The sequence below is a fragment of the Lycium barbarum genome, chromosome 11, assembly GCF_019175385.1.
Source record: "Lycium barbarum isolate Lr01 chromosome 11, ASM1917538v2, whole genome shotgun sequence".
NCBI lineage: Eukaryota > Viridiplantae > Streptophyta > Magnoliopsida > Solanales > Solanaceae > Lycium > Lycium barbarum.
In genome coordinates, this window is record NC_083347.1 from 22,775,969 (window position 1) to 22,919,417 (window position 143,449).

General features: G+C 37.0%; 11 protein-coding genes and 3 long non-coding RNA genes across 18 annotated transcripts in view; 7 read left to right on the forward strand and 7 right to left on the reverse strand.

Annotated features, from left to right (window-relative positions):
- Positions 1–990, forward strand: part of LOC132616762 (endoglucanase 11) — a 3,883-nt gene extending 2,893 nt beyond the window's left edge. Inside the window, exon 5 of the mRNA XM_060331410.1 lies at positions 172–990. Within this exon, the coding sequence (XP_060187393.1) occupies positions 172–813 (642 nt within the window). The 3' untranslated portion in view covers positions 814–990. The remainder of the gene's footprint in view (positions 1–171) is intronic.
- A 2,962-nt stretch (positions 991–3,952) lies between these two features.
- Positions 3,953–8,465, reverse strand: LOC132616763 (uncharacterized). Of its 2 annotated transcripts, XR_009573394.1 has the most exons (3): positions 7,946–8,463; positions 4,671–5,427; positions 3,953–4,561 (listed from the first exon to the last, which is right to left on the reverse strand). It is a non-coding gene; the product is annotated as an uncharacterized LOC132616763 (long non-coding RNA). The 2 variants fall into 2 exon arrangements; XR_009573393.1 differs by having other exon boundaries at positions 4,671–8,465.
- Positions 8,466–11,828: 3,363 nt separating this feature from the next.
- Positions 11,829–12,285, forward strand: LOC132618094 (uncharacterized). The gene is made up of 3 exons (XR_009573955.1): positions 11,829–11,923; positions 12,005–12,076; positions 12,174–12,285. It is a non-coding gene; the product is annotated as an uncharacterized LOC132618094 (long non-coding RNA).
- Positions 12,286–12,779: 494 nt separating this feature from the next.
- Positions 12,780–15,635, forward strand: LOC132619562 (uncharacterized). The gene is made up of 7 exons (XM_060334424.1): positions 12,780–12,897; positions 12,994–13,643; positions 13,733–13,880; positions 14,328–14,336; positions 14,608–14,870; positions 14,959–15,189; positions 15,281–15,635. Exons 2-7 carry the CDS (start codon positions 13,015–13,017, stop codon positions 15,504–15,506), a joined length of 1,506 nt encoding a protein of 501 aa, XP_060190407.1. The 5' UTR covers positions 12,780–12,897; positions 12,994–13,014; the 3' UTR covers positions 15,507–15,635.
- A 675-nt stretch (positions 15,636–16,310) lies between these two features.
- Positions 16,311–17,191, reverse strand: LOC132619563 (uncharacterized). Its single transcript, XM_060334425.1, has 2 exons — positions 16,853–17,191; positions 16,311–16,559 (listed from the first exon to the last, which is right to left on the reverse strand). The coding sequence occupies exons 1-2, from the start codon at positions 17,189–17,191 to the stop codon at positions 16,311–16,313; spliced, it is 588 nt and encodes a 195-aa protein (XP_060190408.1).
- A 13,654-nt stretch (positions 17,192–30,845) lies between these two features.
- Positions 30,846–32,106, reverse strand: LOC132616915 (uncharacterized). The gene is made up of 2 exons (XR_009573478.1): positions 31,850–32,106; positions 30,846–31,762 (listed from the first exon to the last, which is right to left on the reverse strand). It is a non-coding gene; the product is annotated as an uncharacterized LOC132616915 (long non-coding RNA).
- LOC132616914 (protein NRT1/ PTR FAMILY 6.4-like) lies at positions 31,019–34,295 on the forward strand. The gene is made up of 5 exons (XM_060331678.1): positions 31,019–31,186; positions 31,280–31,400; positions 31,486–31,703; positions 32,106–32,647; positions 33,232–34,295. Exons 1-5 carry the CDS (start codon positions 31,184–31,186, stop codon positions 34,121–34,123), a joined length of 1,776 nt encoding a protein of 591 aa, XP_060187661.1. The 5' UTR covers positions 31,019–31,183; the 3' UTR covers positions 34,124–34,295.
- A 12,133-nt stretch (positions 34,296–46,428) lies between these two features.
- Positions 46,429–54,798, forward strand: LOC132617254 (pyrophosphate--fructose 6-phosphate 1-phosphotransferase subunit beta-like). The gene is made up of 16 exons (XM_060332221.1): positions 46,429–46,783; positions 48,856–49,017; positions 49,151–49,272; positions 49,670–49,723; positions 49,875–49,981; positions 50,069–50,174; positions 50,522–50,585; positions 50,736–50,824; positions 51,815–51,946; positions 52,043–52,213; positions 52,328–52,443; positions 52,573–52,684; positions 52,812–52,896; positions 53,691–53,735; positions 53,856–53,924; positions 54,399–54,798. Exons 1-16 carry the CDS (start codon positions 46,615–46,617, stop codon positions 54,473–54,475), a joined length of 1,680 nt encoding a protein of 559 aa, XP_060188204.1. The 5' UTR covers positions 46,429–46,614; the 3' UTR covers positions 54,476–54,798.
- A 10,071-nt stretch (positions 54,799–64,869) lies between these two features.
- LOC132617103 (glycine-rich RNA-binding protein 4, mitochondrial) lies at positions 64,870–67,283 on the forward strand. Its single transcript, XM_060331999.1, has 4 exons — positions 64,870–65,105; positions 65,219–65,287; positions 66,713–66,819; positions 66,900–67,283. The coding sequence occupies exons 1-4, from the start codon at positions 64,988–64,990 to the stop codon at positions 66,996–66,998; spliced, it is 393 nt and encodes a 130-aa protein (XP_060187982.1). The 5' UTR covers positions 64,870–64,987; the 3' UTR covers positions 66,999–67,283.
- A 3,829-nt stretch (positions 67,284–71,112) lies between these two features.
- On the forward strand, positions 71,113–77,474 carry LOC132620395 (plant UBX domain-containing protein 4-like). The gene is made up of 4 exons (XM_060335055.1): positions 71,113–71,614; positions 73,077–73,353; positions 76,706–76,801; positions 76,908–77,474. Exons 1-4 carry the CDS (start codon positions 71,181–71,183, stop codon positions 77,286–77,288), a joined length of 1,188 nt encoding a protein of 395 aa, XP_060191038.1. The 5' UTR covers positions 71,113–71,180; the 3' UTR covers positions 77,289–77,474.
- A 3,480-nt stretch (positions 77,475–80,954) lies between these two features.
- LOC132618232 (peroxidase 3-like) lies at positions 80,955–83,310 on the reverse strand. Of its 2 annotated transcripts, none has more exons than XM_060333294.1 (4): positions 82,290–83,310; positions 82,009–82,206; positions 81,638–81,800; positions 80,955–81,523 (listed from the first exon to the last, which is right to left on the reverse strand). In XM_060333294.1, exons 1-4 carry the CDS (start codon positions 82,503–82,505, stop codon positions 81,105–81,107), a joined length of 996 nt encoding a protein of 331 aa, XP_060189277.1. In that variant the 5' UTR covers positions 82,506–83,310; the 3' UTR covers positions 80,955–81,104. The 2 variants fall into 2 exon arrangements, with proteins under 2 accessions (XP_060189277.1, XP_060189278.1); XM_060333295.1 differs by having other exon boundaries at positions 81,638–81,796; positions 82,005–82,206.
- A 4,257-nt stretch (positions 83,311–87,567) lies between these two features.
- Positions 87,568–88,967, reverse strand: LOC132618367 (peroxidase 3-like). Of its 2 annotated transcripts, none has more exons than XM_060333426.1 (4): positions 88,752–88,967; positions 88,471–88,668; positions 88,101–88,263; positions 87,568–87,986 (listed from the first exon to the last, which is right to left on the reverse strand). In XM_060333426.1, exons 1-4 carry the CDS (start codon positions 88,965–88,967, stop codon positions 87,568–87,570), a joined length of 996 nt encoding a protein of 331 aa, XP_060189409.1. The 2 variants fall into 2 exon arrangements, with proteins under 2 accessions (XP_060189409.1, XP_060189410.1); XM_060333427.1 differs by having other exon boundaries at positions 88,101–88,259; positions 88,467–88,668.
- Positions 88,968–91,719: 2,752 nt separating this feature from the next.
- LOC132618350 (peroxidase 3-like) lies at positions 91,720–93,116 on the reverse strand. 2 transcript variants are annotated; one of them, XM_060333413.1, is made up of 4 exons: positions 92,901–93,116; positions 92,620–92,817; positions 92,249–92,411; positions 91,720–92,138 (listed from the first exon to the last, which is right to left on the reverse strand). In XM_060333413.1, the coding sequence occupies exons 1-4, from the start codon at positions 93,114–93,116 to the stop codon at positions 91,720–91,722; spliced, it is 996 nt and encodes a 331-aa protein (XP_060189396.1). The 2 variants fall into 2 exon arrangements, with proteins under 2 accessions (XP_060189396.1, XP_060189397.1); XM_060333414.1 differs by having other exon boundaries at positions 92,249–92,407; positions 92,616–92,817.
- Positions 93,117–106,125: 13,009 nt separating this feature from the next.
- On the reverse strand, positions 106,126–111,435 carry LOC132617721 (chromatin remodeling protein EBS-like). The gene is made up of 5 exons (XM_060332796.1): positions 111,100–111,435; positions 109,948–110,290; positions 109,774–109,842; positions 108,942–109,077; positions 106,126–106,438 (listed from the first exon to the last, which is right to left on the reverse strand). The coding sequence occupies exons 1-5, from the start codon at positions 111,170–111,172 to the stop codon at positions 106,412–106,414; spliced, it is 648 nt and encodes a 215-aa protein (XP_060188779.1). The 5' UTR covers positions 111,173–111,435; the 3' UTR covers positions 106,126–106,411.
- Positions 111,436–143,449: the final 32,014 nt, after the last annotated feature.

Genomic DNA, 143,449 nt, shown 5'->3' on the forward strand with positions numbered 1-143,449 from the left:
GTAGCAGCACATGACCCATACCCAAGAGAAAACAAAATGAGAAAAAGATGTAACAATCTAATTTTACTTTATAATAATGTGATTTTCCCTTTTCCGTCGGTTGAAAGATTAGTGAATTCCAACTTATTTGGAATTGAGACGTAATTTTTCATTTGAACTTTGTCAATGCAGCTACTGCAAGAGGAAAAGCACAAGAAACACAGCCACATACTTGAACAGTATCGATCAAAAGCTGAACACTACATATGTTCATGTCTCAACAAAAACAACGGTAGCACCAACGTCGAACGTACCCCAGCCGGCTTATTATATGTCCGGCAATGGAACAACATGCAGTACGTATCGACGGCGGCTTTCTTACTCACAGTTTACTCAGATTTCCTTCAAAAATCCAACCAAAAAATAACCTGCCATGGAGGAATAGTTGATCATGAAGACCTCTTCAATTTTGCCAAATCCCAAGTGGACTACATTTTGGGCTCAAATCCAAGAAACATGAGTTATCTTGCGGGGTTTGGCCCAAATTACCCAAAAAGAGTACACCATAGAGGGGCCTCCATTGTGTCCTATAGAGAAAACAAGGGCTTTATTGGATGTACCCAAGGGTATGATTATTGGTACAGCAAAAATGGGCCAAACCCAAATGTTCTAATTGGGGCAATTGTTGGTGGGCCTGATAAACAAGATGATTTTGATGATGATAGAGCAAATTATGTGCAAACAGAGGCGTGTACATATAATACAGCACCTCTTGTTGGAATTTTTGCAAAGTTGAATTTCTTGAATAATCCACCATTAATTGCATCTTTCTAAAAACAAGTATTACACCCAATGTTATATTCATAGAATATGTTTACTATAATCTTTTTTGTATTTCTCTTTTTTGGGTTTTTCTTATGGTGGCTAAATTTGGCACAGCCCCGTGACACCTTGTGTACCCCAATTGTGTATATTTAATAATGCAAGTAATCAACTTATGTATTAAATCTATCCATTTTCGTTGTGTTGTCTATTTCAATATTTTTATTAAAGGGATTATGACATTATGTTATGTCTTGTATGGGATTTATTATTGAGGTAAGCGATGGACTCTTTTGTTAGGCAACAGAAGAAGGGACCTAACTCCTAAGCTGAATTATAGTTCAGATAATTCTTGCTCATATTTGTAAAATTATGTTTACACGAATTCAGTTTTATTCAATGACGAGTAAAATACATTTACATGGCGACACGTTCTGCCTGAGTTATTGTAGGAAAATAGTACAATATTGATACTGAAACAAAATGAAAAACAATTAAAAACAATAAAAAGTTTATCAAATTACTATGTCGTAGCAACTCACTGTTTCGAAAGCGACTTCACCCTAATTAGAATTTGCACAAAACAATTACCCAGATAATATCATTTCATTAAATTCAGAAGCTTGTCTAATTCCGCTTCCCCAAAATGAGTCGAAATTTGTAAAAAGTTTCCGTATGCACGTATGGGGTTTGTATGCCAATATAAATAGATACATATTGTGCCAATATTGTGTCGGCAACAATTTAATTCATATCCACAATGGCTGTATAATTTGATCACTTCCCTTTGAATTCCCTTCATTTTTCTAATTTTCTATATAGATCGCTTTCTGTTTAAGATCCTTATTCCCCTTATTTGCTCATTTGGTAAGATTATAAGCATTGATTTTTTTTTTTTTGATAGTTTTAACGAATAGTGAGATTTCATGTCAATGAGAAAATATATAACTTTTGAGATCTAAATTGCATGTCCAAATAAAATTTTAACTTTAAATCAATGATCTCAAAACATGATTTAGAATAATGACTAGCTTTTGTTAAGTATTTTATTTTTTGTAGGGTCAGCAGACTATAAAAACTTAAAAGTGAACTTGAATCTTGTTTCAAGTGTTAAGAATTAAACGAGCGATGCAATGTAACCTATTAGGATGCACCAACACAAGAACAATAATGCAAGAAAGCAATAAATGTAATGAACACAAGATTTGCGTGGAAACCCAAGACGGGAAAAACCACGGGGCGCGAAGCACAAAGAAATCAACTATAAGGTGAGGAGTACAAAACAATCTCAACAGGGTGTTGAAGCACAACGAGATCATAGGAAACGAAATATTACAATCTCTCAATGAAAACTCTCTCTAACCTAAGTGTGGAATATAGTCATGTGTGTAGTCTTGATAGTCTTGATAGTTGTTCTCTTTTTCTTGATGTTCTTGCCAAAAATCTCTTTTAAATAGGAGTTGAAGACGTTCAAAATCCCAGTTGGAATTGGCAAGCCAGTCGAATCCCAGTTTGAATGGGACAATTATCGAATCTCAGTTGGAATGGGACAATTTCGATAAACCCTTTTGGGACATATTCTAACAATCTCCACCTTGGATCAAAATACATCAACATCAACACTCGTCACCCCATAAAGCCCCGAAGAGCAATTTAAGCATGAATAACACCAACTAAGTCTAAGCAATGCTTAAACTTAGTAATAGCAAGCGGCTTAGTTAACATATCTGCGGGATTCTCTGACGTGTGAATTTTCTTTACCACAATCTCCCCTTCAGCAATAGTATCTCTGATAAAGTGGTATTTAATGCTAATATGCTTGGTCTTTGAGCGATGAGAATCGGCCTTGGTAAGATGAATAGCACTCTGGCTATCAGAAAATACAACGGTAGTACCCTGTTGAACACCAAGATCAATAAGAAGACCTCGCAACCATGTAGCTTCTTTAACACCTTCAGTTGTAGCGATATACTCAGCTTCGGTAGTTGAAAGGGCTGCAATAGACTGTCATTGTGCTTTCCAAGAGATAGTACCAGGGCACAGCGAAAAAATGTAACCAGAAATAGACCTCCTACGATCGAGATCACCACCATAATCAGAATCAACGAACCCAACAGCATCATAAGACTATGACTTGGCTTTATCAAATACCAAACCAATATCAACGGACCCTTTCACATAATGAAGAATCCACTTCACGACATTCCAATGATCCTTTCCAGGATTATGCATGTATCGACTCACCGTGCTTACCGTAAAAGCTAAATCAGGTCTAGTGCAAACCATAGCATACATGAGGCTACCAACAACACTAGCATACGGGATAGTAGACATCATCTCAGTGTCCTCCTTGAACTTAGGACAAGAGTCAGCAGACAGTTTGACATGAGCAGCAAACGGAGTAAAAACAGGTTTACAATCAAACATATTGAACCTATCGAGGACTTTCTCAAAATACTTCCTCTGAGACAGGTAAAACTTATTGATACGCTCAAATTACACCTAAATTATGGCGTAAGGCGGTCGGTGTCAAATATAGTAACCCAACTAGGTTGGGATCGAATCCCACAGGGAATAAGGTGTGAAATAAGTACTAATTATATATGTTACTAATCTCTAAAAACTTTAGTCCTATTCCGAGTAGTGTAGAAAAAGGGTTTTGGTTTTATATTCGCTATTTTGAAGTATTTGGAAATTGTTTGGATTAAAAGAACCAAAGTTGTATCCCCGCTGTGATTAGATGTTATGCTATGGGTTTCAATATGATATATTTCTAATGGGTGGTGGTTTTGTATGCACTTAATCTCTAATGCACTTCCTAATATTTTTTAATAGTTAGAAAGTATTTCTTTTTATGATTTTCCCAAATATAGAAAAGTTGCAAGTACAACCGATTAAATATGCCAAGTAGAACTCATCTTATCCCTAAGTGAGTTCATTAAACGAGGGTTAGCACCCCGAGTCCTTGTTATATTATTTCAACTCAAACCCTAGTTCATCTTTCCAAATAAAACTAGGGTTTGTGGATAAGTAAGTGTTTGCAACCATCAACTAACAATGAATATGAGAAATAATAAAACACATCACAACCCATTATATATATATATATATATATATGTAATGTTAGACACCCATTACATAACACGCATCATTTGGGTCCACAACTTTAATTAAAGAAACTACTCACACATGTAGGTCACAAAAGTAGTAAGCAATAATGGAGACATAAAGCTTACAAATTTTAATAAAGATGGTGAGAAAGGAATGTTTTTGTCTTCACTAAGCTCCAAAAGTGGTGTATTCAATGCTCATCCACCAATGAAAAAAGTGTTAAATGTTGGAGAGAAATCTGATGTGTACAAAAACCTAAAATATTCTTTAAATAGACTCCAAAAAACGCACATCAGCAATTGGCAAAACTGCCTCTGGTGGCAGAATCGACGGACCGTCGATCCTTCGTCTTTTAGTTCTTCAGTTTGATGGTCCAGTCGACGGTGTCGTCGATCAGTTCGATGCTCCGTCGATTCTTTCGTCTTTCTCTCTTCTAGTGGACAAGTCTGTTTTACGAGACAAATGACGAAACGTCGATCCAGTCGACGCTCCGTCGATCGCTCCGTCCTTTGTCCTCTTCAACTTAGGCTATCACTGGAAAATTTAACTTATCGACGCCCCAAAGGATGGATCGACGGACCTTCGAATCTTCATTCGTGGGCAATTTTTTTTCTTTTTTCTTTGTTTTTGCTTTTGGGTCATCGCCTTCCTAAAACACAACAAAAACACATTAAAATGAACCAGACTTACTTGAGAACACCCAAAATTCATAGTAAAAAGGCGTCAAATGTGCCACAAATCCGCAACACATCACTTACCAGCTTTTCGATCCCTGTGAATCTCCATACCTAGAATCTTCTTAGCTACACCAAGGTCCTTCATCTCAAACTTAGAATTAAGTTGAGATTTTAACTTATTGATCAAAGACTTGTCTTTAGAGGCAATCAACATATAACAACAAGTAAACGAAGGAACCACCAGAAAACTGTCGAAAATACATACAATTATCATACTTACTACGTGTGTAGTCTTGCCCAGTCATTAAGGAATCAAACCTTTTGCACCACTGTCTTGGAGCTTGTTTAAGGCCATAAAGAGATCTTTTCAACTGACAAACAAATTGCTCCTTGCCAGGAACAACAAAACCTTCGGGTTGCTTCATATAAATTTCTTCTTCTAACTCTCATGAAGAAACGCAGTTTTAACACCAAGTTGCTCCAACTCCAAGTCAAAAAGAGCAACAATAACAAGTAACACTCTAATGGAGGTATGGCGAACAACATGAGAGAAAACTTCATTAAAGTCAATACCTTTCCTTTTGGTGGCAACCACCAACCACTAAGCGAGCTTTCCATCTTGCTTCTTCAACCCCGGGAATACCATCTTTTAGTTTGTAGATCCATATTTGCAGTCAATGCACCACGGTCTTTGGGCAGCTCACATAACTCCTATGTATTATTTTTGTGCAAACTTTCCATCTTTTCTTGCATAGCCACTAACCAATTTGAAGAATTAGGACAAGAATTGCCTCAGAGTAAGTAGAAGGGTCAACTCCTTCGGGAATTTCTTGTACAGCTGCAAGAGCATAAGCAATAAGCCCATCATCATCAGTGTCAACATATCGAGCGGGCTTCTTTATAAATCATCTTGGTCTATCATGAGCAATAACATGATCATCCTCCACCCGTGGCTCGACGGGGCATGTGGTACTAGTGTTATACCCATTTTAACCGGGTCAAAGCGGAGTACAATATATTGGTGATTCCTAATTATTTAACTTAAAGAGTCGCCACCTAATTACTTTTGCGATGAATTAGGGCACCTATTTTAACCAAATAAATGCTTAAAATTAACTCCGATTAATGGTCTACTTAACTTATTTGATTCTAAGTAAGGGTTCTAATTATCCTAAAGGAAAGGTGTTAAGCATCCTTTAAGGTCCGTTAAATACGATTAACCGGCCAAACTTAGGTGAATTGAAATCAAAATAAATATTTGTCTTAAGATATCAAGTAGACGAGTAATTAATTAAGAAAACATTTTTAAGCCCAAAATGAATTAAGAAAGATGCGACTTATAATTAATAAAATGGTTTTCCTATTCAAGAAAGTAAGATTAGCCATCTTAAACTCAAAAGACTTTTTTTTTTCGAAAATAAAAAAAACAAAGACTTAAAATGGTCGTTTCCTTTTGTCAACTTGTAAAGAAAATTAGGTAACTGTTTTAAAAGTCTTTAACTTGTTTTAAAAACAAATAGGCAGCAAGAAAGTATTTAAAAAGGGTTTGCCAACTGAACCAACATTCAGAGCTTTTAACTTTGGCCGGAGACTAAATTCCCCTTTGCTTTCACGTGAAAGAGATAAATCAAATTCCATTTAGATTGCTCCTAAATCTAATTAGACTCATTTGGAATTGTAAAATGATTCATAAAAATATATACCAATTACCCCCCTCTAGCGTAGGATTTCTAAGGCCAATAATCTTAAAATTAGACACACAATCACAAATACGAAAGCAAAACAATTAATTAATCATAGGATAATCTAAAATGCAACAGTATGCTCTTTCTTCTATTCAGAGGGCAAGAAGTGAGCGAAGAAGCGGATGCGGGTTCTATATTTCCCCTTGCTTCACTTCTCTTTTTGTTCGGATGCATTGGGAGGGAACGAGAGAGGTGACTAAAAAGGAGACGCTGATTCCATGTCTAATGGCAGCAAGAGACTATGCAACGGTGAGAGTCTTTTATGAAGACTCCATTTTGCTCCGGAGAATTGTACATGTAAAAGAAGAGAAAATAACGATTAGCAGGACAACCTCATAAGGGAATTTAAGTAAAGCATGAGAAAGTTGGTCAACAATGTCCAACTGGCTTTACTAAGATATATAAAAGGGGAAAGAACCAGAAAGGATTAGTCCTTCACTGTTTTAAAACCAGCCGTCAGGATATTCATTTTTAACATAATGAGGACCGAAACAACACTATGATACGGCATAACAGAACACAATATATGTAACAACTAACAAGTAAACATAACAAGTGACAAAGATATGTCCTTAGATCCAGGATATTGCATCATCAGCAAAAGATCACCCCCTACTGGGTGAAACAAGAGGACAATCACTAACAAGAGACCATCACAACCCACTTTTTTCTGTTAAAGTAAAATAAAAATGCAATTTTATTACTATAACACCTAGAAGATGCTTCAAAACACTCAAAGCCAAACATGAGGCAAATTTTGCATTCGATGTTCCGAACCACAGCGAACCGTTTAAAAATACAACAAACCAAGTGTTTTCATTCATCATCCAGTAAATAAAGCTTTGCACACAAAAGTCGAGAGAAGATCTACAACAGATTAGAAGAGAAACAGATTGTATCTATTTCCTATAGCAATGCTATTTTCATATTAACCAAGAAAGGCTTACTAATACATGGTTTCTAAACATTTAACAAGGAAAGCTCAATTATACATATCCAAATAGTGTACCATATTTAATGTAGTAAAGGAAAAAAAAGAAACCAAGGGAAAGATTTAGGCTTTTAATAGACCGGCTTCCCATTTTCTTGTCTAACTCTTGCATTAAATGATTGTACTGTAACTTAATAACAAAAAGAAACATCCTATAGCGTCCAACCTAGAATAATGAAAGTATATCAATACATTAAAAGGAATACATGATGTTAGAGCCTCAACATTATGGGGAACAGAAGACCATACGTTCATTCCATTAACGACACTTAATTATATTGACTAACACTCATTCATATATCAACTTCAGGTGAAAGCATGCTCTTTGAGAGTTTTAATGCTTATAAAAACAAATGAGTCCTAGGAACATAATTTTTACTTGGGCAGCAGCTAATGAATATTCTTAATAAAGCAGCAAACACAAAATGACGATTCATAGCAAAACATAGAATAACGACCCATACTCATAGCACCAAAGATTTAAAACAAACATGTTGGATATCTCTTTTCATGGATAAAAATAAACCAAGCTGAAAGAAACTAACAATATTTCACAATATACGCAGAGTCATAAATGTGTTGAAAACTACAAAAAAAAAAAGAAAGGACAGTTTGCCGACCTTTTGCGGTGCAGTGAACGGGGCTTTGGATCTCTGACTCACCCTCGAAAATGAACGATGCTCAGATCTGAGACAACAAAGGAATGAATACTAAGTGCCTTGAAAAAAAAATGATGAGAAGATAATCTTTTTTCCAGAGAGAAGTGGCGGCCAGAACCTCCTCCCAAACAGATGATAATGAGATGTATTTATAGGTGATGGAGAGCTAGGTTAGGGTTTCGGACTTCAAATTTTATGGCTCCAAAACGAAAATCAAAGAGTCCTTTGAAATCAAATCCAATCTCTGAAAGTTGATTTTCTCTCAGAAATTTGAAAAGTATTTTGGTCTTTTGTGTTCATGACAGAGGGGCTCCTGTTTAAAGCAAGAAAATAGAGGAACAAATCTGTGTCTATAGAAAAGAGAAGCTAGAACTTTATCAAAAAAGGAATTACGTGAACTTTGAGAAATGACTTATTTATACCTTCGTTATACTATTAGGCTAATTATGTCCTTACTGTTATACTATTCGGCCAATTATGCTCTTACCGTTATACTATGGACCAAATTTATCCTTAATCTAAACGGTTTGCCACGTGTCTTAATCCTAGACGTTTTTCCCATCTTCACCCGGCAATAATTTTCAACCCGACCCGTTCTCTTAAGAATTGATCATACTCAGTCCCTCCATCATCTCTAACTTTTACATTTTTACGACCTCCATATTGAGAGATTTCAGCTTCCATGAACGAGGCTTCCCACACTTCTTCTGCCATTTCTCTTCAAAGCCTTTATACTTGTCCAGCTCACTATCATTACTATTAGCAACATATATAAGTCATACCCAAGTGCGTTATCCCCAGGATTTAGAAGATGCCCAGATGTGTTCGTACATTGAAAATTATATCATTCTTCCCAAAATCAGATATACGAGCTATTTGGGCATCTGTCAAAGCATACTTAGATCCACCAATATTGACCTGAGAAAAAACAGCCTCAATATCTAGAACTATATATTCCACAAGCTGCCTACTAGAAAATAGAGACTTAAAAGACGACCTCCAATACTGTTTCGCGTTCAGAAAACAGTTCCTGAGAGTAAATGGGTCAACCAAAGCAATGTTGTTACTCACTTTGGTGCAGATCACTAAAAAATTATGTGGGGTGGGGTGGGGTTGTGTTGATGGGCAAAACGTCTAGTATTAGGACACGTGGCAGACCAATTAGATTAGGGATAAATTTGGACCATAGTATAACGGTAAGGACATAATTGACCCAATAGTATAACGAAGGGTATAAATAAATCATTTCTCAAAGTTCAGAGGTAGTTTTGGCCCTTTTCCGAAAAAGGAAAATAGAAGAAAGAGAAGGAGGGGATGTGGTCGTTTGGCTGAGAACATAGGTTTTAAGTTGTAAAATTTACTTGGCATAGGTTCCATTATTACCTATTTATGGAACATAACTAAACTTTTCAATAATTATATTTAGTAGCTAAAATATATCATATTTACTTCACATAGCTACCATGTTTTTACCACTCATCTTATAACTTCCCACTTCCCTAAATTTAAGCAAAAAAAAAAACGTGTCTCTCTCCTACCTCCTAAATACACGCCATTATTCACCATATCCATTACTTTCCTCCAATTTCAAATCAGTTTTTCAATTATTCAACTTCCTTTTTTATCTCTAATTAATTATTCATTGATTTCTCTCACGTTTCAAATCTAATTCCCAAAATAAAGTAAGATTCTATACAGATTTTTATTTTTTATCGTGTATTTAACCTATATTTTGGGTGTTTTTTTTTTTTCGTTTGAATCAGGAATGCAAGTCTAAGTAATTAACTATTAGTGTTTGTTCTTGGTTGTTTTTTCTTAGATTCAATTGGAATGACTAAGAAAGCTGCTACTCCGATGAGAAATACAGGTATAGAACCCGAATGTGCGATTCCTAATTTTTCTTTGGGAATTTCTCAACATGAAACTGCCATTGCAGGCTCTTATGCTGAGAATCGTTCAAAAAGAATTAACGATCCTAGGCGTTCTAAGGAATATGTTGATTCGAAGAGTAAACAACAAGAAAAATTGAAAAATGTTTCTCAAATGGAGAAACAAAAGAAGAGAAAGGCTGGTGACAATGTTGTTAATGTTAGGGGCAAAAAAATTGCTAAAGCCAAACGTAATGTGGATGAGGATGATGATGAAGAGGTATGTTTTTGTTGTATTTTCAGTATATTTAGTTCTTTTTTTTTTTAGTTCAGTTATTACAGATCTGTGAATTAACCAGATCTATATTATATGTGCATTTTAAGTATATTTCTGTGTTTTTTTTACACATGTTTCTTCAGTTATTTTGTGTGTATTTTTCTTCACCATAACTGTGATTTTTAAGATTTTTTAAGTACATTCAGTTATTTTTGTGTATATTTTGTTGACAGTTATTACAGTGATTTTTAAGATTTTTAAGTACATTCAGTTATTATTTTGTTGACAGTTATTTTGTGTATATTTTTAAGTACATTCAGTCGATATATGTCAATCATACGTGTTTTTTGGCATTTTGTTTCAGGTATCTAAATTTTTGATTACCAAGCACCCTGCTGTGGCACCATCTATGTGTAGATACACGAATGTTAATGTAATGCAAGATATTAGAGGCAAAATAACAGATCCACAGATGGATATGTTTAGGAATTCTTGTTTTGGTAAATATCTTAGAATGCAGCAATTGGATGTACAAGCACAGATTTTTCGGTGCTTTATGGTCAAAGAACTTAGGGGCAGTACATATAGGTGCTTTACATTTGAAATAAATGGTAAAGTTCTGCGTTTTGGCCTTAGAGAATTTGCACTGATCACTGGGCTAGATTGTGTATCTGATGAAAATGATTTTGTTTATGATAACTCAAAACCGAATAGGCTCATGGTTGAGTATTTTGGTAGAAATCAGGAGAACCAATTGCCAGTTAAAAGACACGAGCTTATTGAGTGTTTCAACAAGACTGTCTGGGATGATAAAGGGGATGACGCAGTCAAGATGGCAATATTGTATTTCATAAATACGTGGGTACATTGTGGTGAGCCGAACTCAACAAACATACCAAGGATCCATTTTGATGTTGTAGAGGACGGGAGATATAATGAGTATCCTTGGGGTAAAGATTCGTTTAGAGAGTTGGTTGTAAGCATCGGACAGAAATATGCTGGTTTTAAGAAATATTATAGGATTCATGGTTTGCCGCTTGCTATGCAAGTATGGTTGTATGAATGTTGCTCAAAAGTCCCGTCCACCATTGCAGTTAAGACGGGAAATTTAATTCCTAGAATTTTGAACTGGCGGACTACGGAAGGAAAATCAGAATTCAAGAGATTGATGGATGGCATGTTCAGAGACGATAAAAATCCGGTAAAACAGTCTTTTAACAGTTTTGTGTCTTTTACCATTTAACTGTTTTAATATGTTTGTTTTACATGCTATATTTTGATTATATTTTGTCTATATTTATGAAATAAGTCATTTGTGATCAATATATTTTGACTATATTTTCCTCATATTTTTAGTATGTTACCAATGTAGATATATACGGTAATATAGTTTCTATATTTTGTTGTTCATAGTCCTGTAGATTTGAGGAAGTTGTGCCAACACCCCATGAGTTGGAAACTCTTAAATTGCCTCCTGTTGCACATGATATACCAGACATCAAACATGGAGTTGATGGTGTACATGGTACTGATTTGGTAGACGATGATTACGATGATTTTAGTACCACACCACCGCATCTGTCCAGTGGCAAACAGCAACAAAGGAGTGCCAATTCTGATTCCCCGCGAGGCAAGAAACGGACGCAGTTTCCAGTTTCTGTTCCTCCTTCCAGGAAACAACCATCACGGAAGGAATCTGGGATAAAAGGGACAAGGAAACTAGATGCACCTACAGCACCCCGAACAGATGAGTTTAAACTGATAAGGGAAGAGATTCGGATTTTCAAGAAAGAAGTAGGCGTTTTGTTTACTTCATATTGCTTGTGTCAAGTAATTAACAATTCTAATTCTATTTTTTATCTTTCAAAACTGTAGGTGTTTGACTACATGGATAACAACTTCAAAAAGTTGTTAGATGCAATAAAGGGCAATCAAACACCAGATAAGGTAAAAATCAACACTAAAAATGAAAATTATTTACTTTTTAAGTTATTTTGATATATTTATTGGAAGACTTTATATTTTCTTTTGGAAAATTTTAAAGGTCGGCGACACAATGTTAAAAGCTGACTTACATAGTGATGGTGGGATTTCTCAAGGCAATCAAAGTGGCGGTGCAGTAAAGCTTTCAACCAAAGAGAATCAAGGTGGTGGTGCCACTTCCGCGCACAGGATTCATCCAGTGATACTCATTTTTTCTTTCACTTTTCTATATTTGCAGTATATTATTCAAAGTGAAAATATTGGATTTTTAGCTGTGTTTTTGTATTACCTATAGTGTATTTACATATATAGTTTTCACATGGTGATTTGTTAGTAGTGTTCTTTTTGATGTATCTATTTGTGCTATTTTTGTTATGATTGTGTTTATATATACTAGCAGTGCTATATTTGTTTTGGATTGATATTTTAATATTAGTTTTTCATATATGTTGTGGCTGTATTTTAATTGTATTTTGATTATTATGTTCAATGTTACTTATTCTGATTTCTGTTTACTATATTTCAGACATATTTACCATATATTTTCTCTATATTTAACTGAAACTTTTAACTTTTAAAGCACTATTATATATGTGTATATGTGTATCTGTTTTGCTGATGCCTTTAAATTCATTTGAACCATGTTTTTATTGTTTTATGTTGAGGGAGTTGGGTTGCCAATTAATGATCCGGTTTCTGTTGTTGATGTGGATAAAGAAACCGGAGTTAAAAGTGATGCACAAACAGATGGAGTGCCCATAACACCAATCCATTTAAATTTTGATGTAAGTACTGAAATGTGGCTTTTAAGTACTGAAATGTCATTTTGATAAGCAATAATTGACAAACACCAGTCGTTTTTTTCTTGTTTTTTATTTCAGGAATCTCAGCAAATCGGCGATATGGAGAATGCTAATGCTGAATTTACCGCATCAGAGGAAATGGTAGCGGACTTGCTAATCAACTGCCCTTTAGCATGTGTTATTCCTCTCGGTCCTCCTCCAGTACCACGCGATGATCAAACCGATTTGTCAAGTTTAAGGACTCCTCAGAATGTGGACAATAACCCGGTAACCATCTCTCAGTGGATGATTCCTGATTCTCAGATACCAATCCAACTTGGAGTACAACCAACAACCGGACAAAGTTCAACTAATGAAACTGAACAGCAAGTTGGAGTACAACCGATAGTTGGCCACAGTTCAAGCGATGAAACTGGACAACAAGTTCCCGTACAACCAAATGCGGGCCAAAGCTCAAGTGGTGAGACTGCACAGTTTTCAAACTCTGAAAAACAGATCATTGTGCATCCAGGTGCTGCCCGAGAAAGGAAACCAAGCAAATATAACCTGTCCCCTTATTATCCCAATTTCAGCTCAGCGGGTTCTTCTGCCAAAAATATCGGTCCTTGCATTTATCAGAAAAAACACCCATTTGTTGACCACCCTATAAATGCCCCGTTAGATATTTCGTTTCTTCAAGAATATCAAAAGTGGCTTGAGAAGGATCTGTTGAAATCGCATGACAAAAGGTATTTATTGTCACAACTTGTTTTTTTAGTTTTCCAGAATTCAATTATCAATAAACTTAACGTATGTTCTTTCCATTGTTGATATACAGGAAGCCAAATGAAAATCATTACAGAAAGAACAAGGATGGACTCGATCCTGTGGATGCCGAACTTCGGTTGCATTTAGGCGTTACAGCCGTAGCCGACAAAAACTGGTTCTACTTGTTATCTATGGATGGGCAACTTTGGACTGATGAGGTTTTGATATCTTTCTGCTTGTTATCTAATTTTTTTATGTTTTATAATAGAATTACAATGTGATGTATCTAGAGTATATTTTTTACTATATTTGACACATATAATAAAAAATATATTTCAGGCATATTTACCATATATTTTCTCTATATTTAACTGAATCTTTTAACTTTTAAAGCAGTACTATATATGTGTATATGTGTATCTGTTTTGCTGATGCCTTTAAATTCATTTGAACCATGTTTTTATTGTTTTAGGTTGAGGGAGTTGGGTTGCCAATTAATGATCCGGTTTCTGTTGTTGAAAATATATTTCAGGCATATTTACCATATATTTTCTCTATATTTAACTGAAACTTTTAACTTTTAAAGCAGTACTATATATGTGTATATGTGTATCTGTTTTGCTGATGCCTTTAAATTCATTTGAACCATGTTTTTATTGTTTTAGGTTGATGGAGTAGGTTTAGGTACTTATTGTCACAACTTGTATTTTTAGAATATTGTCATCATTATACTTGCACTATATTTAATATACAGACATTAATTTACTAGTTGAGCACAATACTGTCTAGGTATACAGAATTGTATTTTTACTATGTTTAAGAGTATATTTCACTATATTTACTATATATACAGCAATATTTTTTTTGAACGTAGTGTTGATTATAGTCACTGAATTGATGTTTTTACAGCATATTGATGTTATTTTCTACTACCTACGCAAGAAGGGGAAGTATCACAATAACATCAACTATAGATTCACCACTGCCAGCTGTATTTTTCACACTTTAGTTGCTGAAATTTACAAATCTTGGGAAAACCCTGATTCATCCACATGTGTCGCCAGTAAGGAAGATGAACTGTGTGAGTACATTAACGGGCACAGGCTGTTGGCTAATGTACCATGGTATACTGTTGACAACGTACTAATTCCTGTCAACATAAAAGAGGAAAATCACTGGATTTTGGTTGTGATATCATTCACTGACAGGTCTGCTCTCATCCAATGAAAAGATCATTCATTTTTCTACAAATTTTATATGTTTGTTTTTTTTCTTATATTTTCTTTTTACAAACAGGTCCATCTACGTATACAACTCATACCGAGCTGCAGGGCATGATGCTGTCGTTAGAGTCGGAGTGAAAATGTTGGCTACTCTAGTGACACATAGTCTACAAATGACTGATTTCTATGAGAAGAAGGCGGATATAGATTTTGTCACACATCCTTCTTACAGAAATAGAGAACAGACCGACAACTTTGACATTGTGAATGTAGACAATCTCCCGCAACAAGCTCCCTCTAGCATGTAAGAATCTATTCCAATAAAAAACACAATAAAATACATCTTTTTTTTCGTGGGTTTTGATAAGTAAATTTTTTGATCATTTTTGTTCCAGGGATTGTGGTGTGTATGTGGCAGCCTTCGCTGAATACTTGAGCTCAAGTGCAGTCATCCCAACCGAATTCGATGCAAAGTTACTCCGTATGAGATACGGTGCCCTTTTATGCGACTATGCATGGGATAAGTCAAACAACAATGCATCAAGTGATAACGAGCAGCCTCCAAGACCAATTAGACCGGCAGTTGATTACGATGCAGTTGATAAAGAGGATCTTGATTAGGCCACCAATTCATTTGTGTTTTTGATTTTCATGTTGAACAATAGCATAGTTGGTTGCGACTTTTGTTGCTGTTTTTTCATTTTGGATATATTGTTTCATGTGTAGTAATCTTTTTTAGGATGATTAATATTGAACACCACCTTATGGTTTTTATATTGTTGTTTCTTTCAAGTATGTTATTTTTTCAATGCATAAATTCCATTTTTCATTATCTGTGAAATGTATTCATTTAACAAAGTAGTATATATAACCATTTAAATACAGTCGATATATACAGAAAATATAACTCAGATATATTCCATAAGTCCATTTTTAAAATTACAGTTTGTTACAAAATTTAAAATTTCATCTAAATACACTTCAAATATATGTAAAATATATATCAAATATAGTTAACAGTAAACCAGAATAAGTATTATCTACCAGATCAGACAAAATGCAACTAAAATATAGCCAAAATATATACGAAATACAACTATTAAATCATAAATCCAAAACAAAAGGTCAAATCAGTTAACATAGAGTAGACTTTCCAAATACCATTTAACCACCAATATAGCATTACATTGAAAAACATCGGATGTTCAACCATGTGAAATACAATCATACTAGAATAATATGAATTCAAGATGAATTCATTTTTTATTTTTAACTGAAATTTAAAGTAGAATTGTCTTAACAAATAAAATCAAAATGGACTTATTTATTCTTCTTATTGAGCGGTGGATTATCACACGAACGCCTATTATGACCAAGACGTCCACATTTACCGCAGGAATTTCTGCGTCCACATTTAGGAACATTTCACTCGGTCTCATCGGGAAGAGGATCAACTGGCACATCATATGTGTTCACAACTATTTCCAGCTTGAATAAATCCGAACAATATACATCAACAGTCAAATTTTTATTCTTCAATACTGCCCATGCATGAGAACACGGTATCTCGTCCAGTTGGAACATCCTGCAGCTGCAAGTTTTCTTCTTCAAATCTATTATGAAACTCCTCGGTCCATCATTCACTGTGTAAACATATTCAGTTGACGCTTCAACCTGAGAACCATTTAACAAATAAACAAGCATTACCTGAGCAGTTTTACCATATTGGGAATATATATAAATATACATTACATATAGTAAAAATATAGATTAAATTTTTGTGTTGCAAACAAAGATACCCTCATTCGTATTGATTTGTACTCGTTGATCGACAACATCTCTTGATACCGCCTCATCAGTGTTGTGAATGTGTAGGTACCATTTTTTCTATTTGTCCAATTCCATCTACCAAACATCTTCCTCACTTCTTCAAGGAAATCAAAAATATGTAACTCTCTTGCAGCAACCAGTTTTCCATTAATACATTCGGCTATATTCGAAGTCATTGTCCATCCTCTATTAACAGGTGAATAAAGCCTAGACCATTTATCTCTTCCAGCATCTTCTAGGTATCGTTTTACCCGAATATCAACATTCCCAATCTTCTCCATCAATTTATCGAACTCATCCTGGCTGTATGCTTTCGCTTGTGAATAAAATATAGGACTCAACACCTCACTGTTTGTTGTGTATTGCTTTGTCACATTTTTCCACAAATGCCATATACAAGCCAAATGAGGAACAGTAGGATACACCTTAGAAACTGTGTGTATTATGCTTTCATGTCTGTCGGACACGACACACATATTTTGCCTAACACCATAAGCTTGCTTGAACAGTTCAAAGAACCACGTCCACGACTTATTATTCTCAGAATCTATCACACCATACGCTAGTGGTAGGATATTACCTACAAAAATCAGTATATATTTATAATATATTCAACACATATTTCAACTGAATTTGATCTCACACTGTATTTTTAGCACCATCATTTATAAAACAATAATATATATATTTACAATATATTTACCTCATATTTACAGTGTATTTCAACATATAATATTCACAAATTTACACCAGCAATACATCCAGAGTTTGTTTTTAGCAGCTTTATTTGCAAATCAATAAGCATAATGTTGTATTTATAAAAAAACATTCATAGAATAGAATTACACATACCTGCTCCATCCAAAGTACTTGCCGACACAAATGTACCATTATACGTTGATTTAAGATGTGCACCATCCACTACAACTATTGGTCTACAACACTCGAATCTCTTTATGAATGCTTTGAGTGCTACAAACAAATACATAAACTCATTTTCTGGTGATTTATGCATTTTAACGAGCGATCCAGGATACGTTTTATCAAGTATGTATATATATGCCGGCAACTTCTTGTATGAATGAGCTGGATCACCTTTGAAATCTTTTATAGCCTTCTCTCTAGCTCTCCATGCCATCATATAAGAAACATCTATGCCGAATTCATTCTTAACATCATCTATTATATCCCCAGGTGTGACCTTCCTTTTATGGTTAGTTATTTTCGCCTTCACAACCGCTTCTCCAATAAACCAACTTGTTGCCTGCCTTTGTGAATACACCTTGTCCTTCAACGGACATGTATGTTCGTCATCGAAAGCTCTAACCCTGAACATTTCAGAATCCCCAATTCTCGACGCTCTGAATTTCCATTTACATTCCGGCGACCAACATGCCAGAGTGTAGCTACATAATACAATGCAAATAGTACATATTGAATCAATTAAATACAGTATAAATATACAAAAAATATATCAGAATATATTGCATCAAACATTTTTAAAATTAACAGTGTGCTAAATAAGTTAACAAATCATCTCAATACAGTACAAATATAACAAAAATACATCTGCACTTTCTGTTACCAGAATGCATTTAGAAAATCATACCTTATAGCATTCGATCTCTCTGTTTTGAAATTGAATCTTTCAAGAATTGCGTATTTCGTCATCACAATTTTCAAAGTTTCCTTATCCTGGTAAATTTAATCGACAAAAACTCCTTTCGCTTCCGGTTTCGAAATTACCAAATTGTTATCATTTCCAAACAAAACAACAGCGTTTACAGTAGAATCACAAACTTTCATACCATCCCGATTCTCGCTATATCCAATTTGTAGCACATCATCTCCAATAATACGATTACCAGTTACACCATCCTCAACATCCAAATCATGAATACTAACGCACATTGGATACATCCCCAAAACTCTGTTTTCTCTCTTAAGCTCAACGTACACACGAACTCCCATATCGTTGTGTATTTCAATTGGTTGAAAATCGCCTTCAACAGTATATTTTATTGAAATAGTTTTCCTAACAGTATCCACGCCTAATTGATTTGTAATCGTACAAACTAACTCATCGTAATTGCAATTATCAATGAATACAACAACATCAATTTTGTAATTCACAAAACAGTTCTGATCGTTCCAAAAACCAGAATGACGGATCAACGCAGTTACGCTTGTCATTATCCTGTTGTTTTCGAATACAGCAATGTGTTATATTCAATTTAGCTGAAGCAATTTCAGAAAAGACGAACAAAAAAAAAAGTTTGCAGTGAAAAAATCGTTACCTCAATTATGAACTCAACTTGATGAAATCAAATATATATTCGTCGTGATAATCAAGCTATGTTCACTGGTTTGATATTGTTATTTTTCAAAGGTTTTTCAACCTTTTTATTTTTGGTTAAAAATATGATTGTAAGGTTTGAATTCAATTTTTTTTTTGAATTTGTTAGCTGTTTGAATGAGATATGGAATCAGATATGGAATGGGAGGATATTTGCGTGAATCACGGAACAATATAACTGATTCTAATTAAAATTGAAACAGATTTTGTTTCCATAAATATAACACTGTCAGTTAAACTTGCGTCTGTATTTTCGCTATATTTATGCTATATTTTGGTATACCCGACTACTAGATAAATATAGGGTCATCTAGTTACGAATTGTAAATATAGCATATGTAGTTATAGGTTGTTAGAAAGAGTTAAAAGGTAGCTATTTGTGAAAATTTTACTTTTAAGTTTCTATCTTGAATTGGGTTGTTGAGTTACCCCTTGGCCAAGTACTAGAAGAGGACTTGGGCTGCAAATTGGTTGAAAATATGGGCCTTGGGGCTGGACCTTTCCTTTCTTCCATGTTCATTTCTTTGGTTTCTATTTTATCAAATATCTTATGTCCATATTATGTAATAATAGTAGATACGTATATAGTAATAAAAATAATAGTAGTAGTAGCCAACAACATTAATAATAATAATAATAATAATAATAATAATAACAATAATGGCAATAATCATAATAGTACTAATAATAGTTGTGGCAGCAATAAAATAGTGGTAAAAAATAGATTTTTGATATTTTACTAATTTAGAGGCTCGAGAAAACAAGTTGGAAGAAAGGAGGGTCAAAATTGAGTGTCAATAACTAGTACTTGGCTCATCAACAAGAGCCTTTTTGCCAGCCTGAGGAACTGTAGAAGAAATAGGGCCAACTTCGTGAGCTTCATGGCTCACTTCCACCTCCACTTTCTCACTGGCATCTTTCATATCATCATTACCCGTAGAGGAAACAACAGACTTTTTCTCAGAAGATAACATAACGGCCTCATTAAAAGTTATATCCTGCCTCTGAATAATTTTCTTGGAGTTAGGACACCACAAACGATATCCTTTGGACTCAGAAGCATAACCAAGAAACATGCACTTAACTGCCTTGGGGGATAGCTTCCCATCATTAACATGAGAAAAAATAGTGCATCCAAAAACTCGAATAGAGTAGTCAACGGGATTACCAGACCAAACTTCTTCGGGGATTTTAAAGTCAATAGATGAATGCAGAGACAAATTGACGAGGTAACAAATTGACGAGGTGCCATAAACCAGCATTTGAGAGTATACAACGGACTCTCTCAAGTAATGCTCTATTTATACGTTCTGCAACTCGGATCTGCTGGGGCTTATGAACTAGAGTCTTATGTCTTGCAATACCATAAATAGCACCGAACTCATTAAACTCATTACTACAGAACTCCAAACCATTATCAGTTCTGATCTTCTTAATTTTTCGGCAGTCTGGTTCTCAACAAGGGCTTTGAATTTCTTGAAATAGGGAAACACTTCACTTTTCTATCTTAGGAAATAAACCCAGACCTTATGAGAAAAATCATCAATGAAAGTCAACATGTAGCGTTTCCTCCAAGGGAAGGAACTTTGGAGGGACCCCCCATAAATCCGAATGAATATAATCAAGAATGCGCTGTGTACGGTGTTTTGCTATGGAGAAACTAACTCTCTTCTGTTTCCCAAAAATGCAATGATCACAAAAGTCAAGTTTATCGGTATCGGTTTTACCAAGAAGATCTCTTTTGCTCAGAATGGTCATACCTTTCTCACTCATATGGCCCAGAAGCATATGCCATAAAGGGGTGAGATCATTGTCGGATAATGAAGTAGAAACTGTTGGAGATCTCGTCACTATTGAACTCTGCAGGTAATAAAGAGTTCCATGTCTTGTTCCTTTCATCAAGACCAGATCACCTTTTGAAACCTTGAGAACTCCACCTTCAACTGAATATTTACATCCAAGAGATTCAAGAGTACCGGAGAAATAAGGTTTCTTTTCTAGTCAGGAACATGACGAAAGTTGGTCAAGGTCTTGATAACACCATCATGGGTCCTAATTTTTGCAGTACCAATCCCAACAACGTTGCATGGGGCATCATTCCCTATTAGGACAACACCACAAGCTTTCTCATATATTGAAAACCAGTCTTTATGGGGACACACGTGATATGTACATCCAGAATTAAAAGCCCATTCAGAAGAATTTTTCTTATCAACAGAGACAGCCATCAAAACATCACATTTGGAATCACTTTCAACAACTCATGCTTCAGCGGTTTTCTGCAGTATTTTGTTATTTTCTTCTCTCTAGTTTATTCTTCAATTTATGACAATCACCAACTACGTGATTTGTCTTCTTGCAGTATTTGCAGAATTTGTCATTGTTGAATTTAAGGCCTCTAGACTTGGACCTAAAATTCTTTCTTGAACTCCCTCTATCATGGGATCTTCCTCTAACAGACAAACCTTGTCCTTTGTCTTCAGAACGCACTTCAAAATCAAATTTTTCTTTGGACAACAAATTAGATTTGACATCCTTATAACTCAGTGTTTGATTACCACCATATAGCATGATTTCTTTAAAGTGCTTATACGTAGAGGGTAGGGAGACCACCAACAATATTGCTTTATCCTCATTATCGACCTTAACATCTAAATTTATAGGTCAAGAATAACAGAGTTGAACTCATCAAGATGATTTTGAATGGGGGTACCTTCAGCCACAGAGAATGTGTATAACCGTTCCTTCAGACGAATTTTATTTGTGACACTTTTCGTCATGTATGTAGAGAGACTCTAACTTCAACCAGAGGCCTGCAGCAGTAGTCTTATGAATAACCTCACTAGGAACCGTTTTAGATAGACATAGTTGGATATTTGAAAGCGGCTTTTCATCCAATTCCTCCCATTGATCATCTGTCATAGACTCGGGTTTCCTGAATTTCCCAAGAAGAGCCTTCTTTAATCCGTTCTGGGTGAGAACGGCTTGCATTTAAACTTTCTTGATACTGAAGCTTATCTTGCCATCGAACTTCTCGATATCAAACTTGGTTACGGTAGTTATCCTGGATCTTGAACGCTCTGATGCCACTTGTTAAGAATTAAATGAGCGATGCAGCGGAACCTATTAGGATGCACCAACATAAGAACAACAATGCAAGAAAGCAATAAACGCAATGAACACAAGATTTACGTGGAAACCCAAGACGAGAAAAACCACGAGGCGCGAAGCGCAAATAAATCAACTATAACGTGAGGAGTACAAAATAATCTCAACAGGGTGTTGAAGCACAACGAGATCAAAGAGAATGAAAGATTACAATCTCTCAATGAAAACTCTCTCTACCTAAAGTGTGGAATATAGTCTTGTGTGTAGTCTTGATAGTTATTCTCTTTTTCTTGACGTTCTCACCGAAAATCTCCTTTAAATAGGGGTTGAAGACGTTCAAAATCCCAGTTAGAATGGGACAAGTCGGTCGAATCTCAGTTGGAACGGGACAATTATCGAATCCCAATTGAGATGGAACAATTTCAATAAACCCTTTTGGGACATATTCTAACATCAAGCCAACTAAGATTTCCTTTTATAACCTTGTCAAGTATCAAAAGCTAGAAATAATACTGCTGCTTTTCTAAGAGGGACACCCCGCTCTCTCTATATTTTTTAAAAAGTAATTATGGTATCCGGTCTAAGCTCCTAAGCATCTCAATTAATTATATAAGGCAACTATTACGTTATATATTAGCAATAGACATATCAAGTGATGTTATCCATCAAAACTTGAACAGGTGAAAATATATAAATCTAAAATTTAAACATGAGACCTCATAGATAGTTTTCAATCTATTTTATTTAGAAATTCGTTCAACAATACGGTACGTTGGTTCAAAAAAATCATAACAAATAACTTTTGGACCGGCATTTTTCTGCTACCTATCATTTCCCTTGTATCTCCCTCTAAAAATTTAAAGAGAACGGTAAAGGTCTCTTTTTTTTTTTTTTTTTGGAAATCCCAAGAAAATCAATTGCCGGTACTCTTTGGGTGCGCACTGGATAACCGGTCACTGCGCAACAGCTCAATATGTGATCATCAAGTGATTAATGTCACCTTCCAAGTTCCAAATTCAATCGCACCATCACGTCATTCTTCTTCCTCCTTTTGCATTCCTAATCTTGTCTATCGATTAGTGCATGTCTATTTCATGTAAATTTTCACTCTTTCTTACCTTCAAAGAAACATGGAACAAACAAAAAGCATAAATGAAAAACACCAGAGAGATTACGGTCCCCAGATATGAAGTGGACCTTATCTAACCTAGAACTTCTACGACACTCTAGATTTGAACATGTGATCTAAAACAATTGAGTCCGGAGCCAAAATGGCTTATTTTTGCAGCCATTAGACCAAAATGGGCTGCCTTTTTTTTTTTATACCACAATGGGTATTTCGTTGGTTATCCAACGAAATACCCACACAAGGCACTGTTCATAGCCGGATTTTTTTGTTGCATTTCGCTACACTTGTAGCGAAATGCAACAAATATTTTTTTTTTGCATTTTGTGTATTAAAAAACGAAATAGGATAAAAAAAAAAATTAATTTCGTTCATATAAAAATGAAATTGGAAAATATATATATATTTTGCATTTCGTTGGTATATCTATGAAATAGTAAGAATTTTTTTTTGTATTTTGTTTATTAAAAAACGAAATATGAAAATAATTTCTTTTGTATTTCGTTTATATAAAAAAAATAGGAAAATAATTTTATTTTCATTTCGTTTATATAAAAACGAAATAGGAATACATATATATATATATATATATATATATATATATATATATATATATATATATATATATATATATATATATATATATATTTTGTATTTCATTTATATAAAAACGAAATAGGAAAATAATTATTTTTTTCGTTTATATACCAACAAAATATATATTCATATAAAAAAATAATATTTTCCAATTTCGTTTTTATATAAATGAAATACAAAAAATATATATATATATATATATATATATATATATTTATCCTATTTCATTGGTATATGTGTTCCTATTTCGTTTTTATATATAAAATTATTTTCCTATTTTTTATATAAACAAAATACAAAAATACAAATAAATTATTTTCATATTTCGTTTTTAGATGAACGAAATAAAAAAAAATCTTATTTCGTTTTTTAATAAACAAAAAAACAAATAGTTGTAAAATCAAGACATAACTTTATTTTGAATATAAATATAATTCTAAAAAATATAGGGAGAAAAACTAGTTGTAAAGTCGTCAAACTTTAGATGGTCATAACTTTGCGCTCGGACGTCCGTTTTACGCGTTTCTTTTTTGAACTTGCATATTTTTTCGAGATCTATGCGGAAAAATGCCGTAAGGCGGTTTGGCCGAGCCGATTTAAAAAAAAAAACAGCTTTTATCCCATTCAATTTCAATTTTCCCCCAAATTGGCGTGAAATTTTCAGTTTTATTTACTTATAAGATGATGATACGCAATAGATTTCAACGTAAAAATCTTGGGGTAATGTAGCTGTGAATGTCAATTTTACTTCTGCGGTTTCAATTTTTGAAAATAAAGCTGACTAATTTTCTCGACATATAAAGTTGACTAATAAACGAAATATAAAAAAGAAAAAAATAAAAAATATACTATTTCGTTGATATACCAATGAAATGCAAATAAATAAATAAATAAATAAATATATATATATATATATATATATATATATATATATATATATATATATATATATATATATAGATATAGATATATATTCCTATTTCATTGGTATATAAACGAAAAAAAATAATTATTTTCCTGTTTCGTTTTTATATAAATGAAATACAAAAAAAATATATATATTTATCCTATTTCATTGGTATATGAAATATATATATATATATATATATATGTATTCCTATTTCGTTTTTATATAAACGAAATGAAAATAAAATTATTTTCCTATTTTTTTATATAAACGAAATACAAAAATACAAAAAAAATTATTTTCATATTTCGTTTTTTAATAAACGAAATACAAAAATTTTTTCTTACTATTTCGTAGATATACCAACGAAATGCAAAATATATATATATTTTCCAATTTCGTTTTTATATGAACGAAATTAATTTGTTTTTATCCTATTTCGTTTTTTAATACACGAAATGCAAAATATATATATATATATATATATATATATAATTTCGTATTTCGTTTTTTTATTCACGAAATGCAAAAAAAAAAAAACACATATTTCGTTTATTAATTCACGAAATGCAAAAAAAAAAAAAAAAATTGTTGCATTTCGTTGATTAACTCACGAAATGCAAAAAAAAAAATAAAAAAAAATTGTTGCATTTCGCTACAAGTGTAGCGAAATGCAACTATGAACAGTGCCTTGTGTGGGTATTTCGTTGGATAACCAACGAAATACCCATTGTGGTATAAAAAAAAAGGCAGCCTATTTTGATCTAATGACTGCAAAAATAAGTCATTTTGGCTCCGGACTCTAAAACAATTTTTGAACTATATTTGTCACTACACTAAAATATCTTCTTATGTCCAGGAGATCAGAGACGGATTCAAGGCTTTGAACATTCAAAGTCCGATTTCGGAGTTCTAACACACGATTTATTGGATTCAAAATATATATATTTGCTCTTATTTAATTAGTGAGATTTTTAATCACATATAAGAGTGTGAGTCAAAGTCACTAAATTCGGATGAATCCGTAATTTATGCACTACGTCCGCCACTAAATGAGATTCAACAATTTATACACGATTAAAAGAATTATTGTTTTCTCCCATTTACACAATATAATCTCTTGATGGAGGAAATTCCAATAAAATCCCCTTACATCCACCTAGATATCTCTGCCCTGATCACATATCAAGATTAAAGATACTTATTTTAATATACTGAAACCCCTTGCCTCCGCCTAGCTTCTCCCTGGTCACACATATCTAGAGTAAAGACATCTACTTTAGTTAGTTGTATACTTGCATCATAAAGAAAATGTCTTATGAGGAACATTAGATGAAGTTGAAGCGATACATATAGCATGTGTATATAACATCGGATAACGCATACAACCAATCAAGTGGTTAGAATATTCCTGGTCTAAATTTTGTGGGTATCGCTGCCAAAAGCACTAAATAATTGATTTTAAGAATCAGAACAATATCATTTGGGAAGAAACAAGAAAAGAAAACTGTACGTACTGTAGCATTCATCATACTAGTTGCCCATATGCATGCAGCGTTCCAACGTGTCATTCCCCGATTTGTTGGGTGGATTGAATTCTTGTAGGATGTGCTTTTGTATGGTTCACAATGAATAATGGCATTTGCATTAGCTTTGACTCTGAATAACAATAATTCCATTTGGACCTTCCAAAAGGAGGAGGAAATGAAAAGGATCTCTTTAATTAAATGGCATTTGCATTAGCTTTGACTCTGAATAACAATAATTCCATTTGGACCTTCCAAAAGGAGGAGGAAATGAAAAGGATCTCTTCCAATTAACTTTCCTTCTTCACACAAAAGATATCACGTCTCTTGATTCCCTCCACCCCACCCCCAAACAAGAAAGTTTAGGTGACAAATTTATGAGAAAATTCAATATTTTTTTAAAAAATAATCTTGTTAGGACTTATGCTTAGCACCAAAGCATAAGATATATCTTTTAGATAAAGTAATTTTACTTAGTTGTATATATTTAATTCATGAACGTTTGACTAGTACTTATCTTAAATTCGTAGCTAAGGTGTCGCATAGTGATAAATGAAAGGGGTTGAGAATCATAACGTCTTAGGTAAACATTAGGTGATTTTTCCCCATCTGTTCTTGTCTTGGTGGACAGAGAGTTAATACCTGTTGCTAGTGGGAGGTGGAAGGTATCTCTGGAATTAGTCGAGGTGCGCGCAAGCTGGCCCGAACACCACGATTATAAAACAAAAACTTATCTTAAATTCTATTGGTGGGTGCAAACTCCGAAGATATAGAAGTTTACCCACTGATGACTTCTTACCTACATAACTCCCTTCGGTCTTATATAAATAATTATTTAGCCATTTTAATTTGATCCAGAATAAGTGATTTTTTAGAAAATCAAGAAGATACTTGATCTAGAATAAGGAATATTTATAAGGAGTGGAGGTCTCAAACTTTAGAAAATATTTTTAATCTCAATCTAGAATAAGGAGTATTAACTCTTTTTTTCTTTTCAAGATTATCCTTATCTACCAAAATGATTGAACAAATTTCTAACGTCTTTCAACACTTCTTTACATTTTCCTATACATAGATTAAAATAGAAAAGATACGTGTTTTTAATCAAATAACCCTCTTCATTAATGTTATTATGTGATTTTCTAAATAAGTGTGTCAAACCCAAAAGAAAGTCACATATGTAAAACCGAAGGGAGTATATAACTTTTGATTTTGATTCTCATTCTCCATATACAAAATATGAGAGTTGCTAAATTGCCGCACTAATTTGACCCAAATTTGGCCACACTTATGTAAAAACTACCATAACTTTTACTATACAATTTTAAATTAAGATAAGCTTTAAGAAGAAAAGATAGAAATGACATTAAGTAAGCATAAATTATTAAATTTGACCTAAATAGTCATATGAATTTACCTCATTTATGCCATTATGGCCAAAATAGTGTGGTCAAAAGATCATTCCGTAAAAATAAGACATGCAGTAATTTTTTTGAGAAACCTCATAATTGGTCTCTTCGATTGAAAATCCCAATTGTACCTTGTATACTAGTAGTAAAAAAGTATGACAACAGATCATGGCCCCATTGACAATTTGCAAGCATGTGGGTTCTCTTTGGTGGTTGATCCTGATTAGCCCCAACTTCCACTAATTTCCCATGTGACGTCTAAGATTAATTGCATTTGCCTAATCAAAATTTACAATTCTACATGTACCTCCATTAAGTAAGCTTATTTTGGAAGTAATTATATGGATTCAAAAGGAAGTGACTATCTGGAAGCACAACTGTTAATACAAAAATAGAAGAGCATCGTGGAGTAATGCTACCTAATGCAAAACTTAAAATATCCATTCAGAGGCCGATTCAACATTTAAATACTATAAATTTAATATTTAAAAATATTCATATTGAACCCATTATAATTTTTAAATTATGAATTCATATTTGTTATAAATTTATATTTCGCATTGAAAATATGTCTATCGCCTCAGTGTCTATATAAATAGATGACCTTATTAACAAGGAAGTAAAATGATGAAAGTGAGCTAAGTCAGTACGGAATTCGTTAGAAGATTTAACATGTCGTTAAAGTATCCAACTACCAATAGGACGATGCCAGCTTGTCTATTTTCTGAGGTTATTTTAGGAGCTAGCTAGAGGACATTAGCTGTATGGAGCAATACCAACAATTACTACGCTATCATGTTTGATTCACCTATTACTACTAATCAATAATGGAGATGTGGGCTAAATGATCTCTCTAACCTTAACTCAAGAACTCTGATTCGAATTGAAAAACAAAAAAACTTCTGATAGAGAGCACTTTACAACTCAAAATAGCTTAGTCAATGTGCATCTAAATTAATCAAACCAATTAAGACAGGTGGATAGAATACGTGATAGATTAAAAAAATGAGTTGGAGAGTGGGCAGGAGGGGGAAGTTGGGGAGACAGTCATTTGCACTACCATTATGGATTGATCAAAGGTGGAGTTTGAGGGAGCGCAAGAGGTTCATCCAAATTTTCTTTGCTGTAAAATTACACTATTTTATAAAATCAAAATTAATTTTTATGCATATACAATGTGAGTTGATTTTTTTTTTTTGACTTTTTTATATTTTGGATGCTTTTTATTAAATCCTAATTCGACCGCAGAAATTTAGTGATGACTCAACATACTGTCACAAAGTTTCATCTATAGACAAGCCTTTCCCTTTCTTGTTTTCCTAACCTTGGCCCCTTCTCATGCGTGAAAATGAAAAGGCAAAGGAATGGGTCTAGAATGGAATATACGGGTTTTCGGGAATAGAGTGGCTTTTACTCAGTATATATATTAAGAAATTTATTAAATATGCATATAAATATTTGATTTTGAACCCAATTATTATTATATATTAATTTAAAATGACTATAAAAACCTATAAAATTTAAATTATGAATCTGGCTTTAGGCGAAATAAAAAAATGCCAACTATACTTGCTAAACCTTCACGTAAACCTAAGTATTGTTAGTACTCGTCATTTTTTCTACTTTATATTGAAGCTAATGTTAGTAAGAGCCGGCTTGGATGGACTTATGCCTATAAGCTGCAAACAGCTTATAAGCTAAAAAAAATAAGTTTGGGTAGTCTAACTTATTTTTTTTGGCTTATAAGCTGTTTTAAGTTTATAAACTGTTTTAGATAAACTAAGTCAAATAGACCCAATTATTTTTTTGAGCTTATTTTAAGCATAAAATGACTTTAAGCTGACCAGCCAAACACTCAAAAAAGCTAAAAACAGCTTATAAGCAACTTATAAGCCAATCCAAACGGGCTCTAAGTTAATGTTCTAACCTCATTTCTAGCTCACAATAAATATGCGAACCAAACCCTTATAAATACTTCCTTCTTTCTAACATTTAGCGCTTCACACTCCAATGATTCATTTTACTTCTATTAATGTTAGCATTCAACATTTTCAATAACGTACTATACTTGGCCGCAAATCCAGATTATAATTTTGTAAATTATCTCAAATTTGTCAACGCATTAAACAGCTGTTGCATCTACACTGTTGATTAAGAAAAATAGACAAATACCCTACCTCAATTTCCCTGGTCTCAATTGAACTTATATACGTACAATATCTGACGTGTCGAAAACCCCTTTATCATTAAACATTAACGAACCAAACGTCAGTCCTGAATTGTTTTTCCTTTTTTCCCAAACAATATTTTCAAAATATTGCTTGGTTATACATTAGTATGATTTTTGCAGATGAGTTTTTTCATATCTGTAAACTGGTTTTGATCACTTTTCAAGCGATTTTTTTTTTTCCAAGTGAAAAGCTTGAACTTCAAGTACGTACCATCTTTCAACTTCTTCAAATACTACTCTTTGAAATATTACTCAGTTCATGTGCAAACACCTACAGCGTATTAAACTTCTTTGACATAATATTCGTACTTATTGTATCAATTAGGAGGAGACCTGGGATAAGGACGGCGGGTGGGGGGCCGGGGGTAGGATTATGAGGAGAGAAATAAGCAATATATATCCAAATAAGTTACCAATTCATCCACTTGACGGTGGACCAAACAAAACAGAAAATGAATAATCATCCATTATACCAAAACATAATCAACAGTACTAACACTTAATGATTCGTTTAACGTCTAACTTTAGTTTTTCCTGATATGATGCAAAGTTAATTATGCCAAAGTTGAGTTTCTGAATAATTTGGCACCCGGTTTCAAAGAGTTCACGGAGGAAAATGCATGCAAAAGTTATATGCTTGATTCTTACCACACAGTTTCTTCCAATAACACAGGAGAAACGACAGCATTAGTGGCAGATAAAAGTAGACATGACTATTGGTTCCAGCTAAAAAGAGGTTTTCTCTGTGACTGAGATTTAACAGGATATTCACCTCAATCTTATGCTGAGTCCAGTTAAAAATTATATTTCTTACTTTCTCCTGCTCTCCAGCCTATATCAGTTCACTATCAAAGCTCAAAATAACCAGATGTAATTTGTAAAGTAAGTGGGAATAACCTAAAGCCTGTTACAACTGGTCCCATTGTCTTGAGATAAGAACCCTTTATGACCACAAAATGATACTTCCAAATACAAACAAACCTGCTGCAATCAGTCAGTAGTACCTTCCAACTTTAGAAGATAATGTTGCAATAGAATCCTGCTGCTATAGCCTACCTTTTAAATCTTTTGGCCTAATCATTCATTCCCATATTTTTCTTTAAACTAGAAAGTCCAGAAACCAAACATAATATCATTCCTACTTCATCATTAAAATCTCCCTTTCTATTCCCATTTCCCCTCCTTTTCTTTGAAGGCCTTCTTGCAGCAATGGTAACTAGACTCAGCTATTCTCTTCCATTTTATAGAATATAAGGGTATCTCTTCTTTAATATCTCATTAAAGCTTTCTTTCAATCATGCACAGGTTTTGGTTGATAACCATGCTGGCAAAGATGGTGCAGAAAATGAAAATCTGGTTGATTTTAGAGGAAATCCGGTTGATAAGTCTCGAACCGGGGGATGGCTAGCTGCAGGACTCATCCTAGGTGCCCTCCCTAACAAAGAACTTTGTCTAATATCTTGAGCGTAACAAATGTTTTTGCAGTCTCATAACTGAAATTTTTGTTATAGGAACCGAGCTATCAGAAAGGGTATGTGTCATAGGGATAGCAATGAACTTAGTCACATACTTGGTCGGAGATTTACATCTTCCATCCTCCAAATCTGCCAACATTGTCACCAACTTCATGGGCACACTTAATCTTCTTGGTCTTCTAGGTGGTTTCCTGGCAGATGCTAAACTTGGCCGTTATTTGACTGTTGCAATCTTTGCTTCAATTGCTGCTTTGGTAAGATTCTTGAGCCAATTAAATATAGAGAAGTTGTCTCCAATATCAACAAGGAAAATCTGAAATGGCCAAAAGGATAGTCATTCTAATAAACAGCATGTAGCCTAGATTTAATAAAAGAAAATGGCCTGGAAAGGAAATAAGACCTGTGAGCAATTCTAGCCTCAGTGTCTAGTTTTCCAACTGGTAAAAGATTTGCTACACACTTAAATCATTACCTGTAAAGTTGAATTGTTTCTTTCAGAATTGTGAACTTTCTACATATTATGACATAGATCATAGCCTAGATCATTTACATGCTTCTACAAGTTTTACATCTTCTACATATTATATTGTCCATGAATGAAAAAAATACCGTTTTAACACTTGAACTTCCATAATATGTATCTCGTGTCTAACCAGGGAGTAACACTGTTGACAATGGCAACAACCATTCGAAGCATGATCCCCCCTGCATGTAACCCAAGAAAACGTGATCAATGCATTGAAGCCAGCGGCCATCAACTTGCTCTTCTCTATACGGCACTATACACCCTAGCTCTTGGTGGCGGTGGAATCAAGTCAAATGTTTCCGGGTTTGGGTCAGACCAATTTGACCCATCAGATCCTAAGGAAAACAAGGCCATGATATACTTCTTCAACAGGTTCTATTTCTGCATAACCCTTGGTTCTTTGTTTGCAGTGACTGTGTTGGTGTATTTACAAGACGATGTAGGAAGAGGATGGGGATATGGAATATCAGCAGGCACGATGGTCCTGGCAGTGGCTGTATTGATTGGTGGAAGAACATTGTATAGATTCAAGAAGCCTCAAGGAAGTCCTTTGACTATCATATGGAGGGTTCTGTTCTTGGCTTGGAGGAAGAGAAAGCTTTCCTATCCTTCTGATGCTGGCTTTTTGAACGAATATCACAACGCAAAAGTCCCACATACACATAGGCTGAGGTAATCATGATCTTAAAAGTAAAAATAACATCCTGCAGAAGCATATCTAACTAATTGTAGTCACCCAAATAAGACTAATATCTACTATCCATGTAAAACACTGTTAACAATGGTAGAGCATGAACTAGACCATTTGAAAGCATAAGGCAATAGGGTGGCAACCCAGTACGCTAGGCAGACCTAATCATAATAAACAGAATGCACAAAATGAGCAATAGGTATTACAACGGAATCTTCAACCAACATATATCCACAGGGTTAATCTCTCAGATGGTCACTCAACTAACAATTATTATCTCAGAAAGTCACCTATCATCTTGATCCAAATTCCTTCAACAAAGAAAGTGACCTTTTGAGATAATAATTATTAGTTGAATGATCATCTGAGAATCAATCCTATATGCACAGGCAATTGCATCAGAATGTACTATGCAGTCACTGAAATTTTAACATACATGGCCAGGGATTAACCTGAATGTAGTTGTTTTAGGACAAATTAAGAATCATCATATGAAATTAGTAGTAAAAAGCAATTATTTGATTTAAAAAGAAGCTAACCAGTACTAGTACTTGTTATGAAATAGGTGTCTTGACAAGGCAGCCATTCTTGATGACTATGCAGCTGAAAATGAAAACAGGAAGAACCCTTGGATAGTTTCAACAGTTACAGAAGTTGAAGAAGTGAAAATGGTGCTTAAACTGATTCCCATATGGTCCACGTCCATACTTTTTTGGACAGTATACTCTCAAATGAATACCTTCACCATTGAACAAGCTACCGCCATGAATCGGAATGTCGGCAACTTTGCCATCCCTGCAGGGTCCTTTTCCGTCGTTCTCTTTATTAGCATACTTCTCTTCACTTCCATGAATGAAAGGGTCACTGTACGTATTGCCAGAAAAATCACTCACAAAAGCCAAGGAATCACAAGCCTTCAGAGAGTTGGAATTGGACTATTACTCGCTACAGCTGGTATGGTAGCTTCAGCTCTGGTGGAAAGACGAAGGAGGTTACATGCCATCCACGACCACTTCAAAATAAGAGCTTTTTGGCTAGTCCCTCAATTCTTCATTGTAGGTGCTGGGGAAGCTTTTGCCTATGTAGGTCAGCTAGAATTTTTCATCAGGGAGGCACCAGAAAGGATGAAATCTATGAGCACAGGCCTATTTCTCAGCTCAGTCTCAATGGGATATTTCTTGAGTAGCTTGCTAGTGTCCCTTGTACAGGCAGCAACAAAAGGAAGATGGCTTAAAAGCAATTTGAACAAAGGAAAGCTGGATCTCTTCTACTGGATGCTAGCAGTTCTTGGAGTAATTAATTTCTTGATTTTCATTGTTTTCTCAATGAAACACAAATACAAGGACCAGAACGTTAGCAGTCTTGGGGATTCCGCAAAAGAGCTCGGAAGCTGGAAGGATTTGACCCTCGACAACAAGGAAAAGAAACTCGGAGCACAGGAGAAGGAGGAAGCTTAAATACTTTATTAAGATAATCTGCGTTTTTAAGTTTTTATAATCAAATACAGCTAAGTACTTCATTAAGATGGCGAACCATAGCATGTAAGCTTTCAACGAATCATTTCTTTCCGGAGTTTGTATTATAGGACAATATTCAATTCTTAAAGGCATCAATACTAATTTGCCACTAGTCTTGAGTTCTGTTTAGGTTAAAACATTTTTCTTTCCTGATACATTAGATGTTCTAAGGACATCAGAGTGCAGAAAGATGATTAATTCAGCAAACGCAATGTGATATTGACACTACAAAGCAGGCTGAAGTGAGAACATGGTCATATTTCTTGTTTTTAAGTAACAGAATAACTATGTATCTGGATTTCTCAGCTAGGGAAGGTGCACTACTGTTGAAGTGAGAAAAAGAAATCTTTAAAATTACAGAATAAGCTTACAGATGAGGACATAAGGTTTCTGATAATTTTAGGGAAGAAAACTAAGGTGAGATCTGTTAATACAGAAAGGGAAGAAGGGCTTCTGCCTTTGGCATTTCCTTATAAGTTAGTCTTTGGGCTTTACTTGAAAATATTCTCTCTGTTCCAAAATTTTAGTCCCATTCTGTTTTGATGGTCAATTTGAGAAATTTTTGCTTCCATATTGCCACAGATTTATTCACTTTTTAAAAACATAGCAACATTCCAATTTGAAACTGACAACATAATACATTTAAAGGTTTTTTTTTTTTTTTTAATCAGTTTATACATTTGAAAGTTTTGGTCAATTGTACTTTCTTTGACACTTGGAAAGCGAAAATTGACAGCAGTATGGGACTTGGGAAAAAATTTGTATAAGTTCTTCATAAAAGATTTTTGATTGTTTAGACACAATTAGCAGAAAATTCAGAAAACAACCTAAGATACACCAGGTTAGCATAAACCAGAAATTAATTGCTTCAATGCAAGTCCCGCTAAAGTAAGGTCTGTGTACACCCACCCTCCCCAGATCCCACTTGTGAGGTTATAATGGGTTGTTGTTGTTGTTGATGTTGCAAGTCCAACTAAGGACTTTTTATGTTTACATCAGATGAACTGCACAGTTACCGCATACCTATGTTGCCCGGACTCTTCAAAAATAGCGTGGGTGAGTGTCGGATACTCCAAAAGTAGTGTATTTTTGGAGAATCCAACACGCGTGCGACAACATTTTTGGAGAGTCCGAGCAACATAGCCGCATACTACTTTGCCGGAACAGAGTGATGGCTCACAACCAAGAGAGGGCACAGAGCTCAATGCTCAGCCTATCTTTCTTTATGAGCTGTATATATCTGTCATTCTGTAGCAATCACAATCGATACCTTAACATAAGCAATAGCGACAAATCAAAATTAGTAGTACTAAGGATGACATATCACATGCAAGGAATAGCAAATGTCTCAAAAATCTGCTTATCCACAGACCTAGGCTAGTAAATATGACCATTATTTTAGATTACATATTTTATGAGGAACATTTCCAGGAATTTTCTGCAGCAGAGGTATTCGAATGCAAAGCAGGAAAATAACACAATTTAGGGAGTAATGGCAAAGTGGTGTCCATCTATAGATACAGCTATATATATATATATATATATATATATATATATATATATATATATATATATATATATATATATATATATAATAATGTCATAAACCCTATGTTTAGGACGAAGAACAAATTAACAGAAGAAGAAATACTAAAGGAACAATAATTATTGCAGGGTTGAAGGAAGGTAGGATGATGTTTACCCTCTTTGCTCTATCTATGCTAATAAATAACCATTCAAGTTGCAACTTTATCTTCAGCTCATGCCGCACTTCAACAATAGGAACGAATTACTCCCTGGCGTGTTTCATGTGAAACTTTAATAAGGGACAAAGAATTTTGGAACTTGTTATTGTTAACTGTCTGCTATATTTGTGTCCTTATAAAAATACTCCTCCTCCCTCCAATATTTTATTGTGCGGTATTCTAAAAATATATTTTACTTTTACTATTTACTTTTAACATACAGTCACATTTCTCTATAATTATCATTTTTTATAATAATATTTTATTATAATTGTCTGATTTTCTCCAAAACTAATTTTTATGTTATATTTTACTTTTTTATAACAACATTCTACCTATAATAGCAGTGATATTTATTATAATGGCACACCCTTTGTAAAATTAACTCTCTACAATAGTCATACTCAAATATTGAGTAATAATATTTTGTAACAAATATATTATGTATAAAAATAAAATATTAAAATTATTATGGTAATTATCAATTAAAAGCTATTAAATTCCTTTTTGCTGAAAATTTGGACAAAAATCTCCGTCAATTAAAGCGTTATATTAATACCAAGAGACTAGAATTTACGAAAAAACCTACAATTACAGAATTCTTACGTCAAATTTGAAGTATTTAAATTTTCAATTAATTTCAAAGGCATATGTTGTTTAGATTTTAATTCTTTATCGATACAGTATAATTAGTTATGGATTTATTAGTCGCTTCAATTTTTAATTAATGGAATATGAAAATCAAATGAGATTTTAAAATTAACAAGTATTTTGTTATAAAACATAAAAAAGTACAGAACAATATTTTTTTTCCATAGTTTTGTTTATAACAGTTAAATGAGATGCAAACATGAAATGCCAGTATACATACATAACAACACCGCACTATAGCAACTATGGAATTTTCAGACAAATGTTGCTATTATAGAGAGGTTTGACTGTATCAAGAGAAGACAATTTTTTTTCCTGTTTTACCCATAAGATTAATTGCTCATTTCACATTTTTCAGTTCATTAAAAATATACAGCAATTAATATGGATATTATTGTAAATTATCCACTTCACTTATCATTTCTTGAGAGATGTGCAAAATTTATAGTGGAAAAGTAGAAGTGAACGGAAGAAGTAAGAAGGTGTTTGAGTAAGTTTATATAAGTAGAGTAATATATTTTAGCTTATTTACAAGTTAGATAAATAAATATAAAAGAGGTGTTCATAAGATAAGTCACATAAATCAAAATAATTCAAAAATAATTTTATATCTTTTCAACTTATAGTTATAAACATTTTTTATTTAATCTAATATTTTGTTATTATATTTTTGTATTTTTATAATCTTTAAATATCCTCCCAAAATAATACCCAAATTTCTCTCTATTCTATTTTAATTATTCATAATTTTCTTTGTGGAGATATTTTTAAATTTATACTTTGTGTGAGTAGTTTTAGGGGGGGGGGGGGGGGGGAGGATTTTGGTTATGTTAATACAGAAAAGAGTTATCAAATACTTCAATTGTTTATTATTGATTTTATATTTTTATCTAAATTTAATAATCAATTTCAACACCTAATACATTATTTTCAAGTATGTTAGGATGTCATCTTCCTTGTGTGTTCCGAAAAGAAATAATGTCCCATAAATGGAAACAATTAAAATGTTCAAGAGCTTATTTGTGTGGGTTAACGTATAAGTTGCTGCTACTATTTCTATGTAAGAGGCAAAGAGGACGAACACGGCATTGACAAATTGTATAAAAAGTTGTCTGAGTTGTACATTAAATTTGGACTTATATTAATTGTACTTGTTTTTTTTTTTTTTTTTCCAGTTGTGTGTCTACTTCATTTAACAAGTGGTACTACTTATAGCATGTTTGACCAAACTTCTAAAATCAGCTTATTTTACAAAGTACTTTTTTGAAAAGTCTTTTTTGAAAAATACTTTTCAAAAAAGCACTTTTAGCTAAAAGCAGTTTGTGTTTGACCAATTAATTTAAAAAGCACTTTTGAATAACAATTAATGTTTGACCAAACTTTTAAAAAGTGCTTATATGTGTATTTTTCTCAAAAGTACTTTTCAAAAAAGTGTTTTTGGGCAAAAGCTATTTTTTTTAGCTTCTAAAAAACTGCTTCTGCTACTCCCTAGAAGCACTTATTTTCTCCCAAAAGCTTGGCCAAACACCTCACTTTTTTTCAAATAAGTACTTATTGAAAAAATAAGTACTTTTAGAGGGAAAATAAGCTTGGCCAAACAGGCTATTAGTTTGCCAACTAGTCTCTGTACAGGTATATTCCACTTTTACGTTATCATATTTCTTTAATTCTACACTTCATTTTATTACTCTATTATAGAAAGCACATGAAATTGTACTCTAAGCAAGGACTAACATGTGTACATTTTAGAAGTTTAACATTAATTCTACCTCTTGTGTGTTTACTTTTTAAGTCCCTACGTGTCCACAATGTCTCAATTGTCCTTTCATTTCCTTCATTTGGCATATAGTACCTCTGTCTCAATTTAAGTGTCTAAATTTAACTAGACACAGAGTTTAAGAAATAAAGATAGACTTTTGAATCTTGTGGTTCTAAATTAAAAATGTGTATAATATAATAAAATAGCCTTTGAATCTTGTGATTATAAACTTGACATGTAGGATATTTGAATTGTTAACTTACTATATATAAAAAGAGGCGGACATAACCAAAATAAGATAAATTTTAACAATAATTGAGAAATTAAAGGGAAAATAAGAGGAAAAGAAACAAAATATGGAGATTCACTAAGGAAAATCGCGGTATCGTTCGTAAAATATACAAACCATAAAGACTAACTAAAGTGAATAATGTTTTTCTTCTTCACCATTCCGGTGGTCTCTCAGCCTTTCTTCTATTTATCCAGTCTTCACTCGCTTGATTTGATTTTCTCTGGGCTGCTTGGTGGTTCATATAGTTGGTACTCTAAATTTGAGATTTTCTTTTAATTTTTTCTGTTTAAATTTGAGTTTTGCTATTAATTTTGGTGAGTTTATTCTACAAATTTCTTTGTTAATTATATCTAACGCAGTGTCTCAATTGTCCTTTCATTTCGTTCATTTGGCATATACTTCCTCTGTCTCAATTTAAGTGTCTAAGTTTGACTAGACGCGGAGTTTAAAAAATAAAGATAGACTTTTGAATCTTCTGGTTCTAAATTAAAAATGTGTATAATATATAAAATATCCTTTGAATCTTGTGATTATAAACTTGACATGTAGGATATTTGAATTGTCAACTTACTAAATATAAAAAAAGGCGGATCTAATCAAAATAAGACAAATTTCAACAATAATTGAGAAATTAAGAGGAAAAAAAACAAAATATGGAGACTCACTAAGGAGAATCGCAGTATCCTTTGCAAAAAATACAAATCATAAAGACTAACTAAATTGAGTAATTGGGCTCGTGCATCGCACATGCATAATTTGCTAGTACTGCTACATATGTAGGTTTTAGACAAGTAAATTGGAGTTAAAATATATAAATTTGTCATTTTTAAAACAAATTAAAAGAATATAGTTAGATTATGATTTAATTTTGATAAATTAATATGATTTGATGTAAATATTATATAACAACAACAACCCAGTGAAATCCCACATCGTGGGGTCTGGGGAGGGTAGAGTGTACGCAGACCTTACTCCTACCAAGGTAGGACGGCTGTTTCCGAAAGACCCTCGGCTCAATAAAAGCATAAAAAGAAGTCAGATAAGGTTAAGAGAATCAAAGCGATATGAAATGAAATAATGTAAGCGACACAGATAACACAGGATAATCAAAGCACAGGAAATAACAGATAATAGCAGAAGTCTGAGCAAAAGAAATTATATTGCGATAATGCGACTACTAATAAGAACGGAAAACGAGACTATCTACTAGCCTTCTACCCTAATTTGGGTCCTCCAAACCCTCCTATCTAAGGTCATGTCATCGGTAAGCTGTAGTTGCGCCATGTCGTGTCTAATTACCTCTCCCAATACTTCTTCGGTCTACCCCTACCTCGTCTGAAACCATCCATGGCCAACCTCTCACACCTCCGCACTGGGGCATCTGTGTCTCTCCTCTTCACATGCCCAAACCATCTCAATCTCGCTTCTCGCATCTTATCTTCCACCGAGGCCACCCCCACCTTATCCCGAATATGCTCATTCCTAATCCTGTCACTCCTGGTGTGGCCACACATCCAACTTAACATTCTCATCTCGGCAACTTTCATCTTTTGAACGTGAGAGATTTTAACCGGCCAACACTCCGCCTCATACAATATAGTCGGTCTAACCACCACTTTGTAGAACTTGCCTTTAAGTTTTGGTGGCACCTTCTTGTCACATAGCACTCCGGAAGCAAGCCTCCATTTCATCCACCCTGCCCCAATATGATGTGTGACATCATCGTCAATCTCCCCGCAGCTTTACAAAATAGACCCAAGGTACTTGAAACTACTTTTCTTCTGGATAGCCTGGGTACCAAGTCTCACTTCCAAGCCAGTCTCCTGAGGTGATTCACTGAACTTACATTCCAAGTACTCTGTCTTGGTCCTACTCAGCTTAAACCCTTTAGACTCCAGAGTATGTCTCCAACTCTCCAGCTTAGCGTTAACTCCGCTACGAGTCTCGTCGATCAGGACTATATCGTCCGCGAACAACATACACTACGACACCTCACCTTGAAATTGCCGTGTCAATTCATCCATCACCAAGGCAAATAAAAACGGACTAAGAGTTGATCCTTGATGCAACCCCATCACAACTGGAAAGTGCTCTGAGTCTCCTCCTACTGTCCTTACCCTGGTTTTGGCTCCCTCATACATGTCCTTGATCACCCTAATGTACGCCACAGGTACACTTTTAGCCTCCAAGCATTTCCATAGGATCTGTCTTGGAACTTTGTCATAAGCCTTTTCTAGGTCGATGAATACCATGTGTAAGTCCTTATTCCTCTCCTTATACTGCTCCATCAACCTTCTCACAAGATGGATGGCTTCTGTAGTTGAGCGTCCCGGCATGAATCCGAACTGGTTCTCTGAAATAGACACACCTCTCCTCACCCTCATCTCCACCACTCTTTCCCACACTTTCATAGTATGGCTTAGCAGCTTGATACCTCTATAGTTGTTGCAACTCTGGATATCTCTCTTATTCTTGTATAGAGGGATCATTACACTCGCCCTCCATTCTTCGGGCATCAATTCCGTCTTAAAGATGACATTAAACAACCTAGTCAGCCACTCCAAACCTGCCGGGCCCACGCTCTTCCAGAATTCTCCAGGAATCTCGTCAGGTCCGGTCGCTCTTCCCCTGAGCATCCTACGAACAACACCCTTAACCTCGTCAACCTTAATACTCCTGCAATACCCAAAATCGTGACGCCTTCCTGTATGTTCTAATTCTCCCAACACAATGTCTCTGTCCCCTTCTTCATTCAAGAGTTTGCAGAAGTATGACTGCCATCTCCGTCTAATGAGAGTCTCCTCTACCAATACTTTGCCATGCTCGTCCTTGATGCACTTTACTTGATCCACATCACGTGCCTTTCTCTCCCTCGCCTTGGCTAGCCTGAACAATTTCTGGTCCCCTCTTTTCTCTTCTAGTTCAGCATACATGCGTTCAAAAGCTGTCGTTTTTGCCGTCGAAACCGCCAACTTCGCCTCCTTCCTCGCCATCTTATAAAGTTCTGTATTCGTCCACTTCTCCACCTCATCCTTGCTTTCTATCAACTTCGCATACGCCACCTTCTTTGCTTCCACTTTCCCTTGAACTTCTCCATTCCACCACCAGTCCCCTCGATGCTGACCACGACTACCTGTCGAGACCCCCAACGCTTCCCTTGCTACCACCCTAATGCAACTAGCCGTCTTATCCCACATACTGGTCGCATCCCCACTACTATCCCAGCCCCCCATATCCTTCAATTTCTCTCCCATCTCCAAGGCACTAATCGTGGTCAAACTCCTCCATCTGATCCTAGGTCGGTCCTCCACGACCCTCTTCTTCCTCGTCATCTTGATCGCTAAATCCATCACCAAGAGCTTATGTCGGGTTGTAAGATATTCGCTCGGAATGACCTTACAATCTTTGCACAGACCTTTATCATCCTTCCTAAGGAGTAAAAAGTCTATCTGAGTCTTAGCCACCGAACTACGGAAGGTTACCAAGTGTTCCTCCTTCTTTGGGAAACTCGAATTGGCTATCACCAACCCAGAAGCTCTTGCAAAATCCAAAAGTGAGACTCCTCCTCCATTCCTGTCCCCGAAGCCAAAGCCTCTATGCACATCATCATAACCTCCCGAAATAGGCCCGACGTGTCCATTGAAATCACCTCCCACAAATAGCTTCTCAGTAGGCGGTATGCCTCCCACTAATTCGTCCAAATCCTCCCAAAAACGCCTCTTCTCCTCGTTGCCTAAACCCGCTTGTGGCGCATATGCACTAATAATGTTCACAGTGAGTCCTTCAACGACCACCTTAATCGACATCATCCTATCAGTGGCTCTCCTAACCTCTACCACCTGATCCCTTAATTCACCATCTACTAAAATGCCCACCCCATTTCTATACTTCGACCTACCAGAGAACCATAGCTTATACCCGTCTACCTCCTTAGCTTTAGGACCTACCCATTTGGTCTCTTGGATACAAGCTATTTTAATCTTCCTCTTCTTAAGAATCTTAACTAGCTCTATGGATTTCCCCGTTAACGTCCCAATGTTCCAAGATCCTACTCTCAACCTAGACGCTCCTCTAACCCACTTACCCCTCCTAACCCTCGCCCCCGTCCCCGAACGAGAACATGACCCTAGTCTACCATCTCTAAGCAAAGCCACGAAAATGAGTATGAACTAATAAATTATTCAAAAGTCTAAAGTTAGCAAAATGTAACTACAAGTGTATGGACAAATAATGGATGTGGCAACCGGAGGTACCAACTCTAGTTGAATTGAACCTGGTCGTCGCCGGAAAACACTGTTCAACGTCCGAGTTACTGTTCACACTATTCACTGTTACGGGAGAAGAGAGAGGGGGGGGGGGGGGGGGTGGTGGAAAGAAAAAAAGAACAAAAGAAAAGGAAAAAAGGAGAGAGAGAGGGTTGGCCAGAAAATTGTTACACCTCGGAATATTTCCCGTTGGTACGCAAGTAAATGAACTAATGATGTGTGCGAGTGTATAATGTTTCATGGGAAATGTATGAAAAGGGATGTGGATGATTAGAATGAAAAGTCGAGAAATGAGAAAAATTGAAAGTTGGCAAAACTGCCCAGTGGTCGTATATTGCAAAATACGGACCGTAAAGTGCAATACGGTCTGTAAACTGGCAGTCGTAAACTGCCATGCAAAAGCTTCAGCCTTCTGCCAGTGGTCGTAAAGTGCAAATACGGACCGTAAACTGGTATACGGTCCGTAAACTGCCAGGTCGTAAACTGGCATGCCAAACTTCAACTTTCTGCCAGCCGAGGAAATGGTTAAATACGACCTGGTGGACGGACTGTAAAGTGATTTACGGCCCGTAAACCATGGTCGTAAACCACCATGAAGGCAGCCTAGCTTATGGTTCTTGAAATGGCTAAATACGCCCATGGAGGACGAGCCGTATAGTGGAATACGGTCCATAAACCTCCATGGACGACCACTGTTCACCGAGCACAGATTTTCCAATTCATTAAATATGAGGATCAAGACTTATTTTATTTCATTACAACATTACACCACTTCTCTCTACATTTATTATATGAGTTTTCAAGGATTATAAGCCATCAATAACATTAAGACAAGTGAATCAAGGATAAGGGAATCATCAAGGATCATCCAAGTCAAGAAATCCAAATGGAGAAAAACTAGGGTTTTGCTCAAAGAAGAGTATTATCAACCAAAGCTTGTTCCTACAACTTCTAAGGTAAGATTCATGATTTTTACAAGATGTTTAAGGTATTGGAGAATTAAAATACATGGATTGTAGAAAATGTGGTCAACTAGGTCATGAATGATGAATAGTGACATTTTGAGAAATAGTTTGAATTGAGTTATGAATGTTGTTGTGTTGTGATATGAATGTGTTATAAATGGTATTAAGATCACGAACTAAACACTTTAGACGAATGGACGAAGATGGGTGTTATAATCATGAATGTGGGTGAATTAGAGGCAAATTGAGGAATCTAGATAATGTGGATAATGTGAATGACTAATGGCCATTGATGTGATATTAATGAAGGTATAAACGCTAGCATTGGAAGGGAACGTGCAAGTGTAGAATAGTTCGACGGAAAGGTATGTAAGGCTAACCCTTCTTTCATAAGGCATTGTTCTTGGCCAAATTCCTAGTTCCTCCATATGAGTATATTGTTTTCACATGGTTGACATTCCGAGCTCATAAGCTCACGACCCTTAATATATACTATGATTATACTATGTTCCTCGTATGACGAGTAAGTCCATAATGTAGATGTAACGATAACGATGAAAATGGTAATGATAATGATATCAAATGATGCAAAAGGTGCCTACGGGCTATTATACTTATATGTGCCTATGAAGGGCTATAATGAACCCCGAGCTTATAACGCCGGGTAGAATATATGTATATGAATATGTATGAAGTATGTATACGATTACGAAACGCGCGCGCACGTCTGCAGATGGTACGGATAACTCTGAAGCCTTGGTAGGGCCAGGTAGAAATAACATTGAGCCTTGGTTGGCCAAGTACGTATGAAACACCGAACCTTATGGTCGGGTACGCTATGTATGTATATAAGTGTATGGCTATGTATATAATATGAATATGAATGTGATAAGACTATGTATAAGAATACGAATAAGGACATGTATACGAATATGAGCACAAGTATGGTACGAGTATTATTATGGGATACGAACGACGATGTATGCAAGTAAGCGACATGATGATGATGATATTACTGTCTCCCCTCCTATGCTATCTTCATATGATATCTATTATGCTTCTATATTGATGTTGATCATGCTTTACATACTCAGTACATTCTTCGTACTGACGTCCTTTTGTTTGTGGACGCTGCGTCATGCCCGCAGGTGCACAGGGAGACAGACTTGATCCATAGCTGCTTATTCAGAGATTGCATAGCAGAGCTCCATTTCTTTCGGAGCCGTAGCTTTTGGGTACTTATTCTTTTGTGTATATAATTATGGGCATAGCGGGGTCCTGTCCCGCTCATACGATATGTCATACTCTTAGAGGTTCGTAGTCATGTGTATGTGGGTAGAGATGTTCGGCCATGCCGGCCCATGTTTTGTATATCTTTTGTTAGCCACGTCGGCCTTGTACTTATGGTGTGGCCTAGATGCCTATGATATGTTAAATGATGATGGTCGTCTAATGGGATCAATATGATTAACGATAATAAAAGCACGCATTGACTTATGGTTCACCTAGATGTTATGTTATGTACGATCAGGGGGTGCTCGGGTGGGGTAGCACCGGGTGCTCGTCGCGGCCCCCTAGCCGGGTCGTGACAAAAATGGTGCCGGAAAAAGTCTCCGGCGATGACGCAGCTGTGTTCTGGCAGCGGCAGAAGCAGCTAAAAAAAGGAAAAAAGGAGAAGAGAAGAAGAAGAGGAGAAGAAGAAAAGGAAAGAGAGAAAAAGTAGATCTGGCTGGAAAAGTGGCCGGCGTTACCTGGTCGCTGGAGTTACCTGAACAGTGATGCGGTCTGGTCGCTTGACGGGGTGGCGGGTGGGGTGGAGAGTTGGAGGGCAGAGGAGAGACAAAGCAGAGGAGAGAGAAAGCAGCTAGCTAAAATATTTGCGCTTTGATAAAATTGCACCCCATTGTACTATTGTACTATTTAATTTGGAAAAAGTATATTACTCTCTCCGTCCTAATTTAAGTGTCTTACTTTCCTTTTTGATCTGTCCAAAAATAATATGTCTTTTCATATTTAGTAAGTTAACAAGTTAAATATCCTATATGACAAGTTTAAAACTACAAGATTCAAAGGAGACTTTAATACATTACACACATATTTAATTTAGGACCATAAGATTCAAAAATCTCATTTTATTCCTTAAACTTTATGTCTAGTCAAGCTACACTTAAATTGATGGAGGGATTATAGTGACACAAGATTCAAGAATATCATTTTATATCTTAAAACTCTGTGACTAATCAAACTAATACACTTAAATTGAGACGAAAGGATTGTAATGAATAATTGCCGTCGTAGATTATCATACTTTGATAAAACTTGCAACGTACCAAACTCGTAGTAGTTAATTCAGCAAAAGAATCTCGTGAAAATATTTTCTTTACAGCAAAACATCAAGAAATGACCCACTTTCTTAAAAAAAATGTTTTAAACTTTTTTCTTTTTCTTTTTTCCTTTGTACCAAACATACAAAGTCGCAACATAATGTGACCATCTTTGGAATTCCTAAGAGGCTAAGAAGTTATCTGATCATCATAGAAGCAAAAAAGAAAGTGTTCCTTTCGTGATTTTCTCCTCCTGGCGCAGGTCCCACTTACCCCGCTTTAGAATAGTTCAAAAGCGGCATTCATTCAAAATCATAACCAACTCTCCACTTTCTACGTATTCCCTTAACAATACCTTCACATTTTCTCACATCTCATCTGTCTCCTTCTCGCACACATTTCCATAGGACTAATTTGTTAAGAGGAAAACATGGCACCAACAGCAAAAGAAGCAGCAGCAGCAATGCCTGGTCGATCGACTTCGTCGTATAGTGAAGTCCAAGGCAACCGTCTCACTGTTTCGCTTCCTCTGCCTTCTGTCCTTAAAAATTCCTTCTCCGTCATTGATGGCCCTCCTACTTCTGCCGCTGGAAATCCAGGTTCATCTCAGTTTCTCCATTTCCTCTTCATTTTATTCCTATTCCCTCTATCCCAATTTATGTGACACGTTTTTTTTTTTTCCAGCTCCTGTTTGGATGGCTGTTTCCCTTGGTTCATTAATGTACAGTATTGTACCGTATTAATACAATGTTTGGATATATTGTATCTTTTCTTATGATTTAATAACATTTTTATTGTTTGGTTGGATTGTATGATACTATATAATAACATGTAAGTTTACTAAAATACCCTTTATTAATATAAATATTAAAAATATCAACAATTACTAGGATAATCCCAATTAAAAGAAAATAAATAACTGCTTTCATCTCTTTTTCTTTTTCTTTGACTCTATAACCTGGAATACAAGTGTTTATTCAAATTACTTTATAAAAAGAAAAAAAGCTTGCGTGAATTACTTTATAAAAAGAAAAAGAAAAATTGCATGCGAAAGATGATGCTCTAACGCTCCGAAAAAATCTTTCATTTCTCTCAGTTTGATCCATGCGTCTGCTGCTGATTTTTTACTGCTCTAATAGTGAGTCTTCATTCTTTCTTCTTCTTCTCATTGTTGCCAACGAAGAGGGATAATCTTGATCTTCTTCCTCATGATTATTAATAGTACAAGAAACATAAAGCTTGAAGGATTTGGAGGCAGAATTCAGTCGTTGGAGGCAAAATTAAACATTTAGTTTATATATATTACTAAAACTACGGTAAAGAATAAAATAGGAATTTTAAAAAATAAGTAGGGGTATAATGGAGAAATAAAATACGTAACCACGGAAAAACCATCAAATCCGTGGTTACAAAAATTGGGACTTTTCATGGTTATATAATCATGGGTTTACAACATCATAATTTTAAGAACAATGAAAACAAACGTGGTTTCATAGAAAACCATACATTAATGAACCACGGGAAACCACCATCCAAAGTCTGTCAAAAAAGAATGTCATCTTTCTATATTTGAAAATAATTTAATTTTATGAGATGATTAACAGTCACACATTTATCTAAGGCTCATTTTGGATCACAATTTTATGAGATAATTTACTTTCTGCTGTTGAATTTTAGTTAATTCACTGTGTTTCTTATTTTCAAAATGTGACCTGTTGAATGTGCAATAGGATGGAAATAAACAGACATAGGCTTGATGTGTAACACGAGCATTATGACTGACTTCGTAGTCTAGTCTCTAATTGGTTTATAGATATCAGTTGATTTATGGATTTTGATTGATTAACAATCTTCATAATCTAGTGACGTGCATGGATCCATGATAGTATAACTGTATAAATTGATTTAAAAGTTGGATGATCTGATTTTCTTTTTAAACCAGCATGTAACAGGGAGACTACAAATACTCCATTACGTTTGACATAACACTCTATTTCTTTTAATGCAGTACAAAAAAATTGACACTTTTATATTTGTAAAATCACGAGTCTTAACATTCCAATGCATGCTCGTATTAGAATGGTAGTTGAAGGCCACTTGATACTAGTATTAATTTTAGTATGTTGTGTATATTCAACTTTTATTGTGTGGGAAGTCTTTATTTATTTATTAAACTACATTCAATTAAATACCAACATATAATATGATACGTAGAAACACTTATTTATGTAGTAGTATAGGTTACTAGTAAATGATAGATTTATCAGGCCTCTATCATCTTAAACGTGGTACCAAAATTAGGACTAGCAAATTTTGGAATAAATAAAAAATTATCCAAAATCTTTTATCAAAGATACACAAACTTGGGTTTTTATTAGTGCAATTATTTTTCTTTTTACTACGTATTTGTTACTCCATTTGTTAAAAGAAAACTAGAGCTTTAGTGTGTGATAGCCTGTTTGAGAAGGCTGAAGCTATTATGACCAAATAAACAAGGATCTAATCTTTATTCTCAAACTGAAGGTAAGTTTTCTGTATAAAGACATCAGACATGTTCTGTTTCCCTTCTCATTAGCCCAAGAAATAGAACGATGCTAAAGTGTTAAGTGTCTCTATTACAGTCAAGGCTTTTTATGCTTAGCTTATATTCATTTTTTCATCAATATTGTAGGTGAAATTGCAAAGTTTTTCCCAAATCTGTTTGGGCAGCCTTCCGTGACGTTACTGCCAGGTCACACATCAGGAGCTGCATTGAATCATAATCTTAAAATCGGGGTTGTTTTATCTGGAGGACAGGCTCCTGGGGGCCATAATGTCATCTCGGGAATATTTGGTGAGTGCTTTTCCAATAGCTTTTACTTTATGGTAGTATTTACTTTTTGCAGTCCTGTACATATGTATAGTTATTAGTACATAAGATAATACACGCGTGTATCTCAGCAATTAGTTGAATATTTTTCTTCTAGACTATTTGCAGGAGAGAACAAAAGGTAGCACACTCTATGGATTCAGGGGAGGTCCAGCAGGGATCATGAACTGTAAATATGTAGAGTTGACAGCAGATTTTGTGTATCCTTACAGAAATCAAGTAAGAAGTTTCTTCATCTTTAGGGTGTAAGTTCATAAATATGACCAAGAAACTTCCCCCTAAGGGGCATCAGTTATTTTCCTAGTGAAGTTATTGAAATGAAGTGGATGTTTTACCTTCCCAGTTAAGATACATGGTCTGTGTTTGCACATGTTCCAAACATTTTTCTAACAGATTTTGGATGTGGACTTCTATGGAAAAAATATCTTTCTATCCACAGCTTTTGTATCAATATGATGGCAGCTTGTTTAACTTATGATGTGTGGACTTTTCAACTTGATTAAGCTTAAATATCTACTTTCGCTTTAATGGATATTTATTTTTATCGTTTTTGCTTTTTGATTTACAGCCTAGTTTTACTTCTGCAGAACATGTGTAATTGGCATTTTTTTGACAGGGTGGCTTTGATATGATCTGTAGTGGTAGAGACAAGATAGAAACCGATGAACAGGTTATCTTTCTCTTGTTTCATATTCAAATAGGACTCATCAAACTCTGCACTTCATCACTTATAACATTTTATTATTTCTTTTCTTTTTTCTACGCAAGCTAGTTTCATTTGTAACTCAGTCGGCATAATATTATTGTTTTCTTTTTTTCAGTTTAAACAAGCTGCAGAAACAGCTAAGAAACTTGACTTAGATGGGATTGTTGTGATTGGTGGAGATGATTCAAATACAAATGCTTGTCTTCTAGCTGAGAACTTCAGGTAAATATTCTCATTATAGTGGACTGGCTCATAGTATTCATTATTGGCATTCCTCTCACAGAACTTTGTTTATTTGGTATGTTAAAGGGGTAAAGGTTTGAAAACACGGGTTATTGGATGCCCAAAGACAATTGATGGTGATTTGAAAAGCAAAGAAGTTCCTACTAGTTTCGGATTTGATACTGCTTGCAAGGTAATCGTTTTCCTTTTTGTCTTATTTCCTAAATCCTAGCTCCATTTTACTTCACATTATTTCTATAAATTACATCTAGCTAGCACTTCTCTCTTGACCTTTAATTTTTGTTCCTTCTACTATGTGAGTAGAACTGAAAGAATGTTTTTTCAAATAGAGTTCTTACAGAAGAATTTTATGTGTAGAGTCTCAAACTTTTATGGAAGTGTCTCATCCAAACTGTTGTTGCATTCTTAGTTTTCTTAGTGATGAATTACTATCACCACAAAGTTGATAACTTCGGTTAGGTTACTCCTGTCTGTAGAATGATTAGATAGAGATTATCCAACTTTTCAATTACGGTGCAGATATATGCAGAAATGATCGGAAATGTCATGATAGATGCTCGTTCAACAGGAAAATACTATCACTGTAAGTACATAAATTGTGAACAACTTGGGATACTACTTTCTATATGTGTAACCTTGAGAATAAGGAATTGTTTCTTCTAAATATATTTATAATGTTAACTCTTAATACTATTATTTGCTCCTTTTCTTACGCTTTTTATGGTTTCTCCAGTTGTAAGGCTTATGGGTCGTGCTGCATCACACATCACATTGGAATGTGCTCTTCAGACACATCCAAACATTACCATCATTGGCGAAGAGGTAAAAAAAATAAAAAATAAAAATAAAATAAATAACCACCATTGGCGAAGAGGTAATTGTTTGCCAAGTCATTGACATGGTTTTCATGCATGTATGCAACATATTCCACTTGAGGCCCAAAACTTAAAGAGCGAATTCAATCTTTTCCAAGATTTCTTTAGAAATAAGCAGTTTTCTAAGAATACCTGTTCTGTTGGATGAGTTAATAATGAACGAGATTTAAATCTATAAATAGAAGATACTGAAAACTATTATTTCTTCAGGAAGTAAATATTTCAAGAGACTATCTGCAAGACTGCAACCATATGTGGAATTTGTGGTTACTTTTAGTAATAGAGTTATTACAATGTTCCTAGCTGATTATACATTTTACTCATATTTCAGTTACTTGTAAGTGAAACTTGCCTCAAGTATGAAACTTCACTTTCTCCTCTGACTCTGTAAAAGCTGCTTCGTTAAGATGGACATAATATCATCTAAAGATGTTTGGCCAAATTAATAGAGGATAAACCTAGCTTCTAACATTAATGTCCATGATGCCTCTTTGGTGATTGTTTTCTACTTTTAGTCTTCTTGTTATTTTCCATTTTTACCCATTTCTCTTGTTTCTGGTGAGGAATTTGGTATTTTGGAGTCCCAGTAGAGTATAATGTCTCAAAGAGCTGTAATGGGAATTGGTTTATTTTCTGAAGTCTCACTTAATTGGTTTATGTTATAGGATCATAAGATGGTTAGAAATCCTTTATTTTTTCAGCCTAATCACTCTTTTGACTTCGGAATTCAATGAGTTTCGTAATTTCAACGTATACCATGTCCAAGGAAAAGATCTTAGGGGCTTCTGTGCACGTCATCGAGATGATTTAGAGGATTAAAATTTCATTTCCATGGTTTGTCTTTCTGAAGATTATTCTGTAATGAGGTAGTAGAATTTTATTTTTTGGAACTTTTTGTGATTTCCCCTAAGTTTAACAACGTACTGTTTTTCTACAGGTTGCAGCTCAAAAGCAAACACTTAAAAGTGTTACAGATTATATCGTAGGAGTAATTTGCAAACGAGCGAAACTTGGTTATAATTATGGGGTTATACTAATACCCGAAGGCCTGATTGACTTCATTCCCGAGGTTTTAATATTTAACTATAAAAATCACGATGAGTCGTTTATTAGAATGAACAGAAAATCAATTAGTTGTTGCTAATTTTATCTCTCTTATTTGCAGGTGCAACAGTTGATTGCGGAGCTCAATGAAATCCTGGCTCATGATGTTGTTGATGAAGCTGGCAATTGGCAAAAGAAACTCAGGAGCCAGTCTCATGAGCTCTTTGAACTCCTACCGCAAGCAATTCAGGAGCAGTTACTTCTTGAAAGAGATCCACATGGAAATGTCCAGGTACTTTTCTTCAGTTGGATGGAAGTCAGGCAAATAGGACAATTGCTCATTTAGTCAAGTCATACTATGTTTTTTTTTCTCCTTCCAGCACATTTCCTTTTTCAATTTCTACAGGTTGCCAAAATAGAGACTGAGAAAATGCTAATTCAAATGGTGGAAGCTGAACTGGAAACCAAGAGGAAGGAAGGTTCTTATACCAATCATTTTAAAGGGCAGTCTCATTTTTTCGGGTAATTGATACCACTTACATTTGACTTGTGCGTTTCAGCTTTAATAACCTATAATTGACGGAGTACTTAATACTGCTTTCTTAAGTTTATCCTGATAGTAGTTCTTACTTGACTCTGTTTTCTTTGCAGTTATGAGGGCAGATGTGGTTTGCCTTCAAATTTTGACTCTAACTATTGCTATGCATTGGGTTATGGTGCTGGAGCACTTCTTCATACAGGAAAAACAGGCCTGATTTCCTCTGTCGGTGTTTCCATGCCTCTTATATCTTCCCTCCTTTCTCCCTTCCTTTTAGTTGCATTTATTGTGTTATATAGCATCTAGACCGTGGTCCATTGCAATTTATACTGAGACCCTTGTACATATTTAGGTGGGAAATTTGGGAGCTCCAGTTGAAGACTGGACTGTAGGTGGAACAACGCTAACATCTTTGATGGATGTGGAAAGGAGACATGGTATCAACCTTCTTCCCCTCTTGTTCATTGTCTATGGTATCATGGTGTATTCTCCCTATTGATAAGCACAAGTCTTAGCATGATGAACTGTTAAGTGCCTGATTATGCTGTTCAGACTTTTTCTCTTCTGTTTGGATAGATTTAGCTGAATAACTTACTGCTAATTGAAACTATTTGAATTTGTCTATTCTGAAGCATCTACTTAGTCATTTCAAACATCTATTTAGAAAATTTTCACCTAAGGACAACTTCCTTTCTTAGTCTTCCCAAAACAAAGCATATAGAAAAACTGAATAAACAAGGAGCAATCAAATATTTGCACAAGTAACTATAATAAAGGAAAAGTACCAAGCTTTACATCATATGAAAGACTTACACATAATTCAACTTCTTGTATGCATGAGATTCTGTGTTTGAGCCTTCGAAGGATCGACACCCCTCGCTTATATGATGAGCCATAACCAGACAAGGCCTTGGAGTGTTGGAGAGACATATATTGAACTAGTAGTATTTAGCCCAATGAAGTTGTGAGCCTCTCAATAGGAGTAGATCTAGGATGTAAAGTCAGTACTTCGAGTTCTCAAAACTAGTTTGAGTAGCTGGTTGGATTCTCTTAATATATACAATAATGATGGATTTTCACATACATTTACAAGTTCAGAGTGGGAAGCAGGACCCAATACATAGACACTAGGTCTGTCCTTGCCTTCCAGGCCTGTCATGTTTTAGAAGAAAAAATGTTTTGGCTGAGATTCCATGCTTACATCCGTGACAAAGTCATCAAACTTTTGCAGGTAAGTTCAAGCCTGTGATTAAGAAGGCAATGGTGGAACTAGAAGGTAAAAGCTCTATTATGCTACAGACCATACAGGCTATGGTTAACATTTTAGTAGACCCTTTTGCTGTAATTTTTGGGTAGTTAAAGCCTCACATTTGTATAACCATTTGTCAATTCCCAGGTGCTCCTTTCAAAAAATTTGCTTCCTTGCGAGAAGAGTGGGCTCTAAAGAATCGATACTTCAGCCCTGGTATGTTATTACTATGGTTTCTAAAAACTTGTTAAGTTCTTATTATTCATACTTGAATTTTAACCTTTGAAAGCATGTCTTAGCCACGATGTTGAGGTTTTCGTCCACATACAGAGCCAATAGGCTATTGATATCCTTGCTAAGGTGATGTTTTGTGGCTGTGTGTGATGCCTTTTGTTATCAGGCACAATCTTTATTGGGTACATAGCCAATATTCCTTCCTCTCTGATACACGTATACCTCACAAGTAACATCTTTGCTGCAATGAACCATCATTAAGTAAATCTAAGTGAAAAACCATAACCATATTAGCAAGCTGCTTATCTGATTATCCTGTTGACACTCTTATTTTCTTCTACAACTAAAGAACATTACTCAATTTTGCTTTAGAGTGATTTGTAAGTTCTGCATAGATGTTCCATGATTTGTGTTCATTTTGTGATCCTTTTTGCTTGTTTATGTATTTGTGAGCAGGTCCACTTCAATTTGTTGGCCCAACATCAAATGAAACCAATCACACTTTAATGCTGGAGTTGGGAGCTAAAGCTTAAGCGATTCCCAAATTTGAACTCAAGCTTCTGTTCTTGGATGTTTTTAGCAAAATACATTCATCTCATATAGGAAATGGACTTGGAGAACAATTGCTTACTGTCCCAACATGCTGGCTATTTGTTGGGAATTGTTCTTATTTTTTTTCACAGGGAAAAAAGTTGTTCACATTTTTCATCATTATCTTTGAGCAAATTGTTTTAGTCTTGCTATAGATTTATGGTCTCTATACTAGTAGCTAGCCCAATTTCTGAAGCTAAGGTTAAAAAGAGATAATCTTCTCTAATACCAAGGTTAAATCCCTTTTAATATGGCTTTTGGAAAATTTGTGTGTCCAAAATGTAGCCTGAGAACGGGCAGTCTTTTTCTAATAGTTAGTTACAAAACATTTGATAAAGATTTCAACAAATATTTTTGTGATTTGCATTACTTTTTCTGTTATATTTAATTATGTAGATTGTTGAGCTGAGCAGATAAAAGTCAAAAAGCTCAGTGCCAGCTAAGAAACAGCTCAACAAGTTAGTTACAACTAATTAGTAGTTAGTGGTGCTAAAAGATAGTTAGTTAGAGAATTATTATGTATAGTTAAATGAGTATAAATAGGATATCTTGTACAGATTCTATTCATTCAGTTTCAATATACAAAGTCAGTTTCTATTTTGTCTTCTCCAGTTTCTATTTTGTCTTCTCTCTCAAGCTATTGCTTTCTTCCATAACTGCTCCTTTAATGAGAATCATAGAGTTTATCATGGTATCAGAGCTTGCATGTATGATTTACGACCCCTAATTGTTCCATTGATTCTTCATTGAGCTTTATTTGAAAGCTACTGTTCGATTTCACAAGTTCATTCGTGAATCGAGTTTATTTCAGTATCTAGGTTTTGTGTTTGTTGTTTCTCACTACATTTCTTTGCAATTCTCTGCAAATTCTGTGTTTGTTTTCCTTTGCAACAATGGCGATTGAGGATAACAGTACTACTGCTAGTCATAACACTGGAGAAAGGGCAAATGGCACAGTGGTGATAATCGATCAACATCATCCATTGTATCTTCAGTCCTGTGATACTCCAGGTAGTTCCTTGATCTCAATTAAGCTAACTGGTCTAGAAAATTATGCTCTGTGGAGTAGCATTATGCGTATTAGCTTACTTGGCAAAAGCAATTTAGGTTTTGTTACTAGCAAGTATCCAATCGAAAAGTTTGATGAGTCCTTGCATGATCTATGGGAAAAATGCAATGCTATAGTACTTTCATGGATTATGACCTCAGTTGGTACTGAACTGCTAAGTGGAATTGTGTACGCAACTAGTGCTTACAAGGTGTGAAAAGATTTACAAGAGAGGTTTGACAAAGTAAATGGTTCAAGAGTAATTTTTCTGCATAAACAAATGGCTACATTAACTCAAGGAGTGTCTACTGTATTTAGCTATTTCTAAAAAATGAAAGAACTCTGGGCTGAATTTGATGCATTGATGCCTTATCCTGATTGTGGTTGCCCTGACTCAAAGAAGTATGTTGAACATTTTGAGTATCAAAGGCTTTTACAGTTTCTAATGGACCTAAATGAGTTCTATTCTCAATCCAGTAATCAAATCATGTTGATGATTCCCACTCCTTCAATCAATAAGGCATATGCAATGATAATGTCTGAGGAAAGTAGGAGATCTATGTTTTCACCTCATGTTCCTGAAGCTTTAGAAGGAATATCTTTGTTCGGTGGTAGAGGAAATGTTCCTCAAGTCAACAATCATACAAATAGTGGTAGAGGAAATGCTCCACCAGGAGGAGGTGGTCCACCTGAACATTACCATTCTGGAAATTATACCAATAGACCTAGGAAGAATGATCGGGTGTGTGATTTCTGTCATGTGAGAAATCATTCTAGGAATAACTGCTACAAACTTCATGGGTATCCATCAGACTAAAAGGGTAAAAAGAAGTGCTCTGGAACCTCAGAAAACTATGCTAGAGAAAATAGCACTGGGGTTAACTCAGGAAATGGCAAATATAGAGGTACAGGTGGTAGCAACTTTGGTACTTCTGCTAATTTTGCAGGTAACTCTCAAAAGCCACACCATGGAGAGCCTAGTCAAACTGCTCGAGATCTGCTAGCAGGAGGTATGCTTCAATTTACAAAGGAACACTACAACAAAATCCTGCAGATTCTTAGCTCAGAGAATGAGGAAACTCACTCAGCTATGGCTGCCGGTATGGCTTGTGCTGTTATCACTAAGGATGAAATTAAGTGGATAGTTGACTTAGAGGCATCTAGTCACATGGTTAAAACATTGGATATGCTAACGAAATCCAAATCAGTTAGTAAGAGTGAAGGAAATCATGTTCATCTACCTACTGGTGGCTTGGCTAGTATAAGTCATATAGGCTCCTCTTGGGTTTTCTCTGATGGTCAAGAAGTGACCAATGTCTTGCATATTCCTGACTTCAAATACAATCTACTATCTGTGTCAAAACTAACCAAGGAGCTTAATTGTGGAGAATTCTTTTTTCCTGATTTTTGTATCTTTCAATACCTCTTCAGTGGGAAGGTGAAGGGGATTGGTAGAGAAGAGTATGGGTTATATGTGTTCATTACTGGTATATGCAAGAAGCAGCAGCTATCTTCTAAGGTTACACAACCTTTTCCTACTGTAAAAAAAAAAAAAAAGGGCAGCCTGGTGCACTAAGCTCCCGCTATGCGCGGGGTCCGGGGAAGGGCCAGACCACAAGGGTCCAGGGAAGGGCCGGACCACAAGGGTCTATTATACGCAGTCTTACCTTGCATTTCTGCAAGAGGCTGTTTCCACGGCTCGAACCTATGACCTCCTGGTCACATGGCAACAACTTTACCAGTTACGCCTAGGCCCCCCTTCAACCTTTTCCTACTGTAAATACAATAAATGACAGAAGGATAAATGTTAGTCTTTGGCATAAGAGGTTAGGTCATGTTCCTGTCCAGTCTATGAGGAAATTAAGTGGTTTTGAGTCTGTAAGATATGACTCTTTTTTTTATTGTAGTGTCTGTCCATTGGCAAAACAAACAAGATTTCCATTTCCCTTAAGTTACACTATCTCTGAGTCATGTTTTCATCTAGTTCATGCTGATGTTTGGGGGCCATATAGGGTTCCTACATATAATGGAAAGAGATATTTTCTCACTCTTGTTTATGATCACTCCAGATGTGTTTGGCTATATCTTTTACCTTCTAAATCTGATGTTATTGCTGCTATCAAAATTTTTCTTCTTATGGTCAGCAATCTATATGGTGCATCTGTTAAGTATCTCAGAACAGATAGTGGGTGGGAGTTCTTTAATTCTTCTATGACTGAGCTACTACAATCCTTGGGTATTTGTCATCAGAGTTCTTGTGTTTTCACCCCACAGCAAAATGGGGTAGCTGAGAGAAGACATAGGAAAATTTTAGAAGTAGCAAGAGCACTAGGGTTTCAAGCTAGTGTTCCACTAAGATTTTAGGGTAAGTGTGTTAATATTGCAGTTTACATCATCAACAGGTTGCCTTTCTCTGTTCTTCAAGGACCGTCTCCATTTAATATCCTATACAAACATCCTCCATCCCTTGCTCATATGATGGTGTTTAGTTGTTTAGGCTATGTCACTCAGGTCAAGAAAGTTGACAAATTTTCTCCTAGAGCAGTTCCTGCTATATTTCTTGGTTATTCCTTAACTCAGAAGGGCTATCTTGTGTATGATCTCAGCACTAAAGTTCTCAAGAGTAGTAGAGATGTTTTGTTCAAAGAAGAGGTGTTTCCTTTTAAGCATATGCAAGAGTCACTATCACCTATATTCCCTGTTCTTGACCTTCTTCCTACCTCTCTAAATGATTCTCCTTTGCAAGTTGATATTTGACCATCTCCTTCTTCTTCAACCTCTAGTCCCTCTCTTCCCTCTGATCAAAGCATTGTTGATTCTCCTATCCTATCTCCTCCATCACCATTGCCTGTTCCACATGCACCAACCCCAGCAGCTCCTAGCTTGCCTACTACTGATGTTAGAAAATCTTCCAGACCTGTCAAACCTCCAGTTTGGATGAGTGACTATGTTGTAAATAAAAAGGGGAATGCCAACTGTTGTTACCCAATCTCAGGTGCTAGGTTATGACCGTCTTTCTTCTTCTTTTGGGGCTGCTCTATCTTCTTATTCAACAATTCTTGAGCCAACCTCTTACCATGAAACTGCTAAGAACTCCAATTAGGTGGCAGTTATGAAGGGTGAAATTCAAGCTTTGGAGGACAATGCCACTTGGAGTATAGTACCCTTGCCCCCGATAAACACCTTCTTAGGTGTAAGTGGGTGTTTAAAGTGAAATATACAGCTTCTGGTGCAGTGGAAAGATACAAAGCTAGGCTTGTTGCCAAAGGCTTTACTCAAAAAGAGGGTCTGGACTACACTGAGACATTCTCTCCTGTGGCTAAGATGGTCACAGTCAGGTCAGTTGTTACTGTTGCTGCTGCCAAAAATTGGCCTATCTTTCAGATGGATGTTGATAATGCATTCCTCCAAGGTGACTTGCTTGAGGAGGTCTACATGGAGGTTCCTTCAGGGTTTGCTAGCCAGGGAGGGAAGCTTAATGTCTGCAAACTACGCAAGTCCTTATATGGACTCAAGCAAGCACCTAGGCAATGGAACAAAAAGCTCACTGATGCTTTACTTGATCTTGGGTTCTCTCAGAGTCACTAGGACTACTCCTTATTCACCAAAGAAGTTCCAGATGAATTGGTCATCATTTTAGTCTGTGTAGATGATCTCCTAGTAACTAGAAGTAGCTCTAAGTTGATTCTACAAGCCATAAATGACCTGAAGTTGAAGTTCAAGATGAAGGACCTAGGGGAGTTGAAGTTCTACCTAGGTATTGAATTTGCCAGATCTAAGAAGGGGATTGTCATGAGTCAAAGAAAATATGCATTGGAATTGATTGCTGAAATGGGAATGAGTGGCGCTAAACCTTTCAATACTCTTTTGGAGACCAATCTGAAACTTACTTATGTTGAGTGTGATGACTTTATTAAAGAGAGTTCATCTGGTGAAGTGAATACAACCCTCACTGATGCAGTGCTTACTGATCCTAGTCAATATCAGAGGTTAGTAGGCAGGCTGCTATACCTAACCATGACAAGAATTGACATTGCCTATGTGGTGCAAGTGTTAAGTTAGTTCATGCATAATCCTAAGCAATCACATATGGAACCTGCACTTAGGGTGGTCAGATACATTAAAAGTGCTCCTGGTTTAGGACTTCTAATTCCTGCAGAAGAATCACACAAACTTGAGGCATTTTGTGACTCAGATTGGGGAGGATGCTGACAAACTAGAAGTTCAGTTACAGGCTACCTAGTTAAGTTTTGAAATGCAGTGGTATCTTGGAAGTCCAAGAAGCAGGAGACAGTTGCAAGAAGTTCTGCAGAAGCAGAGTTTAGAAGCATGGCATCAGTGGTAGCAGAGTTGACTTGGTTAACAGGCTTATACAAGGAACTTGGTGTCAAAATTGAACTACCTATACATCTTCATTGTGACAGCAAAGCAACAATTCAAATTGCTGCCAATCCCATCTTCCATGAAAGAACTAAACATATTGACATTGACTGTCATTTTGTAAGAGAGAAAATTGTTCAAGGGGTGATCAAAACCTTTCATATCTCTACCAAAGAGCAGCAGGTAGATTTGCTAACAAAGAGTCTTGGAAGATTGCAGCATGATCATTTGTTGTCCAAGCTGAGTTGAAGGATATATTCCAACCATCAGCTTGAGGGAGGGTGTTGAGCTGAGGAGATAAAAGCCATCTCAGTGCCAGCTAAGAAACAGCTCAGCAAGTTAGTTATAACTAACTAGTAGTTAGTGGTGCTAAAAGATACTTGGAGAATTATTATGTATAGCTAAATGAGTATAAAGAGGATGTCTAGTACAGATTCTATTCATTCAGTTTCAATATAAAAAGTCAGTTTCTATTTTGTCTTCTCTCTCAAGCTACTGCTTTCTTCCATAACTGCTACTTTAATGAGAATCATGGAGTTTATCATACATTTTATTTCATTAAATTAAGAATTTGAAATTCCTATTTTCGTCAAAAATTGGATGTTCTTAATATCAGGTCATTCTTCTTGGAGCAGAGAAAAGGTTTTATTACTTGCTTCTCTACAAAGCTACGAGCCTATGCCAAAACGTCTTCCTCTAATTGTTCTGGCATACAACTTGTTGTCCTTAGCGTTGTTCTTAAAATTAAAAGTTATTATGTCATAAATTAATAAAATCCGGTCATCTAATTAATTGAGAAAGATAGTTGTGCTCAAGTATGGTTTGGAAGTGTGATTTAAAACCAGTTTAATTCACCTATAAAATTAATTTAAAAAATAACAAGCTACAATCTTACGGTGAAAAATTCATATAATCAAGAGACTAGGGGATTCTTTTCCTTTTTCTCCAAGGAGGTTGGCCCGATAATAGAGGGTGTTTGGATGGGCTTGGGGCAAAAATTAGGTGAAATGATCAGTAATTTAGAGTCCGGAATCAAAATGCCCTCCAAAAAAATTACTTTGAACCAAAATACCCAAAAAAAAAAAGTTACATAACTACCTTTAGCGCAGTAATTTACTGCGCTAAAGCAGTTCACGGAGACGGAGCCGTTAACTGCTTTAGCACAGTATTTTACTGCGTTATAGAAATTGTTAAAAAAAAAAAATCTATAACGCAGTAAAATACTGCATTATAGAAACAATACCAAAAAAAATAAATTAGCCAACTTTATTTTTTGCAACACTTAGTGTTTTTTTCCATACTTTGACCAATGATTAGTCGTGTGTCAAGACTCTGAAACGTCAATATTTTATATAGAACCTGATATTTTTTTCTGCGTACAATAATGTAGGCTCAATACATCAAGGATACGTTAAAGTTCGAATCGTCATTTTAAGGGTTGAAAAGGTGCCCGAAGTAAGTTTTATTTGTAAACTTTAGGTTTAAGTATTCTATATACATAGACGTCCATTTTTGTTTGAAGACTTGTTGTCATTAGCTTAAGGTTTTTTATTTTTAGGATTTAGATTTATTGAAAATAAAGCCATTGCCAAAAAGTTTTTAACTGCTTTACTGCGCTAAAGAATATATTTTTTTTGTTTGTATCGCGCAGTAAAATAGCGAGCACTAAAAAAAAAATTGGCAATTTTTTTTTTTTTGCAACACTTAGTGTGTTTTTTCATATTTTGACCAACGATTAGTCATGTGTCAAGACTCTGAAACGTCAATATTTTATATAGAACCTGATATTTTTTTCTGCGTACAATAATGTAGGCTCAATACATCAAGGATACGTATACGTTTGGATCGTCATTTTAGGGGTTGAAAAGGTGCTCGAAGTAAGTTTTGTTTGAAAAAACTTAGTGTTTGACTGTAAGGTTATTTTAGTCAACTTTATATGTCGAGAAAATTAGTCAGCTTTATTTTCAAAAATTGAAACTGCAGAAGTGAAATTGACATTCACAGCTACATTACCCCGGGATTTTTACGTTGAAATCTATTGCGTATCATCATCTTATAAGTAAATAAAATTGAAAATTTCAGGCCAATTTGGGGGAAAATTGAAATTGAATGGGATAAAAGGTGTTTTTTTAAAAATCGGATCGACAGTTTGTCCGCATAAATCTCGAAAAAATACACAAGTTAAAAAAAACGCGTAAAACGGACATCCGGGCGCAAAGTTATGACCATCTAAAGTTTGACCACTTTACAACTAATTTTTCTCCCTATATTTTTTAGAATTATATTTATATTCAAAATAAAGTTATGTCTTGATTAAAAAATAACACGCTTAAATCAAAACCTTAAAAAATAAAACACTTAAACCTTAAACAAAACTTACTTCGGGTACCTTTTCAACCCCTAAAACGACGATCTGAACGTTTATGTTTTCCTTGATGTATTGAGCCTACATTATAGTACGCAGAAAAAAATATCAGGTCCTATATAAAATATTGACGTTTCGGAATCTTGACACACGACTAATCGTTGGTCAAAGTATGGAAAAAACACTAAGCGCTGCAAAGAAAAGATTTATTAAAATAAGATGTTGCGATCTTTTTATGGAAAAAAACACGAAGTTCCTTAAGTATGTTATTTTTTAATGCGTAACTTTCTTTCGAATATGTTGCAAAAAAAAATCGCGTAAATCGAACGTCCGAGCGCAAAAAACCGCGTATATTCGAAATAAAGTTACGCTTTAAAAAATAACACACTTAAATCTAAACCCTAAAAATAAAAAACTTTAAGCTAATGACAACAAGTCTTCAAACAAAAATGAACGTCTATGTATATAGAACACTTAAACCTAAAGTTTACAAACAAAACTTACTTCGGGTACCTTTTCAACCCCTAAAATGACGATCCGAACGTTTACGTATCCTTGATGTATTGAGCTTACATTATTGGACGCAGAAAAAAATATCAGGTTCTATATAAAATATTGACGTTTCGGAGTCTTGACACATAACTAATCATTGGTCAAAGTATGGAAAAAAACACAAAGTGTTTCAAAAAATAAAGTTGGCCAAATTTTTTTTGGTACTGTTTCTATAACGCAGTATTTTACTGCGTTATAGAATTTTTTTTTAACAACTTCTATAACGCAGTAAAATACTGTACTAAAACAGTTAACGGCTCCGTCTCCGTGAACTGCTTTAGCGCAGTAAATTACTGCGCTAAAGGTAGTTTTGTAACATTTTTTTTGTTGGGATATTTTAGTTCAAAGTGGTTTTTTTGGTGGGATTTTTGTTCCGGACTCTCTTTATCATAGTTTAGTGAAGTGAATATATACATTATTTAATTATGGTTAAATGATAGTTGCGTATATTCAAACACATGACATACATTCATTAGTTTGGTGTAAACATTAATTTGGTGCAGTTTTTCGAGCCGACAATTAAAATTTAGCCACAATTTTAAATATTGTTGAAAGTTAACTATTTTTAAAATGTTTGAACAAAAACACCATTAGTTAAAACACGAAACAACTCTAACTCACAATCTTGAAGATTGAAATTTTGACAAGTGGAATTCTAACACAATATGCTAGAGTTCAAAAAGTTCTTCGAGTTTGAAACTCTAGGAACTATTCACGGGGTTTAAACTTGTAAGGTTCAAACTCCAAGGATTTTTCATGAGTTTGGAATAGATACCATAAGTGAAATTATCAAATAATGATAAAATTTTAAATAACAATTATGTTACGGAGAAGTTCAAGCTTCGTGACTGTGTCATGGAGTTTGAATAAGCATGGCTATAAATTATTTTGTGGTAAGTAAAATTAAGCTTATACAGTTGAAGTTTTAGGACTTTGTCATGGGCTCAAACATATAAAAGTGAATTGAAACTCCATGAAAATTTCGCGCAATTTGCATTGATAAAACTTGTAACTTCATAAAATTTTCTTAAAGTTTGAACCGCGTTAGTTCTAAATTCCAGAATTCTTGTATTTCAAGCTGCACCGAAATTTTAAAGGTTTTCATATAAATTTTAGAGGTTTTCGTATTTTAATTTAGAGGTATGACTGTCCAAATGATATTTTTGCATTTAAAAGTACTCTTTCTGTCCCAATTTATGTGACACTTTCTTGATTTTGAGATTCAACCAAGTTTTTTTTTTTTTTTATAACCGAAATTTTCTTATATGCCTTTTAAATATTTTAAGTTGTTAATTATTGTAATTTATAGTGTTTTATATGTAGTTTTTAAATGTATGAATTTTATTTTAGAAAACTTATAATTTCTATGTCCAAAATCACGTCAAATTTTAGAGGTCTGAATCTCGACGTTAATAAAAATTTAATTAGTTTTCAAACACAGCTATACGTGGATTAGCATTCAAAAGGTGACTCTTTTTACCTTGATAGAGCCTGTTTGGATTGACTTATGTTTATAAGCAGCTAAAAAAAATAAGTTGGGTAGTCTAATTTTTTTTTTTTGGTTTATAAGCTGTTTTCAGCTTATAAGCTGCTTTAGATAAACTATGAGCCCGTTTGGATTGGCTTATAGCTTAAAGCTGTTTGCAGCTTATAAGCTGAAAAAAATAAGTTGGGGTAATCCAACTTATTTTTTTTGGCTTATAAGCTGTTTTCAGCTTATAAGCTGCTTTAGATAAACTAAGTTAAATGGGTTCAATTATTTTTTTGAGCTTACTTTAAGCATAAAATGACTTTAAGCTGACCAGCCAAATACTCAAAAAAGCTGAAAACAGCTTATAAGCCAACTTATAAGTCAATCCAAACGGGCTCTAAGTCAAATGAGCCTAATTATTTTTTTGAGCTTATTTTAAGCATAAAATGACTTTAAGTTGGTCAGCCAAACACCGAAAAAAACTGAAGCTTATACTTATAAGCCAATCCAAACGGGCACTTTCATGTTGTTGCCAAGCTGATATAATGATCTCTGTACAAAACAAAACCTGAAACAAACTACATTAAAACAAACATTTGACATTCTAGAAAAACTTTTAAAAATTTAAGGAAAGAAAAATGAAAGGAAGTTTGATAGAGTTCTCTAGAAGAGTTGTAAGACTCCCAAATATTCTTAATGGGCGATTTTATTGCTCTCCTTCTTCCCTACCTCCCAATAACAAGCTCTTTGTTGCTGGTATTATTAATCTTCTTTACTCAATTACCATGATTTCAATTTGGCTTAATTACAGCTTATAATGTCATTTAATGGGTACAAAACAGTTTATAATATTGTGGGGTTACTTGCAGGTTTGTCATGGTCTGTGGATGAAAAGTCGTTGAGCGATGCGTTTTCTTCATTCGGGCAAGTAACAGAAGGTAATACAAATTGCTAATGATTTAAATTAGATTTGGTCTCTTCAGGAACAAGGTGTATTTGTGTTGCACTTTATGTTTTTGATAAAATGCCCCAATGGGTAGTTTTTTACGAAAGGTGAAAACACTGTGAAATTCTTTGCTATTTTACATGGGGATAAGTTCATGTGATACTTGTTGGTTGATGGAGATTGAGAATCAAATAGTGTATGTAAAAGATGTTTGCATTCAACTGAAAATCCTAGGCTGCGTGTGCCAAGTTCAAGCCTATATATTTTTTTTACAACGGTGGTGTCCGGGCTAGCTTACGCGCACCTCGACTTATTTACGGGGTATGTTTTACCTCCCACCAGTACAGGTACCGGTTAACTTTATCTACCAAGGCTTGCACAAATGAAAAGAAATTATCTAATTTTGTCTCCGTTGGAAACTGAACCTGAGAGCTCATGATTCTCAACCACTTAATTGACCAGTAGGATACACCCTTGGGTGCATTTAAGAGCTCTATTTTTTGATAAGGTACTTTGTACCTTTAAGCCTTAAAGGTTGTTCACTTCTTTTAATAGACAAGCAGCAAGTGTCTGTATTATTGAGGGCATGAAGGAGATACCACCAGTGTGTAGAGAGCTGTGGACCTCATTACTCGGTGGTCAGCTTATAAAAGTTCAGCTCATGGTATAATTCAGTGAAGCTTAAAAATTGTTAAGAAATCATTGTATGTAATTATTAAAGAGGGGAACTAGCAGTGAATTTGAGCAGACTATACCTGAACGATTCAGGGCAAGAAAATCTTCAGCAAACAATGGATGATTCCGAGACAGTACTAAAATTAAGACTCTGTAGAGCCCAGTCAACTGAAAAAGTAGTAGCAAATGATTAATGACTTTCACATCCTTCAAATCTATGAGGCTGCATTGACGAAATTTCGTTTGTCTTCTACCAAGTGTTCTTTCTTGAATTGCCTTTCCTTGTTGCCTCTGAAACACAATTTTAGAGATTATTCAATCTGAAAGACTCACTTTGGGGTGAATAGAAACTTCTTGACTTAACTTTCTCTGCCTTTACTCTTGCTAGAGAGAAAACTGACCAGCTCATCAAACAGTTGATTGCAATCTTGAGATGTTTTTCAAAGGTAGATTACCAATATAATCACCCCTGATTCTGCTTCACTCTTAAGTATAAATTGGAAGAATCAGCCTTAAGACAAACTTCCCTTGAGGTGAAGCAGGTTATTGCAGAATTCGTAAAGGTTAAGTATTACTTTGTTCAAAAGAGCAGCCACTCAATTCAAGCCTCTTTAACATTGGATTGCATGATATTACTGATTGGCAAGATTTTCATTCACCTGTTTCCTTTTGTATGTGCATACATTCCACATATTTCTGCGCTGAACTCAAATTTCATGAATGTCTGGGTTTCTATGTCTAGTAAGGATAATGTACGATAAAGAAACTGGTCGATCAAGAGGCTTTGGGTTTGTTTACTTCTCAAAAGATGAAGAGGCCGGCTGTGCAAAGGACGCCATGGATGGAAAGGTGAGCTGACGACTATAAACTTATTTTTCAGCCCTGTTAGAATGATAATGAGTTCCAATATGACATTAGCTTTCTTTCAGGCATTTCTAGGTCGCCCATTGAGGGTAAGCTTTGCCCTTGACAAGGTTCGTGGTGCACCTGTTGTTGTCCCTCGACTTACGGGCACTGGAAAATACTGATACTAAGAGTCGTTAATTTTTGTTCGTGATAGTGGTTGTGGCGTTAAAGAGTGGTTTTCTGTAGCAATTTTTTGTTAAGTGAATATACCATGTGTTACTGGATTAATTTACCTCTATGGACGCTTAACAAAAGGCACTTATTGTATTCAAAAGCTACTAGGAAATGAAACTAGCCCTGGGTGGTCTTGTGGAAATTCACTTTATGTTAATTTGAATTGTACTTGTTATACACCCCAAACTTATCTAATGCTGCAACCAGGACATTTTTAGAGCTTTTAATTTCTATTTTGGTCCTCTTGCTGTCCTACACTGCTAGTATCCTACAGGGGCGGATGCAGGGGGTCAGGTATGGGTTCGTACCCTGTATACGTGTTTAAACATTCACTAAATAAGTACAAATAATTGATTTCAAACCCAATAAATCAAATGAATTGAGAGAGGATCTTGAAATAGAATTCATAAAGTTCAAAGCCTAGAATCACTTTTGGTATCCTTACTGGATTTATAATGTTGAAATACAATGAACACATTTTGTCTATGGCTTGTGTGATTAACAATGGAGGTAACTCGAACGGGATTTGAGATTTGGACTTTATGAGTGCAAATTTGAGTTTCTATCATAAGTTATTTGATATTTTGTGTTCGAAATCAATTATTATATTATTTAGTTAAATATGTATACACGATAGAGGATTAAAAGGCGGGAGCCTGATGCGGAGCGTTTTACTTAGTACGGGGCGAGGCGTAAGATCTTTAATTTGTACTTAGCTAATAATACAAAAATCATAGAAATTAAATACCTTAAAAGTTTAAGAAACTCATAGAAAAATAAAACATCTAGCATATTTTTACAAGAATAAACAATGCAATAGTGTTAAAGTTATCATGAAATACAAATCAACTACATCGTTTTGACTTCCAAACAATTGAAAAATTATAATTTTTAAAAAAATATTATCAAATTATACAAATTACTCCATAAAAGTAAATAACAAATAAATATTGTCAGCACTATAATTAGGACCTTACTCTCTCATGATGAATCAAAAATTGCTTTTAAATAGCAAGATTATAAAAGTCTGATAATTTGAGAGACATAGAACTAAGACATCAAGATCAATAGAAAGTGGAGATATATATTTCAGTTATCTAGCTATTTTTCAGAAGGATGTTCAAATAATGTTCGTCATGACGATATTTTCAATTAGTAATTATGCTATATTATGACTTGTTACTCTCAATCTTCATAACTCTATTATTATTCATTTGTTAAAGAATTTGAGGATTAACAATGCTAATGAGAGAATTTGACACATGATTTTGGTAGAAATATTGATAAACTCTAATACCATTCAAAAGTTACATTGAACCACATATCATGCTAAATAAATATTAATCATCATATATATTTTTAAATTTCGAATGAACTAATATTTAGAACTTCTAAATTTATTAGAAAATGGTCACTTTGACTTTCTTAAGAGTTTTTAGCCTTGTAAGAACACAAGTTTAGTTGGGATACTACACGTTAAGCTGTTATTTATTTGGAGACTGATGTACTAATATTAAGTTGGCATTCGGCCATGAAAATCAAATATTGTTTTTTTACTTTATTTGAAATTTGTGTTTGGTTATAGTTTTTGCAAAAATATTTGGTTGTTTCGGTAGGCATTTGGCCATAGAAACCAAAAAAAAAAAAATCACTTTTTTTGGAATTTTGAAGTTGGAGTTTTGTTTGGCCATAGTGTTTACAAATAATATTTCTTTATTGAAATGTACTTAAAAAAAATGAAATGTGATCTATAACCCCGAATTTCTAAAAACTAGCAAAACCAACCAAAGCAATTAATAAATATAACCAGTGCGTGAAATATAGCAACTATACTCGAGATCAGCTTATGGAGTGCCCAAGACTGATGGTTTCTTTCCATCAAATGCCTGCAATTGGGAAGCTTACTGTTTCCGATGGTACTATGACGGTACAACATGACAAGGCTTTTACAGAGAAAGAGAAAGAAAGAGGACATGGTCTGAATGTACAAGATAGTCAAAGTCCTCAACTTTAATCTCTTGTTTCCGATGGTACTATGACGGTACAACATGATAAGGCTTTTACAGAGAAAGAGAAAGGAAGAGGATATGGTCTGAATGTACAAGATAGTCAAAGTCCTCAACTTTAATCTTTTGTTTCTACAACTATCGGGTCATTTTACTGTTGGACTATACTGATAAAAGATTGGGTCAGATTGGGTCCAACATCATTATTGGACTCCCACTTATAATTCTCAGTCCAAGCACAGTGAGCTACACCATAACAATAATACACACCTTCCCATGAGATAAATGATTCCTTGTACAGATATTTTTTAGTGAGCTGCAAAGTTTTTAGTTAGTTAGATAGTTTCATATTTTACATTTTCATCCATAGAGTAGTTTACAATATTACACTTCAGTCCATAGGTTAAATGTATAAATAGACTACACTGTTCACTGTTATATTCAAAGAAATATACAAGAAAATTTCCCAATCTCGATCCTTTTATACTATTTTTGTCATGGTATCAGAGCAGAATTAGTGGAGATTTTCATTTCTCTCTTCATCTCCTTCCCAGGATCTCTTTCAACATATATTGCTTCCATTTTTTTCTCATAAGCATTCTTTGAAGGATGTCTGGATTTGACAAATCTCTTGTTTCTGGAGAGAAATCCATTGAGGTTGTAGTTGATACATCTCACCCATACTATCTCACACCTTCAGACTCACCTCGTAACAATCTCATCAATGTCACTTTTGATGGATCTAGTTATGGAAACTGGAAAAGAGGTGTTTTAATCTCACTTTCAGCCAAAAACAAACTAGTTTTTCTCAATAACAAAGCTACTGTACTAGATCAGAACTCACCTTTCTATGAACAATGGCAAAGGTGCAATGACATGGTCCTTGCTTGGCTTCTAAACTCCATCAGTAAAGATATCTCTGAAAGTCTCATTTATTATTTAACTGTAGCAGATCTGTGGAGTGAACTGCAGGAGAGGTATGGTCCGCCTGATGGAGCAAAGTTCTCTCAATTACAAAGAGATCTGAATAACATATCACAAGGAACTAATGATGTTGCAAGTTATTTTAATAAACTCAAAAAATTGTGGGATCAAATGAAGGTTCTCAACACTTTTATGACTTGCACTTGTGATTGTAAGTGTGGAGCTAAGGCACACAACCACAAAATGAATGAGGATATGAAGCTGATTCAATTCCTCATGGGATTGAATGAAGGTTATTCTGCTTGTAGATAATTTACTAATGATGAAGCCACTTCACTCTACAAATCAGGCATAGAGCCTGTTTGGATGGGCTTAAAATAAGCAGCTTATAAGCGGAAAACAGTTTATAAGCTGAAAACAGCTTATAAGCCAAAAAGAAATAAGTTGGGGTAGACTAACTTATTTTTTTGGCTTATAAGCTGTTTTCAGCTTATAAGTTGCTTTAGATAAGCTAAGCCAAATGGGTCCAATTACTTTTTTGGGCTTATTTTATGCACAAAATGGCTTTAAGCTGGCCAGCCAAACACTCAAAAAAGCTGAAAACAGCTTATAAGCAACTTATAAGCCAATCCAAACGGGCTCATATTCCATTATTCTAAATCAAGAATCACAAAGAGAAGTGCATGCAGGAAAATTGATTTTACCAGATTCTGTAGCATTTTTTTGCTGGAAAACGGAATCAGTAGAGAAACAATACTGCAATGAAGCAAAGTGGACAAAACTATGGAAATTCAGTAATGAAGTCAAGTGGACAGAACTATGGAAATTCAGCTCGAAGGAACAATTTATTTTGCACCAACTGCAAGAGAACCAACCATGCAGTGGAGAAGTGTTATAGGCTAAAGTTGTAGTTGAAATTCAGGATCAAATGTTAATTTTTAAATAAAAAAAAATGAAATATTCTCATGACCAAATGGGTCCTAAGTTAAGTTTTGTGGTGGTGTTTCCTATTATTACACGTCATAAATTTAATTAATACGAGACTCAATATTTGACTGTAAAAGTAATAAACCTCCAACAAAGGAGGGGAAAAAAAAAAAAAACCCAATTCTTGGGCGGAAAGAAACGAATATATACCAAACTCTAGTCATAAGTAGAAGCAAAAGAGAGAAAGACGAAGAAGAAACATCAGAAAGCAAGATGGAAAATCAAGCAAATCTGCCCACCGACTCACAAAGAGAAGAACTCCTCACCACGTTCTGTGAAATCACATCTTCAACAAAACCCGAAGCTCTTTTCTTCCTTGAAAGCCACAACTTCGATTTAGATTCCGCCGTCTCCACTTTCTTTGACGGCGCTGCCCCTAACAATACCCTCCCCGCCGCCGCCGATGACGTGGTCGAAGCTGATATCCCTGTTTCCGTTGCCGCCGCGCAACGCCGTTCTCCGTCGCGCTCTCGATCTCCGTCTCCGCCGCGACCTAGAAGAAACCCTCCGAGCACTACCCAAGGCGGCGGCGGCGGAAGGAGAAGTGGTGGAATTCATACTTTCTCTGATCTGAATCGTAGGCCTGTGGCGGGGTCTGGTAGTGATGATGATGGGCCTCAAGAGTATTATACTGGTGGAGAAAAAAGGTATAACTAATGCGTACTTTATATTGCTTCATTCATATTTAGTCTTTATGTTGTGCATTTGGTTGTTTTTTAGTAAGAATTGGAGAAAAGTGTTTGAGTATGATTTCTTGGGACTTACTGGTTGAGATATTTGAGGCATTGATAAGAGGAATATGTGAAAACTGTGATGATAGTAAGTTATTATTCCACTTATTCTTAATTAAAGGGGTCGTTTGGTAACTGGTTAGAGTTATGCATGTATTAGTAATACATGAATTAGTTATGAGGGAATCTATTAGTTATTCATCTACTTAGTTATTCCACCTTCTATCCTGCATGAAATAATACATTCTTTCATAAGTTATGCATGTATATTAGTTATGCGGGGTTTTAAATTGCAAATCAACACCATATTAATTTTATACATGAATAACTTACCTTCTAACTAGCTACCAAACGACCCCTCAACTGTGGTGCCCGCTCAACTCCTACATCCTCCCACTAAGTACAGATCATCTAGCTTTTTTTGCTTCTACCAGGAATTGTATCCCGGTTTCCCATAGTCTTCATTCTGTCTTGTTGAACACTATGTCACACCCTTGGGTGCCTCGCTATATGTATTTTGATATTACAATGTTGCATGATGTATTTGCTTATCAATGTGACGTGTTTACACTGGCAATTTTGGTCATCGAAGCCAGTGGGGCCTTGACCTAGTATTTAAGGATGGGGTGCTGAGAGTTGAGACACAATCAGGCTCAAGTATGGGATTGGGTCGAATTTATGGGTTTAATGTGTTTTTCCTACTAGTGTGTCCTATATGGTATAAAGGGGAGCCTTAGCGTAACGGGTAAAGTTGTTGCCATGTGACCATGAGGTCACGGGTTTGAGCCATGGAAACAACCTTTTGCAGAAATGTAGGGTAAGATTGCGTACAATAGACCTTGTGGTCTGGCCCTTCCCTTGGACCCCGCGCATAGCGGGAGCTTAGTGCGCCATGCTTTCCTTTTGTGTCCTATGGTACCTGTTTTTACCAATTGGTGGTGTAAATATTGGATATTCCAATTATTATGATGTCGTGAAATTTCATTATTTGGCTTGGACTTAAGTGGCTTTATGACTTGTTCATGTATTTAAGTATTTTTAGAAATGCCGGAATATGAAAAATCAAACACGTAGTGCTCGCCATCCAAAAGAAATTAAACATGTAGTACTTTATAAGAACTAGTATAAGAATTTGCTTCTGGTACATGATCACATGGAGATCATTTAACTACAGTCTCTTCTCATCTGTCACCAGATTGCATCATCCAATTCCCTTATTCTGTTGTTTTGAGACGGAGAAAACAAATATCTTAATTACATAGTTCTAATTCTTGAGGTGTTCTGTTACATGGATACACTTGAATATTATTCAGACTTGTATTATAAAGGCGCAGTGTGCATTTTCACTAGTAATTTGCTGATCAAAGTCTTTTTGTAGTGGAATGCTTGTTCAAGATCCATCTAAAGCAAATAATGTGGACGCAATATTCGATCAAGCTAGACAACATGCAGCTGTTGAAGGACCTCCTGCATCCTCTGGCTCTAGAAGCTTTACTGGAACTTCTAGAAGACTTACAGGTGAGACCGTGTCTGCTGCTGCTCCTCAGCCACCTGAGAGTGTTACTCATATTATCACTTTCTGGACCAATGGGTTCACTATAGATGATGGGCCCTTGCGGAGGTTTGATGATCCAGAAAATGCCCCTTTCTTAGAGGTAATGTCAGTCATGAGTTTACCCTTTGAATGTTACCTGTAGTGCATCTTTGTGGTTCTATATTCACTACACTTGTGGTTCTCCTCAGGTGAGTCAACTAAACCTCCTTTGGTCAGAATAGGTGTTCACAAAAATTTGCACCATTCTACTCTTTTTGTTGGAACTCATATGAATCATAACTCAAGTGTAGCATACTGGATTCAACTGAGCATTTTTAAGTATAGGGTATGTCCAATCTTATCTTCTACGAGAGCTTGGTGATAGGTCTTTGGGCGCAACTTGGAACTTGCTTTTTTCCTACTCAAAAGCTCCATGTCAAACTGGTTGACGTGGTGGCATTATTCAGACTATAAAACACAAAAACTGGACCTTGCACTTAGATTAGTTCATGGTTTTTATTAGGAATCTCATATATATGGCCTTTGGATTAGGTAAATGACACGTCGTGCTTACTATCTATCTTGCACATCTTGAAAGTTGCTACTAATGAAGTATTGTGCATGTAGAAAAATGATAAAAGAGACGTGTTGTAGGTTTAACAGTGTTTTTTAGATTATGTTGTTTCTCCTATTTTTGGTCGGCTATAAACCACTTCCTGTAGCTATGGGTGGCAACGATGGTTTCCCCCCACTAAGGCAATAACCCCGTCGCCCAAACTCTGCCCCTGACATTTGCTTGCTTTTTCATGCTTCAGAGTCAGCCCTCTAGTTACATAAATGTTATAATCCTAATCGTGTTATCCAGTATTCAACCTCCATTGAAGTTAGTGACTAGCTAAAACTTTTCTCTGAAAGGGACTAACTTAAACCTTTCTCTGAAAAGGAAAATGTGAATCTAAGTAACAAGGTAGAACACGTTTTGGAACGATATCATCTAAGTATTCTGATGTGTATAGAAGGTAATCTTTTCTAACGTAGTGATTTTGAAGCAAGTTTGCGACAATAGTAGTGAATTTGCTTGGAGATCCATTATCTTTCACTGGAAGGAGCTGAGAAACTAAATTGAAGGCGTCTTAATTTGGTGCTCCCTAGAAGCATATAGAAAACCAGTTGTTGTGTCCTTCGTGATGTCTAATCCTGAAACTGTTTTGTTTTATGTCCGTATTTGTTGTCTACCCCAAACAAAAATCTTCACATTTACAAAATTTAAGACATGCATCTTTTGTGTTGATGTCCACACACACACACAAAAAAAAAAAATCTTGTCATTGGCAAATTTGAAGACATAATCCCCCCCCCCCAAAAAAAAAAACCAAAATTAGTTTTTCTCTTTTGGGTGATGGGTCCGACTTGTTGAACTTAATAACATGAATTAAGCTCTAAATTCTACTCCCTTCTCTTTTGCAGAGTGCACTTGTATCTGATATTCCATATTAACTTTCTTTCCACGTGGCTTTTTCTTGTTGAAATTGGAGAAAACTCTGATGTAATTTCATGCTCTCGTTGTTAGGCAGAAGCTGAGAGATGTCGTGATTTTGGATACTATAGGAGTATAAAGGTTGAGGAAGTTAAGGGTGTTGTTCGTAGGATGAGTAGGGGAAGAGCGACCGGGCCCGATGAGATTCCTGGGGAATTTTGGAAGACTGCAGGCAGGGCAGGTTTGGAGTGGTTGACTCGACTCTTTAATGTCATCTTTAAGACGGCTAAGATGCCTGAAGAATGGCGATGCAGTACAATGATTCCATTGTACAAGAACAAGGGCGACATTCAAAGTTGCAACAACTATAGAGGGATCAAGCTGCTAAGCCACACTATGAAAGTGTGGGAAAGGGTGGTGGAGATGAAGGTGAGGAGAGGCGTGTCTATCTCAGAAAATCAGTTCGGATTCATACCGGGGCGCTCAACTACAGAAGCTATTCATCTTGTACGGAGACTGGTGGAACAGTATAGGGAGAGGAAGAGGGACTTACACATGGTATTCATCGACCTAGAAAAGGTATACGACAAAGTGTCGAGAGAGGTTCTATGGAGATGCTTGGAGGCTAGAGGTGTACCTGTGGCGTACATTAGGGCGATCAAGGACATGGGGCCAAGACCAGGGTAAGGACTATGGGAGGAAACTCAGAGCACTTCCCATTGGTGATGGGGTTGCACCAGGGATCAGCTCTTAGCCCATTTTTATTCTCCTTGGTGATGGATGGATTGACGCGGCAAATTCAAGGTGAGGTGCCATGGTGTATGTTATTTGCAGATGACATAGTCCTGATTGACGAGTCTCGCAGTGGGGTTAACGCTAAGCTGGAGGTTTGGGGACAAACTCTGGAGTCTAAAGGGTTCAAGTTGAGTAGGACCAAGACAGAGTACTTGGAGTGCAAGTTCAGTGATATAGTGCATGAGGCTGATGTGGGAGTGAAGCTTGGCACCCAGGTCATACAGAAGAAAGATAGTTTCAAGTATCTTGGGTCTATTATACAAGGAAATGGGGAGATTGATGATGACGTCACACACCGTATTGGTGCAGGGTGGATGAAATGGAGGCTTGCCTCCGGAGTGTTGTGTGACAAGAAGTGCCACCAAAACTTAAAGGCAAGTTCTACAAAGTGGTGGTTAGACCAACTATGTTGTATGGGGTGGAGTGTTGGCCAGTCAAGAAATCTCATGTTCAGAAGATGAAAGTGGCGGAAATGAGAATGTTGCGATAGATGTGTGGGCATACTAGGAGCGATAGGATTAGGAATGAAGTCATCCGAGACAAGGTTGGAGTAGCCTCAGTGGAAGACAAGATGCGGGAAGCGAGGCTGAGATGGTTTGGGCATGTGATGCGGAGAGATGCAAATGCCCCAGTGCGGAGGTGCGAGAGGCTGGCTAGCGACGGTTTCAGAAGAGGTAGAGGTAGGCCGAAGAAGTATTGGGGGGAAGTGATTAGACAGGACATGGCGTATTTCCTGCTTACCGAGGACATGACTTTAGATAGGAGGGTATGGAGGACTCATATTAGGGTAGAAGGCTAGTAGGTAGTCGCGTTTATCCTTTCTTACGAGTAGTTATATTGCTCTATAGTTTCTTGTCTCTTGATTTCTGCGAGTATCTGTTGGTTTATAATGGCTTATTTACTTTCATTGTTTTCATTTTCATAATTGCTTTGATTTGTTTGTCCGTATCTGACCTTTCTTATGCTTTTTCTTGAGCCGAGGGTCTTCCGGAAACAGCCTCCCTACCTAAGGTGGGGGTAAGGTCTGCGTACATTCTACCCTCCTCAGACCCCACGTTGTGGGATTCACTGGGTATGTTGTTGTTGTTGTTAGGCAGAAGCTGAAGAACCATCAATGTGGCTTTTGCTGGTTTATGCTTTTTCTGTGTAGTTTTTATCTTTCTCCAGACCTCCTGTTAATATTTTGGTATGTGTAATTCAGAGTATCCGAAAGTCTGAATGCCCAAAAGAACTTGAGCCAGAAGATAGGAGGACATCTGTTCGAGTTAATCTGACAAGGAGAGAGGAGGACTGCCCTGTACGTCCTTATTCCTCTATTACCAAAGGGTCTCAATTATGCTTCCAAAACCTTGGCCCTTCATGCTAACACACTTTTCTTAATTTGCTTGTGGTCTTATTTGCAGGTACCGGAGAAGCGTCGTGCTTTATTTCAGGGCGCAGGAAGAACTTTAGGTAGCACTAGCAATGCTGAACAAGTAGACTCAATTGGTGCTATGCCATCATTCACTGCAGCCCCATCCCCATCAGCGGGCCTAGTTGTTGATCAGTCACAGCCTTCAACCTCAATTCAACTAAGGTTAGCAGATGGCACACGGATGGTTTCTCGGTTTAACTACCAACACACAATCAGAGATATTCGAGGGTTTATTGATGCATCAAGGCCTGGGGGATCAAGGAGTTATCGACTGCAGACGGTGGGCTTTCCTCCCGAACAACTCTCTGATCTTGACCAGACAGTAGAGCAAGCTGGACTAGCCAATTCAGTTGTGATCCAGAAACTTTAGGTGGCTAGACATTCTATGTTATATCTGCAGCAGTTACACCAAGAACCATGCTGATTTTACCCCTATATTTGAACTACATACACATTCCTAATCACAAGTAGCCTCCAGGGGTAGATAATGTTTTTCTTAAAGCCTACTGATGGATTTCTCTTTTGAAGTTGAGCGGCATTCAGAAAGTTCCTTCTACTTTCCATTCTAAATTTTTTCGTTTTGCATATTGCATGTTGCCTATTGCGCCATGGGCAGTTATTGCCTAGAATCTCTGTGAAGCGCGGTAGTCCGAGCTCTCAAACTTCACTTCAGCTGCAGCTATTATGTTAACCGTTCTCCGCGGTCTGTTATCCAGTTTGAGCTCTTAAACCTACTCTTGAAAGTATTGTTCTGATTCCTAACTTTACCTTAGTTCCAACAGAAGGAATACGGTACTTTGAGCTCTATGTTAAACATAAGTATGAAACGGTATTATTAGGCAACTCTGGTGGTCTTAGACTGAACAAATTTCTGTGCAAGATACCGAGTTAGAGCGATGAAGATAAAAGACTTTGTTTTGCCGGTAACCAAGAGTCTGAGTGACTACCATGAGTTAAATAAACTAATCATTGTTTCATGTGAACTTGAGGTTATACCCTTTTGGAATATCTTAAGAAAATTGTTGTTATTTTTGTGACCCAACATTGAATCTGAGATAATCGAATACTTGTTATATAGTTTATTACGGTCACTAAAAGATTAACCAAACTAACAGATTTTTTTGTTTTATTTTAATCTTTTGGTCTTTTAGAGATTTGGAATGAAGAGATTCGTTCTTTTCCCTGTAAAATGATGGATATGTAACCATGTAAAATCTAAAATGATTATGATTGAGTCAACGTCCTATAGCAAATAAATTAATATATTATATTTATACAAAATAAATAAACTACAGTCTATAGGGGGGTCATTTGTTGGAATAAATGAATAATGAGAGAAAGAATTAATAACAACTAATTTAGAATGCACTTTATCCTAAATACCAAGATTCCCTACATAGTACAAATAAGAAAGGATTTAATAAATAAAACTTTAGTTGATTTCAAATAAAAACGGTATAAGCACTCGAAATGAAAATCTATGGGTTGAAAATGCGTCTATAGAAAGTTACGGTTGTTGAGAAGATAAATCAAGCTTGAGAAGGGGTACCGAGAAACATTTTCAAACCTTTCCCGCGTGAAATAAAATTAGGACCAGGACTAGAAAATATTAATTTTCCCAGCTAAAGTAGGATTACTATTTTAAATCCTAGTCCCACTAGGACAAGAAAGTATCAATTTTCCTTAACTCCCATATAAATACTAGCATTACTGCTCTCAGAGTAGCAATACTTCTTCACAGAAAAGAATATACTAATTTTTTCTTTCTTTCAGACAAAAAGAATCGAACAATGGTATTTCCTGGTGTTGAGGCCGCTGCCTACTCTTTCATTCGTCGTGTGCAATCACATCCACAACTTTACGGTCACTTTCGCCAAGCCATGAGTCGTTATGATACTGAAAAGGATGTCACGGCTGTCGTATCTGAATTGGAGAATCTGTTTCAATACCACCAAGATTTGCTAATTGGCTATCGAATTTTCTTGCCTCCGCAATTTCAAGAAACGTTACCACATGCACGACAGCCTCGAAAGAACAATGTTATCTACGCTGATACGAATAAATTGAAACCTTGCATTGGTTTTATGAATAAAGTTCAAAAACGCTTTGCTGATGAAGGGGGTGTTATCGGGGAATACTTAGAGATCATCAGGGCAATCACAAAGGGTAAATTTTCTCACAAAGAGGCTTATGATGCAGTAACGAAAATCTTTGGTGATGAAAATCAAGATTTGGTGGATGAGTTTGAGTTGATTTTGGGTACTGATTATGGGGCTAGAAAGAAAATTAAGAAGAAGAAGGAGGATTTATCACCAAGTAATAGTGGTGATGAAAACAAGACTCGAATGCAGAAAAAACATGATGACTTTCGAATGGAAGATGAGATGTTTGAAGTTGACATTCACTTGTCCCATGTCAGAAGAACTGTGAAATCTGCAAAAGTTTTGATGGAAATTTTGAGGGACTCAGCAGAAAATCAGCATCAAATTATCAACATCGACGAATATTTCAGTGCTGTGAGTCTCAGTTGCATCCGGAAAGAATACAAAGAAGAAGGTTTCTTTATTATTAAAAAACTCCGGGAAGATCCGAAACATGTTCTGCTCAAATTTTGTCACAGTTGGAGCCCAAAGAAGCAGAACTGGTCAAGTCAAGAGAGAAGCGGAACAGATATTGGCGTGAAGTTCATGAGCAGAAACGGAATTTTATGACAACTTCATCATAGAAGGTATAATTACAGTATAGACATTTAGAGATACTTAAGGAATATATAATTAATTCAGTATAGGGGTTTTCTTGAACTTGCTCTGTTTATCTATTTGTCAATGTACTGCTGCTTTGTTGTTTTGCCGTTGAATGAATTGCAGATAATTTCATTAATTACAGTAATTCTTTGCACTTTTTACTCTCATTTACGATATTGCAGATACTAATAAGCAAATGTCTATATTTTAGGCTTAAAAGCTCCATCAAAGTGTCAAAACATTTGATGATTTTGATTTTTCATGTACAGTGAAAGTTAGTATACTGATCATCTTGCCACTTGTATTTTACTTTGTCATTATTGACATACATGTGGAGAAATAACTGATGATTAAAACGCCCTGTAGCTGATAGTCCTAATCATAAATTTAGAAAAAAGTCGCCTTTCATCTTGATTTCAATGTTTTTCAACAAAGAAAGTGACTTGCTATTAAGCATAGCTGTAAAATGAGTGAGACTGACTACAATGCCAAACAGGATAAATGCAATCAAGAAGTGTATAGAGTAATGGCCACATAGAGATTAAACATGCATTTAGGTAATTAATACCCCCAGTCGCCGATCAGGAACTGTACTATCACAAAGTAATATCCTGGCATGACCTAAGCCAAGGCAAAGAAATGGAAGAATGGGGATCAAATCATGACATACTCAAAACACTGGTTATATATGCAGAGAAAAGAGTTTGATGAAGCATAGCATGCCAATATAAAGCTACTGTCTGAGCTTAATAAAGAATAAGCTAATATTAATTATTTGCACTACAAGTGTTCGTTAATACAACTTGACTTATGCTGTCTTATTAGATCCAGAGCAACTATTTTTTTCTCTAAACCAGCTTCATAACTACAAGTCCTACTATGTGTAGCTAATTCTGTTTGTATCCATCATGGCTGGAATTATTCATCATGATCCGTGTCTGTACACAGGAACTAAAAATTAACATACCCTTTCAAGCCTGTGAAAGATATATTATGTGTTCCGACAAAGAATTTTCAGCGATCATCAGTCCAAAATCAACCATAAACATTCAATCATGACGAAAAGGTAAGCATCACTAGCTAAAAAGAGGTTAGAAAGGAATAACAGAACCTTTTCTAGGAAAGATTCCATTTTCGAACTTCTACACAAAGCAGCTCCTAGAATACAACAACAACAACAACAACATACAATCCCACAAAGGTGGAGTCTGGGAGGGTAGAGTGTACGCAGACCTTACCTCTACCTTGGGAGGTAGAGAGGATATTTCCGGTAGACAAAGCAGCTCCTAGAATCTCAGTTTTATTTCAGAAAACCATCGATATACAAGAATAAATTGGAATAAGTACACAATAATAGACATAATACATGTTACCCAAATAAATCACACACAAATACAAACACAAAATATTTGGAAGCTGGGAACAAAGTGCAAGGACTGCTCTTAACTATTCACAACTGCACAGTGCTTCCTAATCTCACCAGCAGAGCCGGTCTTGACTTCTATCCTGCCCATTTTCTCCATGGCTAGACCGAATTCAACATTAAATTGTTGGAGTGATCCTTGTACTAGCTGGTTGATGTATGACTTTGTTGTCGCACTTGTTGTCAAGGCTGCATCAGATTGGAGTAGCCCTTTTCTCTTGAGCACAAGCTTATAGTAGCTGAGATCAAATTTACTGGAACTGCCTGGATCCATTTCGACAATTGTCGTATTGTCATCGATTGATTTGCATTTCTTCATCTTAAGATTCGCTGCATATTCACTGTCTAGAGATGGATCTTGTGTACCCCAAACTCCGGTAAAATTGTATAAACGTGATGAAAATGACGGGCAGTGCGAGACTCCAATGGTATGCGCGCCTGATAGGAAATTGTTCATAGTAGTAATGATTTTTGTCCAAAAGACCTAAATGTATGGAAAATCTCGATATAGAAGAAGCGGATATCAGTATGGATGTACGAATTTAAACTTACCAGACAACAGGACCAAGTCTTTTAGGTCAAGACCCTTGCTGGCAAAAGAAGTCTGGAGACTGGAAAAGTTACTAGTTGGAGGAGGGATGTTGGCCAAGGCTTCCGAGGCGTTTGATAATCTTCCATCTCTTCTACCAGTTGGAACATTCCAGTAAGGGCCTCCCTGAAGAAAAAGGGAGACAGACATTAAGAACATCTTTCCTTTTAGCTTAGCCCTTTCATGTTTTCAATGACTATTTATCTCATTTTTTCTATTAGCGGCATTAACTATAACCTCAGTTCAATTTATTGGTCTGAGCAGTTTATGCTAGGCAAATATGGTCCGCAATTTAGAAACTAGTATGCATGTTGGTTCAATGTTTTATACTTACTGTGACCACAACGGAGTCTCTAGAAACTAAGGCAACAATATCTGCACAAGAGACAATGCCAGGACATTCAGCTTCAACTGCTTTCTTCACACCATCGATGAATGAGAAGCCTCTAAGTGTTTGATTAGGAACTGCCACTTTTTCAGTCTGGTTTTTTGTGCTCGAAGTGAAATTCAGGAGTACAGAAGCATCACAACCCTGTAAAAAACCGATTAAGAAAATCAGAGAAGTACATTATTTCAAGAATGACACTCTTTATATGAAATGAGTGATGAACTTACCCTGACAAAGCAATCATGGAATTGCATCCTGAGCAAGGCAGCTGCAAGAGATGGAGCATTTGGAATGTGCTTTTGCACATAATTTCGAATTATCTTCTCTGCTTGTGGACAGCTCTTCGCATAGAAGTTGAGTTGTAACTGAGCATGGCTTGAACCCACTATTCCTAGTAATATACACAACACTAGAAAATTACCCAAGTCTCCAAATTTGGCCATTTTAATTACTTACTTCTTTTTGCTACTTTAGAAATAGGTCTCTTTCTTTGTTCGAGTTGCTACACACACATCTACTCCAAGTTCGTAGATGTGTTTGTATTGGATCAGAGAGAATTTATAGGCACATTGCTTTAGCTAACTTGCGTTAGTTTGTCATTCTCCATCTTTTTATTACATAAGAAAATAGATTCGTTAGGGTCTGTCTCTTTCATTCAGTTAGAGTCATACGTTTCATTGGTTAGTTGCCATATACAAGCTGATAACCTTTGCATATTCTTGTTAAATTAATCTGTTAGAGGCTACTTCCTTATTGTTTTTTTTTCTTTCTGTCAATTAAGACTTAAGATAGAAGGTCCGGAGTATTTGGTATTAGTAGTTCAAAGTGGGAATCAAAATAAGTATAGTTTGGAGTCAAATCATAGAAAAAGTTATTTTGTTTAAAAAGTTGGAACATGCCTGTATTAAGCTAACAACCTCACTGGAAACCACCAACCTCACATTAATGTACTTGCTTCAATTTTCTTTTTCCTTTTTTTTTTATGGGCAGAAGATTTACACTGCAGTTGTGACTTGAGATATTAATTGGTTTATTGTAAGTGCTGAGAATCAAATTAAAGTTTACTAATTTCCGGCGGATAAAGAGCAAAGATCTGGAGCGACCGATTCGGCAGAACAACTCAAAAGATAAAGGAGTATCACTAATCTCTTCATGCTCGTCTCATGCTCGAGTGTTATTTGTATAAATAAGAATCTCTTTCGCTACATAATCTTTTCTTCGTGTAAATAGATTTAGGTTCTATGGGGCAACCTTTCCTAAAAGTTAAAAGTACATGGGTGGGCACTGAGTAGTTTGGTGTCTAAGTCGATTGGTCGGGCAACGGTTATTATTTTAGTATTGCTATCTATCCAGAACTGAACGAGATAGAATAGAAAGAATGTGAAGTGCTAGCTAGCTAGTATTACAAGTTTTTTCTTATCTCTCCCTCATCATCTATAGTTTATAGGGGGGTTAAACCAATTCACTCAAAAATTTGTCATTTGGAACCCTTTGGAAGAGCTTTTGGAGCGTGATATTCACGTAACATATCATATCCCTCGGGGGTATTTTACTATGAGCTCATTTTAGTTTAGGGGGTTCTTTAAACACCCAAAAGTTTAGGTAGAAACTCATAAATTGATGATAGTTTAGGGGACTTTTGACTAATTCACTTGTAAAATTACTCAATTTTGTATAGTACTTTAAGAGTTAGCTGATATTTTTTGCTCTCGCATATGTATGTTCTATATCATTCAAATTCTAGAGCTTAAAAAATTGTATATTTCTTGTGCTTTTTTTCCCAATATGTCGGCTAGTTTGATGGAGAAGAAGATTAGGTGTTTTTATTGTTTAGGATAGTTAATCGGTGGCGTTTATTGCACCTTTAAATATCCATGTCAGCAAGCTTTTTCCTCACTCACACGCTACACATAAGTGAGGATCACGATGTGAGCCAGGTAACTTAGTTGTGCTCAAAAGGAAGGACATTAAGTACTTGGTTCAGGTGGCCAATAATATATAGCTATGACTAATGTACTAGACGTTGTTGAGTGGCTAGGTCAAAAATGGATACCAAGTTAAGGAGATTGTCTATGTATTTTACCTTTAATTTGAGAATGTTACACCTCGTAAATTTCCGCATCGATTGTGTTGTAAGTAAACTAACGTGAGTCCAGAGAGGCTATGATACCCCTATAAGGTTAAGGAAGACTTTTAATAAATGTTAGACAAGTATTTAAAGGTTTCGGGATCAAGCGAATCAAAGAAATTAAGTTTGTTAAAAATTTGAGAAAACTTGGCAGAATTCCGACAGGAAATTTTGGTCCAACTTGAGAGAGGCATATCTCCTAGAATATGAGGAGTCACGGAATCCATAGCGTATGTAAATTAAAGTTCGGCGAGTCTTCTTTCCAATGCAACTGACAGATCGCAATTCCGAGAAGTATGGGATAAAGTACGACCCGTACAAAAATGTGCGTCCCGTACATTCTGGACATACCTTACCTGAAATATCCAAAAAGTTGAATTTTTTTTACCTTCAAGTACGGGATGAACAGTAACGCGTACTTTGCCCGAAATTTCCAGAAATTGGAAGTCGGTGAATTTTTTTTTCCTAAGCCTATAAATAGATGTTTCCTCGACTTGGGCCTCATTTTCACCCAAAAATAAATCCCTAATATCTCTCTAAGCTTCCCTTAACATCCATAAACACTCCAAATCATTCCAAATCAAAATCAAGAGAAGATCAACCTTGAAAACCTAAGTTAATTTTGGGAAGTTGGATGTTCTTGCTTTCACTTGGAGTTGTGGGGATTAAGTCTTGGAGCAAGTTGTGTGAGTTGAAATTCTTCAACTATAAGGTATGCTCTTCATCTTATCTCTTATGTTAAGTTGATTTGAAGGTTTAGCAAGTCTTAGAAAGTAAAAAGAGTTATGGGGAAAAGTTCAAATATGAATTGATGATATTTTGAGTTGTAAATTAACTTGAGCTATAATTGTTAGCATGTTATGAGTATAATCTTGTTTTGAGGGGTAATAATAATGTTGAGAAAGTGTGGTATACAAGTGTATAAGGGGTTGTATTGAAATTATTGTTATGGATTGTTTATGAAAAGAAGTTTGGGATTGGATTGAGTATAATTGGAATGTAATCTTTTGATTATGGAATTGTTGATGTTTTTATTGTGGTTTTGGGAGTTGTTTTTGAGTTGGAGGAAATAGAAGATTGAAGGGAAAATGCTGCCCAATTTTCGTTAGCTCAATTATTAATCTAGTTTGACCACATAAGCGTTTCAATGTCTTACCTGGAGTGCGAATCATTTTGAATGTAGATTTACGAGATCGGAAGGATAGGCGTTGAGTAGTTAAGGAGACGACGAGGTATGTTAAGGCTAACACTTTCTTTCTAAAGGCATGATTCCCTTATTGTGAACCCATACATGTTATCTATAATGTCCTATTTCCTAAAATTGCTAGAAACTCATAATTCTCAAGGTTCCTATGGTATTGTTGATAAAAGTTCCCTTTTATGATGATGATTCCATTTCTAAAGATACCAAGGCTTATAGTTCTCCGATAGAGTGGTAGCGTTTTATTTGGGCTCTCATGCATGCTTTATATATATGTATGTATTTTCTCACACCGAGCCGCACTATAGTCGGCTGCGTACGGCACTTAGATGTGCACACCACTGCAGTGGGTACGTTATGATGATACCTCGGACGCGGGATGATATGTTATATGGATCGGGCTGCACGTTCCGCAGCAATATATATATATATATATATATATATATATATATGTATGTATGTATGAAAAACGTTTTTTTTTTAAAGCTAAGCATGCATGACATCCGCCTTAAGAGGCATCCAGATGTACAGGTTATCTCTCTTATCTCATGTTACTTTCTGTATCTTTATTATGTTGTTATTCATGCCTTACATACTCAGTACATTATTCGTACTGACATCCTTTTGCTTGTGGACGCTGCGTTCATGCGCGCAGGGAGACAGATCAGGTCCTTAGGTGCTTCATCAGCGATTTCTCAGGAGCTCTCCATTTGCTTCGGAGCTGCAGCCTAGTGGTATTATTCTTTTGTGTACATATTTAGGCGCAGCGGGATCCTGCCCCGTCTTTATGATTTCATGCACTCTATATAGAGGCTCGTACACAGATGTATAAAGTTAGATGTTCTATAACCTCATTGGTTCATATTTTTGTGTGTCATTTTTGGCAGCCTTGTCGGCTTGTACATATGGGCATAGTTGATGATGTTTATATAGACATGCATTTATCTTTTGATCTCATGCCCTTACAGATTATGATATTTATGAGTTACCTTTTGTGGTCCACCGAGAAATGATTATGAGAAGTATGTTAAGAGGTGCTCGGTAGATTAGTTCCGGGTGCCCGGCCCTCCGGCGGGGTCGTGACAGAGAAGTTGTTAGGTGCCTGTAATAAGAATTTCCATTTTAGCTACCCTTCCCTTGGTTGTGTTGGTATTCTTTATTAAGTTTGAAAGGCGTAAGATAACCAAATGAAGGAATGAAGGTACTCTTTCTATGGTTTATGGTACAAAGGTACTCTATGATCAAATAGGTGGTTACTTGTCTAGTTGTCTTGTCATTTTTCTATTATATTTAACCTGTGTGTGCGTAATAATATTAGTTACATAGGTTGTGGAATCCCAATGTGGATGAAGTGATTTCTTCTTGTTGTTCATACTAGTATTATATGTTCACCTATATTTGTGTGTGTTAATGAAGTGGTTGTATTTTGTTTTAATATGTTTTTGGCCAGATATTTACTTGATTTATAGAGACTTTTTGATAGTTCGTTTGGTTAAATAAAGTTGTTTATTTACACATCTATACATATTACGTTTCTTAATGTCAAATTCTCATTACATGAAAAAGACACTTATTATATTTGCGGCTTCAACTCGTTTTGGTGCCTGTACGTACGTACGTTTCAACTAGAACTATTAAACATAGCTCACAACTTTGTTCCATCTAAGTTTTCATTTTTTTAGCTCGCATCTTATTTGATGAAGGTTAAAATTTATGACCGTTACATGTGGTGAAATTGCAAAAAAATAAATTATTGATTAAGCATCACAAGACACAAAGGAACTCCTCAAGGGGTAGACAATGGTCTATAAAATGGATTTTGTTGGAAATTTGGATTTGGGTCATCGGGTCAACCCAGATCCATATCAAAATAAGTAAATATATATCATATGTTATATATATATTATTAAATAAAATGGGAAAAGCGAAAAGACAACTTTTGAAAAAAGTCCCTAAAAGTTGTATCCCTTCAGAAAAATAAAAAGGTTTTCCGGTACACAAAGTAGCTCCTAGAATCTCAGTTGTATTTCAGAAAACCATCGATAAACAAGAATAAATTGGAATAAGTACACAATAATAGACATAATACATGTTACCCAAATAATTCACATCAAAATCACACACAAATGCAAACACAAAATATTTGGAAGCTGGGAACAAAGGGCAAGGACTGCTCTTAACTATTCACAACTGCACAGTGCTTCCTAATCTCACCAGCAGAGCCGGTCTTGACTTCTATCCTGCCCATTTTCTCCATGGCTAGACCAAATTCAGCATTAAATTGTTGGAGTGATCCTTGTACTAGCTGGTTGATGTATGACTTTGTTGTCGCACTTGTTGTCAAGGCTGCATCAGATTGGAATAGCCCTTTTCTCTTGAGCACAAGCTTATAGTAGCTGAGATCAAATTTACTGGAACTGCCTGGATCCATTTCGACAATTGTCGTATTGTCATCGATTGATTTGCATTTCTTCATCTTAAGATTCGCTGCATATTCATTGTCTAGAGATGGATCTTGTGTACCCCAAACTCCGGTAAAATTGTATAAACGTGATGAAAATGACGGGCAGTGCGAGACTCCAATAGTATGCGCGCCTGATAGGAAATTGTTCATAGTAGTAATGATTTTTGTCCAAAAGACCTAAATGTATGGAAAATCTCGATATAGAAGAAGCGGATATCAGTATGGATGTACGAATTTAAACTTACCAGACAACAGGACCAAGTCTTTTAGGTCAAGACCCTTGCTGGCAAAAGAAGTCTGGAGACTGGAAAAGTTACTAGTTGGAGGAGGGATGTTTGCCAAGGCTTCCGAGGCGTTTGATAATCTTCCATCTCTTCTACCAGTTGGAACATTCCAGTAAGGGCCTCCCTGAAGAAAAAGGGAGACAGATATTAACAACATCCTTCCTTTTAGCTTAGCCCTTTCATGTTTACAATCACTAGTTATCTCATTTTTTCTATTAGCGGCATTAACTATAACCTCAGTTCATTTTATTGGCCTGAGCAGTTTATGCTAGGCAAATATGGTCCGCAAGTTAGAAACTAGTATGCATGTTGGTTCAAATTTTGTACTTACTGTGACCACAACAGAGTCTCTAGAAACTAAGGCAACAATATCTGCACAAGAGACAATGCCAGGACATTCAGCTTCAACTGCTTTCTTCACACCATCGATGAATGAGAAGCCTCTCAGTGTTTGATTAGGAACTGCCACTTTTTCAGTCTGGTTTTTTGTGCTCGAAGTGAAATTCAGGAGTACAGAAGCATCACAACCCTGTAAAAAACCGATTAAGAAAATCAGAGAAGTACATTATTTCAAGAATGACACTCTTTATATGAAATGAGTGACGAACTTACCCTGACAAAGCAATCATGGAATTGCATCCTGAGCAAGGCAGCTGCAAGAGATGGAGCATTTGGAATGTGCTTTTGCACATAATTTCGAATTATCTTCTCTGCTTGTGGACAGCTCTTTGCATAGAAGTTGAGTTGTAACTGAGCATGGCTTGAACCCACTATTCCTAGCAGTATACAAAACGCTAGAAAATTACCCAAATCTCCAAATTTGGCCATTTTAATTACTTACGTCTTTTTGCTACTTTAGAAATAGGTCTCTTTCTTTGATCGAGTTGCTACACACACATCTACTCCAAGTTTGTAGATGTGTTTGCATTGGATCAGAGAGAATTTATAGGCACATTGCTTTAGCTAACTTGCGTTGGTTTGTCATTTTCCATCTTTTTATTACTGAAGAAAATAGATTCGTTAGGGTCTGTCTCTTTCATTCAGTTAGAGTCATTGGTTAGTTGCCATATACAAGTTGATAACCTTTGCATATTCTTGTTAAATTAATCTGTTAGAGGCTACTTCCTTATTGTTTTTTTTTTTTTTTTCTGTCAATTAAGACTTAAGATATAAGGTACGGAGTTGGGTATCAGTAGTTCAAAGTGGGAATCAACTTAAGTATAGTTTGAAGTCAAATGATAGAAAAAGTTATTTTGTTTAAAAAGTTGGAACATGCCTGTATTAAGCTAACAACCTCACTGCAAACCACCAACCTCACATTAATGTACTTGCTTCAATTTTCTTTTTCCTTTTTTTTTATTATTTTTTTTTATGGGCAAAAGATTTACACTGCAGTTGTGACTTAAGATATTAATTGGTTTATTGTAAGTGCTGAGAATCAAATTAAAATTTACTAGTTTCCGGCGGTGAAAGAGCAAAGATCTGGATCGACCGATTCAGCAGAACAACTCAAACGATAAAGGAGTATCATTAATCTCTTCATGCTCGTCTCAAGCTCGAGTGTTATTTGTATAAATAAGAATCTCCTTCGCTACATAATCTTTTCTTCGTCTAAATAGATTTAGGATCTAGGGGCAACCTTCCCTAAAAGTTAAAAGTACATGGGTGGGCACAGAGTAGTTTGGTGTCTAAGTCGATGGGTCGGGCAACAGTTATTATTTTAGTATTGCTATCTATCTAGAACTGAACGAGATAGAATAGAAAGAATGTGAAGTGCTAGCTAGCTAGTATTACAAGCTTTTTCTTATCTCTCCCTCATCATCTGTAGTTTATAGTGGGGTTAAACCAATTCACTCAAAAAATTGTCCGCGGTGTACTGCCATTTGGAGCCCTTTGGAAGATCTTTTGGAGCGTGATATTCACGTAACATATCATATCCCTCAGGGATATTTTAATATGAGCTCATTTTAGTTTATGGGGTTCTTTAAACACCCAAAAGTTTAGGTAGAAACTCATAAATTGATGATAGTTTAGGGGACTTTTGACTTATTCACTCATAAAATTACTCAATTTTATATAGAACTTTAAGAGTTAGCTGATATTTTTTACTCTTGTATTTGTATGTTCTATATAATTCAAATTCTAGAGCATAAAAAAATTATATATTTCCTGACCTTTTTTTCCCAAAACGTCGGCTAGTTTGATGGAGAAGAAGATTAGGTGTTTTTATTGTTTAGGATAGTTAATCGGTGGCGTTTATTTCACCTTTAAATATCCATGTCAGCAAGCTTTTTCCTCACACACACGCTACACATAAGTGAGGATCACGATGTGAGCCAGGTAACTTAGTTGTGCTCAAAAGGAAGGACATTAAGTACTTGGTTCAGGTGGCCAATAATATATAGCTATGACTTATGTACTAGACACAGTTGAGTGGCTCGGTCAAAAATGAATACCTAAGTTTAGGAGATTGTCTATGTATTTTACCTTTAATTTGAGAAGTTGTTAGGTGCCTGGAATAAGAATTTCCAGTTTAGCTACCCTTCCCTTCGTTGCGTTGGTATTCTTTATTAAGTTTGAAAGGCTTAAGATAACTACGTGAAGGAATAAAGGTACTCTTTCTATGGTTTATGGTAAAAAGGGACTATGTGATCAAATAGGTGGTTACTTGTCTAGTTGTCTTGTCATTTTTCTATTATATCTAACCTGTGTCTGCGTAATAATATTAGTTACATAGGTTGTGGAATACCAATGTGGATGAAGTGATTTCTTCTTGTTGTTCATACTAGTATTATATGTTCACCTATATTTGTGTGTGTTAATGAAGTGGTTGTATTTTGTTTTAATGTGTTTTTGGCCAGGTATTTTCTTGATTTTTAGACTTTTCGATAGTTCGTTTGGTTAAATAAAGTTGTTTATTTACACATCTATACATATTACGTTTCTTAATGTCAAATTCTCATTACATGAAAAAGACACTTATTATATTTGCGGCTTCAACTCGTTTTGGTGCCTCTACGTACGTACGTTCCAACTAGAACTATTAAACATAGCTGACAAGTTTGTTCCATCTATGTTTTCATTTTGTACCTCGCATCTTATTTGATGAAGGTTAAAATTTATGACTGTTACATGTAGTGAAATTGCAAAAAAATAAATTATTGATTAAGCATCACAGGACACAGAGGAACTCCTCAAGGGGTAGACAATGGTCTATAAAATGGATTTTGTTGGAAATTTGGATTTGGGTTATCCATGTGGGTCAACCTAGATCCATATCAAAAAAAGTAAATATATATGATATGTTTTATATTTATTATTAATTAAAATGGGAAAAGCGAAAAGACACGACTTTTGGAAAAAGTCCCTAAAAGTTATATCCCTTCAGGAAAATAAAAAGGTTTTCCGGTAGACAAAGCAGCTCCTAGAATCTCAGTTTTATTTCAGAAAACCATCGATATACAAGAATAAATTGGAATAAGTACACAATAATAGACATAATACATGTTACCCAAATAAATCACACACAAATACAAACACAAAATATTTGGAAGCTCGGAACAAAGTGCAAGGACTGCTCTTAACTATTCACAACTGCACAGTGCTTCCTAATCTCACCAGCAGAGCCGGTCTTGACTTCTATCCTGCCCATTTTCTCCATGGCTAGACCGAATTCAACATTAAATTGTTGGAGTGATCCTTGTACTAGCTGGTTGATGTATGACTTTGTTGTCGCACTTGTTGTCAAGGTTGCATCAGATTGGAGTAGCCCTTTTCTCTTGAGCACAAGCTTATAGTAGCTGAGATCAAATTTACTGGAACTGCCTGGATCCATTTCGACAATTGTCGTATTGTCATTGATTGATTTGCATTTCTTCATCTTAAGATTAGCTGCATATTCATTGTCTAGAGATGGATCTTGTGTGCCCCAAACTGTGGTAAAATTGTATAAACGTGATGAAAATGACGGGCAGTGCGAGACTCCAATGGTATGCGCACCTGATAGGAAATTGTTCATAGTAGTAATGATTTTTGTCCAAAAGACCTAAATGGAAAATCTTGATATAGAAGAAGCAGATATCAGCGTGGATGTATGAATTTAAACTTACCAGACAATAGGACCAAGTCTTTAAGGTCAAGACCCTTGCTGGCAAACGATGTCTGGAGACTGGAAAAGTTACTAGTTGGAGGAGGGATGTTGGCCAAGGCTTCCGAGGCGTTTGATAATCTTCCATCTCTTCTACCAGTTGGAACATTCCAGTAAGGGCCTCCCTGAAGAAAAAGGTAGACAGACATTAAGAACATCTTTCCTTTTAGCTTAGCCCTTTCATGTTTTCAATGACTAGTTATCTCATTTTTTCTATTAGCGGCATTAACTATAACCTCAGTTCAATTTATTGGTCTGAGCAGTTTATGCTAGGCAAATATGGTCCGCAATTTAGAAACTAGTATGCATGTTGGTTCAATTTTTTATACTTACTGTGACCACAACGGAGTCTCTAGAAACTAAGGCAACAATATCTGCACAAGAGACAATGCCAGGACATTCAGCTTCAACTGCTTTCTTCACACCATCGATGAATGAGAAGCCTCTAAGTGTTTGATTAGGAACTGCCACTTTTTCAGTCTGGTTTTTTGTGCTCGAAGTGAAATTCAGGAGTACAGAAGCATCACAACCCTGTAAAAAACCGATTAAGAAAATCAGAGAAGTACATTATTTCAAGAATGACACTCTTTATATGAAATGAGTGATGAACTTACCCTGACAAAGCAATCATGGAATTGCATCCTGAGCAAGGCAGCTGCAAGAGATGGAGCATTTGGAATGTGCTTTTGCACATAATTTCGAATTATCTTCTCTGCTTGTGGACAGCTCTTTGCATAGAAGTTGAGTTGTAACTGAGCATGGCTTGAACCCACTATTCCTAGTAATATACACAACACTAGAAAATTACCCAAGTCTCCAAATTTGGCCATTTTAATTACTTACTTCTTTTTGCTACTTTAGAAATAGGTCTCTTTCTTTGTTCGAGTTGCTACACACACATCTACTCCAAGTTCGTAGATGTGTTTGTATTGGATCAGAGGGAATTTATAGGCACATTGCTTTAGCTAACTTGCGTTAGTTTGTCATTCTCCATCTTTTTATTACATAAGAAAATAGATTCGTTAGGGTCTGTCTCTTTCATTCAGTTAGAGTCATACGTTTCATTGGTTAGTTGCCATATACAAGCTGATAACCTTTGCATATTCTTGTTAAATTAATCTGTTAGAGGCTACTTCCTTATTGTTTTTTTTTTTCTTTCTGTCAATTAAGACTTAAGATAGAAGGTCCGGAGTATTTGGTATTAGTAGTTCAAAGTGGGAATCAAAATAAGTATAGTTTGGAGTCAAATGATAGAAAAAATTATTTTGTTTAAAAAGTTGGAACATGCCTGTATTAAGCTAACAACCTCACTGGAAACCACCAAACTCACATTAATGTACTTGCTTCAATTTTATTTTTCCTTTTTTTTTTTTATGGGCAGAAGATTTACACTGCAGTTGTGACTTGAGATATTAATTGGTTTATTGTAAGTGCTGAGAATCAAATTAAAGTTTACTAATTTCCGGCGGATAAAGAGCAAAGATCTGGAGCGACCGATTCGGCAGAACAACTCAAAAGATAAAGGAGTATCACTAATCTCTTCATGCTCGTCTCAAGCTCGAGTGTTATTTGTATAAATAAGAATCTCCTTCGCTACATAATCTTTTCTTCGTGTAAATAGATTTAGGTTCTATGGGGCAACCTTTCCTAAAAGTTAAAAGTACATGGGTGGGCACCGAGTAGTTTGGTGTCTAAGTCGATTGGTCGGGCAACGGTTATTATTTTAGTATTGCTATCTATCTAGAACTGAACGAGATAGAATAGAAAGAATGTGAAGTGCTAGCTAGCTAGTATTACAAGCTTTTTCTTATCTCTCCCTCATCATCTATAGTTTATAGGGGGGTTAAACCAATTCACTCAAAAATTTGCCATTTGGAACCCTTTGGAAGAGCTTTTGGAGCGTGATATTCACGTAACATATCATATCCCTCGGGGGTATTTTACTATGAGCTCATTTTAGTTTAGGGGGTTCTTTAAACACCCAAACGTTTAGGTAGAAACTCATAAATTGATGATAGTTTAGGGGACTTTTGACTAATTCACTTGTAAAATTACTCAATTTTGTATAGTACTTTAAGAGTTAGCTGATATTTTTTGCTCTCGCATATGTATGTTCTATATCATTCAAATTCTAGAGCTTAAAAAATTGTATATTTCTTGTGCTTTTTTTCCCAATATGTCGGCTAGTTTGATGGAGAAGAAGATTAGGTGTTTTTATTGTTTAGGATAGTTAATCGGTGGCGTTTATTTCACCTTTAAATATCCATGACAGCAAGCTTTTTCCTCACTCACAAGCTACACATAAGTGAGGATCACGATGTGAGCCAGGTAACTTAGTTGTGCTCAAAAGGAAGGACATGAAGTACTTGGTTCAGGTGGCCAATAATATATAGCTATGACTTATGTACTAGAAACAGTTGAGTGGCTCGGTCAAAAATGGATACCTAAGTTAAGGAGATTGTTTATGTATTTTACCTTTAATTTGAGAAGTTGTTAGGTGCCTGGAATAAGAATTTCCAGTTTAGCTACCCTTCCCTTCGTTGCGTTGGTATTCTTTATTAAGTTTGAAAGGCTTAAGATAACTACGTGAAGGAATAAAGGTACTCTTTCTATGGTTTATGGTAAAAAGGGACTATGTGATCAAATAGGTGGTTACTTGTCTAGTTGTCTTGTCATTTTTCTATTATATCTAACCTGTGTGTGCGTAATAATATTAGTTACACAGGTTGTGGAATACCAATGTGGAAGAAGTGATTTCTTCTTGTTGCTCATACTAGTATTATATATTCACCTATATTTGTGTGTGTTAATGAAGTGGTTGTATTTTGTTTTAATATGTTTTTGGCCAGGTATTTTCTTGATTTATTGAGACTTTTCGATAGTTCGTTTGGTTAAATAAAGTTGTTTATTTACACGTCTATACATATTACGTTTCTTAATGTCAAATTCTCATTACATGAAAAAGACACTTATTATATTTGCGGCTGCAACTCGTTTTGGTGCCTCTACGTACGTACGTTCCAACTAGAACTATTAAACATAGCTAACAAGTTTGTTCCATCTATGTTTTCATTTTGTACCTCGCATCTTATTTGATGAAGGTTAAAATTTATGACCGTTACATGTGGTGAAATTGCAAAAAAATAAATTATTGATTAAGCATCACAAGACACAGAGGAACTCCGCAAGGGGTAGACAATGGTCTATAAAATGGATTTTGTTGGAAATTTCGATTTGGGTTATCCATGTGGGTCAACCCAGATCCATATCAAAATAAGTAAATATATATAATATGTTTAATATATATATTATTAAATAAAATGGGAAACGCGAAAAGACACAACTTTTGGAAAAAATCCCTAAAAGTTGTATCCCTTCAGGAAAATAAAAAGGTTTTCCGCAGAAGAAACTAATATAATTTTTTCCTCAGCTCCCTTCTACAAAATACAAAATAGAAAAACTCTTTTCTTCTTTTGGTGAATAACTTCTGCGGAGGATTCCTATTTTTTTCTTGGAGCAGTCTTCTTCTCTGTAAATGAGGTACGTACGTCATAGAATGTGAAACTTTACAGTACAGTTAGTGTTTTAGACCTTGTTTGGATGGGCTTATGACTTTTGACTTATAAGCCAAAAGTCATAAGTTAGGAATTCTAGCTTATGACTTTTGACTTATTTTTATCATTTTAACTTAAAAACAAGTACTTAAAAATACTTTTTTATTTTACCCAAACACTACAAAAGTGCTTAAAAACTATTTTGCATTAAAAGCACCTAAAAGAAGTCAATCCAAACAGGCTCTTATACATGTGATTATACTGTCGACTAGTTAAACGAATATATGGATCTTGGGAGGACTGTGTGTTCTTGGATTGTTGTATTTTCCTTTATTGGTATCAGAGCCCAGGTTTTATTTGTTTTTAAGTCAGGTTATTATTGTATGTTCTGCATTTTTACAATGTGGAAGAATTTGGGGGTGACAAATAGTCGTCGTTTTTTCTATTGAAGAAACGTAGAGTACAATAATTTTTCAAAGATAAGTTTTCTGTTGCTATGATAATTGTTTCTCTACGGTAGTTCTTTTTAATGCAATGCTATTTGTTACTCCAAGGCAGTATCTACTTAATTGAAGTCTAAACACATTCCTCTGCCCTTTTATTTTATTGTAACAAGTAAAAGGAGGTGTTTCACGAATTGGATATTTGTTGCTCCCAAACGCACACGCAAGTATACGTGGTCGTACAAGTAATATAGATTGTTAAGTCCAGATATCGATCCCACAGAGACTTAGATTCTACTGTTAAGCTAATTCAAATTCGGATGAAACTATTCAAGAAAGTGAAAATCAAGATGTTTGTTGTACTAAACTAAAACTGAAAAGTAAACAATTTGTGATGGGTGTTTTTGTGGCTCGGACTAGCTTGACAAAGATTGTAAGAATTATCAGGTGAGAGAAAGATCTAGGGTTATGGCTTTCGACAATCCAGTTGACCTTCAGACAATTAATTCAACCTATTTTATTTCCTGGGTTACTAGTTAACGGGTTAATTATGCTTTATGATATTCTCTCGAACTACTCACAAGCATGTAGATGTTACTATAACGCCTATATCTCTATGGTCATCAGAGGTAACAAAAACGCATTTATTTCTCCGTTTTCAACTAAGTAGGGCTAAAGGGTATATCTGTAGCCTCATTAACGAAACGATTAAATCGAACAAACTCTATTTATTCTTATTACGTACGTGAATTCCCTTTCTCAAGTTCAATTCACGTACCACAGATAGTGTCTAACTATTGGCCAGATAATCAACCAATTAAGATCAAGAATAAATAAGCAACCCAAATTATGGAAAATCAATAGATAATAATTGTCATCAAATCAACTTTCAAGTCTTTTGCCACAACCCTAGAATTAAGAGGTTTAGCTACTCATGATTCGATCATAGACAAAAGAAGCCATGAATAAACTAGGGTTGAAAAAAAAGATGAAAAAGAAAATAAACCTAGAGAGAAAAATAGAACGGTGGCTTACAACTCCTTGAATAATCCCAGCACACCGTTCTCAGCTATTAAAACGTCTATATATAGGCTAGGGTAAAAATAACAAATAAGGAATCCAAATCCTAATCGAATCGGGACAACTTCCGCAGATCCCCGCTTTCCTTCCGCATCGCGGAAGGATCGCGCAATGTACTGAGGGTTCTCGCTTTCCTTCCGCGATGCGGAGGAAAAGCGAGATACTGATGACTGAGTTGGTTGGTTCGCTTTCTTCACGCGATGCGACTGGATGGCCTGATGTTCTGAGGCTTCCCGCGATGCGGAGGAAAAGTGAGGTTTCTTCAATCGATTTAATCTCCTTTTAGTTCATCCTTTGTAGTCTTCGACTCGTCACCTCATCTAATTGTCATATGCTACGAATTCCAATCATCTTAAGCACAGTTTCCATCGTTTGTCGTCATCGTACCTATACACATGAAATATAACGACATAAGTTCAAATACGACGGTTACGTCATGAATTAAGCGATAAAAGTCATAAGAATAGGTTGTAATACGACACAAAACATGATATTTGTGCCAAATATCACCATGATTATAGAGAAGGACAAAACAATAGGGTGATGGAACCGTATTTTTATTATCAAGTGGATGGTATTCTACAGATCTTTGCGTCTTTTTTTTTTATATATATAATAATCCTTTAATTTGATGTTTTCGTTGGTGCCCTTTTAATACATAAGGCCTTATTATTTTTGGAGGGTTTTAATTGATCAAAGTTGTGTAGTTGACCCAATTATAATGCCTAACGAGTCTTGTTTGATTTAAAAGAAAATTAAACTTTCTACATGGACATTTTTGTAAAGAGAAAAAATTTATCCATGAATCCTTACAATTACTGATGTTTCGGTACACTTGCATCACGAATTTTAACACTACACTCTTGCTATTGATTGTCCAAAGAGTGAACTCCAAAATTTAAAAAAAAAAAGGGGGGGAACTCCCATTTCGGATGATTTTTTTTTGTTTTGACACTCTGGATGCCTGGTTGTGGCGCCGTGGTACCGACACTTGAAAACAATGGTTTGTTATAAGCAGTATTTCTTTTAAGGTTCACAGAGAAGTCTGTTAGGGTTATTGGTCTAAAAGAATACATGTCTATTGGCGTGGGTTGCAATTCATTTTCATAAGCCAATTCCTTTTAGAGGAGTAATTAGTCTATTCCAATGAGATTAACAGTATGCAGAAAAATTGTTCTGCTATAATGATTGAGTAATATGGCTCTTAATTGCTAGGCCTATCTTCTAATCTCATAAAGAAAGTGTTTTTTTAAGTAAAATTTTTGTTGTCACTACCTGTTATTATATACAAGCGAGTATAGACTTGTCTATTCGTAGTGACAACTATATTTTCTTGTATGCAACTCAGAAATGCCAAGGTGCATTTGGTTTGTAAAATTGCTTATGAGATATTATATTCGTATAAGTATGTGTATTTGTACCAATGATATAGAATTATTGATTGTTTAGTCTTGAATTTAAGCAATTTAAGACAAGTGTTCCTTAAATAACTAATTATATTAGATTTAATAAATATTAGAATTTTGGATAATGATTAGGAACATAGTGAACTTTCGATTCCTGGTCTAATGTGAGATAAATTTTAATATAGTTAATTATTTTAAGGATGAGTATATATATTATTTTACGTCTCAATAGGATTAGTAAGTTAAGGCCTAGCCCCCTTGCTTGTACTTTTCTTTTGCGTTTCGCTTTTATTATATAAATAAAAAACTAGCCCTAGGCAACTCGCCTAGTGGATTTGCTTTATATATATAATATATATGAATTTTAGGCTCTAAAGATGTACATAGATGTCTCAAATAATTTATACTTTATTATCAATATGTCAACTGCTACAAGAATATTAGTGTCTGAGCTTAACATAGTGAAAAGTTGAGGTGACGTAATATCCAGTATGTCTTAGAAGAGCAAAAGACTCTGAAGGATTTAGATATGTCTATGATGCCTCATAATGTATCTTGTTTCTATTTTGGCACATATGACATATTGTACTGGTGGTTATTTCTATGATGGTTTGAGTATACTGGATATTATTTATAATTCCAGTAAGAATATTTATTTGTGCTTATTTGCGTCAAGTGTTGATGCAAATATACGCATGCTAGATTTGACCTTAGTGGTTATCAACAAAAGAATTGTTTAATCAAACAAGATTTACTTGGTGCTATAGATAAAGTAGAATAGTCTACTTATTACTATTGTCTAGCTAAAAAAAAAAAACTATTTGGAAAAGTTAGTGTACCGATGCTCCACTGCAATTTATTCTATCTGACATGAATGATTCAAATAAATGAAATTTCGTTTAAGTTATTGTTATTCCGTATGAGTTGTGGAAAGCAAAAATCTGATTTAAGTTTGTGCAACTTTTATTCATAATCCATTTTCCCCACATGGAATTAGTTCCAAGGGGTAGGAAATATATCTTTTTGTAATACTCTAAATAGTCCAAGGGTTATGTTGTTCATATGAGAACAAAAGTGGCATTACAACTGAATTTGAATCACTTGATGTTGTATTCTAAGCTAATAGTTTTTTTTAAAGTAGGGTGAGATTAGTAAAGACTTATTATCTCTTTCTGAAACTACGGACCGTATTGCTTCCGCTGTATATATTCGAATGAATTTAGGTGGATTCAGTTGAGGATAATGGATATGCTCCTATCCACCAATATACCATCAAAAGAGAATCCATTTAATATTGTTGGTCCTAGTGGGAGCAACTAATTAATTGATAATCAGTTTGTCAATCTCAACCTCGACGCACTAGTCGTCCTTGCATTCTGCCTTATCGATTTGAGATTGAAGGGGAAGCATATATAGTTACTCCACTTGACAAAAAGAGATACATAGTGTAATGTAGGCTCTTATATACCCTACTAAGGATAAATGGTTACAACAATGAAAATTGAAATGGAGTCTGTGAAATCAAACCAAGTGTGAGTTGATTGAGATTTTGGATCTTAAAGCTATGGGAACAAAGGGTTCTCAAACTCAAGCATAAGGCTTGAAGCATCATGTATTCTTGATCCATAAATACTTCTATTTCTAGAGACGAAATTTCGAGTGGGAGGATGTGTCCTCATACTCCACTAGATAATAATACTGGAAAGTAGTTAAGATGATACAGAGGTATCTTAAAGGCACAATAGGATATTCCTTGTTTTGTCAGGGAATTGAGAAGAAGATTTAGATGAGAGGAAATCTAAATCTAAGTATGTTATTCTTGCTATTGAGAATATAAAATATATTGATATTAAGTATAGTTTTGTGCCAGAGGCATAGTTGTACATAGAGAAGTGAAGATGAAGTGCATCTATACACATCACTTGGTAGAAGACCTATTAACAAAACGCATAACATTTGTTGCTTATGAAAGATATGGTATCGTTGGGTTTGCGTGGTGTCGATGCATTTATATTTTCTTATACTTCCTGCTCATGTTCACATATAAAAATTGCATTTTGAGGTAAATATTAGTTGATGCCTAAATTATTCATTATTGTTGTTTCAACTTTCATATACATAAGATGAGTTTTATGTTTAGGACATAAATTCTAAGTGTACGTATGTCAGACAGACAAAAAGATTGGCCTATTCACACGGGCAATCGCCTCTATTGTCTAGTTGATAGATAGAGATGATACAATTATAAACTAATTATTGTCAGAAGTGATGATAAAAGAGAGCTTGAAGTTTATAATAAGAATGTCGTTTGTTTTTGTATTTAATCATACGTGAATGAAATGTATTAGTTTGTCTTAAATCCAGATGCGAGTTATGATGGTTAAAATGTATGAGCAGATTTGTGAACTCAAAGTTAGACATGAGTTGTCTGAACTATCATCTGCACAATATTTAATTTGCAAAAAGACATAATCTCCACGGGAAAGGAGCAAATATTGTGATACGTGATTCATACCACGTATGCATTAGTGACCTATTATGGCGATACAAGTTTAATCTCTACTTGTTATCATGTGAAGCCCTGAGAATTATTAGTAATTTTCTTTCTTTGTACCCGCATGACTTTGACCTATTTCTTGAGATTCAATTTAGTGTTTGCTATCTTAGGGTATTGCAAAAACATCATGAATGATTTGGTCTGGCGGAATATAGAAAAAACATATCAGATTGAGATTGAGAGATTCATGAGATGAGGAAGATCATTGAGTATTATCACATTAATTGTGTTCATTGACGTGTTCTTTATGTTTGTCTTTGAGGCAAGAACATAATGATGAACTCAAATTTAAGATAAAGAGATTGTGAGAGATGTGAATGTGATAAATGATCTAGGGTACTGCATACTGCAATCTACTCCAAGCTCCATTAATCGAGATGCTATATATTCCTAGCAGATGTATAGCGACGAAGCTCTCGAAGTATGCACTGCTCACACGGTCTAGTCGTAATGTATAAAAGTTACAGAGTAGGAATGAGAGTTGACACACCATGTGTGAGTGGGAGATGTTGGAAATTTGGATTTGGGTCACCCATGTGGGTCAACCTGGATCCATATCAAAATAAGTAAATATATAATAAGTTTTATATATATTATTAAATAAAATGGGAAAAGGGAAAAGACACAACTTTTGGAAAAAGTCTCTAAAAGTTGTATCCCTTCAGAAAATAAAAAGGTTTTATGCAGAGAAAACTAATGTAATTTTTTCCTTAGCTTCCTTCTACAAAATACAAAATTAGAAAAACTCTCTTCTTCTTTTGGTGAAGAACTTATGTGGAAGATGCCCACTTTGTTCATGGAGCAGTTTTCTTCTCTGTAACTCAGGTACGTCATAGATTATGAAACTTTATGGTATAGTTCGTGTTTTATACATATAATTATACTGTCGATTAGTGAAACGAATATATGAATCTTGGGAGAACTGTGTGTTCTTGGATTGTTGTATTTCCTTCAAATTTGAAAGAGACAAGTCTGTAAAAGGCTTATCGAATGGTGAAGAAAGACTTCGGTCTATCCAATTCAAGTTCAAGACCAGTTGACAAAGTCACGTCCAGAAGGGTTGGGCTCATCATCCCAAATCGAAAATGAAAGGAATTGGTAGTGAAAGACCAGGTCATTTTTTCATCAATTGTAGTATCTATGCGCCAATCCCATTAGATTTAAAATCCTATTTCTAGTATAAAAAATGAGGTTTTAACCCACTTTAAAAGAATTCTTCTGGATATTTTTTATATCTTGCATTATGGCATGTAACTGAAACGAGTTAGGATTGTTGTTATCTCTTTAATAAGCTTTGATGAAGATTTTAACGGACTTGGCAGAAAATCAGATAATCAATACCGACAAATATTTCAGTGTTCTGAGTCTCAGCTGCATTAGGAAAGAATATAAAGAACGTTTCTTTATTAGACAAGCAATAGAAGTGTATTAAGGAATGTATGATTAATTACAATAGAAGGATTTTCTTGTACTAGCTCTGTTTATCTATTTGTGAATGTACTGCCGCTCTGTTACTGTGCCATCGAATAAAATGGAGATTTGTCTTGGGAGTAATTCTTAAACACAATTCTTTCTACTTTCCATTGGCTAAAATTCGTTACATAAATGGACTTACTAATATAGTAAAATGAAGATCAACCATGTCTATTTGTCGTTTATTTCCTTTTTGGTTCTTGAATAATACAAGAGGGGGTTCTTGGAAACAAGAAATAAGAAGCAAAAAAAAAAAAAAAAAAGGAAGAAAGCATGTTAGAGTACGTTCGAACTTTATCGAGTCGTTTTTTTACCACGAGAGACTAGAATATCAGTCATCGAAATTAAACAATTAATCATCCCTCTAACAGAAGCAACTGCATAATATTATAGTTTAAAATATTTAGAAGTGAAAAGGGAATCACTCAACAAACTAACGTTATCTTTTTTGGGGTTTTCTTGGACACCGCTATGTAATAACTTGACTACTAGTAAAAAGAATCTAGCAATTATAAATGTTTGTCATAACGTAATTAGATAGTGAAATTCTCAATATTATGTTTGTTTACACAAGTAGTAATTACATATTCGAATACATTTTTAAATACAATTTCTTTGTTAAAGTGTGAACATTACCATTACTAACAAAAGAACAAAACACATAAAGAGCACCTACGATCACAGACACCTTCTAGGAAGGTTTCCGCAAAGAAAACTAGGGATCCAACAGAATGAAAACTAATTATATAAATGTTGTATTAAGCCAGTACACCTATGAGCTTTCCTGGACAATTTGAGTAATTCTATCCTATCTATAATCTCCTGCTTTATCTGGACAATTTGGTACTATAATACAAAATATATTACAGAACCAAAAATTCAAATAAACTATTTTTATATGAACAAAAATATAAGCTTGTATGAGTGACAAATATACGCTTTATCTTAGAAATATTAAATATTATCTACTACTAAGTATCTTTAAATCCATTTTATTTGTAGAAATATAGTTTGCAATTGAGTTATGCTTGAATTAGTTAATAAGAAATCCAAGTACAAATGTAAATTTTTTAACCAACTCTTGGCAATACAACTTATGGAGAGCCCAACGTGACATTATGATGTGAGAAACGAGAAAACTCTTGGGTACAACGCTTTTTCCTTCTTTTAATTCACCTTGACGTATCTAGTAAAGTGTCACGGATTCGAGCCATCAAAACAACCTTTTGTATAAATGTAGGCTACGTGCAATTGACCATTGTGGTCTGCCCTTTCCCGAACCCCGCGCAAAGTAGTAGCTTAGTGCACCAGACTGTGCTTTTTTTTTATGACAAGAGAACCGCAGTTGCTACCCTTTGAGTGCGCACGGGGCAAACCCGCTCCTGTGCAATAACCCGCAAACCACACAGGAGACGTAACCCGCACTAGGCAAGCCATGTGTGACGAGCTCGACCCAGAAGGAAAAATCCCCTACTTTCGTACGGGAGAATTTCGAACCTAAGACCTCCATTATGAAAGCTCCATGCTCAACCAACTAGGCCACCCTTGCAGGTTGACTGCCCCCTTTTTCTTAATTCGATTTTTTTTGTTCTATTTGAATTATTTAAGCTCATCAATTTCGACGAATAGATACAATACCGGTGATTTACAAAAAAAAAAGGCCCTGGAATTGTATGGTCTTGAAGTTTTGACCCCATGTAGGCAAAACTTCAAATTAAACAAATTTTGTACAGGCAACACTTCTGACTTTTGGCCTTAAATGTCTGCCCATGGGGCAACCGGAGTCAAAAATCCAAGACCACAAGTTTTCAGATCCATTGGGTGTAATTTCCTGATACGTTTCTTGTATCGGCCCAAACTCGCTTCGGATTGAGCAGAGTAACACTTATATCTTTTTTTTGCGCAGATTGCCTTCTTTTGGGGTGGTCTTTAAATTTTGCCCCTCATATTGCTGGTCTTTAATTTTTGCCCTTCGTGTTGCAATCCTGAGCGTTCACGCAGAAATCATGAGGTTTTGGGTTCGAACCCCCGCTCAAGCATAAATTAAAAAATAAGAAATTGCAAGACAAGGTTTGGGTCGTGTGTATGCCGAACTCGGCATACACTTGTTAAGGAATTACTAAAGTTATGCCGGACACAGCATATTCATGCCTTATGGGCAGACTTGGCATATGTATGCCTGATCCGATATAACTTTGGTAATTCCTTAACAAGTTTATGTCGGATCCGACATACTTATGGGCAAACTTTTAATTAAGCCTTAACTAAAAGTCTTTTCCTAGTTATGCCTTATGGGGCAAACTTTTAGTTAAGGCACAACTAAAAGTATGTCCCATAAGACGGAACTTTTCCTTAAAGCATAATTAAAAATTTGCCTTATAAGACAAAGTCTATGTCTTAAGGAAAAGTATTGCCTTATGGGGCATACTTTTAGTTATGCCTTAACTAAAAGTCTGCCCCATAAGGCATAACTAGAAAAAGACTTTTAATTAAGACTTAACTAAAAGTTTGCCCATAAGTATGCCGGACCCGACATAAACTTGTGAAGGAATTACCAAAGATATGCTGGACCCGGCATACTTATGCCAAGTCTGCCCATAAGGCATAAGTATGCAGGGTCCGACATGACTTTTATAATTCCTTTAACAAGTGTATGCCGGTGGTAGCATAGCGAAATTTAAACTCTTACCTTGCGAATTTTTTTAAAATTTTGACTGAATAAGGGTTCGAACCTGGAACCCATGGGTTTTAGCTAAAGGGCAAAATTTAAAGATTTCAACTATGAGGGACAAAATTTAAAGACCACCCCAAAAGAAGGGCAATTCGCAATTGCCCCACTTATATTGCATTTGAACGGGTAACTGGAATACACATTTTACAATGGTTGATCAATATTTGGTGACCAAAATTCAGATCTAAGAGCAAAGACATCTGAGCCATTTGTGAAAGCAAGAACACAAACTCACAGTAAAGTGAGCAGCAAAAATAACACTTTTTCAGCTGCTGAAGTTTCTCAATTTGCCATTAATCAAGTACAAGGAGTGTTGCAAGGGACCTCGATCAAGGGACCTTGATCAAGAGACCTCTATAGGTCAATTAGTTCCCGGGAACATTTAATCGAATTACAACTCACTTTAACCAATTCAAACCAGAGATAAGCAACTCGAGATGGGGCAACGTTCTTATTCGTCAATATGATCCTTGATCAGCTCTTACAGGCTTGTCATCATAGCTTCACATCCAACTTCTCCATTTTCAAGAGCACAGTATTGGGCGGGTGGGGAGGGGGGAGGGGGACTGGGTGGGGAAGCCGTAGTTATAAAATGAACAAAGAAAAAGGCAACTAGATTCTTTTGGCAGACTCTGCAATATCCAGTTATTACTCATTAGGCCACACAAATTGCATTCAGTAGACAGCCCAGTCTAGTGCCACAAACTTTTATAAATAGCAAGTTACCACAATAAATAGAGTAAGGGCTTCTGGCTATTGCAAAAAATAAAGTACTCTCTCGTGCCTCAGCGCTATACAATTTGATAACACATACAACAATGCCAGAACGACTACGCAAGAAAATGCGTACCTCCTCCTCATATTGCATTAAGGTCAGCTATTTATCTCTTCCTGCGCTTTGACTCCACCTAGCAATGGGAATAGTTGCAGTTTAGCTAAATGCTTTCCGGTTACAGATAAACTATAGTAGTCAAGTTTACAAACAAAAGCTTAAATTTCTAGGATAGCACTACCAGGAAGCAATCCCCTTCAGGAACCTCCACGGCTTTAGTTCAACGAAGGTAAGTACATTGCAGGTCACGAGCCTTTAACAGTGGAAAAAGGCTTTTTATCCACCGAGTTTCAAAGTTGGAGATAGTTATTTTCCCGGTTGACAAAATTAAACATTGTGATCCCCTTGAGGCACATAGAAAGATGTACATGGATGCATATGTAGTCGTTTTTTAATTCCAATCTACACGTAGGAAGATAGTATTTCAATAAATAGTCAGCTACCCATATCACCTCAACTACCAACCGTTCTATCAGTTTATCAAACATTCATCGTTACAGAAAGATAAGAGATTTGAATCGATAACCCAAGAAGTCAGATACCACACCATTTACTTTCCCCGTTAACAGTCATCCCTCCCCCTACCCTTAATTTCTTACATAAATATCACTGCATAATCTACTCTTCTTCCCACTGAATTCTTACATAAAATACCACGGTAGGGAGACAAAATTGAAATCAATTACTTTAAAATCCAATACCTTAATAAACTCAAGTCTCATAGATATAGCATAGGATCCAACTATATAACCAACTTCGACAAGCATTGGTACATAACTCTCCATGCCAAACAGTGTTAGAGGGGTCTTGCCCATGTGTTTTGCATGTGATCATGATTACTTTTCTCCCAAATTATTGACATACAAATTTCTTTAGGCCACTCAGCTGTAAGATGGGTACCACTTTCACTTCACAACAAATATATGATTTATGAAGAACAGGGGAAAAGAGTAAACAATGAGGTAAGATGACATGAAACTCAAGAAACGAAATTAATAACATGCAGAACATTCTTTTATGAAATTATTTTGTTGATATAAAGGGGCGAAGCCAGCATACAAGTTGTATGCCAAAGGTACATATAGAATATGAATAAGCACACCGCCATACTAAGCTAACTAAGAAACTTTTGAATTAGAATATATTTATCCTATAATTCCTTCAAAACTGTCGCAGGGTTCATTACAGAAATCTAAAGAACAAGAAGGTGACAATTTGTAGGAAGTGGTAATGAAATTCATGGATTATATGCACCTCAAAACATCATATAACATGACAATCACTTTGTTGACAACCAGTCCTAGATCTTTTGGTGATATCATAGAACATCCAAAGCTTATTGAAGCCTCATGTTTGAGTTGAAAATTTGCTGCTTAATACAAAAACCTACATTGTTTACGTAGTTCAAAAATATCAAAGCCTACATAGTTTTATGTCAGACAAATTTGAAGTTGAAGAAAAGAAAGTAATATCCAACTCTCAAGACAGCACAGAAGATTAGGACACATTTAGGAAATCACCTTTGAGATTTAACCTTAGCAACATTTTTTTTTTTTTTTTGATAAAGACCTTTGCAACTATTTACATCATCTTCAAAGGACAAGATAGAAAGAAACAACCCCAAAGGCTATCTGAACTCCTTTATATCTCCAAATAAGTTACCGACACATTCTAAAAGAATAAGATACAGTGCTCACAAGCTTGATGGAAAACCAAAATGACCCGACATCATACAAAAGTAAGGAGTAGTTCTGCACCTTATCAGTGGACATATGGTTAGTAAAGCAACAATTACAGAATACTCCTAGATTAACGTAACATGTAATGTCCAACTTTTCCTTTTGAATTGCTCTAAATATATGCAATTTTCCTAAAAGAGTGACTTCGCCTCCACCTTATTAGATGCGTCTCCAATACCTTAACTCTAATAACAAAAATTCCAAATACTAAGGGTAACAGGCAACTTCTCTAATGTGGGTATTTTAAGTCACAAGCTTGGATAAAGGAGGGTTGAGGTAGGTTCACGGCCAACCGAACAATAGTCTAGCTTTGATAATCCTCTAAATTGAATATAAATGATCATATAGCGGCTAGTTTGAGATTGAGGCATAGTTAAATCATTGATTAAAGACAACATGAATATGATACTTCAAAGCTACACTATTTAAAGTTTAAATTTCTCAGAAGTTAATTTTATCTCAGCTTTATACCTATTTTTATTAGCGTATCTTCATGTCATCCTCTTACCCATGTCCAGACAATAAGAACACTTAAAAAGGGACAGAGAAAGTTTTCTTTCAGTTTTTTATTTATTTTTTTTAATTATTATTATTATTATTTTTATTTTTTTTGATAAGGTGAAGTTTTCTTTCAGTTAATAAAAAGACTCTAACTTAATGAGATTCTACTCAACTAATGTAATCTGTTGCCAGTGAAAGCAGTTCCTAACTCGATGAAGCCAATCTTGCTACTAAAAATGAGTAATTCGCGTTCTTTCACTTGTTAACTATGAAGAACGTATCTGAAGTAAGACACAGTTCAGCAGGGACTAATAATACTGAGTGTAACAGAATTTTTACCTTGGCATCAGGTGGTAAAACATGAAATGAGTTCAAAGGACGTTTGGTGTCATCTTCTGAGGAACAGTCAGAACACAAGAAATGCTCTAATTTCTTTGCTTCTTCAATGGTCATACCCATACAAGAGGGGTGGAACCTGCAATAGAATTGCAGGCAAAATGAAAAGACTTCTTATAGATACAGTTATCAAATAATCGTAATATGGAAAATTAGATTATGCTAAAAACTCCATGATAACTCAGGCTTCCTAAATACATAATGCTGAAGAGTGTAACAATTTTACCCAAAACCAATGGAGGCAATTATGGACACAGGAAGATTCACACTCCAGATTAATGAAGACTCTTCCTTTTTAAGTTCCACACTGAGATAGGTACTTTTGTCCTTCTAATAAAAGTTTCCAGTTCTCATCATTTCTAAAGGAACTTAGATTATCTACCAACATTAAGGCAATAGCTTGATATGGGATGTGAAAAATCATAGATGAACCTTTATTATCCCTGGTGGATATGGTAAGATAAAGTGGATAGTGGACAATAAAAGGCAAGACATCTTAATAATCCATTTCAGAAGATAAAATCTGCACGAATGAACTAAATAATTGCTACATTTGCTGATAAAAAGGAGGTGGGGAAAGAGACACAATTCATTTGTTGCCTTTTCAAGCTTTGTGTCCCATTGAAGTTGACTGCACATTGTCTATATGATAATATCCTTTTATTTTTAACTAAACACTAAATGGAGAGATACTTGTTGATTTCCATGCATACAAGCAAAAAAGGCATGCTAATGCGTAAAGAGATGAATAATTTTGTGGATATTGTCATCATACCAGTCTTTGCATCCGTCACATTGCACCATGAGATCATCAGGGTTGTAGGGCATCTCACACTTGCAATACCTTCAAAATCAAAACATCCCAAAGTATCCTGGTTTTAGTAAACACTACGAGAGTATAACTTTCAACTTCGTTCCGAGTTTAACAGAAAAGCTATTAGAAACTCACACAGCAACACGGTCAGGAGTAAAACCTCCTGTTGCAGCTTTGTAGTCGAACCTACAAAAGTAATCCTCAGGACCCACATTCTCCAATTTGGTGTAGTTCTTAAAAGAGTGCACTATGCACTTCCCTTCAATGGTGTGTGCACTCTGCACATCGAAATGATCTGACAAGAAGAGCTCTTTGGCCCCATGGAATTGTCTGCGACCACCAATAGACTCCTCAGGTCGGTAGTACCATCTAACTCTGACCTTCACATTGTTCCGGTGGTCAGCCTCTAGCTTCTCTACTCTTGCCACATATGGAGGTTTATCAGGATCAGCCGGTCTCATTAACACACAATCACCAGCTGAGAAGTTCAAAATAAAAAATATTTTTCAGTCTAGTGACCTCCAACAATCCAAAACTTAAACAACTCAATGCTGATAGTGAAGAGAAGCAAACACCCCAAATCTCATCAAAGTCCTTGGGAACCACAATACACGAAATATGGCTGCTATTTTTCTTCTTCTTCTTCTTCTTCTTCTTCTTCTTCTTTTTGTGTGTGTGTGTGTGTGTATTAGGACATCTACACATTAAAGGGGTTTTTTGGTTGCTGGTTAGAGTTATGCAGGATTTATCTGTTCATGTACTATTAATTATTCCATCTTCTACCCTATATAAATAATGCATAGATTCCCTCATGACTTATACATATATTAGTTATGTGAAATGCGAAACTGGTAACCAAACACCGTACTTGGTGTGCTGAATTTTATACATAGCAACTAAAATGCTACCAAACATTGTACTAGTTATGCTGGTTTTAATACATGAAATAACTCACTTTCTAACCAGCAACCAAACGACCCCTAATTGAAAAATTAAAGCAAAGTTAAAGAATGACCAAATAATTTAGGAAGACAAAATCCAATAAGCTACAAATAAATGGTCTTCAGAAAGATAGTAGTAGTATTCCAAAGACAATCAATAACACAAAGCATTGAATGAAAAAAAAAAAAAAAGAGTAGTACCTGAATGAGACAAAGTAAACAACTGGTAACACCCAAAAAAAAAAATAAAGACCAGCTCTATCCTTCTAACACACAACAAAATAATTACCAAAACCAAATATTGATCAAATAAAGTAATGGAATAAAAGCAAGCACACAATCATACGTCTAACAACTTTGTTGATGCCCTTGATAGAGTAAGAATCAAGGTCTTTCTTTCCAGGTTTAGTCTTAGCCATCAATCTTTAATTAGCCTCACTCTTCAAGAATCCCAGAAATTTCTTTTTGTTTACAAAGAAAGACTTATGTGGTGATGACAAGTGTAAAAATGGAAATGGGTAAGAGTTGGATAACCCCAACTCCCTCAGTAAAACCCTAGCTAGTTGGTGGAAAATGGAGAGTAAAAGAATAGGAGAGAGAAACAAGAGAGAGAAAGCGAAGGACAAGGGTCGGAGACAGACACTGAGGTTTTTGTTTTGTTCCTATACGGGTGACAACTAAGGTCTTTGCGTGCAACTCCAACTCCTATTGGGGAGCTCATCCTATTGACCTTTTTTCTCACTTATTGTCATTAGTGTTTTTGATACGCTTAAGTCACTGTTTGGCCATAACAATTATTCACTTTATTCCAGAAATTTTTTTCACTTTTTTTCGGAATCAGCGTTTAGCCATTAGAATTCTGAATACAACTTGAAGTTGTATTTCGAAATACAAAAAACTTATTTTTCAAAAAAAATTCACTTTTTTCACTTTTTTACAATTACATTTCACCAAAAACTACAATTTCAAAAACTATGGCCAAACATAACTCCAACTTCAACTCCAATTCCAAAATTCCAAAAAAAAAGTGATTTTTTTTTTTTTGATATCTATGGACAAACAGGGCCTAATTATATTCAATAATCACCCGTTACTTTGAGTTTTCTTCAAAATACACGATGTTTATATCTAACTACTAGCGGGGAAGAAAGCTCGGCCCCACATAAGCAAAATTATATTGTTTTATGAATTTTGTAATTGAAATACGTAATTTAGGCAAAAATTATTTAATTCACATGAATCTCTATTTCTATTCCTGATCAAGGATAAATTTTTAAAGTAAAATGGTAACTTTTTCTAAATTTAAACTTAAATTTTTCAGTAAAAAAATGTACGTTATCAGATAGCAATATTTAATTTCTTATGTTCAGTTTAAGATAAATTACAGTATTTTTCATTTCTTTTGACCAACTTATCAATGTAGATGATATTTTTAAAAAGGCTTGCATTGCTATATGTGAGACATTATACATAATGGTGCTTATATATGTTAATTTAAATACAATAAGCACGCCATTACATGCACATAAATGAATAAAGATGTCCTTTATATCTAAAGTGAGCATTTTTACCAAACTAAATTGTTATCAGTGTATACTGATAATACCGGATACAAGACAAACCGGAGGAACGAAGCCGGAGCAAGGAATGGGAATGGGGTGGCGATATCGTTCGCCCTAGACCGGGGTAATGCTTGAACCGGAGCTGGGCATGGGCACCGACAGGTCTGCCTTCGACATCGTTAGAACATCCAAGCCCGATGACCCGAGCATTCGTGGCTGTTAGTCCGAGTAGCCGTTGGTCCGTGTGACCGGTATATGCGGGCCACGTGCCAGTAGCGTCCTGCCATAGTCAACTACCTACCTTGCGTGTGTCAGGCGGCGCCGTCAGTCCAATCCCACCAAATCCGTGCAGAACAGTCCTTGTTATCATTATTTTATTAACTCATATTGTAGGAGAACCATGGGAGGGTCACTATAAATAGGGCATATCCCCCTCCTTTGAGGGGGTTGGCTCCTTTAACTTTCCAAGAACATTTGTAATAGAAGAATTCATATATACAATCTCTCTCATTATTTGATTCGGCCAAGGCCACTCGTTTTTGTTGTTATTGCATTCCATCCATCAAGTATCATACATTATACACAGACATTTGTGTTACTAGCCAACTATCGTCTTTAGCCGTTTTACTAAGGCGCTCTCAAATATTCACTTTCCTTATCCAACACACATCAAGAACAAAGTACGTATCCTATACCCATTTACAAATTTAATTGATTATCTGAATCTGGGGTAAACAGTTTGGCGCCCACCGTGGGGCTAGGATAATAGTGGTCTTTGGCCTTGATTTCTACCATATTCATCAAAACCAAAAGCGTCCCTACCCATCTCTGTGAAAACGGTCCGAATGGCTGACGTCGAACAATCCGGTCATGTCAATAATACCGAGATCGTGGCGGAAAACGAAGGGAGCGGGCTGCGGGCATTGCCGAACCCCGTTGATCCGAACCCCGTTGATTCAAGGGAAGGACTCAACCGGCAAAATACCGTAGATCAAGAGAACGCCACCATACCGGCCACCGATCCTCTCAACACTCACCATTCCATTACGTTATCCCGGGATCGGGGCCGGAGAGAACCGGACGCGCCAAACGACGGCATTAACTTACGCTTAATTTTTGAAATGCTGCAGGAGCAGAGGGCGGCAATCGCCGAGCAAGGATTAGCAATTGCCCAACTGCAGAGCGGAAAGGGTGAAGCAGGGCCGGTAAAGGCAAAGGGTACAGTCGGGACCGGAAGAAACGAAGTACGAATGGTTGAAAGCGACGGCTCTGGAGCCGGCTCCTCGACTGAGGTCCTAAAGATGCTCGAGACTTTGGCGAAACGGGTGGATTCGACCGAAAAGAAGGTCGAGGCATACAATTCTCGGGTGGACCAGATACCGGGGGCTCCACCTTTACTGAAGGGGCCGAATTCGAAAAGGTACATCCAAAGGCCTTTTCCACCGAGTGCGGCCCCGAAACTGATCCCGAAGAGGTTTAAAATGCCCGACGTACAGAAGTATGACGGCACCACGGACCCACACGAGCACGTGACCTCATATACTTGTGCCATAAAAGGCAATGATATGGAAGAAGATGAGATCGAGTCGGTATTGCTGAAAAAATTTGGGGAAACTCTGTCGAAGGGAGCGTTGACGTGGTATGACCATCTACCCGAGCACTCGATCACTTCTTTCGAAATGCTCGCCGATGCCTTCGTAAAGGCACATGCCGGTGCCATAAAGGTGCAGTCCCGTAAAGCCGATATCTTCCGGATAACTCAAAGGGACGATGAGCTACTACGGGAGTTCGTCACCCGGTTCCAAAGGGAACGGATGAAACTACCCCCGGTGCCAGAAGAATGGGCAGCACAAGCTTTCACAAAAGGGCTCAACATGCTAAGTTCAGTTGCCTCGGCCAAGTTAAAGGAAAATTTGCTGGAATACGAGGCCGTGACGTGGGCTGATGTCCACAATCGGTATGAATCGAAGATTCGGGTAGAGGATGATTAGTGCGAGCTCTCCCCGATGAAGTTAAAAGTGGATAGAGGTTTCGAGAAGTCGAGGAAGGGTTATGAAATGAATTCTGAATCGTCAAAAGAGAGGTTCCGACCATACTCCCACTCGGAGAGACCAAACTTCAGGTCGGAAGGGTCGAGGGAGAGCCCAAACCACCTCTCCGGTCGTGGTAGCAAGCGGGTCGAGTGTTCGTCAAACAGCCGGGGACACTCGTTCAGGAGCGACGCCGGGAGTTCCGTCAACCATAGGGGTCCACCGAAGATTTCGGAGTACAACTTCAACGTCAATACCTCGGGCCTTGTATCGGCCATCGGCCGAGTACCGGATGTGCGATGGCCAAAACCGCTGAGGTCAGACCCGGGACAGCGGGATCCTAACATGGTGTGTGAGTATCACGGAACCCATGGTCACAAAACTGAGGATTGCCGCCAGTTGAGAGAAGAGGTAGCCCGGTTATTAAAAAACAGCCACCTTCGAGACCTATTTAGCGAGCAAGCCAAAAATCGCTACAAAGAGCGGGAAGCTCATAGAAGGGTCGAACCGGCCGAACACCAGCATACGATCAACATGATAGTTGGGGGTATTGACGTCCCTCGGGGACCGGTAATGAAACGGACCAAGGTCTCAATTGTTCATGAAAAACGCATCCGAGACCATTTGACCTGGGGCTCTATTTTCTTCGATGACGAAGACGCGGAAGGCATCGTTCAGCCGCATAACGATGCACTGGTAATTTCTGTACTTGTCTTTAAAACTAAGGTTAAACGCATTTTGGTTGACCCAGGTAGCTCGGCCAACATCATTCGATGGAGAGTGGTCGAACAGCTAGGGTTGCTTGATAGGATTGTGTCGGTAGCTCGGGTACTCAGCGGGTTCAATATGGCTAGCGAAACCACGAAGGGAGAGATCTCTCGTTGCCCGTAAACGTGGATGGCACCATTCAGCAAACGATGTTCTATGTGATCGAAGGGGACATGAAATACAATGCGTTATTGGGCAGACCTTGGATACATAGCATGAAGGCAGTACCCTCAACACTGCATCAGTTGCTGAAATTCCCCACTCCGGAGGGGGTGAAAACCATCCGGGGCGAGCAGCCCGCAGCAAAGGAAATGTTCGCAGTAGACGAGGCAGCTCCCCGGCCCGAGAAGCCGGCTCAGGAAGAGAAGGGTACAACCAGAGGGCAGGTCCCCCAATAGCAACTAAAGAGCACTGGACCGGATCCAGTACATGAAGAGGATGAATTCAGAACGCCCAGGTCCTTCGTCACGCCGGATGACTCGAACGCGACCAAGTCAACCGTGGAGGAGCTGGAGCAGATCATTTTGTTCGAGTTCTTACCGGACAGAAAGGTATACCTGGGCACGGGGCTTACCCCGGAGCTCAGGCGTAAATTAATTGAATTTCTTCAAGCTAACGCCGATTGCTTTGCATGGTCGCATATAGACATGACAAGTATATCGCCGGAAATAGCGTCACACAAACTCAGCTTGGACGGAAAATTTCAACCGGTGAAGCAAAAAAGAAGGCCCATGTCAGAGCAAAAACACGCCTTCGTGAAAGACGAGGTAACAATGATTTTGAATATAGGCTCCATCCGGGAGGTGAAATACCCGGATTGGCTTGCTAACGTGGTGGTGGTGCCCAAAAAAGGTAATAAACTTTGAATGTGTGTCGATTATAAGGATTTAAACAAGGCATGCCCGAAGGATTCATTTCCATTGCCTCACATCGACAGAATGATCGATGCGACGGCCGGACATGAAATGTTAAGTTTTCTCGATGCTTACTCCGGGTACAACCAAATCTGGATGCACCCGGAGGATCAAGAGAAAACATCCTTCATCACCCGTTATGGGACTTACTGTTATAACGTCATGCCTTTCGGATTAAAAAATGCTGGTGCAACTTACCAACGCCTAGTTAATGGGATGTTCGAAGAACAAATAGGGAAAACAATGGAGGTTTATGTTGACGATATGGTTGTTATGTCCCTGGAAACAGAGGACCATTTAAAGCATTTGCAGGAAACCTTCGATGTACTCCGCAGATACAACATGAAACTCAACCCGGAGAAGTGTGCCTTTGGCGTAAGGTCCGGTAAATTTCTGGGGTTCATGGTGTCGAACCGGGGAATTGAAATCAACCCGGAAAAGATCAAGGCCATCGAGGACATCGAGGTAGTGAACAACATAAAGGGCGTGCAGAAGCTCACCGGGCGGATAGCGGCGCTGAGTCGCTTCATTTCGAGGTCCTCGGACAAGAGTCACCGTTTCTTCTCTTTGCTCAGAAAGAAGAACGACTTCGATTGGACACCGGAGTGCAAAGAAGCCCTAAGGGAGTTGAAGAAGTATCTGTCCAGCCCCCCGTTACTGCACACACCGAAGGCCGATAAGCCGTTTTTTCTCTACCTAGCAGTCTCCGAAATGGCGGTAAGCGGCGTTTTGGTCCGAGAAGAATCATGTACGCAATTCCCTATCTATTATGTAAGTAGAACTTTGGGGGATGCAGAGACCCGTTATCCCCATTTGGAAAAGCTGGCATTAGCATTGGTAAGCGCTTCCAGAAAGCTCAAACCTTATTTTCAATGCCACTCCATATGTGTAATAACCACTTACCCTTTAAAAAACATCATGCATAAACCTGAGTTATCCGGTAGATTAACAAAATGGGCTGTAGAAATTATCGGTTACGATATCGAGTACAAACCTCGAACAACCATCAAATCCCAAATCTTGGCCGATTTTGTGGCAGACTTTACCCCGGCCATGGTCCCCGAGGTCGAGAAGGAACTTTTGCTGACCTCGGGAAAGATCACGGGCGTTTGGTCTCTACATACGGACGGGGCCTCGAATCTTAGAGGTTCCGGACTCGGGATTGTCCTTAGGACCCCGGCCGGGGAGGTCATCCAACAGTCCGTTAGAACTGCTAGACTAACTAACAATGAAGCCGAGTATGAGGCTATGATTGCAGGTTTGGAATTAGCTCGGAGCATGGGAGCCGAAATAATCGAAGCAAAGTGCGACTCGCTTTTGGTCGTAAACCAGGTGAACGGCGTATTCGAGGTAAAGGACGAACGGATGCAGCGATACCTCGAAAAAACCCAAGTGGTACTTCATCAATTCAAAGAATGGATCATGCAGCATGTACCAAGGGAGCAGAACAGCGAAGCCGATGCATTAGCAAACTTGGGATCCTCGGTCGAGGAGGAGGAAATCGACCTCGGGGCGACGGTGCACTTATCGAACACGGCCATAGAAACCGGGCACGCTAAAATATATACAATGGGTTTGACCTGGGATTGGCGCAACAAGTACATCGACTACCTGCGTGATGGTAAGCTCCCAAATGACCCGAAGGAGTCACGATCGCTACGGACCAAGGCTGCCCGCTTTTGCTTGGTGGACGGTCAACTGTATCGACGCTCTTTCCTCGGTCCTCTGGCCAAGTGTTTGGGCCCCGGGGAGACGGAATAAGTGATAAGGTAGGTACACGAGGGAACCTGCGGCAACCACTCCGGTGCAGAGGCTTTGGTTCAAAAAATTATCAGGGCCGGTTATTACTGGAACCGGATGGACGAGGACACGAAAAGGTTTGTCCGAAAATGTGACGGGTGCCAGAAACATGCTCCGATGATTCACCAGCCAGGGGAGTTGCTGCATTCGGTCATCTCACCTTGGCCTTTCATGAAGTGGGGAATGGACATTGTGGGTCTGTTACCTCGGGCACCAGGTAAGGCCCGTTTCATTTTGTTTATGACTGACTATTTTTCTAAGTGGGTTGAAGCGCAGGCTTTCGAAAAGATAAGGGAGAAGGAGGTCATCGACTTCATATGGGACCACATCATCTGCCGTTTCGGCGTCCCCTCCGAGATAATCTGTGATAATAGCCCCCAGTTTGTGGGTAGCAAGGTCAACAGTTTCCTCGAGGGGTTGAAGATCAAAAAAATCGTGTCAATCCCGTATCACCCGTGTGCAAACGGACATGCAGAATCAACGAACAAAACAATAATTCAAAATCTGAGGAAGAGACTTGAAGCTTCGAAGCATCATTAGAGGGAGATACTCCCGGAGGTGTTGTGGGCTTACAGAACCATATCCAAGTCGAGCACGGGGGAAACCCCGTTCTCATTGGTTTACGGAGCTGAAGCCCTCATCCCCGTGGAGGTTGGCAAACCGACCCTCCGATTCAGGTATACCACCGAAGATTCAAACGGGGAGGCCATGGCCGTGAAGCTCGACCACGCGGATGAACTGCGCGAAAGAGCGTCGGTCCGCATAGCGGCCCAAAAACAAAGGATAGAGAGATATTACAACCGAAGAGCCAACTTTCGGTATTTTCAAGTTGGGGATTTAGTACTTCGAAAAGTTACCTTGCACACCAAGAACCCCAACGAGGGAAAGCTGGCTCCGAACTGGGAAGGCCCGTACAAGATAACCGGTATAACGGGCAAAGGGTCGTATCAGTTGGATTCCATGGACGGGCAGCGTCTGCGTAATAACTGGAACGTGGCCCACCTAAAGAGATACTACTGCTAAGGTATGGTCCCCCCGTATTCTCTCGTTAACTTCTCTCTTTTTTGCAGGAAGGCAGGAGTGGGACAAAATTAGAACCCAGATCTGAAAACACGTGTTGCACTCTTTTCCTTAGTACGGTTTTGTCCCAAAATGGGTTTTCCGACAAGGTTTTTAATGAGGCAACGAGTACAACGTGTTACTTAACGAATATGAAGGGCAAGTACCCGAATACCCGGTGTCGCACCCTCCGATTGGGGACATAATAACACTCACCCGACCTTGAAGATCGGATAAGTGCTAGGGGAGTATTATGCCACACCAAAGATGACACCGATTACAACAAACGGAGAAACTCAACATTTGCTACGGCAAAACTAAGGCCCGGCCACCGGCCATAGCCTCCGATGTGAGGACCAAACGATCATAATGAATCGTGTCCCATTCAACATTTTCTACGGCAAAACTAAGGCCCGGCCACCGGCCATAGCCTCCGATGTAAGGACCAAACGATCACAATGAATCGTGTCCCATTTTACGTTTGTTACGGCTAAGCAAGAAAGAGTTAAAATTCTCAGATATGCAAACATTTTTGCAAATACAAGTTACCAAAAGTTGGGAAAACAGCTCTCGGTTAAATATACTTTGCCCAGTCGATAACAGTCGTATCTCGACGCTGCCTCGATCGCATACCCTACGCCGGGTACCTTGGTCGAAATTCGACAAAGGCAACGAGATCACTATGATCCAAGCCAAAATTTGGCAAGACACCGGCCCCAAAATATCGGATAAAACCGGCAGGCACAATGAATTAACGACTACGAGTCGGCCGGTCCTAGAACTGATCAACAGTTATAGCAAAAGCAGTAAACAAACTTTCAAACGAAGAGGCAAGAAAAATGCACTTTTTATTTATACAACGGATGTCCCTTACATCAAAAGAAAAACAAAGTCCTACAAAGGCAAAAAGCAAAAAGCAAAAAGCAAAAAGCAAGGCACCAGCCCCATACTATCCGGCATGACTAGAGGTGGTTGAATGCTCGGACTCAGTTCGCTCGGAGTCGTCTGACTCGGACCCGAGGGCACGATCGGCTTCTTCCTCCATCCTCTTGGCCTCGAGTATCAGGGCCGGGAGATCCGAGAGACCATGCTCAACTTGCTCGAGGGTGATCCGCCGAGACTTCCTGTCACGACCCAACCCCGTGGGCCGCGACCAGTGCCCTAGCTGGGCACCTATACGTACCCGATACCCAAATTAGCATATTATCAGAATAATATTATAATAATATTAGTAGATGCCACAGAATTTATCAGAACAAGCAGACTTGGCACACATAGGCCGATAAGGCCATCATAGAACAAAGTATCCCAAACATATGTACAGAACCCACACAGATGTATCCACAGACCTCTACAGAACATATCATAATCATAAGACGGGACAGGGCCCCGTCATACCCTGAACAAAGTACATATCCAGATAGCAGTGACAGACTGTACCAAAAGATGGGCTCTGTAGAAGAGAGCGCCCCAAAATAGCAGAAATGGGATCCTAAACGTGCGGATCGGCAAACCTGTCGTCCGTACCTGCGCGGCATGAAAACGCAGCCCCCGAAGAAAGGGGGTCAGTACGAAATATGTACTGAATATGTAAAGCGGAATCACAGAAGTCAAATCATAATGATTACAGAAAATGGATACAAAATCCAGAGTGTCAAATGCATATTTCCAAATCAGACAGAATGTGTACAGAAACATATGTCATATCATATCCGATCCCTGCCACGGGACTCGGCAGACAGAACGTGGTCACCCTCCCGACACTGGTGCCACAATACAGAGGAATCAGAAAAGGGGGCGTGGCCCCGTATCATAAAATGTCATATCAGAATGGCCATAACAGATCAGATCAGAATAGGCGGACATGGCACATCATACTCCACAGACCCATGTACGCGTATACCTGCCCCCTCACATCGGGGCGCGGCGAACAATGCAGAGAATTACGCTTGACAACATATCTTGGCCCGGGCTCAGTGTGGGAAACATTGGGACATCCACGAATGGAGTAGTGAGAGACTAATGCAATTTAAAAATATAATAAATGTTTTCAAAGACTCGATGAAGCGTATCAATGACAAACAAATCCAATGGGGTCGGACGGAATCATAATAAATGTATTTCGGATATCATAATAAATTACAGAAGTATAACTTTCCCGAAGTCATTCCGAGTGTCAAAATAATTTATAATATTTAACAGAATATTTAAAATAATATTCGTTAAGCGATTAGTAGGGTAATTAAAACATTTCTTTCAAAAATCGCTTAAAAAGGAAGCTTTAACACATTAGGGGCAAAACCGTAAATAGCGGGCCCGCCTTGGGACAAACAAGGCGGCGGGCTCAAATTGTGCCCTCTAAGCATATAGTATCACCTAAAAAGGTTATACAAACATTCTATGACTTTCTGAATAATTTAGAGCAAAATTGCATAATTTCAGAAAAAGTGTATCAAAATGGTTCAATTCTACTGAAGGAAAAACTGAAATTTTGTCTTGCGGATTCCGAGGGCCAAGAGGTCCTTCGAGGCCCGGATCCGACCCTAACACACTAGGGGCATGCCAAGGGAAGAATTGGGGTTGCTTTACATACCTCTCACGCTCCTTAAGCCTTTCCAATCTCACTTCCCGTTTGTCGCACACCATTTTAACCCGGAAGTTATTATTAGGAGGTATGACGTATTGGTGATTCCCGTTTATTTGTTTTAAGGAGTCGCCACCTAATTAATTTAACGATGAATTAGGACATCTAAATGTTAACTAAGGTAAAGTTAAAACTAAACCTCAATTAATAGTCTGCTTAACCAGTGTGATTCTAGGTAAGGGCTCTATATTATCCTAAAGGGAAGGGGTTGGGCATCCTTTAGAATCCGTTAACTTACGGTTATCCGACCAAACTTAGGTTAATTAATTGAAGTTAAAGATGTAACATCTAAATTTTAAGAAGTGGGCTTGTAATGCTACTAATGTTTCAAAAGAAAAAATATGAACTGCTTAAAATAAAACTTATACATATTGCTAAGGCTTAAATAAGAAGGTTATTAAAATAAGACTAATACTTTGTATAAAAGAAAATCTTAAAATACTATTTGAATAAAATTTATAATAGTTGTTAATAGATTTAAAAGAAGTAGCATAATAAAAATGAAGTTTACAAAGTATGATAACTTACATATAAGTAGAAGAACAAATTTATGCAATGTTTTAATAAAAAATTAAGCAATGAGGTATTAATTGACTTTGAGTTTTAGAAGTGTGAATAAAAAATACAAAATAGCTAATAGATTTCCTTTATCTATTTTTATTATCTTTATCAACTATGCTTAATGAAGAATATGCGTGATTGACTCAAAAATTTGAAGAGTTTAAAAAATGTGTTTGAATTTATGTTTGCATATTAATGATGTTTTGAAATTTCTAGGATAGTAAGAATAAAATACGATTCTCTTAACTCGAAATATAAAATCATGCCATTTTGCAAATTAATTATTCCAAAATAAAACGTAAAAAGAAGAGAATAACTTATGGAATTAATTGTTGGTCTTCCTTAAACTAACCACCCATTACTAAAACTAAACCTACTAACTCATTAAGGTTCATCTAAGTTAACAAACAAAACAAACAAAGAGTCAGTTGCATAATATGAATTAAATGCCGAAAATAAAATAAAGGAGCAAATAATGTCAAATGGGTCCAGCCCGTTTTGGGACTGCTGGAAACTGTTTACTGTTGGGCTTCGGCCCAGCAGATTTCTTTTATATGTTGCTGCGGGTCCGTTGCTGCTGTTGGGCTTAGCCCAGAATATTTTAATCTACTGTAGGTATAGATTGACCCGAGAGGAGGTAATGTTGGGCCTTGACCCAACACCGAATGCGGAAAAGGAGACAAGTCCCCCGGACTCGTATGCGATGGTCATGCAAAAAATGAAAGGAAAAGGATTAGTATATAATCGATGAATAAGTTAAACATGTCAAATATAAATTCAAAAGAATCAGCAGATTAGGCATATTCTTGCAACATGATAACATATTAAGTTTTAGACGAATGCAGGATATGCACTAGCAATATAACGTAAGATAAGGGAAGGTTTAACACAACAAATTTCTTCTTTAAACAAACGCAACAATCATACCTAAAGGAAAAAGTCTACTCGCATAGAGATAGCTCGTCACAATGACCAAACAGAAAACACAAATATATATATAAAAAAATAACACAGATCCTTCTAACTTCCTAAGAGACAGTGACTCCAAGCATGGAAGAGTTCAATTGTTTTAGGTCGATAGCTAAGTTTACAGACTATTTCAGAACTATTTCAGAAACAAATATACACATCTGGTCAGGTTGCTTTAAGAATAGATATCAACTATTTCAGAACTCAGATTTCAATCAGAAATATCTTAAGAGGATAAAAGGAAACCAATTTATCCAAATTCGAGCTTAGAAAGGAAACTGAATTGTTTCAAGTTTGAGAAAAGACTTATTATTTGGGAAAGAAAACAATAAAGGAATTAACTTGGACAATCATCAGGTATTCAATTTTATTTTAACCAATCTGGAACTTATGCAGGCAGGACCAGATGCTATGTTGGGTGAACTTTAAATAACCTTTTAGAAAAGATGCTATGCTTTAATATGCAATGTGTTTAAGACAACCATGCAATTAGTCATACTAAACTTAGACATAAAGGCAGTTTTGACGAACTAAACATGACTCAGGCCAGCTACAGGATTGGACTTTCAGTCAAGTATATTTATACATCTGATATATTATGGCAACTACAGAGCCCCCTAAGCTTTATGCTTATTCAAGTTCACACATAAAGAAAGGACAGAGCTGAAAATACTGCACCTACTTCATAAAAGGGAATTCATGCTATCTTAGGATCTTCCATACAAATATCCGACCTCACAGTCGCGTTTCTTATCGAAGAAAATAGAAAGGGCTAAGTCAGATATATATACGGACTGGTGTTGACGAACAGAGGCAGAATAAGGGTTTATAAAGATATATATGATCATTTTTATGAAGGCATTCTGCATCTTAAGTTAACTGAGGTAACAAAACTAGATAAATGTCAAGTTGCTTGGGCAAACACACATGGGCAACTGCATTTTTTTTTTCAAAATCAACAGGCAAATGCAAGACAAGAAACATGCTGGTACATTGAGACTCTCAGTTTTTTAAACCATAAGGCAGCATATGCTTGACCCTCAAGATGATGTAAATGGCTTATGAATGACTTAAAATACTTAGCACTTAATCATTTGGCCGAACAGAATCAACACTACCAATAATACTCTGTGAGTCTACCAGAAAATATTCGCCTAATCCCAATACTAGATATTCAAATAAATGTACATCGACATCTACCTTTATCCGACTTAACTGATCCCTGGTCTTGCTAAACGTGCTTTTAAATGCACATAACAGTTACCATCACACCCATGTAAGTAACCACAAAATGCATTTAAGAATACAAAAAACAACCTAAAACAGAGAAGGTAATGGCCACACACAACCTTAAAAACTGCTAATAACATGCTAAACATTATTCAAACGACACAATGAGGGCCAAATTATCCACTAAAGGGTAAAACATACTAAACTTAAACTAAACAAAACTAAACCAGATTGATCTAAGCAGAACTGAAACAATATCTATCAATGCTATCATGCTACCTCACTAACAAACATGTAAAGCATACAAACACATAACACAAAACAGAATATGCTCAATTCATAGATAAATAAATAAATAAAAGGGATGTTTACCGACTGAACAACAGAGAACACATATCGACACACGAAAGAAGAGAACAAGCGAGTTAAGTAAAAAAGATAGGGTGATTACGGACCTTCTTCGGGTGCAGCGAAGTGAGGCTCAAGCCTCCAATATACCTCGAAACACTTCGAACCCGCCGAGTTATTTCCTCGAAACCAAACAGAACCAAATGCGGAAACAAAGAAAACGATTTAGATTTTTTTTTCGATATCAGACGATGCCACCACTGCTAAAATAAACTAATCTTTCTCGGGAATTCTCAAGTAGCTTAAACTTATGCTTTGTTTGGTTGAAAAGGAAAGGGAAAAAATGACTTGTTTCAATTTTTAGGGGTTTCTCGGCTAAAAGAAAACGGGTTCTTGGAGGAATTTTATGAATCCAAAAAAAATCCCCCGGTTCTTGGGGGGGGGGGGGGGGTTTCGCCAATCAAAAATCCTCCTTATTTTTAGAGATTTCGGGTTCCACTAGCTCGTTTTTGCAAGGTAATTTTGGGGTTCTCCAACCTGTCCCTTCTAAACGATTCCACCCGACTATTTATGGGGATTTGAGGGTTCTTTTGAGTTGAAGAAAAAGGAGAGTGGAGCGGGGGGACAAGACGAAGGTGGGGAACAGAGGGAAGTGGGAGCGGGGTGCAGGCGGCGGTGGTGGGGACGATGATGAGAAAAGGAGCGGCGGTGGTGGGGTTGAAGATGACGATGAAAGAGGAAAAGAAAAGGAGAAGGGAAAGAAAAGAGAGGGGGGAAGATGAGCGGCGGTAAAGAGGAGAAGAGAGAGGAAGGAGAGAAAAAGAAAAGGGGGGGGGGGGGGTGTCGGCTGAAGAAAAAATATGAAAGGGGTAGGGAACCCTACCCGTTTTCATTTAATTAGAAAACGGGTCGGGTCCATTTTTGGGCTGGACCGGGTTTAATGGGTAATGTATTGGGCTGAATTGGTTGAAAATGTGGGCTGGGGTGAATTAAAATGTGGGTTGGGAATAAAATGTAGACTGGTCTGAAAATTTGGGCTGGGGTGAATTAAAATGTGGGCTGATTTTATGAATTGGTTCGAAAATAGTATGGATTGATTGGGCTACTACATTTAAATAAAAGACCTATTTAAATAAACTTGTGTTAAAATATTACTTAATATAAAATATGCAATTATTAGTATTCAGATAATAAAAAATGGCGTTGTAATAGCCGTGCAATAATATTTCGAAAATTCACCGTAAATAAAATTATTATTTAATTAGGCGAAGATAAATGCGATGTGAGTGCGTAAACCGATAAAATGTGCTAAAATGATAAAATAATAATAATAGTAAATAATAATAATAATAATAATAATAGTAACTGTAATAGAATAATAAAACGTGAGTATTAATAAGAGGCTAATAATTATAGTAAAATATAAATATATATTTTTTTAATTTTCCCAGAATATCAGAAGCGTAAATAGGTATTTCGGAGGAGAGGCGGGACAAAATTGGGTGTCCACACCGTTTCGTCGAAAAACTGCAATTGGTCAAGTTTACCAATTGTGAATTATTAATGCCATTATTTCAACTTTAAGCATATTTGGCTACCGAAATTTCGGCAGCACTTCCCCTATACATATGACACCCCGAGAATTCAACTCGGCTATAAATCATCAACAACAACCCAAACGACAACAACAATATCAACAATGAACATTAAAAACACAAATATCCTTCAACTAGTCATTTTTCTCACAAGTTGACATAATCTTCAATTCAACCCAACTTTCAACTAAGATCAATAATTTCATATTCAACAACCATCATGATCATCACCATATAAATCTAAAGACATCTCATACCATTTCCCTTAGGATATACACTTGATATACATGATATACACTTTTCCGCCAAAAGCATAACTTATGCAAAACATCAAATCTTTGGCATATAATTTCATAACAAGTTTCCAACTTCCAAATTCATCAATGAACATCATAATTCACAACCAAACACTTCATTCCCTTAATGTCGGAAAATCATACTAAAACGACATAAGTGTTCACATTCCAATTCAACACAAACTTATATCATTCTAGCTTAATTCACATTACAAACATCACAATACCAACACTCCAACACATTACACAACTTGATTCATATTTATTCCAAGACCAATACACCACACGGCCATATGCTCATTTTGCAACATCAACTAAATTCATCCAACTTTCAATTCCCATATGCATTTCATTACAATCACAACTAGAATATAACATGAATTCAATACATTTTGGCTATACAACATAGACACCCTCACGGCTACACACCTACAACACACACCCACTTTGCAAACTTCCATTTTTCCATACAATCAACACATTTCTATATACTACAACACAATCAAAACTTCATAACACAATAAAAAGGTAGAAATTCTTACCTTTTCTTCAAGTCTTCTTCACTTGGAGATGTGATCACTTTGGTGGTTCTAATGCTCCCCACTCCAATCCAACTATACCAAGTTACAAAGGAACCTTAACTTAGTAGGAAAACCACAAAAGAAAAATTTTAGGAGCAAGATTTTTGGTGGTGAATTTTTGCACCTCAAACCCGAAATGGTCTTCTTGTTTTGCTCTTCTTTCTCTTCTAAGTCTCTTGAACCTTCTAAGGGATATTGATCCCTTTATAATTAATTAGCACATGGAAATACTCATTAAAGCCATGGGTTGGGCCTCACTTGGCCGGCCACCCCTTAAATATTGGGCCTAAATCTTTATTTTATTTTTTTGGGCCAACTCGGTTGGTCCCGAGTTGGGCTTAGCCCACTGACCTTTCGACCTTAAAACGTTCATAACTCCTTGTACCGACGTCACCTGGGAACCCACGACCTATGGATTGAAAGATAATTCAATTATCTACAACTTCTATTTCAAGGTATTTTCGAAATTCCAAACTTACAATACAGTTTTTTGCCCCCCAAAGTCAGGTCACCCGAAAACGTTTTCTTAAAAATATTCGTTTGGAGGGTTTCCACTTTGATTTGGTCCAAAGGTACTTCATGAGTTGTGTTTAACTTTACATATGTGATTCATATGACTTTTCAGATGTTCCAAAAAAAAAATCTCGGTGTGTGGGCCCCACCCCAGCAGATGCTCCGAGGTTCAAAAATACGGGATATAACACTTCCACTTCTCATACTCGGCAACAATAGCAGTATGAGCCTCGGCCGCCTCAACACTTCTCCATGTTTCTTCCAAGTCGGCCTCAGCCTTGGCCAGTTTTGCTCCCAGATCAGCCCGGTCCCCCTCGAGGACACTTATCCTACCAATGGCTGCGTCCAGCTCGGCCTTAAGGGCATCGTTGGCAATAGCCGCCTCCTCGAGCTCGGTTCTTAGGCCTTGGCATATCCGAGATCGCTCCTCGGCTTTCTCTTCAAACACCCTTCTGCGCTCGTCGGACAAAGCAGCTTCGGACTCAAGCCGCCGGTTCTTCTCGGCCAGGGTTGTTGCATCAGCATTCACCGAGTCCAGCTCCCCCCGGAGTCGGGAAACCGTGGTCTCCAGCTCATCTAGCCTCGAAGAATATTGGGCTTTATCCCTGCTAAGGCCGATCTTTTCAGCCTCAAGGCTCCGGTTATAATCGGTCATAGCAGCCAGCTCGCTCTTCAAATGATGGTTTTCGTCCTTAGCCGCATCGAGCTCTGGACGAAGGTTGGCCAGCACGGCCGCCCGATTGAACTCTTCCTCCTTTTCCTGAAGGAGATGCCGGTATTTCTCCGTTTCTCGGCCTTGGGCATCTAGTTGGCCTCGAAGATCATCTATCTCATGTTGGGCACGGATGAAGGCTTCGTTAACCAACACCACACTCTACAAGTAAAACAAGTCAAAAGACTTAGGCGAAGTGAGGATAAAATCCATAGATAAACTGTACATAGATGACAGAAGAGCTTACCCGATTACTTGCATGCATACCCTCGTTAATGAGGCACTGCCAAGTGAGCCCGGTCATTTTGCGCTTGTCCGAGTCAGAAATAAGGGGCCGTAAATAGCTCACTACGCCCACCGGGCGCGACAGAAAGCTGCAGTCCTCGGGCACGGTGACTACGGCCGATCTGGTTCTCCTTGGCTCCACGCTCGGGGCCGGGAAGATGTTTACCAAGCTGTCCCTGGCCCCTAACTCGGAGATCCGGTTGGCGGGCCTTGTGGCCCGAGGAATAGGGAGATGACCAAAGCCCGCTGCTTCTCCGGTAGCCGGGGGGGGGGGGGGGTGTGTTCTCGAGAACATATCATCAAAGTCATCCACCCGTATAGCCGGGGTAGATGAACTTGGAGCGGCCTCAATAATTTCGGCAAAGGCCGAGGGCTCCACAATTGCAGCAGACTCGTGCTCGGGAGACGGACGCGCGCCTGTGGGGGCTTTGCTCTCCAGTACTGGTTCGGTCCTTTTATCGTCTTCAACAACAACCGCTTCCCCGGACCTTTTTCTTTGAAGGGGAGCATCTTCCGAAGAAGTTTCACCTGAAATGTTGACAAAGTCAATCGACCGAAGAGGAGCTGGTGAAAGTATTTCTTCCGCACCTGGATGTGGAGCAGGAACCAAGAGGCCTTCGCCAATGGAAGGAAGGGGCGGAACAGAGACCGCCTCCTCCGGTATTGAAGCCACGGTGGGAACGGAGCCGACTCTCTGAACAATGATATCGGGCTCTGCCTCTTCCCTCGAAGGGCGGGCAACACTCCTTGCCTTCTTCCCTTTCGGCGTCTGCCCCTTTTCGGAGGGTCGCTTTCTTTTTGCTGCATCGGAGAGGACGCGGGAAGAACCTGCTGTGTCAAATTCGGGCGCCGATGCTGGAGGGGCGGTCCCCGATTCTGACCTGGGGGCTACCGAGCCCTTAGGCAAACCTGAAAAGACAAGATGTTAGCAGAAATCAGAGGACGAAACGAGTAAAGGAGAATGCGGCAGAATAAGAATAGAGGGATACCGTGATTTTGGACGATCCATCGGCCACGGGACAGGTGGGCCCATATCCGGTCTTCATAGGGATGCTGGGTGAGAAGCACTGTGACCCAGTCATTCAGATTCCGGATGACCGGAGGAACGTACCCATTGGCTAGCAAAAGTAAAGGAGAAACAGTGAGAAAGAAGAATCAAAATTTGACAAAGCAATACCAAAGCAATTGTTCGAGGCTTGGGACTTACGCTTGTTATTCCATTTCTCCGGGAAAGGCATATGCTCGGCTGGAATTATGTCCTCGATCTTCACCCGGACGAATCGCTCCAACCATCCCCGGTCTCTGTCTTCGTCCATTTTCACAAAGAACGGATTCCGGCTGCGCTTGGCCAGTTTCATTACGCCACCCCGGAACAGCCTCGGGGAGTATAGGCGTATCAGATGGGCTAATGTGAACTCCTTCTCGGCGTTGTTGGCCAATGACCGGAGACACGCTACGACCCTCCAAACATTTGGGCCAATCTGGGGCAGCGTAACGCCGTAGATGCGACACATATCGAGAATGACCAGATCCACCGGAGGGTCGAGTTTGAGAGTGAAGGGGTATGTGTAAACGTACAAAAACCCTTCACGGTGGTCGGTAACGGATTCATCAGGACCGGGGGCGAAGACCCGAACAGGACGAGCGTCCCACCCGCAATCGGCCTGGACTATGTCAAGCTTCTCCTCGGTGATGGATGAGGTATACCGCCTCACGTCGAATCCCCTGTCTGAGACGGAGGAAGGCTTTTTGACCTCAAGGTCTTTGTTGAAATTAAATTTGGCCGGTATGATATCCGACGCCGTGGGCTCGAATTTAACCGGGGACGAGGGCTCGGCTCCCGGGGACGATACCAATGGGACATCATGGGAAGTTGATTCGGACATCCTGAAAATATGAAGGAAAGAAGGCCGAAGGGAGAAATTTAAGAAGAACGAAGGAACTGATGGTTCGATAAAAGGCAAAGTTGAAACAGCAACGCTCGAACGAAGGATACTCGACAGCAGCGGTGACAAGGTTGACTCTTGTGCACACAATATGAAGCAACAGATCAATAGGGAGACCAGATATGAAGTTGGGTGTGTGTGGGGCAAGTAGAAAAAACGCAGAATTGAAGTAGGATTGAAGAGGATGCAAAACGTGAAAATGGTAAAGTGAAGGGGTAGAAGGCCTTATATAGGCATTTTGGGAGAGAAACGGTTATCGAGGACGACCAATCGGATGGCGCCACGTGCCCCATCATTAATGTGAAGCAACTCGAAACGACGTGAAAAAGGCGGTTGACAGAAGTGGACCACCAGGGTTGAGACACGTGGCCGATAAAGGGCATGCGTTACGCGCTCGTTCCCGCCAAAATACGAAGGTAAGGTCGGGATGAGAGAGCCACCGGTTTAGGAGCTTATCCACTCCCCGCTCCGATAGATCGGAGATCCAGAGAGTGTGGGGGCTATCTGTATACGGATAATACCGGATACGAGACAAACCGGAGGAACGAAGCCGGAGCAAGGAATAGGAATGGGGTGGAGATATCGTTCGCCCTAGACCGGGGTAATGCTTGAACCGAAGCTGGGCATGGGCACCGACAGGTCTGCCTTCGACATCGTTAGAACATCCAAGCCCGATGACCCGAGCATTCGTGGCCGTTAGTCCGAGTAGCCGTTGGTCCGTATGACCGGTATATGCGGGCCACGCGCCAGTAGCGTCCTGCCATAGTCAACTACCTACCTTGCGTGTGTCAGGCGGCGCCGTCAGTCCAATCCCACCAAATCCGTGCAGAACAGTCCTTGTTATCATTATTTTATTAACTCATATTGTAGGAGAACCATGGGAGGGTCACTATAAATAGGGCATATCCCCCTCCTTTGAGGGGGTTGGCTCCTTTAACTTTCCAAGAACATTTGTAATAGAAGAATTCATATATACAATCTCTCTCATTATTTGATTCGGCCAAGGCCACTCGTTTTTGTTGTTATTGCATTCCATCCATCAAGTATCATACATTATACACAGACATTTGTGTTACTAGCCAACTATCGTCTTTAGCCGTTTTACTAAGGCGCTCTCAAATATTCACTTTCCTTATCCAACACACATCAAGAACAAAGCACGTATCCTATACCCATTTACAAATTTAATTGATTATCCGAATCCGGGGTAAACAATCAGGTTTTGAAATAGTAGTCTTTTTCTTTATTATGAGTTGGTTAAAATGATCAAAATCCGATTTACAAGGAAGCGCAAAGAAAGGTGAATCTGAATATTATTGTTCTCTGTCTCAAATTATGTGATATTTTTTCCTTTTTAAGATTCAAACAGCATGATCTTTGATTAACATTATAAGATGTATTTTTTCACCAAATTTAGATAAGAAAAGTTGCAACTTATAGTACTTTTCATGTATTTTTAAAATATATAAATTTTCTTAAAATATTGAGTTAATCTAATCCAATTTAGTTTCAACGTTCAGTCAAATTAACTCTTAAAAAGCAAAAAGTATCACATAAATTGAAACGGAAAAAATACTTTGTTTTCACCAAATTAATCACGTGTCACCATTACACGGCATTAGCACATTCAAAACCTTTTCGGACATAAAAAAAAATGACATGAGAGTTTGCAAGATTTACAAAAGTGCACAGCATTTAAAATTCACAATGAAATTATTGTTAAAATCTCCTTATGGCAAACGTGTCATATACAATGGGATATTTGACAAAATAATCATTCTATCCTTAATTTATAATTTCACTATGATAATTTTAATTTAAAAAGTAATGCATCAGTTTCTTTGAAGCTTTAAAACTAATCTAAGTTTCTTTAGCAGAATATTAAATATTAAAATATTAGAAATATTAGAATAATTTCTTTGTGTCGCTATGCAACATAAATAAAGGAATTAGAATGTTTTTACCTTCGTTCCTTCAAGTTGGAGTAGTTACGTAATTGAATAGGGTACCATACTATTTACAAATTAATATAATTGGTGAATCAATTAATACTTAAAATATGTATATCCCAGCAAAACTTTAGTCCTACAACTATAAGATATTACACCAAATAAAGGGTATAATTAGAATTTAAGCAAGCAAAAGGACTGCAGAAGCAATTTACTATCTGCATGGGGACCATAGATTTTGTGCCTATACACTTGTCACTTGGCAGTTTAAAGGAAAAAGTGCCAGGTTCAACAGTCAGGTGGTCCTAACTTTTGTGGGACCCACAGCTTGACAAAGCACAGTAAAATAGATAAGCGTACAGCTGACATCATCTTTTGAGGGTATATAAAGGGGGAAATTTCATAAATATACAATTTGTTTACTTACGTTGCAAAAAAAAACCTAAAACTTACATTGCAAAGCTTTGACCCATATACAATGTTATACACTTATATACAAATGAAAAGTACATTATGTATACAGGTGTTTAAAGGTGTATAATGTGTAGGTATATACATTAAAAAATTTAATTATACAATATTATACGAGAAAATACGCCACATATACATATTTTTTAGTGTATATACAAGAAAATACACACATATACATATTTATACACAATTATGCAATATTGTATGAGTGGGTATAAACATAAATCTGGACTGATTTTGAATAGGACTTATACATATTTATACACCTATATACATAAGTATACAAGACAGATACATTACGTATATAGATGTATAAAAATGTATAAGAGTGTATAAGAGAGGTGTATACACCGATATACACTATTATATAATATTATAAGATATTGCTTCAAAACGAAATGCAAACAAGAAAGGCAGCAGAAGAAGAAATCAACAAATTCACAGATCAACTGCACAAGTTTACAAAACCATGGGTATGCTTTTCATGATTATTCATTTTTCAAATAGAATTACCAGAATTCTATGGGATGTGGGATTGAGCTGATGAATATGACTAATTAATGTGCACTGTAGTCACCCAGGTGACCTGTTACACCCCGGAAATTTTCCGTTAACGTACAGTGAATAGACTAACGAAGGGCACGAAGTATACGATGTCTTGGTAAGTAAGAAATAACATTTGATGATTCTAAATGAGATTTCAAAGACATTCAGGAGACGAGAGTTGTTAAGGAAAGTAAGGTATATGTTGTGTGTCGGGCAAGATTTACGAGTATCGAATTAATGAGAGCTTAATGATGTTTTGGGGAAGAGCTATAACATTCCTTAGATTGTTAATAAGGTGTTAAACAAGTGTTAAGAAGGTTCCATAAGTGTAGGAAATCAACTCGTGATTTGTATTGATGTATGAAAGTCATTATATACAAAGTAGGTATCTCCTATCAGAATGATACTGCTAAATTATAGGACCTAATTATTATACCTAAGGAAGAGAATATTTACAATATTTACATAGACTATTACATAGTCTATCACACCCCTGCAGTCGAAGCGGGAGGTTGTCGTACGCTTAGACTGTCCCTGAAATCATCAAAGAGCACGCGCGGAAGACCTTTAGTGAAGATATCTGCGATCTGATAACGGGACGGGACGTGAAGAACACGAACTTCTCCACGGGCAACTTTCTCACGTACGAAATGTATGTCCATCTCAATATGTTTAGTGCGTTGGTGCTGAACCGGATTACCTGATAGGTATATGGCACTAACATTATCACAATAAACCAATGTAGCTGTCCGGATGGGAAACGGAGCTCCAAAAGAAGGTTGCGAAGCCAACAGGACTCAGAGACGACATTAGCGATGCCACGGTATTCGGCCTCGGCACTCGACTTAGACATAGTAGGTTGCCGTTTGGATGACCATGAGAGGAGATTATCGCCAAGGAAGACACAGTAACCTGATGTGGATCGGCGAGTGTCTGGACAACCACCCCAATCTGCATCTGTATAAGAAACAAGAGAGGCTATGGAGGATTTGTACAGATGGAGACCAAACTCAATAGTACCTTGAATGTATCGGACTATGCGTTTAAGAGCATGCATATGTGCAACCTTTGGATCATGCATGTGAAGGCATACTTGTTGAACCGCATATGAGATGTCTGGTCTTGTGAATGTAAGGTATTGCAACGCGCCGGCCAACTTACGATATTGGGTGGGATCATCGCAAGGAGGCCCGGCCGTGGCACCAAGTTTGGCTTTGGTGTCGACCGGTGTCTGACTTGGCTTACAGGCAGTCATGCCCGCACGCTCTATAATATATGCTGCATAATTTTTCTGAGAGAGAAACATGCCGTGTGAAGTCCGGGTAACAGCGATACCCAGAAAATAGCTTAGAGGGCCCAAATCCTTCATAGCAAATTCGGCACTAAACAGAGACATGATGGATTTTGTGAGAGCATCTGAGGAAGCTGTGAGAATAATATCATCAACATATAGCAGAATGTAAGCAATGTCAGAACCTCGACAATAAATAAAGAGAGAGTGATCAGATCGGCTATGTGAAAAACCAATAGTGGAGACATAGTCTGCAAAGCGTTGGAACCATGCACGGGGAGCTTGCTTAAGTCCGTACAACGATTTCTTCAAGAGACAGACATGATGTGGATGCTTTGGATCCTTAAACCCAATAGGCTGATGCATATAAACAGTCTCATTAAGATTACCGTGTAGGAAAGCATTCTTGACGTCCAACTGATGAATGGGCCAAGAGTGTGCATGTGCAATGCTCAAGACAGCGCGAATAGTAGCCGGTTTGACAACCGGACTGAAAGTCTCGTCGCAGTCAACTCCAACCTGTTGAGACCTGTCATCACAGACAAGACGGGCTTTGTGCCTCTCAAAAGAACCATCAGATTTCTTTTTATGATGAAAAATCCACATAGAACGAATAAGATTCACATCAGTGGGACGTGGAACCAACTCCCACGTCTTATTACTAATTAGAGCATTATATTCATCAACCATGGAAGCTTTCCAATTGTGGTCATTTAGAGCACTGACAGGATTTCGCGGGATAGGCGAGATGGAGGGAGTGCAAGAAGTATTTAAGTTGAACGGTTGTTTGGGCTTAAAAATCCCATGTTGGCTTCTAGTGACCATGCGGGTGGGTTGCTGGGCAGTCACGGGTGGGGCAGTGGGACGTAGGGGCTGTGGGGCAGTGACCGTGGGGTTGGACTGCTGCACAGTGGGGGAAGGGGTGCTGGGCAGTCACGGGTGGAGCAGCGGGGGGGAGGGGCTGCTCGGCTGTGGGGGGGAGGGGCTGGACCGAGAGAACGATGGGTGGAGGAGGCTGTGACAGAAAATGCAGGGTATATGGAGAAATCCCATGGTCCAAAAAATCATAAGAAGTTGGGGTTGGTGAGTGTAATTTGGAGAAGGGAAATTGAGTTTCCTCAAAGATGACATGCCTTGAGATGATGATTTTGTTGGTGGATAAATCATAACATTTATATCCTTTATGATTCAACGGATAGCCCAAAAATACACACGGGGTGGATCTTGCTTGTAACTTATGAATAGTTGTAGATGGGAAAAGTGGATAGCATAGACACCCAAAAACCCGGAGATGAGAATAGGAAGGGGTTCGTTGATAGAGAACTTGCGTTGGTGATTTATACCCAAGGACTTTGGTGGGAAGTACATTAAGGAGGTATGTGGCCATTTGGAGAGCATGATGCCAAAAAGAGGGGGCATGGAAGAGTGGACAAGAAGAGTGCGCACTATGTTGTTACTTTGCCTTTTTGAGGAGAGGTATGGGGGCAAGAAAATCGGAAATTTAAACCATTTGAAGCGCAAAAAGATTGAAAATGCCCATTGGCGAACTCCCGCCCATTATCACATTGAATGTTTTTAATGTCTCTTTCGAATTGAGTATGTATTAATGCCTTAAAAGATAGAAAAGTGGAATAGACTTGGGACTTGTTAGAGATTGGAAAAGTCCAAAGAAAATTACTATAATCATCAAGAAAGAAAACATAATAGCGGTGCCCATTAGAACTTAAAACAGGAGATGTCCATAAATCACTATGAACGATATCAAACGGCATAGTAGTAAATGACAATAAATCATAAAATGACAATTTAACATGTTTCCCCAAAGGACAAGAGATACAAAAAGAAGTTCGGGCCCTATTACATTCAATTAAGGCATTACTACGAAGAGAACTAAGGATAGCATTTCCCGGATGGCCGAGTCGGGAATGCCACAAGCTAGGTGATGTGGCAATGAAGGTGGATGGTGGAGTGGTCCATTTTGTGGCAATGATAGGATACAATTTCCCGGTGCTCTCACATCTCATTAGGTGGCTCCCCGTCGGTAAATCCTTCACAGAAAACCCAAGAGGATCAAACTCAATAGAAACATTATTGTCCTTAGTGAATTTACGTACGGAAATAAGGTTTTTGATGAGTTTTGGAGCATGCAAGACATTTCGGAGACGTAATTGAGGATTAGGTGGGGGTAGGGATGTATGACCATAGCCTCAAATTGGAATAGTGCTACCATTACCAACAATGATTCCAGAATTATTGCTCAAATTAAAATAAGACGTGAGAGTACCTGAGTTGGCAGTCATGTGGGAAGTCGCTTCGGTGTCCATGTACCAATTATCATCCGGTTGATGCATGGACAGAGTGTGCATGGCTGCCTCCACGTCTGTCGGAGTGTACCCAGAATAGGTCGGACCATGCATGAAATAGGCCTGCTGAGGTCGTGGACCCGCACCGAGTATGCCATTGTCGGGCCTCGGTGTGGTAGGACGCTGCTGCCACTGTCTCGTCGGATACGGGCAGGGGGGCATTGGCCACTGCTGGGGCGGCCAGGCAGGCCAGTAGTAGCCCCCTGCCGGTGGCTGTCCCGTCCGCCACTGGCCGTTGCTGGTCTGTCCGCCGCCGCCACGGCCGGATTTCCCGCAGTTGTTGTTGTTGTTGTTGTTCCCCTTTCTCTTGTTCCTGTTAGAATTCCTGCCACGATTATTATCACGACTGTTAGTTGAATTATTATTGCCGCCAGGTGGCGGGGAGGGAGTATCAGTATCAACGAGTAGAGCCGCGGGACTGGAATCTCGGGCACGTTCCTTGGCTGCTGCGTCTTCGAGCTTGAGTCTGGAGCACACTTCAGAGAAAGAGGGCAGCACATCCTTTTACTGGATGGTGGTGACAAAGTGTGCATATGTCTCCGGTAAGCCTGCAAGGAGGCGTAAGGCCATACGTTGGTCGGACACCGGCGACCCCACGTTGGCAAGCTGATCCGCGAGAGACTTGAGCCTATTATAATAGGCTATAACCGAGCCGAAGTCGGCCATTTTTATGGTGGTGAATTCAGTTTCAAGGTACGCTGCCCTTGAGTGATTGTTATCTTGAAAAAGTTGAGCAACTCGATTCCAAGCCTTCTCTGCAACATCATCCGCCACGAGAATATAGGTAAGAATATCATGGGATACGGTGGCGTATATCCATTGAAGGACCACCGCATCTAGCCGTTTCCAGAGCGGAAGGTTAGCCGCCTTTGTTGCGTTGTACGCGGTGAGTTCAGTGGTGTCAGTTGGTGGTATGATGTGTTCAAGTACGGAGTAGACGCGGGCTAGAACTTTGAATAGTGTCGCCCATTCGTAATAATGGCCGGTTTCCATGTCTAGAGTGATTGGGATTAAAGATTTCACATTCGTGACGGTTAAAGCAGAATGAAATTTTTTTTGTTGTCAGCCATTGAAGAGAGAAGAGGGAGGAGGAAGGGGTGGCGGCTACGGCTAGGGTTATGAGAGAAGAGGGAGGTGTACGGCTAGGGTTTAGGAAGCTAGGGTTTTTAGGAGAAACCTAGCTCTGATACCATGTAGGAAATCAATCCGTGATTTGTATTGATGTATGAAAGTCATTATATACAAAGTAGGTATCTCCTATAAAAATGATACTAGACTAAATTATAGGACCTAATTACTATACCTAAGGAAGAGAATATTTACAATATTTACATAGACTATTACATAGTCTATCAATAAGGATTGGAGATCAAACGAGCCGACGAGAATGAATTCCGGAAATTTGGGCAACATACGGTCCAACATAATGGCCGTATGTCTGGCCGTATGTTCTGCGCAGAATGGGACCTTCACTGGACCAAACATACGGCCAGACATACGGCCAGTATAAAAGATACGAACCGTATGTTGGTCCGTATGTCCGAGCCTGGTCAAATTTTTAAGTTGATATAAGGGACCCCAACCTCATTTATTTCATTTCATTTTTCACTCCACACCTCAAGAACCCTCTAGAAAGCTCTCCACTCTTCATCCACAAGAACCCAAGAGAGATTGGTGATCAACTTCATCAAACCAACAAAATTAAATGTATGAAACTCATTGAAGTTCATCCAAGCCAAGAAATTCCAATGGAAGTGAACTAGGGTTTTGGTGTAAGAGGAGTATTTCCACTCAAGGCATATTCCTACACTATCTAAGGTAAGTTTTATGATCTTTCCATGTTTTTTAAGGTAATGAGAGGTTGTAAGACTTAGATGATAGAAGGAGATAGAAAATGGGTCACAAAGATGAGAATAATGAGATTGTGAATAGTAGTTTGAAATGAGTCATGAATATTGATATGTTGTGATTCTAAGCATGTTATAAGTGACATTTAGAATATGGGATAAATATTATATGTGAGAAAATTCAATAGTGAATTATGACCATGATTATGGAGGAATTGAAGTGAAATTGTGAAATGTGGATAATGTAGATGAATGATGATTGTTGCTTATAATATTGTGAATGTTGTTATGGAATATGGGGAAAGTTGTATAAATGCTGCCCAATTTTCTCTAGCTTTAGTAAGCATGTTATTATAATCGATTAGCTAATGTTAATTGGAACTTTCTTGAAGGTAGAAACGCGAGCAACGAAGAAGAACGATCAAAAGATAGAATAGCTAAACGAAAGAGGTATGTAAGGCTAATCTTTTCCTTCTAAGGCATGACTCCTATGACATGAATCTTCCTATTTTTCCGTGATCTTTCTAAATAACGGAAATTATAAGTCCATGACTATAAAGAGCTACATATGCATATGATAAAGAAAAGGGCAAAATAAATCAAATCACCCTTAAACTATACCCAAAATGTCGATATCACACCTAAACTATACAGGCGACCTATTACACACCTGAACATCTAAAAACTGAAATTATTTACCCCCTGCAAACTGATGACCACCTGCACAATGGAAAATGTAATACACTCGCCAGCCACGTCAGCACCACGTCAGCGCCAAATCAGATTTCTTTTAAATTTTAAATTTTAAATTATTTTTCTTTTCTTTTAGTTAATTTATTTTTACTTTATTGTAAAATATAAATAACCCCTCACCCCCTCCCCCGCCACCCTTCTTCTTCTTCTTCATCAGAAACCCATCAACAAACATCAGAAATCTTCTCTTCAACGCACATAAAAACAATCTTTTGTTCAAAACTTTCAAGAGCTAGCTTCTTTTTATGATCTTAAATCCCTCAAAAATCCTCATTTCTAAGTTACAAAAATGGCACCTAATGTTTTTGGTCTTGCAACCAAGGCTAATAGTTTGGCCAAGGCAGCAAGTTTTCCAAGGCGTGCTTATGTGACGTTCTTGGCAGGCAACGGTGATTACTTGAAAGGTGTGGTTTGGGACAAATTTGTTGAGGAATTGGATGATTTGTTCCTCAATTCAGTTTTTCCGGTGGGGGTGGTGGTGGGCGTCGGGGCGGGGGTGGCGTGAAGGTGGAGGAGAAGAGGGAGTGGGGTAACGTGGAAGGGAGCAGTGACGGGGGGGGGGGGGGGGTTGTGGAGGAAAAGAGGAAGATGAGGAAGAGGGGGGCGGGGGGCGGCAGTGACCGGGGGGGAAGGCAGTGAGCGTGGGAATGGAAGAAGATGAAGATGAGAAAGAGGGGGGTCGGGGGCGTAGAGTAGAAGAGAAGGGGTGGGGTGCGTGGGGTTGGGTTTGGGGGTAGTAGTGGTGGAGGAATTATTTAAAAATCATTTTTATTTTATTTTTGACTTCACTTGCCTATTTTTGAATTATAATTTTTATTTTTGCCACATCAGCTTCTAAGGGGTAATAAATAGCACTTTAAAATATATTAGGTGTGTAATGGGTCGTCTGTATAGTTTAAGTGTGATATCGACATTTTGGATATAGTTTAGGGGTGTTTTGATGTATTTTACCTAAAGAAAAGAGATACGATACGAGCATGACAATAATGATGATGAGTTTAAGTATAAAGAATCCTAGAGTAACATACGATGTCCATGAGGTTAATGATCCTAAGTATGGTTCCATTGATGCTTTTTCTTGTGTACACTCACCTTAAAATGTTATTCCCCTCAAGGTGAGACATAATGATTATGATCACTCCATAATGTAATCAGGGGTTCACGACCTTATGTCACCCCGACGTAGCCATAGTTTCCTTCAAATTCTAATGTTAAGCTTATGATATGCCCATGCAATGTATGATAATGTTAAGTTTACGATGGGTATATGACGATACGATTACACCGTGCCTATATGGCCAGGCATGTCACCGCGTTGGCGGGCTGCGTATGATTCCACCGTGTCTAAATGGCCGGGCATGTCACCGCTAAGGCGGGCTGCTCTGTTTACACCGAGCCTAGAGGGCCGGGCATGACACCACTAGTGGGCGGCATATGATGGTTACCCGGACGCGGGCTAACGATGATGATATATATATGATATGATTATATATGATATATGTATGAAATGTATCCACCCTTAAAAGTTACGCATGTTATATCTTCATCTTATGTCTTATGATTTCTCTATTATGTTCATTTCATTCATGCCTTACACACTCAGTACAATGTTCGTACTGACGTCCGTTTTATTTGGACGCTGTGTTCATGCCCACAGGGAGGTGATCCAAACTCGTAGGAGCTATTAGCTGACTTGAGAGCACTCCATTGTTCTGGAGGTGCCATTGACTTATTCTTTTATGTATATACATGTATTTTGGGCACGACGGGGTCCTGTCCCGTCCCTATGTCTAGCACTCTAGTAGAGGCTCATAGATACGTATGTGTGGGTAGTATGGTCTCACGATGTCCTTATTGTATGTACATTATTTTGATAGCCGAAGGACTTATGTATATAAAGATAATTATGTTTCGAAGTGAAAAATGGTTTTTCCTATGATTTGAGTATAAGATTAATAAATGAACACTTGATGAGTACGATGGGTAACGGTATGAGCGGTGCTCGGTGGTTAGCCCCGGATACCCGTCATGGCCCCTAGTCGGGTCGTGACATGACCACCACCGTCAGTTATTGCATCTCTGACACATGTGTTTCATCACCGGTTAATCCACCACCACCTCGGTGAGTTTTCTAATAGATCTAGATCTAGATCTCAACCACCACCTGCGACGAGTTTTCTGATAGATCTAGATCTGGATCTTAACCACTACCGGCAATAATAACGGATGTGCAGTGGCAGGGGAGGGCGAGAGAGAAGAGGCAAAGAGAGAGAGAACGCGAGAGAGAAAGCGTGAGAGTGGGAGAGGAGCTGGGTCATTTTTTGTAAGATTTAAAACTATGGGTCAATTTTAGTAGCATTATTACCCTAATTGATATACAACGTAATTAACTCTATATAAAGGCCCCAGAAGTTGAAATATTTATCAAATTACACAAAGAGAAACAATGGGATAAATTTAAATATTAAGGGCAAAACGGCTAATTCACTTTGACCCCAAGCTCCTCTATTACTTCTTATTAATAGTATAGTAGTTAAAGTTAATAATAGCAGTAAAATAGGTATACAAAAATAAATTATGCTCCCATAAAACAATGTCATGCAAGCAGAGGGCGCAGCTAAAATTCGAAGCTTACGGATTCGGGGTTCTAATTCTTTAAAGTTAACGAAGGGTTAGTTCTGCCCTGGATGCAAGTATGATTATTCATTTCAATTTATGTTATAATTAATTAGCTCTCTTTTATATATGTTAGGAACAACTAAAGAAAAGATCGTTTAAATAGAAACAGTGTATGCATTAATAATATTGTAAGACAAATTATAAAATGTAAAATCGTCTCTAAAATGATATTTATATGCTTGCAACTAATTTTCCATTTTCAAAGGTTTCGTTTTTTATAATTATTATTATTATTATTATTATTATTTTTGTGAAGGAGAATTTATCACTTCATGCACAAAACATTACTCAAATAGAACAAAACATTACTCAAATAGAGTTGTTGAAATGAGTTGGGTCATTTGCATGATTACCCTTCAAAGTCATTGCTCTTTAATTTTTGTCCCTCAAATTGGTGGTCTTTCATTTTTGTCCTTCGCCTAATATCATGAGTTTTGGGGTTCAAATCCCGGTTCGGTCAAAAAAAAAAAAATCACAAGGCAAAGTTTCGTAGCAAAATTAGGCCTATTCGGGCCAAAGTTAGGCCTCAGGCAGAGTTTTGAATCAAAACTCTACCTAAAACTCCGCATGAGGTAGTTGCATGCAAAACTCTGTCTTGCGATTTTTTTTTTACTAAGCTGAGGTTCAAATCAGAACGTCAACGATTAAGCGAACGACAAAAATTAAAGACCACCAGTTGGGGGGGAATTAAAGACCAGTGCCTTTGAAGGGCAATCCGCACAAAAAAATGAAATGAGTCTGACTAGTCGAGTGCGCCTAACTTGCTAGTTGTATTGAGATGGGCTTGCAGTTTTGTAGCCCATTTCAAATCATGTTTTTTCGTGCGGAATGTCCTCCAAAGGCTAATTTTTGCCTCTTAAATTGGTGGTCTTTAGTTTTTTTCCTTCGCTAAAAAATTCTTAGTTCCAGGTTCGAATTCCCACTTAGTCAAAAATTTTAAAAAAATTATAAGGTCGAATTTAGATTCGCAACGTATAGTTTTGC

Excerpts from the sequence above, each read along its gene's own strand:
- LOC132618232 (XM_060333294.1), bottom strand. The coding sequence starts at position 82,505 with ATGGCCAAATTTGGAGACTTGGGTAATTTTCTAGTGTTGTGTATATTA. Across the intron at positions 81,801-82,008 it reads GAGACTCCGTTGTGGTCACA|GGAGGCCCTTACTGGAATGT; the intron begins GTAAGTATAAAA and ends CTTTTTCTTCAG. Across the intron at positions 81,524-81,637 it reads AGACTTGGTCCTGTTGTCTG|GCGCGCATACCATTGGAGTC; the intron begins GTAAGTTTAAAT and ends ATTTCCTATCAG.
- LOC132617103 (XM_060331999.1), top strand. The coding sequence starts at position 64,988 with ATGAAAGGAAGTTTGATAGAGTTCTCTAGAAGAGTTGTAAGACTCCCA. Across the intron at positions 65,106-65,218 it reads TAACAAGCTCTTTGTTGCTG|GTTTGTCATGGTCTGTGGAT; the intron begins GTATTATTAATC and ends GGTTACTTGCAG. Across the intron at positions 66,820-66,899 it reads AGGACGCCATGGATGGAAAG|GCATTTCTAGGTCGCCCATT; the intron begins GTGAGCTGACGA and ends GCTTTCTTTCAG.
- LOC132616914 (XM_060331678.1), top strand. Across the intron at positions 31,401-31,485 it reads AGCTGCAGGACTCATCCTAG|GAACCGAGCTATCAGAAAGG; the intron begins GTGCCCTCCCTA and ends TTTTTGTTATAG. Across the intron at positions 32,648-33,231 it reads CCACATACACATAGGCTGAG|GTGTCTTGACAAGGCAGCCA; the intron begins GTAATCATGATC and ends GTTATGAAATAG.
- LOC132617721 (XM_060332796.1), bottom strand. The coding sequence starts at position 111,172 with ATGGCTAAGACTAAACCTGGAAAGAAAGACCTTGATTCTTACTCTATC. Across the intron at positions 110,291-111,099 it reads CATCAACAAAGTTGTTAGAC|CTGGTGATTGTGTGTTAATG; the intron begins GTATGATTGTGT and ends TGAACTTCTCAG. Across the intron at positions 106,439-108,941 it reads TTTTACCACCTGATGCCAAG|GTGGAGTCAAAGCGCAGGAA; the intron begins GTAAAAATTCTG and ends TCCCATTGCTAG.
- LOC132618367 (XM_060333426.1), bottom strand. The coding sequence starts at position 88,967 with ATGGCCAAATTTGGAGATTTGGGTAATTTTCTAGCGTTTTGTATACTG. Across the intron at positions 88,264-88,470 it reads GAGACTCTGTTGTGGTCACA|GGAGGCCCTTACTGGAATGT; the intron begins GTAAGTACAAAA and ends CTTTTTCTTCAG. Across the intron at positions 87,987-88,100 it reads AGACTTGGTCCTGTTGTCTG|GCGCGCATACTATTGGAGTC; the intron begins GTAAGTTTAAAT and ends ATTTCCTATCAG.
- LOC132617254 (XM_060332221.1), top strand. The coding sequence starts at position 46,615 with ATGGCACCAACAGCAAAAGAAGCAGCAGCAGCAATGCCTGGTCGATCG. Across the intron at positions 49,273-49,669 it reads TGTATCCTTACAGAAATCAA|GGTGGCTTTGATATGATCTG; the intron begins GTAAGAAGTTTC and ends TTTTTTTGACAG. Across the intron at positions 52,444-52,572 it reads GGGCAGTCTCATTTTTTCGG|TTATGAGGGCAGATGTGGTT; the intron begins GTAATTGATACC and ends TTTTCTTTGCAG.
- LOC132619562 (XM_060334424.1), top strand. The coding sequence starts at position 13,015 with ATGGAGAATGCTAATGCTGAATTTACCGCATCAGAGGAAATGGTAGCG. Across the intron at positions 13,644-13,732 it reads TTGAAATCGCATGACAAAAG|GAAGCCAAATGAAAATCATT; the intron begins GTATTTATTGTC and ends GTTGATATACAG. Across the intron at positions 15,190-15,280 it reads CAACAAGCTCCCTCTAGCAT|GGATTGTGGTGTGTATGTGG; the intron begins GTAAGAATCTAT and ends TTTTTGTTCCAG.
- LOC132619563 (XM_060334425.1), bottom strand. The coding sequence starts at position 17,191 with ATGTGTGTCGTGTCCGACAGACATGAAAGCATAATACACACAGTTTCT. Across the intron at positions 16,560-16,852 it reads AATGTATTAATGGAAAACTG|GTTGAAGCGTCAACTGAATA; the intron begins GTTGCTGCAAGA and ends AATGGTTCTCAG.
- LOC132618350 (XM_060333413.1), bottom strand. The coding sequence starts at position 93,116 with ATGGCCAAATTTGGAGACTTGGGTAATTTTCTAGTGTTGTGTATATTA. Across the intron at positions 92,818-92,900 it reads TCCATGATTGCTTTGTCAGG|GGTTGTGATGCTTCTGTACT; the intron begins GTAAGTTCATCA and ends GGTTTTTTACAG. Across the intron at positions 92,139-92,248 it reads AGACTTGGTCCTATTGTCTG|GTGCGCATACCATTGGAGTC; the intron begins GTAAGTTTAAAT and ends ATTTCCTATCAG.
- LOC132620395 (XM_060335055.1), top strand. The coding sequence starts at position 71,181 with ATGGAAAATCAAGCAAATCTGCCCACCGACTCACAAAGAGAAGAACTC. Across the intron at positions 71,615-73,076 it reads TATACTGGTGGAGAAAAAAG|TGGAATGCTTGTTCAAGATC; the intron begins GTATAACTAATG and ends GTCTTTTTGTAG. Across the intron at positions 76,802-76,907 it reads GGAGAGAGGAGGACTGCCCT|GTACCGGAGAAGCGTCGTGC; the intron begins GTACGTCCTTAT and ends TCTTATTTGCAG.